This window comes from Zeus faber, assembly GCF_960531495.2.
Source record: "Zeus faber genome assembly, chromosome: 9".
Taxonomy (NCBI): Eukaryota; Metazoa; Chordata; class Actinopteri; order Zeiformes; family Zeidae; genus Zeus; species Zeus faber.
This window is the reverse complement of record NC_137197.1, coordinates 28,151,739-28,295,917: the sequence shown is the minus strand read 5'-3', so window position 1 is coordinate 28,295,917 and position 144,179 is coordinate 28,151,739. Positions and strand designations below refer to the sequence as shown.

The 144,179-nt window shown below is 43.2% G+C and overlaps 1 protein-coding gene across 1 annotated transcript; it reads right to left on the bottom strand.

Annotated features, from left to right (window-relative positions):
* Positions 1-46,971: 46,971 nt before the first annotated feature.
* On the bottom strand, positions 46,972-110,587 carry LOC307235077 (solute carrier family 12 member 9; the record flags this gene model as incomplete). Its single annotated transcript, XM_080007049.1, has 13 exons — positions 46,972-48,068; positions 50,046-50,192; positions 54,570-54,744; positions 58,299-58,491; positions 71,027-71,151; positions 74,555-74,637; positions 88,260-88,417; positions 99,498-99,609; positions 100,586-100,693; positions 102,304-102,627; positions 103,043-103,180; positions 105,142-105,276; positions 110,359-110,587. 13 exons carry the CDS (start codon positions 110,585-110,587, stop codon positions 47,104-47,106), a joined length of 2,892 nt encoding a protein of 963 aa, XP_079863175.1. The 3' UTR covers positions 46,972-47,103.
* Positions 110,588-144,179: the final 33,592 nt, after the last annotated feature.

The window sequence follows — 144,179 nt, the reverse complement described above, 5'->3', positions numbered from 1 at the left end:
GGAAAACAATGACGAGCAAACAAAGAAGCTCGATAATATAGAAAATATAGAGTTGAATATGAGTATAGAAGATATGTTACAACGCTTAAACAAAAATCCTAAATAAAGCCAAACCGACCTAATAAACTGAATCTCATAAACGTAACGAAATAATACGCTTCAGCACAAAGCTGCTCAGCCCATTTATGGGGGATGAGGTGCAACTTTCTCACAGGTCCCCCATATATAGTAGGTAAGAAAAATAAAATCCAATCTTTCCATTCAATCACAACCGCATGTGAACAGGAGTGAGACATCGACACACATGGCAGTCGGACCACACCCATGAAATCTCCCCTTTGAACCCTAATGGGGCTGTTTTTCGGTCGTCCCTGGTGGGGAAACCGTGGCACAAGTTGCCATGATCATCGATCTCCGTGGCAACAGCTCGTCTGTTTGTTGCGTGTTTGCCAAGGCGTCATGCGGCGTTGGGGACAAAGTGGACTTGAATGGAGAGGCTCTGACACACACACACACACACATACACACACACACACACACACACACACACATATATACACAGGGCACACTGACATACAACATATTCGCCACATGTGACCCATGCAAATGCACACACACGCACACACGCACACACACGCGCACACACACACACACACACACACACACACACACACACACACACACACACACACACACACACACACACACACACACACACACACACACTCACAGTGCTGTCCACAAACACTGTCCACAGGGAATAGTAGTTTTTCAGAGAAGCGATGAGATGAGGGGATGAGAGGAAGTCAGTAGAGCGAGTGAGAGAGAGAGGGAGAAAGAGAGAGAGAGAGAGAGAGAGAGAGAGAGAGAGAGAGAGAGAGGGAGAAAGAGAGAGAGAGAGAGAGAGAGGGAGAAAGAGAGAGAGAGAGAGAGAGAGAGAGAGAGAGAGAGAGAGGAGAGGGAGAGAGAGAGTGAAATGGTGAACGAAAAATTACTTCTCTCTGAGTTAACGTGTTTAGGGTTTGATGGTTGATACTGGATAAATAGGATATCATAAATCAATTAAGCATTTTTGGATGAATGCTTCCATCAATAAGTTGACAAAAGTTTGGGGATGACTAATGGTGCCTGTATATTTACACATTTAAATATTTGTTTTCAACAAAGACCTAATAATAATAATAATAATAATAATAATACATTTTATTTGGAAAGCACTCTCAATACCCAAAGACATTCATATCTCATGGATGGATCAAACAACAAAGCACAGATAAAAAAGTTACACTAAGTACACCAAGAGGCTTGTTTGATTATGAGTCCCCTGACTTAAGTCGTTATCGTTATCAAATGAATCATTAACTCATAATAACAGTGCAGATTGGTTTTTAAAGAAGATCTCTAGGTAACACTTAAGAATAATTTCCGGTCTCCAGCTCATAATTAATTGGGAGGGGCTTGTTTAAAAAATGACGATACCAGTACCGATACCAGGACCCTTAAAGTGATACTGATTCCAATAGAGTACTTCCTTTGATTTTTTTTCTACTATACAATCATTTAAATGGAGGCATTTAGTTGCGTAACATAAAACACACCTCCCCATCCAAATGATTTTTACACTAATACATTTTGAAAGTCTTCAAATTATTGAAAAAGTTATTAAATAACTGTACAAAACTGTACAATGAAGGGCAGTGTAATTTTAAACAAATAACCAGTACAGGAGCAATGATTAGAGCAAGGAAAACCTATTTCACTGTTCATATGGACAGCTGACAGTTGTTTTAAGACAAACTTTTGAGCTTTTGAATTGTGAACGTGTCCTTTAACAAACTGTGAAAGGACAGGTTTGTAGTTGCGTCTGTAGTAAGCTAATCATAGGTTGCATTAAAACAAAAAAAGCTTGCAGTAATTAGCTGCTAGCAAAATTATACAAATAGTATTTTCTTTCGTAGATCTGGGTACAAACATTATTGAATTGGAGAAGTTTCGATACCACTTAGTATTGGGTTATTTTGGTCGATAGCTTATAGGTATTGAGCACCGGGCTTGCCTTTGCGCAGGGTGCTCGGGGCTATCCTGCGGTTGTGGGTGTCTATACGGCTGCGGGACTCAGGGGTGGCTTCGCTTAGAGGTGCTATGATATAATACCGACCTCATACAACCAAACTAATTGGGGCAAGTCCTGTACACTCACGGGTGGAGACATCACACCAATACCCACACACACACACACACACACACACACACACACACACACACACACACACACACACACACACACACACACACACACACACACAGGTGGTATCATCACACCACCAGCACCTGCTTTGAACACACCCCCAACACCCCCCTCGTTTTGTGACCAGGCTAGTAAGAAGTCTGGATCTCTGGACGATGTTTGTATCTATTTTGGCCTCAAAAAACTTTGATGAAAAAACACTGGAACCAAACAAAGTCTGATGCAGAAAAGTTTATTGTGTATCTGAGCGTCAAGTACAGCAATAAACTTTCAGTGGTTCCGCAAAACCTACTGACTAACTGATCTTTTGGACTTGTATCACGAGAGGTACTCTTCTCAGATTACATATTCTGCCCCTTTCAGTGCTGAGAACCAATCTCAGTCTTGGGGGCGCGTCCCAGGAAGCCAATCACAGTCTTGTGGGGTGTGTCCCAAGAAACCAATCATGTTCTTGTTACCATGGTTGTTCTATCTTTTTGGGGTGGTTTTTCAAACAACCAATCCCAGTCTTGTGGGCTGTCAACCACTCACAGTAACCAATTACAGTCCTGTTACCAGGCAGCTTTCCCTTTTGGGGGCTGTTCTTAAAGAACCAATCACAATCCGGTTACTAGGGATGTTCTATTTTTTTGGAAGAATGTTTTTTCTGTGGTTCCTAGAATTCTTGTGCCAGGTATGGGTATATGACCTTGGCTTGTTTTCTTTGTCTCAACTCTATTTGGATTCTCTCTTTTGTAAATTTTGTAAATCTCTCGTATGTGTTTTTGTAGAAGACTTCAGTTATTTTTGTTATCTCATTACTTCCCTTTTTAGGGTTTTATAGCATACATTTTTAAAAGGTTTTCATATACCTTGAATATTTGTGGTTTAGTATAACATGTAATCGCCCGCGCAGCGTGACCAGCCACTGGCCCGCCGCCGCCAACCGGGAGCCAGCTAGAGGACCAGATCTGTGTCAGACCCCAGGACCCAAGCAGGATTCGCCGGTTCCCCTGCCTATCCCTGCGCCCCGGAGGGGAACGGCTGGCGCTCCGCTGCACCCTTGGGTGTCAGGAGACGCCCCCTTTCTTCAGTCCCCCTCTCGCCGGCCTGGGGGGGGGGGGGGTCTACAAGCCGGGTCCTGTGGTGACACTCTCTCCCCTTCCTGTGCTGTCCCCTCTCCCCGTCAGCTCCGGCTTGAAATCTGTTAAAAGGGAAAAAAGCATAGGGTACAGGCTGCGGTTAGTTCCCGCCTGTCACACTCCCTGATTTTGGACACGGATTGGCCAGGGTTTGACACATTGATGAGAGAAGCTGGGGGAGTGCATTCACGGTCGGAAGGGAGATGTGAGTGTTGCATAGTGGGAGGTGATGCAAAGGGGTCGTCGTGGGTGCGACGGGTGCAGGGGTGCCAGGATCCCAAGTGGGTGCCCTTGACCTTCCTTATCGACAATTTTCCGCTGGAGCAGTTGCGAGACGACACCCTACTCAGGGCCTTTGAGTGGGTGGTTAAAATCAATGGCGTATTGAGGCGCCCCAGACGCCGTTATCACTTTTTTGGTGATTAGGGACAGGTTATATCGAGTGAGCCGTGACACTCAGACAGGAGAGCAGATCTGCTCTGAAGAGCTGCTGGGAAATGCTCTTCCAGGTGGCTCAATTCACCTCAGTCACGATAAAACACGACAGCGGATAATGGTCTTCTATTGGCCAGGCATTTGGGCAGATGTGCGTTACTGGTGCGCAGCGTGTCCTGAGTGCCAGTTAGTGAACCTCCCGGTTACACCAAGAGTGCCGTTGAGGCCCCTCCCCCTAGTCAAGGTCCCGTTCGAAACACTCGGTATGGACCTCATCGGGCCATTAGACCGCAGTGCCCGCGGGTATCGTTTTGTGTTAGTCGTCGAGGATTATGCAACCCAGTACCCTGAAGCAGTGCCCCTGCACAGTATCATGGCCAAAAGTGTGGTGCAGGTGCTGTTTCAGATCATCTCCCGAGTCGGGATTCCGAAGGAATTCCTGACCAACCAGGGCACTACCTTTATATCACGTACACTTCGAGAACTTTATGAGTACTGGACGTCCACTTAATTCGGACCAGCGTTTACCATACCCAGATTGACAGTCTGGTTGAGCATTTTAATAAAATACTCAAACACATGATTTGAAAGTTAATTCACAACGATAGCCGTATTGGGACAAGTGGTTGGACCCCATGTTGTTTCCGGTGTGGGTTCCCCAGGCCTCCACGGGATTTTCTGCCATCTCTTTGGCAGGAGACCCGGGGGGTGCGACACCTAATTTAAGAAAACTGGGAGGAAGGTCCAAGCACCAGCAAGAATGAAATACAGTACGTTATAGACCTGAGAACAAAGTTACATGCGCTGATTTGGCCGTTATCATGGGAGAATTTGCTCGACACGACGGCTTGGCTCAGACAATTCAATTCACACCAGGAGACAAGTTGTTAGTGTTGCTCCCTACGTCTAGCTCTAAATTTCTTGTGGATCGGCAAGGGCCTTTTTTGGTCACACGATTGGTTGGCGAGGTCGATTAGGAGGTCGAACGGTCTGACAGGCAGGTGTCGATACAGATTTATCACCTAAACCTCTTAAATGAATGGAGGGACGCCATTGAGCGGGATAGGTTGAGGCCGAAGGTTCAAAAAGCAGCCGATCATACCGCACCCCTGTCAAGTGACCATCTCTCTCCGTCCCAGAAGGCGGACATGGCTGCACTTCAGCATTGCTTCTGTTTTTTCCTCCCTGCCATGTCCCTCATACACCACCATGTGAAAACGACCCCGGGGTGAAGGTGCATTCTCGGCCGTATCGCCTGCCCGAACACAAACGCAAGATCCTGAAGGCGGAATTAGAGGCAATGCTGGACATGGGCGTGATAGAGGAGTCCACGAGTGACAGGTCTAGTGCCATCGTGTTGGTGGTGAAGCCCGATGGATCGGTCCGGGGCTGCGTAGACTACTAAAGAGTGAAGGCACTGTGAACCGCTTGTTTTTTCATGACACTGGATTTAACCAAGCGCTACTGGCAGATTCCCTTGTCTAAAAAAATTGGCGTTCTCCACTCCGTTCAGCTTCTACCACTTGCGCACACTTCCGTTTGGGTTGTTCGGCACCCCAGCCACCTTTCAGAGACTCACCTGGTTATGTAGTGGACCTTCAAGTGATACGGGTAGGTTTGCTTTGACCTGGGCACATAGACTTACACACTTGGGTGAGAGACACACATTATGGCAAAATTGTTTGGTCTAGGTGCACGATTGTAAAAGCAGGGTATGTGGAATAATTCTGTGATATCCAAACAGTTGTGTTGAATAGCCGACTACAGTCTCAGTATCAAAATAAATGTATTCACCCTAGTGTGACAACAGAATTATATTATCATTATGTCTAATGTGTAGGGGATAATGTCCATAGAATATCGATTAGGCTACAAAACAAACAACAGTGTGTAAATCATGCAGGGTTTTCTAATTTTCCTGGAATGCATTTCTTGAATGTTGCCTGTACATAATCCCGTCTACACAAATTAAGTAAATCTAAAAGTGGTAAATGCTAACTGGACAATTTGATCACTAGTGGTTTACGTGGTTTACGTGCTTTTGTCAACAGAACATAGACCTAACCGCATTAGTCTCCCGGTCAGCACTTCATGCGAGGCAGTCTGGTCACACTATGTGATCGTCCTTGCATTCCCATCATCACTAACACATCATCACATCATCACTATCATGAGGTGTTTGAAAGGAGCACTTGGAATAGAATACAGAAAACTTGTGGCATAAACACCTCTTCCTCCATTGTTCTAAGCACAATCATTATTTTAACTTAATTCTCTACTATCTCCCCTTTTTGACAAATGGTACTTACCATTATGTCAAACAAGCAAAGCAATGAAAAACTGGCAAGAGATCTGGCTACCCCTGCAGATCATACAGTACCAAGTGGCTCTGCCACTACAAACTTTGGCTTGCCACAACAATACAGTAGGAGCCACGTGAAGAGGCCTCTTCCAGCCGTTTGACAGCTGACTTGTAACCAGCTTTCAGCCAGTTTCCAGCCAACCACCATGCGCTTCCCAGCTGGTTGCTATTCGCCTGGAATCCCCCCTCCTTCTCATGTGTCTTGACAGGGCGTGTTTAATTTTGACTGTAAATATGCCCATTTATTCATTTGCAGTGTGTAACCATGAGATGCCGCAAACTTCACAAAAACGCAATCCAGAGAGAGATTTCATATTTTCACCCTTCACCCTGACTCATTACCTGAGATATTGTCCTTTGAACCCTGACCAGAGTCATGACGAGTGTCATATGAATTAGAACAGATCTTAATAATTTATTTGAATCTACATGTTGCACAGCTGTTTAAATTCAAAATGGTATTTTTTATGAAAAAAAAATGTAATTACAAAGTTCAATAGCTTTGTAATGAGAGCACTCAAACTAGGTCTATGTAATTATAGTTTCAAGTTTATTGTCAAATACTTGATAACAATGCAAGCATCATTACCAGTAATGAGATTCTTAGTCTCAGAGCCAACTCAACTTTACATAATACGTAAAATAACGGCATAGTAGTGATTGAAATAAAAAAGTATTTAAAAACAGAATTTAAAGAGTATTTAAACAGTTAATTTTTTACCAAAACTTCAGAAAATCGAAAATCAAGTAGTGTAGTATAAGTAATATAAAAGTCTTGACCTCAAAGAAAGACAAAACAAAATGCAAACAATAATGACAGTGATTTAACTTGATAGTAGATATCTTAAATAGTCGTGAGCCACAACAATGCAGTGTCATACTGAATGGTAAGATAGACAAACACTGGAAGACAAACACTGCAATGTGCTACTAAGATGTAAGACAAAACAGGTAATTAAAATTAAAGTCAGTAGTTTTCAACTTTTACCTGCCTCTTTTTAAAGTAGCCAAGTTTGTGGATTAAAATGTTCTAGTCTTCAGCCTTTTGATTTCAAATGAGTGTTTTTGAACCATCAAATTTTTATTTTACTAAAAATAATTGGGACATATCACAATAATTTTTTTCATTTCTGCCTCCCTCGCCGGAGAAACGATCCCCCATCGCACCCCCTTCTTCCATCTAATAGATTGATTTTCCAAATTCCAAAAACAACAGCGCACAATAAAAGGTTAAAAATTAATCAATAAAAGTCAATCTAATAAAATAAACACCGTATCTTCGCGTATCTTCCTCCCTTACACCAACCGCCTGCATGATTATAAAAAGAAAAAACAGAAAGCAGGAGGCAAAAGGTAAAACAGCAAAAAAATGTGACAAACAATAAAGGGTGATACAGCAATACAGATAAAAAAGATGTCATACAATCAATAGTCATAAGCCACAGATGGTCAATTACACTTGTGTGTGTGCATTAGTTGTCATTATGAAAAGCAACGGGGATCGATAGATACTAATAATATACTTCAGGTGAGCATTTCCAGTAGTAATAAGTAATATTAATTTATAAGGTAGGACAAAAAAAACCCCGCTCCAATTCCGCTCCAAATTAGTTGAAGACAACAAAGTGTTGAAGATAACATTATTGTAATTATGAATTTATCAATTTACAGTAAAGCAGCGGAAATGTACATTATGCTTAACCTGCATACTGTACACATGGTGTGTAACATGCATGTTCATCCTTAAATTTTACCCTAACCATGGTCTTAAATTAAGGTAGGGCTTAGGCGTTTATTTGTTTGTGTTGACCACACACCTGGCATTTATTAGAAGCCCGGATTTTATTTGAGTAACTGTTTAGATTTGAGGAAATATGGTAACTCAAATATATGAATTACCTTTTCTTCTAAACCTCACACTGCTATTATGTACATTATCACCTCAATGCTAACCCTGCTATTTGTTGTTGGTTTTTTATGTGTGTATGTGTGTGTGTTTTTTTATTTCTTTCCCCCATTTTTACGGTCTTCAGTTTTTGTGTGTATGTATGTATGTATGTATGTTTGTATATATATATATATATATATATATATACATACAGTATATATATATATATATATATATATATATACTGTGTATATATATATATATATATATATATATATATAGGAGTGAGAATATGCATCATCTGGGACCTCACCATACGAAGCACCGTGTTTTCGTACATGTGGGGACTCCACGAGGGGCACTAGGACCTGGGGGACCCCCTGAGAACCTAGCACTGGCACTGGTGACGCGAATAAGTTGCATCCAGCGGGGTTTCAGAACGAGTTCTGTGTTGTGTTTACTCCGTAACTTTCACAAATTTCACCTTACCAGTCCACTAAAATTTGTTTCTGAACAAATTTGAGGATTTGAGAAATAATCAATCCAGTTGCTAAATCCTCACTTCAACTTTTTTCCCAATTTCGTAAAGCATGGGCTCGCTTGCTTGGCAATATTCTGTTTCATTTAATTCACTACGAAAAAATGTATAAATACATCGACAATAAAAATACTATTTTTATCTTATAATTTGTCCCATCACCGGCACATCCATCACTGAAGGTTCAGTCCCTGTCTTGGAGGAGGAGCTGAATGAGTTGCTCAAAACGGAGTTCAAAGAACTACGATCGTCCCTACAGTAGTGCCTGCAGTGCGAACACAATAAAAGGGACGGTTCTTCCAAAAAGTCCTTAGAACGATGAAAAGGTTCCTGCGGTGCGAAAACGCATGATATGGCGAGTTTTGCTATACATTAAGTATTGCGATTAAATTTGTTGCAATATTTCACATTTTATTTTAGTTAAATTAAAACACCTCTTACACACGGTTACACAGTGTTTTCATTTGCTTTATTCAATTACAAAAAAATAGAAAAACACTGATTAATTCATTCTTTCGACAAATAATCTCTTGAACTTGAACTCGAACCCATTCATTCTTTAAAATCAGATATGTATATATTGATTGTATAAGATGTACAGAACATATGTTCCGTTCCAAAACATGTATATTTTTTATTAAATAAACGCAGGAATATCCCGTATACAAGTTGCTTTTCGTTTTGAACCACTGATCCCCCCAGTGGACAGATCAAGCATTGCAACTGCTTTTCCACAAATACAGCCTGGGGTTCCCAAACGCCAGCGTTAAATTACGTAATTGAGGGGGATATAATAACAGCCAGGGTCTGAGCGCGACCTTATCACGGTTCTTGCATGGGTCAGCCACGCACCAATCACTGATCTGCCTGGGCTCTGTCATGTTCCAGGTGTCCTCTCAAAGTCACTCCTACTGTAATTCAGTGAGGAATGCCTGTGAGTAGAGGAAAAAACAAGATTTGTTAGGAATCCTGTATCCTCAACTGAGGAGGAAACAACCATTATTAGACCAGAGCAATATCATGTACAGTGGCTTTGTTGGCTGCGTTGGCTCAAATATTTCCCATAGAGATGGGGTCAAGTACATAAATGTAAATAAAACAAATAGGGAAATCACAATGGGAGGGTTATGGCATCAAATCATTGAACGGATGTTCTGTATATCTCATTAATCAGCTACACCGCACCGTATCACATTGGCCCATACACATTCATGGAATTAAGATAAAACAAAAGACAGTTTACAATGAATATAAACACAAACACAACTGGTTGTACAAAATAGACAAATATTGTTTTATACAGAAAAACAGATGACAGATACACAAAGCAAAAATCCTCCTAATAGTTGTACTTATGAGTCTAAATCAACATAACCAGCATTCAAATTGAGACCATCTAAAACCCTAGAAGGGCTATTATTAACATATTAAACACAATCAATGAAGCAATCCCTTCTCACTGTCTATAATCTGTGCCCCATCCTGTCTTTACTTAATGATTTAATTTACTAACTATTCGAACCATTTCCTAAAATTTAGAAAATAATTTAATTTAATTTCGCCATACTCAAATTACAATGTAGTTTTTCTTAGAGAACAATTTACTAATCTGTGTACTATCAGGACAAGCAGGTTGATAAAAACAACGGCTGCGAACACACACAAACGCAGAGATCACAAAGATATAATTTTCAGCAAGACTTGAGGCGATCAATCATCCCGCAGCTCCCAGTTGGAGAAGAAAAACATTCCGATTGCAGTCATTCAAGCCAGAAATCTAGGTGTAATCGTAGATGCGATCTCAATTTTAAGAGCCATATAAATCACATCACAAAATCAGCCTTCAAACATCTTATAAACATTTTAAAATTAAGAGGCTTCCTGTCTAAAGCAGACTCTGAAAATGAATCCATACATTCCTAAAGTAGATTAAACTACTGTAATGGCTCATTCACCAGCCTCCCGAAATCAGCTGTGCAGCGGCTGAAGTTATTCCAAACATGCGGCTGCACGCATTCTCATTGGAACAAAAAGGTTTGAACACATTTATAAACAAGTTTAGTTTTACAAGTCACACTTGACTAATTATTAACTCAACTTCTAAACATGGCTTTAACAACTAGGTAAATTTAGGAGAACATTTTAATAAGAACTAATCAAAAGGATTCTGGTTCTATGGGGCACACTACACACTATAATATCTGACAATAATTTTAATGATAGAGCTCAATATGAGGTATAGAGCTAAATTCAATCAAGGTCTTTTCATTTATATGCATGTATGCATTTCATCTCACAAGAATTCCAATTGAGCCTTTTAATTAATCGTATTTGCAAATGAGTTAAATACAAATAGCAATAATATCTACTTTCTCTTTACAATGGCCTTTGAATGCTGGACATGTTATGGCCTTACTCAATTATACAGCAATTTTCTTTGATCTATCTGGTTTTCCATCCTTCAGGTCTTCCCAATCAGACGCAGTCACATCTACAGTGGTCAAAAGTTAAACTGCAGCCCAGCGGATTCTTGCTGAAATGCTTAAAACTGCGGAAATCAAACACTGAATAGACGGATTGGGAAATTCCCATCAATACACAATTATAAAATTAAGCGATTCACAAGATTTTTTCAAATTTAAACTTAAAATTTTGGAATGCCCAAATTAAAAGCTATTGAAACAGGCTACGTATTTCTAATTTATTTTAGTGTTTCAATTTTTAGTAAGCGAACACACACATTCCATCACCTCTCCAGTGTACAAAACAAATCCTCTTTGTTAACCTACTTGCTAAGTTTTATACTATATGTCAATGGCTACCTTATTTATGTCAAGTTGAGATTACTTCTGGAGTAAAAAATGAAAATAATGCCGTTCGATCTTACTTAAACAATTACCAGCCTTACCAGAAAAAGTAACCAATAAGGATTTGAACACACAAACCCTGCTGTATATCATACAAAAAACTGACGATTCACTCATGTAATATTACTGTTTAATGAATAGTGTCTATACTGTTTACTTATTTATCATATCCTTGAATTAAGAATGACCAGTTTACTAACTTACTATTTGCTTAGGGCTATCCCTTCTTAGGTGGCTGGTTTGCCCACATCCCCTCACCCAACCCAAACCGCGGCAACACCAATCAAATAACCCGTGCTGCGTTATTTGATTGGTAGCTGTTGTGTAGGTTTGGATTGGATAGGGAGCGCTTGTATTGTGCTCCAGGGGGAGGTTGTCCTCCGTTCCCTTTCTTGTATTTTCTTCGGCCGTCTGTCTGTCCCTCCCTTTGTGTTAGGATGAAGTCTCCCTCTTACTTGCCTGTCACTTCTCATTTTTGTCTTGGCTAAGGCTCAGTGGGTACTGCCCTATTATAAACAGGTTTTTATCACGTGGGTAAGGCGGCAGGTCAGTTGAATGAGGAGGAGCTACTGGTGGGGCCTTTGACCTTCTTCTATTTATTTCCCTTTTCCTTTGTTTCCTTTCCCTGGCTCCTTATTATCCTCCATCACTATCTTTCGTATTGTTCTAACCGTTTGTTGGTGATTGCGTCCCTTTTGTCTGAACCAACTTAGCACTTCCCCTTCTTTTGCTCTTTTCTCTGCCTTCTTGTCACCCATGTCTTTGGCTTTGTGATGTTTTATGTTAGTCTCCATCTGATTACAATACGCCATGTTAAAAGTGCCCTCTTTTGGCCACTGTGGGATTTTGTCATGATATTTTTTCACACAGTTTTGAATTCGTTTTTTGTGATCCGGAACACGTTATGATAAGCTCCACAGGGGACCCCTTGCCCCCGCCGTCCGCTGACCCCTCTTTGCTCCTCCCTTGCTGGCTTCCATATATCCTTTTTCTGCGCTGCTTGATACTACTTGAGACCTACTATTTCTGGTTATTTGGAGTCTTGCCTGTCACAGCCCTCTATAGCACACCACTCCGGTACCCTGAATATTGGGTTTAATGGGATGGTTGCTACCACACTCGGATCGCTGCACAACTGTTCTAGTCCTTGTGCTAGCGTTATTTGGGTCCACCAGTCACGCAACACTTGTTCCCAGGGGACATTTGGGAAATCTTCTTTTGCTTGAGTAAAATTAACAAATTTGGTGATTTGCCAAAGTGTGAGATTGATCAGCTGCGCATCTTGCCAATGCTATGCGCCCTCCTCGTCTTTGAATCTTTGTTCAAGTCAAAAGTGTGCGCATATACCCCGCGTCTCTGGGTCCCCCTCCCTGTTCTAGTGTTCTGGTGTGAAGACTTAGTCCTTGCTAAAGTGTTCTTTGTCCATTAACTATCTTTCAACTTGTAAGTTAGACAGCCACTGTGATTAAGGAATAATCTCACATATGCAGACCTTTCATTGATGCTTTGCCCAACTATCTAGGGTGGGACGGCACAACAATCCCCTTTTTTTCCCCTCAGTGATGGTGTAGTACTGTGATCCACAGTGTGAACAATGCTAATCCAAATAACACCATGAATTCCTTAACTCCTGCGTTGATTGTTCTAATTATCTCTGTGTGTTCTTCCTGAGCCTTCACCCACTCCAGGTGGTTCATGTATAATATTCTTGCTAAATTACGGATACACAACTTATTTTACAGTTATAATGGCAATATTTTCAAGCACTTATATACACTTTCTTGGCCAAGTGTCGCCGTCCTCAAGGCTCTCTAGCGACACATGCGATTTCCCATCCCTTAGGCAAAAACGCCCTGCTCCTACAGTCCTCTCCTTCACTTGGGAAGTCGCAGCATATGGCTGCGATGACACAGGACGCAGAGCAGTATCCACACTAGTTACGTCGGCTTTAAGTTCAATAAACTCATCTGGCATTCTTTTCTTGGGCACATCCAGGCTCAGCTCAGTCTCAGAGTTATTATACATAACAAACCACACACCATCCGATTATAGCAACATTCAACAGAGGGTCACTCATTCTTTCCATATCATGTTTTTTTTCATAAACACACATGCACATAGATTATTCGCATCAGCCTCTGTCTAAGTTCCTTTTTCTGATTAAATTTATAATTACAGTAATTTTTAACTCGGTCAATATTTTAGGTTCATTGGGGAAGAGACTTTTCAACCTGGTTGAAGTCCTGCACTAAGACACAAACTGAATTTGGAGAATAAAGGCTCTGCTTACTTTGAAATTTTGTGGCCATAGTCTCTGAAGTGCAGGCTGGTCCTTCCCAGGTCTTCAGTCTAGGTCTTGGTCATCGTTCTCTCCTGGCTAGCTCGCCAAATTGTCGTGACCAGGCTAGTAAGAAGTCTGGATCTCTGGATGACGTTTCTATCTATTCTGGCCTCAAAAAATTTGGAAGAAAAAACACTGGAACCGAACAAAGTCTGATGCAAAAACTTTATTGTGTATCTGAGTATCAAGTACAGCAATAAACTTTGAGTGGCTCTGGAAAACCGACTAACTAACCGATCTTTTGGACTTCCTTATATCCTGAGATGTACTCTTCTCCAATTACATGTTCTGCCCATTTTTGTGCCGGGAACCAATCTCAGTCTTGGGTGTGTGTCCCAAGGAGCCAGTCACAGTCTTGTCGGGTGTGTCCCAAGAAACCAATCACAGTCTTGTTACCATGAATGTTAGATTTTTTGGGGTCGGTTTTCCAAACAACCAACCCCAGTCTTGTAGGGTGTGAACCACTCACAGTAACCAATTACAGTCCTGTTACCAGGCAGCTTCTCCTTTTGGGGGTGGTTCTTAAAGAACCAATCACAGTCTTTGTGGGGTGTGAACCAGTCACAGCCCTGTTACTAGGGATGGAAGAAGGTTTTTTTGGAGGAAGGTTTCTTCTGTGGTTTCTAGAATTCTTGTGCCATGTATGGGTATTTGTGACCCACCGCAGCAAAACCCGTTATCTCACGCATTTCTAAAATCGCCAGGAGCAGCCAAATAAATTGAAAAAAACCTAGATTTGTGTTCCTTTGTGGGTTTTTTTTTATCTCTCAACGTATTTTCAAAACCGAGCTTGATTTATAAATAGTAGAAAAATGTTAAAATGTGGAGTCAAATATTCCCGTTAGATTACATGGGGAAACACAGATCACTTACCGAGAGGCTGAACAGCGCTGAACAATGCCGATCGATCGTTTCCTCCTCCTTCACGTGAAGATCATTCCTCCATATTCCATGTGATGTGAAGTCACAATGTGAAACCATTTTGATAGAGTTCAATCTTTAAATTGTACTAGTTTTACACATACAAGGAGACATCATTGTGGAGGGGGCATATACCAATGTATACCAACAAGGAAGTCATGCTGACGTCACTTCCGTAAACAAGCCGAGTATCGGATTCGTCTCCGTGTTGTTATGGATTACGAGAAGCGGGTGGCGGAAGATCTTAATAATTTTAAAAATATTTGCTTTGCTTTTGACAAAGGACACCTTGTTTTTAAGCTCTGATTCTTCACTTTCAAATGAGGTGGAAAAAAGGTCAAAAGCCATCAAATGTACCTAAAGTCACATATGACCTTGGCCTCTTTCCTTTCTCTCAACTCTATTTGGATTATTTATTTTTTGGGCATGTTTTTGTAGGAAACATAAGTTATTTTTGTCATTTCATTACTTCCCTTTTTTGGGTTTTATTGCATACATTATTAAAAGGTTTTGGTATACCTTGAATATTAGTGGTTTAGTATAACCTGAATCAGTTTATTTTCATGTGGGGGTTAATAATTAACCACAACACAGGTTATATCCTTCTCCTTTCCTCCCTCATTTACTGCCATAACTATGACAGGAACAGGCCACTTGCTGAATTTCTGTTCCAGTTTTCCTGGACTTAATAAATTATGTTTTGTCGATGCATGTTGTCATCTAACATTTCTATGTTTGTTTTTCCAAGTACATGTTGTTTGGTTCTTGTTTATTTATCCGTGGTGATTCTCCCCTCTTGTAGTAGTGATTAGTTGCTTAAAGACCAAAACATGGTAAGATGGTATTCCAAAGAGGGGGATTGGTGGCGGTTCTGTGTAACAAAAAGCAGTGCTCTAGACATCGCACAGATCGTTCACAGGACAGAGTTGCAGTTAATAATAATTAAATTATGAATAAAGAGCAGTATTGCAGGTTGAGAATTTGAACTCCAGGAGATATAAAATAATTCTGCGATATGCTAACAAGTAGCGCTACACTAACTAGGAGCAATATAATGATAATAATCTGATATGTATGACTACATGTTAATGTCCCTTGATTGCACACGTTAGACATACTGCCGAGACTCTGGGGGACGGTCAAGTGAGCGATGGCATCTTCTGGGTTATCAAGTAGTCGCTCTCTTTCCTCAATATTTCGTTTACGGGCCCACGACACCTCCTGAGCTCACCCCATAGACGCCATGTACTCCCTTGAGGGCAAAAAACGAATTTTGCCGATTAGTCATGATAACATACAATTTATTGTCTGTATGATTACAAATTATTGAAATTGTCAGGATAACTCAATATTTTGTGTGTACGTCTTCTCACCTGATGAAGTTTTCAAACTTCGAAAAATGTTTAAATTGAAATGAAGAACTGCAATGAAAAGGATGTTCAGATAATAGCTTCTTTCATCATTGGGGATCTATGGATTGCAGAACCATTGAGGTAAATTGTGGTATCCTAGCATTTGGAAGTAATATTAACTTGTACTTATCTTGTTAAATACAGTTGTAGAACTATGTATCTGTTACTAACAGACTGTCCAGTTAGGTGCGATCGTGCAACTTGTTTATGCACTCGTTTATCTAGAGTGCATGTTTGTTAACCGAAAGTAAGCTCTGACTTTTGATGGTGCTGCCATGTCAGCCGGAGAGGCACAACAGCAACGTGTAACCATGCCACACCAAAAAGTCTAGTAAAGCTATCAGAGTATGGAATGTTGTGGAATATTCCGCTCTTCTTGAAGATAAAACATAAGCAGGCCCGTGCAGAGATGTTAAGAGGCGCAGGTACTCTAAATAAAAAGACATGAGTGATGAGTGAGGGTGTGTTCCCGTTACGCAGAAACGGAGCAGCGCGGCGGAACACCTCCACGTGGGCGCCCGTGATCTGCAGTCGGCTGTGCACACATCGCGCAACTGGATGCCCATTCACACTTGAAAAATAAACGCGCCTGATAAAAAGGGTATCACAGACATCCCCAGTGATTTTAGTCCAGTCCGAATCGACCATGTGTGTGTTTTTTTTACGGACGACCTCGGTGATAATTACAGAGAAAATTCCCAAAGTTTTTTCATCGATCTCGGGGTCTTCTGATAAATTTAATCCCTTTCGAATGGAAACCTATATATGGAATTTAACAGACGGGCATTTTCCCAAAAGTTCAGTATGCTTTCAAATACCGTAAGGCCTATTTGATTAGGATTAGGGCCACATGTGAAGAACATTTTAGGGCAATGTCATTGGTGATTGTATACTTTCAACTTGTACAAATTTTGATGCTAACTCGTTGTGGCATTGGGATCAGCATTAGAAGTTTATTTTTTTCTCATTGTCTCACGCTCAGTCACTATATACAGGTACTCCTCACTTAACGACCTACCTGTTTAACAACTGTTCAGACATACAACCAGCTCTCTGACCAGTCTGTATTGTGCGCTGTGTACAATAACTGAGAAGTTGATGTCTCAGCGTCAAGCATCTCATCGCACATCACCGTTCTCAGTCTCGGTCTCGTTCCTGCAATCTGTCAGTATTCACTACACTAGCGTTCGCAATGGCCACGCCGCCTTAACGTGAAATAACACGGGTCCTCACTTATCGGCCAAATTTGCTTAATGACCTGGTCCTAGGAAAGGAACTCGGTCGTTAAGTCAGGAGTACCTGTACTTATATTCAGATTATCGTTTTGAAAGAGTGAATAGACTGTTGGTGGAACATGAATTTGGTTAATCCATGGATTGTTAAATGGTGGTCCGACCTCTGTTATAAAAGCTGAGGTGGCTTGTGGTTGTGTGGCTTTAATAGTGTCTTTTTTGTGACAAATCTACTCTGTAACATCATTGGTAATAAATGTGTGGTGTGGGTTGTGGTTGGAGCAGCTATACCTGTCCTGGGTCTAGGTAAATGGGCCCAGGATCAGTGTGCCTGTACGCCTGCTGCTCGTTAGAGTAATCACCGTGCAACAGGTAAAAACCCCATCAACACACACACACAAGAGAGGAGCCCTTCTCATGACATGTCTTCCATCTGCTCCAGGGTTGTTCCATCTTGCCCACTCTCTGCAATTAAACTGGTGTATTTTCAACCTCATTGCGTATCTGTGTCAGAGGGCCCTGAAAACGTCACTTGGATGGCAGGTGGCAGGCGAAACTGCCACAAAATGCATTTAAACATGTAGTCTGGGTTGAATCAATTCACCTCTGCGGACCAAAATCATCATCATCATCATCATCAGACGGTTATTTTCAGAGCCACACAACACCTTCTGGAGGGCCCTGGTGTGTATGGATTTGGTTGGCACACTGATTTTAAGATTGGATGGCATATGTGCCAATGTGTAGTTATTATTTTCAATGACTTTGCTTCTGGTCAGAATATTCTAATATTATGCAAGAGAAATATGTGCCAAACAACCCCAGTGTCCCTTACACTTAACTGCATAACGGGCACATGCATACACACACACGCTTAACGTTGCCTGACAGCAACAGTTTGGTTCAGAAAATCATGTCAAGCCCTGCCCCAATCTACTGTATATCTCAATCATTATTCTGTTGAAGCAAATGTATAAGGGCAAAACAACCACTTCAACATATATTTATTCAATATCTCTCCACATACGCATGCAAAACAGACAATTCATGCAATGTGCCTCACCAGCGGCAAAATATTCTCCTTTTGTCATCGACAATTAGACAATTACAAATGATCATACAGTTGTATTCATTTTTTTCTGTGTTTGGGAAGACCACACACACCGAGAACAGCAGCATGGCAAGGAAAATGAATGTCGGCGTCCCCCTGATAAAAGGAGGAGAGGATCTTCTTGGATACGGATACGGCCCACGGCGTTGTTTAATCCGGCCCGCGAGGCATTTACATTAACAACAATCCTATAATATATAAAAATTTATAGTATTCATTTCACTGTTATTTTCCTGTAATACTTAATGGTACCAGCTGATGGCACATTGCTGGGTCGTCTCTGATGTCAACTCACTCTTTTTCACTTTACCTGACCGTCTGCATCACCCATAACAAAATGAGCAGACAAAAAAAAAAATGCTAAATTGACAGCGAATGTCAGGTTTTCAACCAAGATTGGTTTGCAAAATATTTTTTTACTGAATTATGATCAAAGGCGGATGATTTGCTCGAGCTGAAAGACTCACACTGGCTGTGTGATTTGGCGTTCGCTGCGGACATACTGGCACACATGAATGAGCTGAACGTGAAGCTACAAGGGAAAGGTCAGTTTGTACACAACATGTATTCAAATGTAAAAGCCTTCAAGGTAGAATTTACTTTGTTCTCTATTTTTTTATTATCATTTTTTTTTTTACCCGTTCTGTCAGCATGCTGGGCATGCAACACAGAGTATTTGTATGCCGTTGCATCTAGGACAGAGTTAGTCTGCAAGTGGAGTTTAAGTTCTCAACCTGCAATGCAACTATTTATTAATTCATAAATCATCAAGAACTGCTGCAATAACTCTGTCCTGTGGATGACCTGTAGAATGACAAGCGCATAGTTTTTGGTTATGGAGAACCACCACCAAGCCCCCTCTTTGGAGAACGATCTTACCGTGTTTGGGTCTATAAACAAGAGGGGGAGAATCACCACGGGTGAGACAAATAAACATAGAACCAAACAACATTTACACAAAAACAAAATGTATTGAAAAACAGTTAAGTCCAGGAAAACTGGAACTACAACTGGTCACATGGCCTCTTCCTGTCATAGTTATGGCAGTAAATGAGGGAGGAAAGGAGAAGAATGCAGCCAGGAGGGTGCTGGGGTGCACTCAAAGCAGGTGTGGTGGTGTGTGTGTGTGTGTGTGTGTGTGTGTGTGTGTGTGTGAAGAGGAAACAGTCTTTATTCGTCACACAACACACCACACTACAACACATGCCTGCACACACACACACATGCACATGCTTTGATGGTGGCCGGTGAAATGGACCCTTTGACCCATCCTGGCTGGCCCTTCCTCCGGGGGCAGTATACGTGGACGCGCCCGGGGACCAGGTGATAAGTGTCCATCGCTGGTCAGACGATGATGGGTGCATGTTTTTGGTGGGGGTCCTTACTGACGTGAGGTGGAGGAAACCCCATGTGAGCATGGGGAGAACATGCAAACTCCACACAGAAAGGCTCCTGTTTGGGAGATAACCCTCCGGAGCACGGTGCCAACAGCGCCCCAGGCGCTTCTTGCTGTGAGGCAGCAGTGCAATGCACTGCGCCACCGTGTGTGTGTGTGTGTGTGTGTGTGTGTGTGTGTGTGTGTGTGTGTGTGTGTGTGTGTGTGTATCCCCATTGGTACTGGTGTAGAAGGTCGGTATTATGTCGTGGCGCCTCCAAACTGCGGAAAGGGCCCCGAACCCCCCTGAACTCCGTAGCCTTGTAGACAGCAGGAAAGCACCGAGCACCCTGCCCCGCAGCCACAGAAGACCCCCGGGCCCTCAGAGACACCCAGCCCCAAGGAGATTTACCCAGTCCCAGGGAGCACAAGGAGACCCCACACCCCAGGGGCGCACACATACAACCAACCCCAAGGTGCAGGCAAAAGATGCAGCTGCAGGCATTGATTTTGTTCTCTAAACAAATGACAAACAAATCATTTGCGCATTTCCCCACGCTAGCCCTGCTGAACGAAGCCCCCCAACATCGAGCAAATACAATAAATCGCTGGACGACCTGCACAGAGAATTCTGCCATGGATTCTCTGATTTTGAAAAGTTTGAGAAGTCAGTTCAGCTTGTGTCATGTCCCCGGTCATTGGATTCTGAGGCAGCACCGCAGGAATTACAGTTGGAGCTGATTGATCTCCAGTCCGACTCTGTCCTAAAGGAGAAGCTCAACTCCGTCAAACTGGAAACGTTTTATGCTTCACTGAATGAGAAACCATTTTCAAACATCCGACAGTTGGCACAGAAGATGCTGGTGATATTTGGCTCTACCTATGTGTGTGGACAGACTTTCAGCGTTATGAACATAAACAAAACACGCCACACAGCCCAGCTTACTGATCAACACCTGAGCGCTGTCCTATGAATTTCCACAACGAAAATGGAATCAGATTTTGATGCGCTGGCAAACAAAGGTGACCAACAACACTGTTCTTCTTAAATCCATCAAAGGTGAGTTGTTGTATTTTTTATTTAAAAATGAATTTATTAATAAAAGAATGGGATAAGAAGAAATAGATTTCACATATATTTTACACTTTATACTTGCTCATTTTTCACCTCATCTATTAATGGTCTGGCCCGCCGGTCAGTTTTAAAAATGAAATGTGGCCCTCAAGCCAAAAGGTTTGCCCACCCCTGGTGTAACTACATTGGTTAGGCATGATTCTATGGTTTTCTTTAGGGTTTTGTTCCACTATTACAATGTCAGTCTGTTCACTAACAGCTCTTTTGCCACATTCTCTGTTGAGCAAATTGAAGAGCATTTCCCCAAAGTTGTAAGTTCAAGTTCAAGTTCAAGAGATTATTTGTCACATACAAAGTCATAGCTTTTTTCCTGGGGGGTTTGGGGTCTTTACTGCAAAGTCTATTTTACTGCCGTGAAATTGATTTGGTTGTGCATAATTGTACTATATATTTTTAGTTTATTATGTACTTACTCATATTTTTAGCTGTATTTTTTATTTCAATATTTTTATTTTCATTATTTTATTAACATGCATCTGCAAACACTGTATAGGTAAGGACAGTGATCTAAGTAATGAGTAGAGAGTACTTTGTTTTAGATGTTTTACAAGCATGTGATGTTTTGGGGGTCGAAAAAAATGTTTTGGTATTTGATGGGATCTGTTATTTTGCTGTAAACTCAGAGGTTGTTTTATTACCTCACCCATCTCTGTCATTAAATCCTTGAAGAAGTGGAATTGGTTTGGTTTCTTTTAAACAACCTGTAGAGATGTGACCTTGAAACTTCATCTAAAATGAAGATGAAGTCGAGTGAAAGAGAATTACTAAAGATGTTGCCTACACTCAATCTTAAGCAGGACTGAATTATGATGACGTAAACTTGAATATAAATGTATAAAAAAGTTGACACAACATAAAATTAAGTGAACTCAACTGCCAAATTTTTTAGGAACTACATCGTGATTAAGTTACGTAAAACAGAGGATTAAAGAACAACTGAATTAATATCAAGTTGATTTGACGAGAAACGCTTTAAATTTGTTTTGAATCGTTCCAAATGATCTCAACGTGTCTTCTCAAATTCAGTCAACTTTCAAATTTGAATGCAGACTCGACACCAACTTCTGGAGGGGTGTTGGGCGTGTCTTGGAACGTGTCGGAAGGTATTGCCTCCGCCTCTTTAGGCGAAATCCCTGTTTTGTACGGGAAGTGAAGTACAGAGAGTGGTGGCCAGGACTGCGGTGCGCCACATCCCCACGGCCATATCACCAGGTAGAGATGGAGAGGAGGATATATTATAGATTTTGAAATATTAGTAGTATATTATATAAAATGCTTACTAGTACCACTCTGCTAACTAGTAGGACTATGCTAAGTAGTTGCACTCTTCTATCCGGTAGTACGACACTAACTAGTAGCACTATGCTAACTAGTAGCACTTTTCTTACTAGTAGCACTATGTTATCTAGTAGCACTCTGCTAACTAGTAGCACTTTTCTTACTAGTAGCACTATGCTAACTAGTAGCACTCTGCTAACTAGTAGCACTATGCTAACTAGTAGCACTCTGCTAACTAGTAGCACTATGTTATCTAGTAGCACTCTGCTAACTAGTAGCACTATGTTTTCTAGTGACGAGTAAGTCCAATATAGGCCAGTGTAGTCTACATTAAGTACAAGCTACAGTATTGCAGAATTACTAATAGAAGTGCCAAACGGCAATAACAGTAATGAAAAAAAAATCTGGCATACAGTAATAACAGCAATTTAATATCTATATCAGAGTATCACGCTATTTGTTATCACATTAGTGCATTAGACATTAAAATGAACTAAAAAGCATTTATGTATTTACATCATGTCGAATTAGATCCTTTGGTGCGAGGTCAGTCCATGGACCTCGCTGGGCTGGTTTCCATTGCCGTGTAAACTGTAAAATGTGCTCAGATTGAGAAGGTGTAGCTTTTGTACAGTTTGTTCGGTGGAACAGATACGACGCTGAGGTTTTGCTCTATTCTCACTCCCGACACCTGACTGATCCACACGGCGGAGGGAATGAAACAAAGGTGGAACGGGCGATTACCGAAAGGTGATGTAATGTAAACGTTCGCTCATATTCCTTCCGTCCTGCAGACATCCTTCCATCCTTACGTTGTAAAACAAATGACAACGACAAAAAGATTCCACCCGGAGAATGTGTCACGCAGATGCCAGAGCGATTCTACATAACTACACTGAAGTGTGTGTGTGTGTGTGTGTGCGTGCGTGCGTGCGTGCGTGCGTGCATGCGTGTGTGTATGCATGTTTGTGTGTGTGTGTCTGTGTGTCTGTGTGTGTGTGCATCTGCATCTATATCTATATTCTGTGTGTTCCTGGCAAAGAGATGAAGCATCAGTCTGTGGAGTTAGAGTGACAACTACAGTATGTTCAGGCGCCGTGGAGAGGGCGTGGCTACATGGGACAAAAAATATTCTAAGCAAATGTAGCAACTCAGTGCATAATCCGATTTGTTTTCTTCACCAGGGGCCCGAGGCCCGTGGAGAGACGAGACGGCCCGTCCGAGTCTAATTCCATCTGCCGCCCGGAGAGCGGAAGAAGAGCAGGTTACGTGGCGGGCGCTCGGCAGGCTCTTGGAGGTAGAAATCTAAATTGAGAAATCCTTTCTCATTTGGAAAACTTTCTACCTGCGCCGCCACGTCTGTTCCGTTCAGTTTCTTCTGTCGTGCGCTCGCTCTCTCTCTCTCTCTCTTTAATCTCGGTCGCCCGTATCTCTCTCTTTCAATCTCACACGGTACACTGTGCGTTTTGCTCAGCTGACTTTTTGTTTGATAGCGGTTGTTTCGAGTGGGGAGGATGAAGACACCCAAACAATAAAATCCATATTCTGTTGGAATTCTGTATCTAGAGACCACAACAATGTCCTTCCACTTAAAAATATGTAAAAATACTTTGAACAAACATCCAACCAATGCACTTTAGCAAAATATATATACGCTACTCACAAAAAGTGGATATTCGGCTTTCAGGTGAAATTTCAGGATGAACCTAAAATGCACTATTACCTTTACAGGTGAACTTAATTTTCTCTAAACTTTTGAATGCACATGTCCAACTGTTCAATGTTTCAGTACTTTTTGCACAACTTGCTGTTCTCTAACAAGGAGCTGAACGGCAAAATTCACAACAGGTGCTTGATCCATGAATCGACCAATACATTTCCTGGTTCAATTAGAATTGGTATTTAAACAGTCCTCTTCATCATGCTGTCCACATTTTGACATCATGAGACCAAGACAACATCTAACAATTGATCAACAGTAACTCGCCATTGCGAGGCTTCAAACAGGATGTTCTCAGAGGGAAGTGGCCACTGAGCTTAGAGTGTCACAGAGTGTCATCAGCAGGTTGCAACAGAGATACAACAATACAATAGAGATAGAGACTGGAAGAGTCACAGAAAGGCATAGAAGTGGAGAAGTAGAGTGGACGTCCTTTGGCCACATCACACACTGATGAGCGCTTCATTGTGAACAGTGCCCTGTGGAAACGGATGATGAATGCCACTCAACTCAAGGCACATTTAAGGGAGGTGAGAGGCACCCAAGTGTCACGTCAGACCATTCAAAACTGTTTTCATCAGCGTGGTCTGCGTGCTAGACGACCTGCAAGGGTACCTGACCACACCACCAGGCACAGCCATCATCGTCTTGCACGGGCCAGGGAGCATTGACGCTGGACGAGGGATCAGTTGGCCTCATGATTCAAGATTCAAGATTCAAGATTTTTTATTTGTCACATACATATACATACTTCCATACATATATGCAGTGAAATGTAATGCAACGCACCCGGTGATAGCACACAATAAGTCCTAGGAAAAAATAAAAAATAAAATAAAATAAAAAGTAGAAAATTCCTTTCTAATAGACCGACTAACTGACTCCTAAAACGTAATACAGTAAGTGGAATACTTATAGAATAAGATAAAAATATAAAGAATAAAATACAATAAAAATAAATTGAAATAAAATAGAATAGGTTGAACGAATATGCCTATGTATATACAGATATGTGCATTTAAAGTGGCATGTGAATTAAAGTGGCATGTGAATGTGAATAGAGGGAGTAGTGTTTGGGATAATACAGCACAGTATACAACAGTACGGCGCAGCAATACGGCATCACGAACAACCCTGAACAGAGACACAGTATGCGGTACAGTATGCTACATACAGTACAGTAGGTAGTGGAGCCTAGTGCATGGCTCAGTGAGGACCCCTGGTGAGGTCAGCGTTGACAGTTCTAATGGTTTGCGGGAAAAAACTCCGTCTCAGTCTCTCTGTTCTCGCTGCGTGACTGCGGAGGCGCTTGCCTGACCGCAGCAGCTGAAACAGTCCGTTGTTGGGGTGATGAGGATCCTTCATGATCCTACGGGCTCTGCTACTACACGAAGCAGTGCAGTGCTACTCAGTGCTGTTCTCTGATGAAAGTCGATTCACGTCGAGCAGAAATGATGGCCGCCAACGATGTTGGAGACGTCAAGGAGAGCACTATGCATCAGCCACTGTTGTCACCAGACGAGCCTTTGGTGGTGGTGGTGTTACAGTGTGGGCAGGTGTGTCTAGTCAATACAGAGCTGCTCTACACTTTGTGAATGGTACAGTGACAAGCCCATACTACCTGAATAACATCATTAATCCAGTCATTGTGCCCCTGCATGAACAACACAGGCCTCATTTCATCTTCATGGACGACAATGCTCCAGCTCATGGAGGTTGCATCATTAGGGAACGGCTGCTGGAGACTGCGGCACCTCAAATGGAGTGGCCTGCACTTTCTCCAGACCTGAATCCCATAGAAAACCTATGGGATGAGCTGAGTGGCCGTGTAGAGGCTCGTAACTCTGTACCCCAGAACCTCAATGACCTGAGGGCCGCCCTTCAAGAAGAGTGGGGGGCCATGCCTCAGCAGACAATAAGTCGACTTGTGAACAGCATGAGACGTCGTTGTCAAGCTGTAATTGATCCTCAAGGACACATGACAAGTTATTGAGACATTGACATTTTTTGTTGTAGTATACCCACCACTGTTGTTGGCTTTTGTTTCAATAAATTGTTTGAGATGAGGAAATCATCATTGCATGCTTCTACTTGAATGCTCTACTTTCATGATATAATATCACTGTAGCGTAAACTTTTTACATTTTCCTTAAATCTCACTCAAAAGCCAAATATCCCTAACTTTTTGTGAGTAGTGTATTTCCTTTTTTTTTTTTTTACCAAAACCTTTATTATTCAATAGATGGGAGTCAGCTCCAGTAATCAACATATTTTAAATTGAGAGAACAGCTTCAGCTTTCTGTCGGGGCAATCACAGTCACCGAGGAACTTTGCGATTGCCCCGTTCACCCAAGTTGACTCTCGTGGTGAAATGTTTGACTCTTTTTAGAGATTCAACTTTTTACAAGTGAGCCTTAAGATTCACTCAATCAATAATAGTTCTATTCTTCAGACTCTCCGTTCGTTCGTTTCAGTTGATTCAGTGCTGGGGAATGAGAGAGTCGGCTCAGAGTTGTGAGTGGAATTCTCACAGGCTGAATGCGCATGCGTGACTCACGACTCACGGATCCTCTTTTGCAAACGAGATCCGGGTGTTGCGATTCACGGCTCACACATCTCGTTCGCAATCCGGTTCAGGAGTCATTGCCACCTCTTGTGGCGCATGCGCGACCGGGGCTCTTGTGTCTTGTCGTTCGAGATTCCGGTCGCAGTTCAGCCTCAGTTCAGGGTCTGGCCACAGTTGCTGAGTCGCGAATGAATGACTCATTTGCTGGAGTGACTCACAACTCCTGAGTCGTTTAAAAGATCCACTGTGTCCTCGCGTCTCATTTGTGCTCACAAATTTTGGCACTGATATGCCGTCATAAGATCGCTTCTGAAAGAATTCCCGTCCACCTTCTCAAGGCCCGGTGGCCTGCATTAACAGAATATGGAATCTGTCTCACCTTAAAAGAATGAACGGAAACACTAAATTACTTGCTTTAACACATTTTGTTCTATTATACAATGAAGATTTGTCAAATTTAAATAACAACTTCTGCTGTTCTCAGCAGACGGATCACAGGCAACGAACCTGGCCGCAATCTCGACTTAAATGATGCGACGCTGTGAATTGTTTATAACTTTTCATCATTTGAGGGTGGACCAGCCGCCAGCGGGCAAGGAGTCTACCCGCGTGTCCGGGAATCGGCGAGGTCCATGCAAGGGGCATGTGTTGTAACATCGACTGTCATTGAAACGTGACCGATAAGGTTAAAATTTGTCCGGTAAAAGAACTTATTTTTCGACCGAGGTTTAGGACAGTCGTTTAAAAGTGCAATTGCACTCTGCAAACTGCAAACTGTTGGGGAGCCAATGATTTTTACTGCACATATCTGTATATACATATAGCCTATTCCATATACATAACTATATTCCCTTCTATTTTGTACCCCCAATTTGTATTATCTTTTCGAGTCTTATTTTATTTTATTTATATTATTCTATTCTATTCCTCACTGATTACGTTTTAGAAATCAGTTAGTTAGCCAGGTAGGAATGAGGTTAGCTATTATGTTCAGTTTAGTAACTATTGTGCATAATCTCTGGGTGCGTTGTGAAGGCATTTCACGGCATATATGCATGAAAGTATGTATATGTATGTGACGAATAAACCTCTGGAATCTTGAATCTTGAATCTTGAAATACAAAAAGTTACATAGTACTGCTGTGAGGTAAAAAATACAGGACTTTTCCCTTGAGTAATCTTTTGAAGAAATTGCACTTTCTGGAGAAGATTTTTGAGACTACCTTACCTGAGTATATTTATAATGTATAATTGTATGTTTGGCACACTCACGTCCTGCCATCCAAGTGGCCTTTCCTGGGCTCCCCAACACAGAGACACAGGTGACGATGTTGAAAACAAACCATTTTATTGAAGAGAGGGGCAAGATATAACAAGCCGGGAGCAGATGGAATGTTGTCATGACAAAGGCCCCCTCTCGTGGGTGCGGAGAAGGGTGATTTAACCAGTTCTCATTGACTGCTCTGATGAGCAACAGGTGCACAGTTACCCCTGACCCTGGGCCCAATTAACTAGACTCAAGACAGGTATGGCTGCTTAAATCCCACCACTCCCACACAACAGTATATTTAAGTTGAGTTTGTTTTTGTTGTGTTGTTCACCTTCAATCAGGTTAGAAAGTCCTCAATGGTTTGAAATGAAACAGCTCTTCACCCCTGGTTTTAAAACACAAAGAATAGCTTTGAATCACTTGTTAGAGCGATCCTGCTGCTTTGATATCACAATGTTAAAGATATAAAGATATTTAAACTAATTTAGCTTCAAGTAAGCACAACTTGTGTGCTTGTGTGCTTTCTGACTCTATTGCATTTTCGGGGAACTTCTTTTACTTACATTTGGGTAAATATGATGTACTTGTATTAGTGAGACCAAAGTTTCACAGCGGCGCCTGTAATTGCACATTCGTTTACATCACATTAAACAAAATAACTTTCCAAACAAAAAAATGATTGATCACACCAGCCGACTGTAATAACCACGTCAATGGGAGAACTCCACGTGCGTGCTGCCTTCACATCTCGTAAACATGTCAGCGCGTGTGTGTGTGTGTATACGCACGGGGCATTAATTGAGCTTGGTTGGTGTGCTTGCACTTAGGTAACACTCCATTACCTGTCCATTCTTTACGCGTGGCTAGGCTAAGTACTTTACTCATAACATAACGCACTAATGACTATTTCAATCTGCACGGACAGGCTCTTCCCTGCATGTGCATGGCTAATATTCATGCCGCCGCCGGTCGTGCCAGTCACACCCTCGTGTCTCGAGCCCGCCGTGTCCCTGGATGATCGCCACTCCCTCCTGGAGACATCATTTGTTTGTTCCCACGACAACAACAACAAAAACATCTAATAAAGGATAATCTGTCCTACCTGGGAGAACCAGAGAGAGGGACGAAGGGCGACACGGTGGTCGTCGCTGAATGGCCGCAATTACGCCCCTGAATGGAGCGGATCTGAATAAAAGAAGATACAAAATGACTGATAATGAGTCCAAGGTAAAAAAGGCAACAGAGGTGTCCTGGGGCTTTGCATTTCTGTCTTCTTTGTCACTTAAGCCAATAATGACACAGAGATAACTGGCTGTAATTTGGAAGATTATATTTTTGCTCTAATTTGAACTGAACTATGGCTGACCTAAAAATGTAACATATGTCTTTGATACAGTACATTGTCCCTCCGGCTATGAGCAAGAATAATTTTTTTTCCCTCATATGTGGCACAGATATTTTTTTTTAAACAGCAAGAACACGGAAAAAATGACATTCAATCGGATCTTTCCAAATCTCGCTTTGGCCAGTTCCATATTTGCTCCCAAACCCAATTCTTATCCGATTTGTAGCAATGTGACCTCAGTCAGAATAAGTGATTGATTGAACAAGTGACGGAATTGATGTGTTTTACATCGCTTCCTGATTTTGGTCATAATTATGAATTGACGGGACTATTAATGTAACTGAGTGACAATGACATCATGATCCTACCATCCCTGGCTTCGATCCTGCATCCATAAGTCATGGCTTGCAAGAAAGGCTAATTTAAGTTCGCCCTTATCTCAATTAGCTGACAAATTCAAAAAACTATAGATTCATTCATTCAAATCTTAGAATTGGAATTGAGCACTAAGGCCTGCAATGTGAACATGACCTCCGTTCCTCTAGCAGCGGCCATGTACAGCTCAATGGTAAGAGCGTGACTTGTGAAGACTGGAACTCCCTCATGTCTCACCCAATTAGGCCTTTCCAATCAATGGGAAATGTACCCATGTGATTGTTGTGGGGTACATTGCATATCTATGGAGTGGCATTCGCTCACACTGCCAAGCCTGAGTAAGCCTTCCTAGACACTGAGACATCTACAAGAAGCAGCTGGGGCCGCTTTTGCTCAAGGGCACGTAGATGGTGGAGCTGTTGAAAGACGGGGAGAGTGAATTTCAAGGGAGGGGGGATTCCAACCGACCAACATCCGGTCCCCTTTGTCAATCTTTTTTCGCTCATTCGCCTCTAAAACATGACACTGACGTCAAAGAAACCCTACGTTGACATTTGGCTTTTGAGGATGAAATAAAGTACAAACGATTTTGCGGGAGAAGGGCACAAAGGGTAAAAAGAAAAAAAGGAGAACAGATCGATCACGTGATTAACTGTCAGGGGCCGGAGAGGATCTTCAAGGAAAAATCGGAGCACCAATTTGATAAATTGATGGACTGATAGGAGAAGCCGACTGAAAGAAATGGGGGACAGAGATAACAGAGTGGAGGGAAAATGGGAGGAAAGAATTCTCTTCTTTTTTTTTGTTTGAGCACCCAGCCACTTAATGTTGTATTGTATGAAAATCAAAATATCATCAAAATATCAAAATAGACGGTGCACGAGAGCTCTGATGGCTTTCTTACACCATTTCCTCTGTTCAGGGACACGTTTGCATTTTACGAACAGCTCTGTTTTAAAACAAAGACGCCTAAGTACACCTGCTTGCACCTCTACTATTACTGCCATTGTGGCACCAAGGTCCATGACAGAGCCGCTTTCTAGGTCATTATTCCTGCACTCACCGAACAGGGGTGAGGGGCGGGTGCACAACATCTCAAACGACCCAATCGGTTCCAACCAATGCTATCAGGTCCTTCAATCCTGTTGCTTCCTGCGGTGCCGAGGGAATTCTTCTTTTCCGTGCTTTCTGGGGGCTGAAACTGATGGTGACACTGTGGGAGAGAGTGCGTATGTGTTGAGGGAATGGAGCTGGGGGAATCGATGAATATCAGCGCTGTGGCAACTTTCATGCATAAAACAGAATTCAGAATGAGGTGTGGCCCGCCACCTGTGGTTCCCTCTGACAAGTTCATCCATACATATTCTAGGGAGCGCAGCAGAGAACGCCACGTGGTGTGAAGCGTGGCACGACTCGCACACATACACGCCACCAGCCAGCGCTGTCAAAACCACTCACCAAGTGGGTGGATCGGATGGAAATACTGGAGCAGGTGTTTGTGTGTGTAAGCATTACCACATGCAGACAGGTTGTCTCTCTCTCTCTCTCTCTCTCTCTCTCTCTCTCTCTCTCTCTCTCTCTCTCTCTCTCTCTCTCTCTCTCTCTCTCTCTCTCAATTTACACTGTTCCAGTTCCTCTTCCAATTCACACCTGCGATTCAAAAACTGATGGGCAGCGCAATCAATGTGTTTACATTATGTGTGGGAGCTCTAGGTAGAGAAATGCACAGAGAAGAAGAGGGAGAGAGAGAGAGAGAGAGAGAGAGAGAGAGTTCTTGTGTGCGGCGTGGAGCCCCTATGTCACCAAGACTATTCACAGAGGTTAGCGATCAGGACCAGGGGCAGCATCCCTTCAAAAACAAGGGGGAAGTTGGGCCTAGCACTGACCAATCAGTGCTATAACCTAGGTGATGCAAACCTGGGGGTGTCCACAGTGATGAAAGTATTTTGGCCTCTTTATCCAAAGAGCAATGTATTTTGCAATTGGCAATTCAATGTGCAAAGTGGCAATGCAATCCTCAATTCAGTTTGAATTATATTGATAAAAATTTCAAATGAAAGCTCAATCAATTGCATTTCATATTGCCGTGGTTTTTTAGTCTCTTTATTCAAATGGGAATGTATTTTGCCATTGGCAATTCAATGTGCCAGCAAAACAGCACCCCTCGTATTATATACTGTATATATACTGTATTGTTGGAGGGTCTTCCGTTAGGACATCACTTCCTCGTCCAGTGACTAACAAATAAAATGCTGCAGGATGACGTATGTCTGTAGCCAACCCAGAAGTTAGCCTCACCTTGGTTCCCTCGGCCAAAAGCCAAAGGGATTTTTGCGTTGGATTTTGGATTATTGCAGAAAATAAGCTCTGTGGCAAACAAAAAATTATGAGATTTACATATATTGTTTAGCAATATAATCTTCACAAATCAACACCACTTTTATGATATTTGAAGCATAAATGCAATCACCAGAAGTAAAAATCTAACGTTAGGCTAAAAACTAATTACATCACTGTGGCATGACTTCAACGTCACCACCACTAAGCTTCCAACTTGTAATATGATTTTGTGCACTTAGAGTAGAATAGTTTACAAGAGTGTGAGTATAAACACAACTAGAGGCTGGAAAAGGCATGACTTTCCATGTTTGGTGTGATGACGTTTAATGTCCCCGATAACCTCTGTAGTCTCATTTAGCAACTTGTTAGCAACGGCCCTTTTTAAGACACTGAAAAGCTTCAAAATTCCCCTACCACAGACCTTATTTCAGGCATATAACCAAAAACCCATTCAAAAAAATGGTAACTAATTTCCAAGTTTTAGGACTCATTTCTGCAATCTATTGGGTACTTAACTTCGACCACGTTGACACTGTTCTTCTTGATCGGTTAGTTGCTTTCTACCTCAGATGACCTCAATATGTTCAACCTGTTTAAATGATGGGCTTCCACCACCCTTGCACACCACACACCTCATGGTCGCCACGCAATAATCGCCCAGGTAGAGTAGCAAATTATGTTGCCAAATGGGCAAATGGGTAAAGAAAGAGAAAACGACCTGAAACCACCAAAGAAAGGTCATAACGGGGAGAAGATTATCAACAGACTGTGATTTACCATTGCCAATGCCAGATGAGTAAAACACACTGAAGCATAATGTTTTGCAATGGCAATGTTCTAATACTCTTTTTATAATGTTTCAATATTTTTGAATGCAATGATTAGAGTGATTCATGATTTAGAATGCAATGATTAAATAACAAATGATTTGGGGTTAAAATAATGATCTAACGACTATAATCTGAGTATGTTACAATCTAATGGCTAGAATGGTGATTTCATGATTAAAAAATTATATATAACCATATTGGGTAACTGGTTGAATGAAATGTATACAAAGAATTGCCATGAGAGGTCCAGAGCAGTGAACTGAAGGCTGAACACCTCAAGAACGAGGCTGCAGATAAGATTTCCGATAGGGCCTTTTGAGGGAGAAAATAGAATAATGTGTCGTAAAGGAAATAATGATTTAATGGCTATGATCTACATCTATAATAATCGCATGGTTAGAAATGTGATTTCATGATTGAAATGATAGAAACAGAATTATTAACAGTATTGTGTTAACTGATTTTGTGGAGAACACTAATATTGTATGTAATGTTATTAAATATAATGTGAACTTCTAAATGTTTCTAACATGGTCAGTCATTAACCCTAACCCTAAAATGGAGTATATTCTGAGTCATTTCCTATGCCTATAAAAAGGCCTATGGGAAGACATCTTGATAGGTAGAGAGGCATGAGTCACCGAGGGGAGGACCAAGGGAAGCAACGCTGACCGTCTGCAGTCGTTGGGCCGTCGGTTCCGAAGATGGACACGATAACATCTAGGAAGGGATCATGTCAAGCCAAAGTCGTATGCAGAGAATTGGATTGAGTCCCCCAACCTAGAGGCTACTAGGTTCCAGAATTAATTCTTTGATATGGGACATCTGCTGTACGACAAGGCGCCGCATAGTAGAAGCCTGGGTTCTTTGGACGGGAAACAGGTCGCTCTGGGGATACATCGCCTGACCTGTAAGAGAGCTCCGGAACTGTGCATCTATTTTCTCTCTAAATGAGATTGAATCATACAAGTACGGGAAAGGGAAAGGGTATTTATTTTTTTATTTTTTATTTTTTTTTACAGATTTGTGAGCCACGGGGCTTGGACCTATGTTCGGTGGATGGAGAACGTTTCTGGGAACGCTGCCAAATGGAGCAGATAAGACCTGGAAAGTCCTTGGACTAGGACTGCTCTGTTCTCGCTAAATTTGATAAAATCGGAAAGGAATGGGTATGTTGTACCATTTTATTATTTTACTAAACTTTTAATCTTTTTATTTTCTGTTTTACTATTCCTGTTCTTATTTTTCATTCTTATTCTAACCCAACTGTATGGTATTGATTGATTGCCCGCTGTAATGCTTATACTAAATAAACACCATTCCTGCATTTAAAGTAAAAGTTGTCTGGTACTCTATTATGGAGTTATGGAAAGAACATCATCACTGAAGTATTGATAATCCTCCTTGTTCAATGTAAAAAGTTAGGAAACTGCACATGATAAAATCAAAATGGTTAGTCTAGCCTCCAGTATCAAAAACATATCTGTGTGGTAAAAGTATAATATACTGAAGGCTGATGTTTTTAATAAGGGGGATTTATTTAGAGGTAAATATCATTTACCTCTGAATAAACTCCCAGCAACCACACCATCTTGCACTCAATTAGAGAAGAGCCTCTCGTTAACTGAAGTGCCGAAAGGCACAAAACTCGAAAGAGTTTTATCCTATTGTAGGTCACTTATGGGGTATAGCCAAAGCTGAAACAGGGGAGGCTTCAGGGTGTAGACAGTTAGCAGCTGGGCAAATCTTTTAGTCAACTCTCCTGAGTAATTTTAGAATCCTGTTTAGTTGCAATACATTGCAGGCTAAAAATCAAACCCGTTAGAAGTAGAGCTGGTCCGGAGCGCTGTAAGGCGCTATTGTGCCGCTATTGTGTGAACTCTACGAGACAAACCCATGGTTCAGACATTAGTTTAATAAAGTAGGGCTATTGTTAGCCTTTTGTGTTATCTCCATCCTCATGCTGAGTTCCCTCTCAATAGTTCTCGAAGTTAGCAGCAAATACTAGCAGCTAGAGATGGGAGGTAAGACTCTTTTTCCTGACTCGAGTTTGTATAAGTCACTCACTCAAAAGGTCGGGTTTTCGAGTCATTCGAGTAACCGAGTCAGTCAGCCAGAGCTTGGGGCCCCACTGGCCCCAGTGCCCATAGAGCATGCACACCAGAGACCTCCACCGGCCTAGCCGGTTAACTTCCAATTTAGCCCTCCGCTTACTTGAATGGGATAAAATAATTTAATGGTGCGACTCTTCTAGACTTTCCAAATGTTATCAGACCGAATGGATCAAATTCTGATAGTGAAACGAGTCATTTGGCAGGGGCCGTGACGCTCAAAAAAAAAAGAAATCCACCGTTTTATAGCCTCTCTCCTTCCCATGATTGTGTGCGGGCAAAATGCTTTGTACTGCGTCAAATTGACTTCAAAGCCCGACACTGTTCCTGGCGGCTTGCTCAGAAGAAGTACTCAACCAATCAGAGCTACTCTCCCTCACTCATGATTCAAGAGTCAGACTCAGAGCTGCTCAACAGGAGTTACAGCTGAGTATCAAGTCATCCAGTCACTCACTCGCACCCACTGCACCAACCACTACCACCCACTCCCAGTCCCCACTGATTAACACCATCAGGCACTGATTTGCTACAGGAAAATGATCCATATCATTGTGATAAAGGATTGAAAAACAAAGAGTTCTCAAAGGCAAAACATTTATTTTTAAATTTGTTTTAATTTAAATTTAATTATAAAATTAAATTTAAATGTTATGAGAGATTTCATGAGAATTGAGTAGTAGAGTAAAATCCATGGAGGGTTACTGTCACCGTGGCAATGAAGTTGTGGGTTATAGAATGCCATTCGGTGGCAGCCTGAGTCAGACCTTCAGCTCCTTGCAGGGAGAGCGAGTACTGAGTGAGTCGTAACCCGAGTCACTGACTCGAGGCTACGGACTCGGGTTGGGACTCAGTCACTCACTCAGACTTGGAGACCTTGACTTCAGCTCCGGGCATGGAGAGCGGGTGGGTGACTGGTGCAGCCCTCATCAGACCAATCAGCTCCGGGCTGGGAGAGCGACTCAACGAGCACTAAGTTGAAACAAGCACCAAAGTGGTTTATTTTCTCACAGGGCTAGGTTAATTCAGTAATTAACTTGATACATTTCACAAATACAGTTAATATGAGTTGAAAAATAGTGTCAGTGACACGTTGTCTAGCTAGCAGCAGGTAGGAGGGACGACTCAGTGAACAAGTTAATGGATAAGAGGGCGCGTCACTCCCGTCAGTAAAAAGAGTTGTTAGTTTTGAGCGATCCGGTCAAATTTGCACATCACTACCAGCAGTGCAGTAGAGTTGCAATAGAATAGACCGTGTGTGATGCACTTTTAGAGGTAAACATTTAAAGAATCAGATTGTATATTATCAGCACAGTCCTTAGGATATACCCCATGAAATGCATCATCTCACGAAGTTAGCAAACATGTTTAAAATTAGAGATGCACCGATTGCAATTTTCTTGGCTGATTCTGATTCCTGATTGTTTAGAGTCTGACTTGCAGATTCAAATTTTCATTAACTTGTATCATCATAATAACAATAACATTGACTATTAAATATGTTTTAAGTTGGTATCCGGTTAATTTTGAGTTCACATCAGTGATCAGAGAAATCAAATGTTCTTAGGTCTCATAGGGTATATGTGCTGTACGTCAATGACAAATACATCCCGTGATCTGATAACGCTCAGGTGAAATCTGCACATAGGGACAACCACTGCCATTTCCAGTTACTACATTAGGTAGATTGCTGATTTTGACAATGTGTGTATATTATTGTTTATTATTCACTATGGAACAATAATAGAACATGAAACAGCCCTGAATTCTAATAAAATAGAATATGGGACTGACAAGTTTCAGTATAAGTCAACTTGTAACTCTCACTGATTTTTAGTCAGACACACCATATGACTAACATAGAAATGTTCAGTTCAAACTTCAAATGAAAGTCTCTTTCACTTGACCAACTGAATCAAATCAAACTACTCGTTTTACTGAGCGGCTCATCAAGAACCGAGTCTCAAAAAAAAAAATTATCGAACCGTTCATCACGAGCAGACCTCTTGCAGTTTCACAACTAGTGTTGCCAATTCCACAACTTCGCTGACTTATTCAGACCATCAGTGAAAATAAATATATTAAAATATATTATATTGTAATTCATTCCCATGCATCATGCTGCTCAGAGTACTTGCAATTTTCCACGGCCAGAGCTGCACCAGCTGAGCTGCGCATGCCTGCTAATGAGTGTGCCCAACTACCAATCACTGATCAACATTACTTTAAATAATTGTAAATAGATACTGATTCATCAATCGTTTTGCGTAAATAAATACCTAGTTTTAGATAATAAATAATTTACTCTATAATTCATACACAGTATAGAATAATATTTTCTCTGATAAATAGTTGGTCTGAGCTTCTCTCTCTCACTCTTTTTCTCCAGATCAGGGTGTTCCTATAGCTTGTAAATAATGTAAATGGTTTGCTGATCTTCTCCTTTCCTTTGTAATTTCTTGGAAAAAAAAAAAAATTTAAACTTCAAATACTGTATATGAACAGAACAGAACAGAACAATCTTTAATCGTCACACAGCACACCACACTACAACACATGCACGCACACACGCGCATGCTTTGGATGGTGGCCGGTGAAATGAGGCCTCTGCGTTTAACCCATCCTGGCTTGTCCTTCCTCCGGGGGCACAGCCAGGAGCAGTGGGCAGCACTGTGGACGCGCCCGGGGACCTGGTGATTAGTGTCCATCGTTGGTCAGACGATGATGTGTGCATGTTTTTGGTGTGGGTCCTTACTCTTGACCCATACGCGGCTCCTCCCTCAGGCCAATTTCAGACACCTGGGTTCAATTTCCTTCATCACCCACACAGTATTTATTCTCCAGCTTCCCAGTCACTCATGGCCAGACCGTCAACTAGCTTAACCAAGTTGGACTGCTACTGGCCTAGTTCCTTGTTCCTAGTTCCTAGTTCCTCGCTCCTAGTCCTAGCTTCTAGTTCCTAGTGCTTCTTCCAAGTTCCTAGTTTATGTCTCCTTGTTTTGTCTTCCCCTAACCTGCTTGTCTCCTCTCGTCGACCAAGTCTGTCCGTCCCTCTCCATCCAGCCCGGTTCCTCGTCTCGCCATCTGGATCCTGGACCCCTTCTCCTGGTCATCATCATCCCTGCCCTGCCCTGCTCCATCCCTACCTGACCGGTCCCCCCGGCCATCTCCACCGTGTGGTCTAATAAACATCCTTCGTCTGCCTCCTGTTTCGGTGTGTCGTGCGTTTGGGCCCCTCCTAGCTCCGGTCATCGGTCAACACTTTCACTCTCTTTTTTTAGCGTCAACTATGCAACTATGTAACATTACGTTGGAATCCCTTTTGAGTATCAGAGCATTTTTATGATTACATGAGTGCAGTATTGGGCGTGGAAATTTGACAATATATCTGACACCGTTTAGCTGGTCACAGGTCGTGGTCGTTCCAGTCACCGGCCGATCGATCGGTGCATCTCACGTTTTATATGTTAACATTACGGTCATATTTTTGTGCTTGACTATTACTCTCCCATTTCCGATTTTACCTCAGCAGTGCAGCGTTACACCTCGGTGGATAATAAAGTAATAAAGTACCGCTGCACTGCATATCAGTGGATGGGGAGTGAGTGGGAGGAGAGGAAGGGGCGGGGTTACAGAACCACAGGCACAAGGTAGTAGCATCTGGTCCAATTCAAGGGATGTAGTTTAAATACCAAATAAATGTACGATATTGTTTTGTATTGATTGATTTCCTTCATTAAATTAATGTCATATATATATATAGACATACATACATACATACATACATACATACATACATACGTACATACATACATACATATATTTTAGTGTAGTTTCAGCTGGCATTTCATACCTGCGTACTTTGAAGAATTACATGGTTGGTCCACAAAATGCAGGTTGACAGGTCTGCACTCAACAGCTAAAGGTACTTACTTGCTATGGGCATTTTTGCGCTGTCATATCATTAGCGCAATATCTTTTCGAGAATCGGCGTCAATTGTTGGCGCAATTGCTACACAATTCATGGTTCAATTAGTGGCCGCAATCCATTCTTCGTGAATTCTCCCTGTGGGAGTCTCTGCCCACAGTTAAGGGTTGAGGGAGGGTGACGGAGTCTTTCTGGCCGTGGTGCGCCAACATGGCGAGAGTCTTTATTGTAACCTCACACAATAAGGTACACTGGTCACGTGTATAAATAACAAACTGATGATTATTATAATAATGCAGTGGATAATCATCATCTCGGCGCAGGAAGAATGGTGTTCCGCTGCTGGGCTGCTGACAAGCCCGTGGGCCGACCCCTCTGCAAGACAGACAAAACATTAAGAAATCTCACTGCCTTGAGTCAGCCCAATCAGCGCCCACGCAGCACTGATTGGGCTGACTCAAGGCAGTGAGATTTCTTAATGTTTTGTCTGCCTCGAGGCAGCTTGGTGGCCGCGGGAAAGGGAACCGTGCTGTCATCCGCAGCCGGTGCTTGACCACGCCCCTTGGTCCACCACACTCTCCACTATTTTTATTGGTTTTGGAGAAAAAAACAGCAGATTGCGCACCGCAGCCTACAGTCTATGTACTACATAGCTTTTTTTTGCGAAAGAAACAAAGCAGAATTTGTTTTAAATACTTACATTTCCATCGTCTGCAGTTTCTTCACAGACAGTTGGTATTAATTCCTCTTTCTTTTAAACAATGTGTTTGTTGAGTTACTCAGATGGAGGGTGGTTCTAATTCTACTGAAGCCCAACATGACGTAGCGGTTGGCTACAAATGTCAACGGGTTGTTGACATTTGTAGCCAGACAGCTCACAAAAAACTATTTTTTCACAGTTTGTGTGTTTGTGGGCCCGTCAGAGACCTAAATGTATGTGTAGAAGCACTGGAAAAGTGAGTTTTGCAGAATAGATCCCCTTTTACACTAAAGTTGTGATTAGCAGCTATGGGCACTATGTGTACAAGTCCAGGGGTGCATCATGGTGCAGGGGTCCTCCTCTTTTTGACCATAGGGCGATGCAAAAAGATGGTGGGAATAGCATCTTCTCTCAGCCTAGTCATGCCCTTTTTGGTTTTGACAAACTGGTCTGCCCAAGATGTGCCTGCAGAGCTCCTTGATTTCTCTTCCCACACACAACAAATCTACCCTCATTTGTCTACCCTCATACATATTACATAGCAGTTGAATGCACAGTATTTGGGGACACTTGGTACTTGCTGGACATGTATATATTCATTACATATCATATCTTATATATAAAAGACAACCAAGAACACGAGACAACTTTATACAAATTCATGTCACATCAGTAACTGATGCCACTTGTCATAATTTGTTAAACAGCAACAGCAAAAGCTGTTGATGATCACAACAAATCAAGTTCCCTTACTTATGTTGGGGAACAAAGACCACATCTCATCTCCCAAGGCAATTTCCTGTCAAAGGCTATACTGTATAGGTGTGTCCAACCCTTTCTCCTGTCTTTTTCTCCCTCTCTTTCAGCACAAGAACCACAGGGGGACTCAATGGAGCCTGAAGACTCCCTGCAATAACATTGCACCTTCACCCTGCACCCTGAGAGGCAAGTTCACAAAGTGATTAAGCGACTTTTTCTGCTGCTAGACCAGCGCAAATAACAGAAAAATTGAGCGTCTAATTCACAAAGCATGCGCAAACGGTGAAATTCACCACCAACCATTTACCCCTACCACGCAAATAGCGTCTCGGTGCACAGTGCTATTTGCGCGTATTTAAATCCATGCATTTGGTGCAAATTTTCCCTTTCGATACAAATGAGCCTCGTTGCAAAAACGTCCAATTCACAAACACCGGCGTTTACAGCCACACACAGTTAGAGTGACGCTATTACCGTCTGTAGAGACCTGTAACTTCACATGACCAAGAAAAAAAAAAAAAAGGCAAAAAAAGGCTCTGCTGTGTGATCATCTTCAGAGAGGATTGAATGTGTCATGCCCAGTCTTTCCAGTGAAAGTATATTGTAAATGTAACTTATGTAAATTATATTTTGACATAATTATTATAATTATTATTGCTGTCATGGCATCGGTCAGTAGCAGAACGGGCAGCAGTCTGTGTGTGAAACTGCTCCTCTTGCACAAGATTAAATACTTTATTAACCTAAAGTATTTGTCCCGGATTTCTTCTGTAATAATTAGTCCGTCCACGCACAAAGTTTATAACAATTTAACTTTAACATTAACTGGCGCCCAACGTGAGGCTCCAATATCTGCCTCTTCTCTCCAGAGTATCGGACCTGAAACCTTGCAAGGGGTAGTCTGGGACCCCTAAAGAAAGTCCTCAGCCGCGGACCGTTAAAGGTTCGTTTGAGCAACAGAGGCCAAGCTCCGCTGGAGAGTGGAGCAGTGACGGAGCCAGAACAACGGAGGAAAAGAGACGGGTAGAAAACACCAAAAGGTAAAACAATTGGTACTTAGAGGCATTTAAGAGTGAAAGGCCCGGTTCTGGGAACCAAGTATTAAGAGTGAAAGGCCCGGTGCAGTTAATGTCATGAACCCAGTGATTACACACAATAAGCTCTAAAAATACTAAAATGTGCGTTATCGACTGTCATCATTTCTATTTGGTAATATTAAGATTCAGAGAGAACTAGAAAACAGTAGTAAAAATATAGATATTACATATATATATACTACTTACAAAAAGTTAGGGATATTTGGGTTTTGGGTGAAATTTATGGAAAATGTAAAAAGTTCACGCAACAGTGATATTATATCATGAAAGTAGAGCATTCAAGTAGAAGCATGCAATGGGGATTTCCTCATCTCAAACAATTATTTGAAACAAAAGCCAACAACAGTGGTGGGTTTACCATAACAAAAAATATCAATGTCTCAATAACTCGTCATGTGTCCTTGAGGATTAATTACAGCTTGACAACGACGTCTCATGCTGTTCACAAATCGACTTATTGTCTGCTGAGGCCTGGCCCCCCACTCTTCTTGAAGGGCGGCCCTCAGGTCATTGTGGTTCTGGGGCACAGAGTTACGAGCCTCTACACAGCGACTCAACTGATCCCATAGGTTTTCTATGGGATTCAGGTCTGGAGAAAGTGCAGGCCACTCCATTTGAGGTGCCCCAGTCTCCAGCAGCCGTTCCCTAATGATGCGACCTCGATGAGCTGGAGCATTGTCGTCCATGAAGATGAAATGAGGCCTGTGTTGTTCATGCAGGGGCACAATGACTGGATTAATGATGTTATTCATGTAGTATGGGCTTGTCACTGTACCATTCACAAAGAGTAGGGCAGTTCTGTATTGACTAGACACACCTGCCCACACTGTAACACCAACACCACCAAAGGGTTGTCTGGTGACAACAGCGGCTGATGCATAGTGCTCTCCTTGACATCTCCAACATCGTTGGCGGCCATCATTTCTGCTCAACATGAATCGACTTTCATCAGAGAACAGCACTGAGGCCACTGGTCCCTCGTCCAGCGTAAATGCTCCCTGGCCCGTGCAAGACAATGATGCCTGTGCCTGGTGGTGTGGTCAGGTACCCTTGCAGGTCGTCTAGCACGCAGACCACGCCAATGGTTTCGAATGGTCTGACGTGACACTTGGGTGCCTCTCACCTCCCTTAAATGTGCACCGTTTAAGGGAGGTTAAGTGCCTGGAGTTGAGTGGCATTCATCATCCGGTTCTGCAGGGCACTGTTCACAATGAAGCGCTCATCAGTGTGGGATGTGGCCAAAGGACATCCACTTCTATACCTTTCTGTGACTCTTCCAGTCTCTCTGTATCTCTGTTGGAACCTGCTGATGACACTCTGTGACACTCTAAGCTCAGTGGCCACTTCCCTCTGAGAACATCCTGTTTGAAGCCTCGCAATGGCGAGGTACTGTTGATCAATTGTTAGGTGTCGTCTTGGTCTCATGATGTCAAAATGTGAACAGCATGATAAAGAGGACTGTTTATATACCAATTCTTATTGAACCAGCAAATGTATTGGTCGATTCATGGATCAAACACCTGTTTAGAATTTTGCCGTTCAGCTCCTTGTTAGAGAACAGCAAGTTGTGCAAAAAGTACTGAAACACTGAACAGTTGGACATGTGCATTCAAAAGTTTAGAGAAGGTCAAATTAAGTTCACCTGTAAAGGTTATAGTGCATTTTAGGTTCATCCTGAAATTTCACCCGAAAGCCGAATATCCCTAACTTTTTGTGAGTAGTGTATATATATATTAACTCATCCTATTTAAATGTTTTATAGACACTGTACATAAAACTAAAAACACGAAGTAAAACCCAGAGTCCCCTCCCCGTTGCGCGTCTCCACATAACGGGTCTCCACCAGGGCACAGGGTGCGGCATCCCAGGGTCATCAGCTCCCCCCGGGTATATATTCAGTATACTGTATACAGATATAGATATATATATATATATATATATATATATATATTTTTTTTTATTATTATATATTTTTTTATGTAACTACATACACATGTCGGTGTGCTATATAAATATTATTATAAATATTGTAAATCAATGCATTTATTCACAACTAATTACAAAAAAAAAAATCGCAGTTTCATCTCTCTTTATTTACACGTTCAAATTGCCCGGACATCCACCAACAACTTCCTGGAACTAGAAGTCTACATGAATCGCGATCAAGCATTTTGAACGTCCGTCAACGCAACTCTCTACATGGCTCTGGGTTAGGGTAAGAGTTAGCGGTCAGAGGCAGAGTAGGGGCAGGTCTTCCCGGAGCCATGTAGAGAGTTGCGTTGACGGACGTTCACGTGCGTGTGGGGACTTGCCTTGATGAGAGGACTGACAGATTGCATTTCACTTGAATTTTGACATTAAAAGAGTGTGTTGACAAGTAAATGTTAATGCAATAGACTGGGGGCACATTGAATCCAATGCCAAAATGAAAATTTCAATAAGGAGTCCAAAGAACCACAGCAAAATGAAATGCAATTGATTAAGCTTTTATTTTAATTTGAAATCAAAATAATTCAAATTAATTGAGGATTGCATAAAAATTTTGCATATTGAATTGTCAATTGCAAAATGCATTTTCAAATTGCACGACCAAATTGCACATTGAATTGATAATTGCAAAATGAGGCCAAAAAACGTCCATAGACAGTGGACAAAAGGAGAGCAACTAAAAATAATTTCGTTATTTTGTATAGCGTTTCTCTTAGGCCTCGTCCACACCAATACGGATATTTTTAAAAACCTAGTATTTTCTCAGTGTTTTGGCCTCCCGTCCACAAGAAAAGCCTTGTTTTAGGTCACTGGAAACTAAGCTTAAGGTAAACACCTCTCAGGGCTTTTCTCAAAGCCCTCCCCAAAGTTCACATTTGCACATGCATCCGGAACCTACAGGCGCTGGTCGACGACCACTGTTTTGTTCTTGGTGTCTCCATTGAAAGTCTCTCCAATTTTAGGAATCGTGCCTATACAGAGATATTATGATCGCGGGCGCTCAAGAAGAGGCTCAATAAGCATGCTGCTAATGTCCCCTGGTGACATCAAGCGTTATGAGATATTATCACCCCCTAGTGGCCTGGCATACTGATGTGAGCGTGGAATACAGAGGGAAGGCGGTTTGACCTTTACGGATATAAAACGGTCCATCAGAAGATCGGGCCGTACAGCGTCATAGCCGATTGTATTTATAGTCAAGACAACAGAGAAAAGGAGTAGGTGCAGCACAGAGAGACAGCGGCGGAGCATTAATGGCAACACAAATGTATTTTTCGAAGACGCAATTACTGTTTTTTTTTGGAAGGCTTGATTCGACATCACTTACTGTGTTTTTTTGTTATTTTTTTCCTCAACATTGTGTGATTAATAACAGCGAAGTGTCATAACACAACACATCTAGGCAAACACCCCACCCCCACACACACATATACAACAATACATCATGGGTCAGATGCCTTCAAAGGGGTTCCAAGTCTGGTGGTTGCTGGTGCAGACGATCTGAATGTATGATGCATATGAAATGGTTAGAGCCAGAGGTCTTTTCACACACACACACACACACACACACACACACACACACACACACACACACACACACACACACACACACACACACTCACTGATTACTAATCCACTCAGGTGTCATTGTGACCAAATCCCACTTGACGCCCTCCCCCACTCTTTTTCTCTTCCAACCCCATCATTTTCACTTTCCTCCCTCCTTTCCATCCATCCATCTATCCCTCCCTGCATCTCTCTCTCTCTCTCTGTCTCTGTCTCTCTGTCTCTCTCTCTCTCTCTCCCTCCAATCCATCTGATGACTCTGGCAATCTGCATGTCATGTAAAATTAAGTGGATTTGAAGAGGGAGCCAGGGAGAGTGATATGGAAAGTGCGCGCTGGCAATTTTAAGTAATGAAATGTGTGTGTGTGCATATGCATTTGTGTGTGTGTGTGTATTCCCAGTGGCGTGCCTGACGGTTCGGGCTACGACACATGGTGAGAGTGACAAGTTTTTCCCTCTGATCTGGGCTACAGCCTTGACAGAGTCAGAGCAATGTACACATACACAAATTGGAGAGCTACACTTTACTACCCCCGCCCCCCCTTAGACACACACACACACACACACACACACACATTGAATACTCTGAATGGAGGAACCAAAAGGGTGATAACAGATTTTAGTACAACCCTCCCAGACAAACACACAGATAAGACCATTCTCAATCTAATTCCAAAACCTACTTTTGTCCTAGGACACACACACACACACACACACACACACACACACACACACACACACACACACACACACACACACACACACACACACACACACACACACACACACACACACACACACACACACACACACACACACACTATTATCAAGTCCCATCAAAGTCACCGTCTTCCTCTCTGTGATAAACACTCCCGGTGGTTATTTTGCGGCTTACTTCAACTTCATTCTAATCTCTTCCTTCACCTCGCGGAGGAGACGCCGAACCCATTCCCAGCCAAGCTGGCAGTGTGAGGTGACAGCAGGACAAAGTAATTTGGCCGGCTGGCAGGCGCTCCCAACTCTCCGGACCGGACCCCCCCAACACCCCTACCCCCCGCCCCGTCTCGTTCCCGGGGCCACTGTGCCACCTCGCCTCCTTTTTGAGAGAAGTTTACTACTAACAAAAGAAAACGGTGAAAACAGACGAGGCCCTTTGCGACGAAACAAAGTTCTTTTGCCTGGTAAATGGAGAAAGGAGAAAAAATGCAGGAGAAATCATATAAAAGCATTTATTACAATATTTAGTTATGGAGGTTTACATGCGTGTTGTAACTGTTTTGTTTTTTTCCATATAACAAGGCATTGGGGGGCTAATTGAGAGTGTGCCGTCCATCGGGAGTAATTCTGGTGAAACTAGTAAAGAATATTCCCAGCTGAGCGAATTCCACTCCCCGACATACAATCCATGCCCCCCCCCCCTTTTTATTCCAAGAAATTTGGACAATTTTCGGTTCCTACTGGTGGATGAACACATGTATGGAATTTAACAAATGCGCCTTGTTTTTTTATTTGGTCTAACTCAATTGGTTGGAATGGAATCTTACTCAGTACTAAATCACTGGTCATTGGTCACTTTGTATAAATTGTTGCAAGTAAAAATAATAAAAAAGAATAAAATAATAATAATAATAATAATAATAATATTAATAGTAATAATTAAAAGCTGAACTTTATCGAACCTTTGTCGTAAATTTCACAAAATATGCAAAATCTCTAGCCTGTAAATACGTTGGCGTTATGTGGACCCAAAAACGCTATGATTATACACAAACACACACACCTGTATTTTATAGATCAGGAGAGAGGGTGCAATGATCTAAGGCCTTTTTTAGGGCCATCCTTTCGTTTCAAGAGGCACTTATGCATTGTGATTGGTCCGGTAGGGTAGAAATTGTGGCGAGTATATGAAACAAAAATGCTAAACTATGTCGTACCTAAAATACAAATGTAGAAATCAGCCATAAAAGTTGAAATGCATCAAGCGTTGTACCTATTTGTGTAACGAACATTCTGATGTCATCCTGAGATTTTACTGTGTACAGTACCTAAAATGACATCAGTTGAAAACCTCTCGTAAAAGAGTCCTAACATCATTGGTAATAGTATTCTAGGGGTCTCAAATTGAACTAAGATTAGCACCGTGACACTGCTTTGGTCTGAGTGGATACACTGCTCAGAGACGGTCCGTCCTCCATCTCCAGTTTATACACACTTTGTACCAACTGATCCAGGCTCAGCGACTTCACTCAGAGGTCAGTGGTGATAACGGGCGTGACCCCGTGGATCAGCAGAGTGGGGCCCAGGTTCTGCGTCAAGAGGTCTAGCTGCCGCAGGTAGGTAGTGTAGCGATGGGTGTCGGCAGGCGGGCGGGGCAGGTAGAGGAAGCGCACGGCCGGCGGGGGCCGGGCCTGGTCTAGGATCAGCTTGTTGACGGCCAGCAGGTAGTCGTCCGAGAGGCGCAAGGTGTTGTTGGGGAAGCTGTTGACGTAGTCGTCCTCGCTCTCCGCGTCCACTTCTTTCCTTCTCCTCTCTTCCTCGTGCTCCTGCTCTCCCTGTGTTGGGGCGTTCTTCTTGCCTGCCTCGCCCTGCCTCTGCCAGTGCAGCGCCACCTGGCTGTCCCAGGGCACGGCGTAGACGTCGGCCTGGATGCGCAGCTCCTTCAGCAGCTGGCCCAGCTTCTCCTCTGTCCCGTGGAGGCTCCGCCCTTCCTCCACACACAGGAAGAGGCGGAGCCTTGTCCGGCGCCAGGCGCGCACCATATTGAGGATGCACGCCAGCTGCAGCAGGAACAGCGAGCACGTGTCCACGTAACTGCTGCTGTCGGGCCGCAGCAGGTTGACGGGCCACACGTCCACGTGCACGACGCCCTTCTCAGGGCGCGAGAGGGCGCGGGCTCGATCAAAGCCGTTGAAATAGCGCGCCAGCACCACGTTCTTCAGCATCTTCATGGCGTCGGCGATCACCGCCACGTACTCCTGCGGGTCCAGGGCCTTCCCATCGCCGTGGTTCTTGGCATCGTTCGAAGACCCCCGCAGGCCATGGAAGTGAAAGACTGGAGGCTGCGGTGGCGGCTGCTGTTTCTCGGGGTCCCCTGAGGAGGCACTAGACTGGGCAGCAGATCTGCTGGCCAAGACCGAGGGGTCCACCAAACGATCCTGTGGGGGGCAGTCGTCGTAGAAGCCCAGGACCAGGGTGTTGGGGCGCATACCGCCTACAGTGGAGAACAGTGGGTGAGTTATTTATTTCACCAATCATAATTGCCTTTTTTTCCCCCCCAAAGGGTTCTGTAACTTGTGACAGCAATATTTTCAAACCAAATTCAATTTATTTTAAAGCAATTTTTTTCGCAAACAATTGTTGGTTGCTTCTAGTAGCAAAACAAACCTCCCTGAGTTCAGCCTTGATGAACTTTGACACGCAAAAACGCAGTGTTGACCGATAGCAAAGCGGCGTTGGTTCTGTTGACCATTGAAAGGATGGTCTTTTGGGGAGTCAAAACAGAGCAACCTAGGAACATAATAATTGGCATAGAATCCATTTTGCTCCATTACAGACATCTAACATGCCTCTATGCCTCAGAAAATGATTTTCTTTCATAATTGAGGGGTTTGATTCGGTTGTGTTGGATTTCTGTCAGTGATATTCTCTGATACAGATGTTCTGTTTTCTCCTAGTATCAGGATGATATCTGATATATTCTGTATCAGTGCATCCCTAGACGCAGGCGTTTCAGTCCTTTCCTCCGATGAACGGAGGAGAAGGAGGCGGAAGCGTTAGACGAAAGTCAGACGAGCATGAGATTTAGAGTAATGGGAGAGAAGAGAGTAGTGTGGTTGTGGGGTTGGCCTGGGTGATGAGAGCTAGAAAATGAATAAAAGTCAAATTTAGCGAGAAAGTGGAAAGATGAGTGACAGCCAGAGAGAGCTGAGCAGAGAACCACAGCGCACAGCCCCCCAGGGAGACAAACCTCTCGGAAAAAAAGTCTCCAACAAGTTCTGTATGCCTTCCCCTATACTTAAACTATTGAAGCATTTATCCTAGCACTGCTGAACTACCCCACCCCCACAAATGTGATTTATCACATAATTGATTAGAGGTTAGAATTGCCAGGGATCTCATGACACGATATTATCACAATACTTTGGTCCCGATACGATATTAACACTATATGTTTTGCAATACACCAACTATTGACATACTTTATTTCTCATTTGAATGCAGTAAAAACTTTAAACACATATTTTTTTATCCCTTTTGTTCTTTGGTCGGGGGCGATGGCCGACGACCAGCTTGGTTACCTGTGGTCAGTACCGTTCAGTTTAGTTACATGTTTACAAGTTATTAAATTAGTTCGCCGTGTCTCCAAGACGAAAAGTTTCAAAGTCTCTCTCACTTTAGGAATCACGCCCATACAGTATTTTGTGGGAATATTGGGATCGCTGACCACACTGTTTTTGTTACTGTAATGCCTGAGTTGACCTCCGGGGGTTAATAAAGTACCATGTCTGTCGTCAGTTTTTTTCTGCTTGTCTGGTGATTTGGACATGTTTAGATTTTTAAATTACTTCAGACTTTAAATGCTTTACGATAGCACTGCTTCTTCACGCTTGTAAACAACGTAAAGCTATTCTCTTGGTGTTGCTGCTGCAGGTTTGCAAATTAAAGAAATGGAAGCAGCATTTTCAGTGTTTTGGTGTGGACGGCAAACTTTTTGAAAACGCGGGAAAGTGCTAGTGTGGATGGTTTCTAAATGTATTCTCATCAGGGTGGACATGGCCTATATCTCACGGCCCTAGACGTGAATAAAAAAAATATTTTTGGCGTTGGAATACAAATACAATATTGCAATACTATGCTGTATCGATTTTTATCCCCACCCCTAAAACCGATTGGTTTGGCCAAACCGAGAACTGTGGAAACCCGTGCATTTGAAGGTAAGGTTTTTGAAAATGTGGCAGTGCTTGCATGTAGTATGCGTGGATGAAAGGCTGAGCCAGTGCGCAATGGGCCAACAACGTAGTGGGAAGGCAAAACGTGGTCTTTGGAGTGCAGTGTTCAGTTGCACTGCAAAAAAATAAAAAATATGTACGCTTATATGTACGCTTCCCAGTGCTCTTTGTCGCCTGTAGACTGAAATGACCAGAAATGAATCCATTGATCAATGGGCTGTGGCGGCGGCGGCGCTCACCCAGTCCGGAGATGAAGAGCAGGTGCTGGACCCCGTGGCGCACAGAGTTGGCCAGGGTCAGATTGACGAAGGCCTTGATGTTCAGGTGGTCCACCAGCGACAGCCAGGATTCGTACTGCGCCTGCAGCGGGTCTGACGGCAAGGTGTCTGAGGGGGCAGTGAGTTGGACAGAGAGAGAGAGGAGAGACAGAGAGAGAGAGAGAGAGAGAGAGAGAGAGAGAGAGAGAGAGAGAGAGAGAGAGAGAGAGAGAGAGAGAGAGAGAGAGAGAGAGAGAGAGAGAGAGAGAGAGAGAGAGCAATTTAATTTCAAGGCGATGATGACTTTGGCAAATGTGAAGAGAAGGGGGGAAAAGGTGGAGTTAAATATATGGAGGGAAAGAAGAGAGCACAAGAGCAATGGGAAAATCGAGGTGGGGAGATAGAGACGGAAATCGGAGTGAGACGCAAAGATGTGTGGGAGGGGGAAGGAAAGAGAGAGGGAGAGAGAGCGAGAGAGAGAGAGAGGGAGAGAGAGGGAGAGAGACAAATTACGAGGATGAGATAGGGAGAAGGATAGCATGGAGGAGATAAGGGGAGGCAGGTGATTAATCACAAAAAGGAAACACACAAAAAACAAAAAACATCAATATGTATGTCGAGCGTGTGGAGCCCCTCAGCTGTCCACATCCAGCGACCTCAAAGAGAATTCATGAGGTAGCTCCGTCAGCGTTGGGACCCCGCTTTATGAGTTTGGTGTTACTGCTATTTCAGGGATACAGAGGTTTAGATGGGGGAGGGGGTTGTATCAAGATGAGATAGAGAGCGGAGCTGAATGGACCATCTACAAGAAGGGGGGATAGCTGGCTGCGATACTCCCACTGTTGATTTCCCCATTCCCAGATGTTTTCTCGGCACTGCTACTATGATAGCGCCGGTTACAAAATAAACCCAGAGGAAACTTAAAAGGGCATCATTTGGATTCAGGGCCATTCCGATGTCCTTACCGAAAGAAAACTGAAATACAACAGTAGCGCCTCCAGCGACAGAGAAAACAATATTCGACCCTGGACGTTATGCGCTAAGTATAGCTTCAGCGAAGGAAAACGTAGGTGTCAGCTTGGGCAGAAAAGAAACAAATCAAAAAGAAAGACCTTCAGGGAACTGCACCTGAGAACACTAGAGAACAAAATAGTAGTTTATTGTCAATTTTACCCCCCCAACCCCACCCACCCACACAGACACGCGCACACACAATACATAAACATTGCATCAAACAGATAAAGAAAAATAATCTGAGTGCAAGGTCGGCAACAGCACAGCATTTCCAGAGCGGATTGGGTTTCTTGTCCAAGGGCATTTAGCAGAGACGGGCACTGAAGGTGTACGGTTGGAAAACATATTGGGGAGATGGACGCGAATCATCACCAAAAACGAGTCGAGAGATCGACCCTTAACTGACATGCAAGTAACAACCTATCAATATCTACACAAGCATACATTAAAGTAGCATTATCCAAACATTACATTTGTTACCCTTTTTATATAATTTGTTGGCAGATCCTTCTAAATGTATTTGTATCCCACATAGTTCTACCATTTTAAAATATGAGGGATTATAGAGACATAAATATACTTCTGCATGCATAATTTGTGTCCGTTAAAAACTTTGCTTAAAATATCATGAATGTATTGTGAATTTGCAGTTTGGCAGCAGGTGTGGAATATTCTTTGTTTCACAAATGCGAGCTAGATTCCATTTGACAATAGGGTCTGAACCAGTTGTGCCTCAATTGTTCTGAGGCCAATTGTATTGTTGTTGAGCCTTTACACCGAAATAGGGTGCAGTGTGTTGATTCTCTACAGTTGGAATGTCTGTACAGGTTTCATAGCTAGATGTATAAACTTACACTAAGAAAACATGATGATTGATGAATAATTATTAGTACATTTTATTTAATTCTACATTACAAGACGTCTTACAGGCTGTGTGTATGATTGTGAGGGGAGGGGGGATACAGGGGTTCAAGTTCATTAGTGGGTTGTTATAATTTGCAAAAGTTCATGTGATTGGTGGGGAGGTGTCCAGGATGGGAAATTCAAATATTAATTTTCATTACTATTTATTTATGTAAATATATAATAAAAACAAAAAAAAGTTCACAATAAAAAAATGAATAAATCCAACACTAAAGTCTTTTATTTTTGTGTAGAACGGGTATAAACAGTATTTTTCACACATAAATAATAATAGTAAAATAAGTTATTGAAATAAAACCTCACAGTCAGACCAGTGCGTGTGTACCTTCGCTTTGTGAACCTGACATGACAGTGGGTGCGCTCCTTTTCAGCCAGGGCACCTCGCGGCAAAGAAGGAGCATAGCGTCTCTTACATGGAGAGAGAAACATTTGCAGGAGGCAGGAGACGGCAAATTACAACAACCGAAACAACATAAAACTGTAAAACTGCAAAAAAAAAGAATGGCTCATCACCCAGTGAGACTACGTTCCCTTCGTTCCTACAAAAGAGCCGTTGAAAATAATTGCTCAAGAGAAGTCTGTGATAAAGAGGGACACAGCCATCCCAGGGAGTTATTTTCCGACTGGACACCTTGATTGATTGTACTCTTTACAAAAACATTTCTATGTAGTTTTATTTTGTGTTTCCATCAAATAGGCAGCAAAGCAGCGCGCAGTTGACACTTTCAAAAATAATAAATAGACCTCTCGTGCAAAACTAGAGAATTGCCACGCAGACCCCACATGGCTAACATGGCCAGTGGAGCTCAAACAGTGGATTCAATAGGAAGCAGCACTCACGGCACACCGCCCCTGTGCGCTGTGCGAATGTGTCCGGTAGACCGTAATACCGCGGTTCACTTGTGCATATTGAACCATAAGGGGCGTACCGAACGGTTTGATAACATACCGTGTACCGTTGCATCCTGAATTGGCACACCCCTAATAACTACAATTATTCAAAGTGCAACAACAATGCTATTTGAAACAGCTAGAGTAGGCTTGGTCAGATTTAAGATGGAATCTTCAATCGGCCATCTTTGCTCGGATCTCACTTTCCCGTTTTATATGCAAATTTCGTGATCATAATATAGCAATATATGATATAATATAATCTCATATCATAAGATTTTGATTTATTTTACTCCCTAGTTTCTTTCTTTTATGGAAAATAAAAAACGTAAACCAAACTCAGAGTTGGAGTGTTGTCTTTATTTCTTCTCCAGACTGTGGTGCACCATGCTGGTTCCCTACTCCCATGCCTCTGTGTTTTTTTAAAATCGATTTATTTTTGTTTGTTTCCTACATGTACGAAACAAATGTATTTTTTATTATTTATTTATTTTAAATTATTATTATTATTTTTTTACCTGTGCAGTCAGCATGCTGAGCATACAACAGAGTATTTGTATGCCATTGCATCTAGGACAGAGTTAGTCTGCAAGTGGGGTTCAAGTTCTCAACTTTCAATGAACTGTTGCAATAACTCTGTCCTGTGAACGACCTGTAGGATGACTCGAGCACAGCATTTTGTTACCCAGAACCACCACCAATCCCCCTCTTCTTAGAATGATGTTACTATGTATTAAAGTGGCAATCTCCACGGGTGAGACAAATAAACCTAGAACCAAACAACATGTACAAGGAAAAACAAAAACTTAGAAACGTCAGATGAAACGTCGAGAGAAACGTCAACATGTGTCAACAAAACAGAGTTAATTAAGTCCAGGAAAACTGCAACAGCAATTTGACACGTGGCCTCTTCCTGTCATAGTTATGGCAGTAATTGAGGGCGTGAAGGAGAGGGATGTAACGAGGAGGAGTGTGACCAGTCCGCCTGGGGTTAGTTGTGTGTGTGTGTGTGTGTTTGTGTGTGTGTGTGTGTGTGTGTGTGTGTGTGTGTGTGTGTGTGTGTGTGTGTGTGTGTGTGTACATGTGCATATGATGTGTGTGCGTGTGATGTGCCCAGCGGTGAGTGTAAGGGACTTGTCCCAATTAGTTATGGTGAATGAGGTCGGTATTATATCGTAGCGCCTCCATGTAGCGGAAAAAGCCCCGGAGCCACCCCTTAGTCCCACGACCGCAGGATAGCCCCGGGCACCCCGCCCTGCAGCCCCAGAAGACCCCCCAACCCCCAGAGAAGCCGGAAGCCGGCTGAGCCACACCCATGCCCGGCCCCGAGGAGCATAAACCAGTCCCAGAGAGCGCAATGCGACCCTGCACCCCCGAGGCGCACGCATACAACCCACCCCCATGTGCAGGTACAGGACACAGCCGCAACCCGCGAAAGCGGAGCCAGGTCACGCCGACAGACCGACACGGCACTGGAACTGCCTGCCCCCACCGGGCCCCCACACCCACCAACGCCCCGCGTAAGGGCGAGGCCCACCCCGCCGCAACCGGCAAGGTGCTCCATCCAAAATCGTCAATTTGCCGTCACTGCCCCCCATCGATCGCCGAGGGGAATTTTGTACGAATCGGCCAAGCCAAATAGACAGACATTAGACTAATAGACAGACATAGACTTACTGAGGTCCCCCAGCTGGACATGTCCCAGGACGTAGAGGCCGCTCTTCTTGATGTCGTTGATGAAGGTGATGAGGCCCACGCTGCTGCGAGGGTTGGACACCATCAGCAGCACCTGGGGCCTCCAGAACTTGACATGATCCTTGCGCACGTCCAGCATCAGCAGGTACTTTCGGACCTGATATGGATGTGTGTGTGTGGGCGGGGGGAAGGGGGAGAGGGTGAGACTTTATTTTGGACAACAGGTTGCTGTATTGATTGATTTTTTTACTTTAATGTTACAATGTCGGATGTTCAGATTAGATGTGGCCAAAGTGTCAAATAATGAGGTAAACTAATGACAAAGTAATCACTGTGACAAAACGTTCAGGCTCAGTTTCCAACGTTTTTTTCTACTCTCTTAACAAACTGACATCAGCTTGTCTTGGATTTCTTTATATGGTCATCTGCTCAATCCGATCCGCTTTGCGTTTCTTTAAGCAAAATAACCAATAAAAATTGTGTGTTTATATTGTACATGTATTTATTTAATTGTATTTTCCCACATTTACATGAGACGAAAAAATACCCCATCGGGGAGTCCTGGTGCCGTGTCCCTGTCTCCAACAAGCTTGGAAAATGGCAACGCAAGTCGGAACTAACTTTTAAATTAGAGCTTGTAGATAATATGAGTGAAGATTCACCAACTGGATTTCTTATTTCTCGCCTCAAATTTGTTCAGAAAGAGATTTTGGTGTAATGATAAGGTGAAATCAGTGAAAGTTACAGAGTAAATATAATGAAACCTGGAAACCGTGTTCAAATGCCATTGGCTAAGAGAACCCCGAACTTGTGCTCAAACCCCATTGGCCCACAGATCTCGGGGCCTCAGGAAGATAGCCCCTCCCACAAAAAACAGCTCGTTTTGGAACAAGAGGGTTATAAAGGCATTCTAGAATGGCTAGAATGCATAATCTGAGTGGTATTTTGAGCACATGTTTTGGGGACCTCAGAGATATATTAACTTGTGTAAAAACTAGCATAATAAGTCCCCTTTAAAAATCAAGGAGGTTAGGATTATCAGAGACTTATTTTGGACAACAGGTTGCTGTGGTTTTTTTTTACCCCCTACCATACCTTCCCTTTTTCTGTTTCCAAGTTGTGTGCATGTGCGCCTTTGTGTGTGCGCCCGTGTGTGTGTGTGTGTGTGTGTGTGTGTGTGTGTGTGTGTGTGTGTGTGTGTGTGTGCCTGCGTGGCTTCCTCTGATACAGAAACAAATCACATCCCTAATCAAAACACCATTAGGAGACTGCAGCAGTGGGCCGCAGAAGAAGGAACTGGGGTGTGTGTGAGTTTGTGTGCATGGGTGTACTGTATACACGTGACTGCGTGCGACTGCATTTTTCATTATGCGTTACGCACTTGTGAGCGATTGTGCCGTTGCCTTTGTGTCGCGCGCCGGTCCTATAATGCAAATCGCTAATACAAGCGCCGTTGCTGCTAATACTGTGCTGATGAGGTGGCACAAAGGTAGCATTAAGGAAATGTAACCGTGTGGAACGCGGCATAATATCACGACCTACAATCTCTACCAGGAGGAATTCGACAATTTACACTTTCATCGGCAAGTAATGGCCGCCAGTTCAGTGGACTTAATGTCCGCAATGCTAATGACTACATTACCAAGTCTAACTCAAAGTCAAGAACTTTGTGTGTATGTGTGTGTTTATTGGCATGTGTGGCGAATATCTTCGCCTCAGTCACAGGGTTGGGGGCATTTCCAACGCCGTTACCATTACCACAAGATACTGTGGAGCCCCTGTGTCACCAAGACATTCCACAAAGGTCAACGTCTTAAGTTGGGTCTCATACTGAGCAATTAGTGCGAGACAATCGGTGGCTGATGCAAACCTGGAGGTGAGGCAGGTGCAACTAGATCACTTACCACTCTTTTTAAACAGGGAAGTTTGTCTCCCTCAAGAGGGGAGAAGCCAAGTGAAAGGCGTGAGTGAGTGAGCAGCGAGGCAACCAACATTGAAGTGGAGAGAAGCCCAAAACCAAATCAAGGCCCTGCAGCTGATCAAGTGGATCATCTGAACAAAGGATTTCAGTTTATGGTGAAGTTATTCTGTTTTATTTCGGCCGTCACTACACTTTCCCTCTCATAGTTAAAAATAAATCAGTTTTGTTTCATTTTACCGTGTCTGGATCGCCAACCCAAACAGCGACAGAGTCCACCATACTAAACACAGCGACAGTCCTTGTGGTCGACTTTTGGTAATTAAAATCCACCCCCCTCTCTCCCTCCCTCCCTTAAACGATATTTTCTCATGACTTCAAAATCCTAAGTTAAAAAACTAAACTGCCGATCATTACATTAAACTATGGTAATGTCTCAGATTATTAATCGAGTACAATATATTAAATGTATCAAATTGTACATAATATCTTACCAAAACACATTTTTTTATAAATTAATCTCCCTCCAATATCTCACCTCCCATCATAAGAAACATTAGGCAATATCTTCATAATAACATACGACAACAAGACTGAGCATCACAATATGTTTATATTAATAGTTTGATTATACTTAATTGAATTACAGCTACGATTCCACCGAAAGACGATGAACGATGGTGTGGAATTAGCCTGACCCAAACACACACACAGAATCCATTCTACTTGGCCTGTTAGTGTAATAGTGCGATCTGACGAGGCCGCTCCTCTCGCAGCCCCCCCTACCCGACCCACCACCCGTCCATCCACTGATGGTCTCTGCTGTCTTGGGATGAGAGATGAGGAGCCACGGAGTAAATAAGGGAAGAGAGGGAGGAGGATGAGCAGGAGGAGGAGGAGAGGGGCACAATAAGTTAAGTGGCTGTAATAATGCTCTGCCTCCTGACAGGATGCGGGAACACCCAGACCTGCACCAACCAACGCCCCCCTCTATCACACACACACACACACACACACACACACACACACACACACACACACACACACACACACACACACACACACACACACACACACACACACACACACACACACACACACACACACACACACACACACACAGAGCTAACCCCTGCCTACAGCCTTGGCACTGTTTCCCTCGATCCTCTTGGCAGTGGTGGCTCTTCTCCTTGACGGCAACAGGCTCACAAGATAGAGGACACAGAGAATTGGATGATGTAAAGCTGTGGGTGTGTGTGTGTGTGTGTGTGTGTGTGAGTGTTTTCACCACCGTGTGTTCCTGACCACTAAATGCAAAGTGATTGGTTGGGGAGAACGTGTACTTATCTGTGTGTGAGTGTGTGTGTGTAAGCGTGTGTGTGTGTGTGTGTGTGTGTGTGTGTGTGTGTGTGTGTGTGTGTGTGTGTGTGTGTGTGTGTGTGTGTGTGTGTGCATGAGTAACTCGAGGGATGGGATTTTAGAGGCTCAAGCAGTGACAAGGCAGTCGGTTTGTGTCCCAGTCTGTGCATTTACGTGTTAGGGAGTCTTACAACCTAGTTTAGGAGTCTCAACGGGGAGTGTGGAGAGGAGAAGAAGAATAACTTTGTGCTACAGCTGACGTTCCTTTAGTGAAAATGCTAAAGGAACGTATTTCTACACAAGCTCAAGAAATCTTCTTGGTCATGTGCCTGCAAATACCTTCAAGACACTTCAAGTAATGTCTGCAAACTAATTTCTGAAGAGTTAAACTACTTGTTAGTTTTATATAATACCACTCAAGCTGTGCCCAGTACCTGGTGGAATATGAGGGCCTGACTGATGTAGCCCCAGCTGGAGGTGGGACTGAGGTAGTGGATGAGCAGCAGCAACAACAGCATGAAGGCGATGCTGGCTGAGGCGTAGATGGCGTTGATGAGGAACATCATGACGGCGCAACCCACGATGCCCAGAACACAGGTGTGCCAGGTGAAGTAGCGGAAGGTCGGCCTGTGATGGGGAGAGCAGTTGTAGAAGTAGTTAGACAATGAGTGGCCTTGCAGAAGTCCTGCCTTCCTGCTGGAACGCTGCTTCTACCCCAAAGAGGATGTGGGTTAGAAAGGTATTAGGCCAGAATGGAGGTTGTTTTGTGGGGGGCGCAATTTGACCAATACGGTCCCACTTATTTACTGGACGACGCAAAAGCTACAATGTGGAAATTTCAATGGGAAGGGAGCAGTCCCATAATGTGGTTCGAAACAAAACAAGAATGCCAAGAACAAATCCACCTGGAGTCCTTTTCCCCCGTGAAAGCACTCAGTCTTTGTCAAGCTAGAGCGGCGTTTCTCAACGTGGGGTCTGGGAACCCCAGGGGTCCTTAAAGAGGTTCCAGGGATCCCCAGTGAAATGATGAATAGTTTAACATCACCATTGGCTCATTTACAAGACGCTAGCATCATTATACAATGCGCAATAATGACAGTTTGTATTTGATTATGAATTTGGTTGTGAAGAAGGTTGAGAATCAGTAATAAGTGCGCTATAGAATACATGATATTAATTTCTCTTTTCATACCCTTCATGCTTTTGATTAGTCAGGCCTAACAGATGCCATTATTTAATAAGAGACACCCTCAATAATTCAAGGTTTTGATCTGCAGACGAGTTTAGGTTTAGGGCATGGACGATTAGCAGTTAAGATAGCAAGAACATTGCTATCTTATTCTCACATTGTGAAAATCAATTCAGGTTATAATCAATTAATTATAATTTTCATGCTTTGGATAAAAAATAATTACACAATATTATACAAATGTTGTCATGTTTTAATGGTTCAAACTATTCTCAGAGATGCACTCAAATATCCGGCTTCAACATTAACTTGCGCACATAGAGATCAGATACACACTGTCCGAGGGCCATGTTTTAGGGACTGAATGAGCAGCAGCATAAACAGCACCGGCACCAGAATTTAGAGGAGTGAGCGTTGGGGCTCTTACAATTACAGCAAACACAATGAAGGCAGATAATGAGCTGAAACCTCACACAATAGCTTTATGCGCACAACTCTACGTGTCAAAACAAGTGTGTGTATGCATCCTGCCGTTAATGCGCACGTGGGGGCGGGGGGGTGTTACACTGTTTGCATGCAGACACGTTACTAGTTTTACACGGTGACCCCAATCCCTTGCCAATAGCTGCACCCCCCGTAAATAAACAGTCATTTACAGCGTCCCAGTTCTCATTACACGACGCAGGTTTGCTCCGCAGCACAAAGCCGTGCTCTGAACAAGTCTGTCAGGGACAAAGTGTGAAACCTGGATGAAAAGGTCCAATAGAAAATAGAGACAGAGAGAGCTATCCCCATCATAGTGATCTTCATCATCCAGGATGGATAATACTTTACAGTCTATACACAACTTCTAACAAACTCGATGAGTTTGATGTCAAATGAGGACATTTTTCATTATTGTCTCTATTTTGATTACACATTTTTATTACAGATGGTGATTACAAATGCTACAAATATGAAATATTTAAATATATGTGAATACTAATTAGTTATCATTGTCTTACTCATCATCATCGGTGTCAAATAGAGTTTTAGCCCCTTGACTGGCTGAGGTGTGGGTGCCGGGCGAACCACGTTTTGCCCGCGCCATCGGGGAGGTGGTTCAGCTACGTTTTGTATGAGCATTATTACTAGACATTTTGAATGGCAAGTTGATCATTTATCATTTTTCTTCTAAATTCATTTTAAAAAGGAAAAAAAAAGGTAATTGCCGGAGCCAAACACCGAGCAATTGACATAGCGCCGTAAAGCGTAACGCACTTTTCCCACGGTTTCAAGCCTGTATACAAAAGTTACATAGTGTAAGAACAGGCGTTGGTGGGTGGGGGTGGGAATGAAGGAGATGCCATTCTCCATATAACACGTTTGTGTAACATCAAAATGATTTTGAAGCTGTGATTTTAAGGTTAAAAAAAGTTACATACTGTTGCTTTAAGATTGAGAGATTTATTTAGAGGCCAGGTCCCTCAAGTAAGAGTTTATTGAGGGCAAACAATGTTTTTCTTCTCTTTCCTTCCTTTTCAGTCAACTTCCTTGTTCCGCCTTTTTGATCTGCGCTTTCCTCGACCGCCCCAATTTGAAACCCCCTCTGCCAACTCATCGTCTCATCTATCACTTTCCTCATCCCTGTCTCCATTCTACACTTCTGCCGCCAATGCAGGCACAATCAGGATAAAAGCTCAACCTGCACACCCATCTTTTGAGTCCATACCCGCCCCCCCCCAATCAGTGGCAGTGTTCCTTCTGTACAACCGCCTCCCTCCCAGCCCCCCCGCCCGCCGTGCCAACTGATGTCACTTTGCTGACACAGCAGAAAAACTTCACCTCCCCATGGCTCACCCCCCTAAAAAAGGCCACCAATTAAGTGTTTAGAGCGAGAGCAGGAGAGGGAGAGGGAGAGAGGACAAAGAAGTGGAAAGTAGACCCAGCCATAAGCCTAAAGACATAACATGATTGGAGTGCATTGGGACCAAAAAATAAATAAAAAAATAATCTCTCCCCGAGACACACACACACACACACACACACACACACACACACACACACACACACACACACACACACACACACACACACACACACACACACACACACACACACACACACACACACACACACACACAAAGGAGCTGCCAGCTGATTCAATCCCATCCCAAGCGAGAGGTCGATGAGTGTGTGAGACGCTACGTCAGACAGGCAGCAGAACACTAGACTGTAAATCATGAGATGCCTGAGCCTTATTTTATGTAACACGCTCCAGTCCCCATAGGGAGTCTTGGAACAGGGGCCTCACTTTTATTTACATAGTTGGGGGGGGGGGGGGGGGGCACAATTTGGCCAGTGGTCTTTAAGTTGATTGGCATCATCATCATTGGCTTCAAAATGACCATTATTGAATTTTGGCGGATTTGGTGTAGATCTGACCCTAAACAGGGGTATTAAATGACTTTCTAACAACTCCCCCTCCACCAGGGAGGGACCAGAGTGTTTCAAAACCTCAAGGAATGAGGGACGGATGCCCACCTTCTTGGGAGGGGTTGAGATACTGGTGGGCTGGTGGGTCAACATGTTTTACAATTAAATAAATATCAACAGATTCCTGACCACAGGGGGTTTAGAACATCTCAGTTTAATTCACGCATCAGGCAATATGCTCCAACCCACTCTCTGAGGACTGCAAATGAGCAGCGGCTGGTAATGCCTCCACTGCGGGAATAAGTTACAGATTCTTATCATGGGTGGTGCCAGTTGATATGTTTCTGACACTCACAGCCTTCAAGAAACACCTGAAGACCCTGCTCTTTCAGGAACATATGAATACCTGATCCCATCTTAACTATAACTTATACAGTTTTCACAACAAAATTAGGCAATTGACACCTTTCCCATTGCCAGAAGAAATTCCGTTTTTTTTCTGGTGTGTCACATTCAACGTCATGAACACGTCGGAAAAGGGGTGTGTCATTGTTGCTGCGTGAAAAAGTCATTAACTTCCCATTCTGGATTTTAAATGGGATATGAAATTATGGAATGATATACGGATATCCCTGTCAATTTATGCACCAACGTATGGAACATCAACACACGTTGCATCGCGCCGGTAAAAGGGCAAAAATTGCATGTCAACCCTGGTGTCCTGTTCACATCAGAGCCGATCGGAAACCTGTGTCTATTGCAGGGTCATTTGACCAGGGACTGAAACCTGGATTTTTTCTCACTGATGACAAATGCCCGATGTTCGCATCTGTTACCTGGTTTTTGGTGCAGTGGGAAAGGGGTATAACTATTCCTGTTGATGTTGGCTCAGTTACTTCTGTTGTATTGACACATTGCACTAACAACATAACACCTTTTTGGCTGGGAGAGCCATAAAAGCCAAATATTTCTAAATGAATTTCCTTGTGAGCCATATAATATTTAATAAAATTGAATGCAACTTAATGCATACATTCTTTAAGTTAGGCATACATTTTTAACGTATAACACATCTCTGAGTACTTAAAAAAGCGCTATATATAATACATTTCTCTTTATTCTTCTTAATAATATTGTTGTTATACTGTAGCTAACCAATAATAAATGAAAAACTTTTTACCATTAATGCAACTTCTGGTGCTGCATGGGTTTGCTAATGGCCTTGTAATCTGGTTCATACGTAGTGAGGTTAAGCTTCATGCTGCATTGAGGCTTCCATCGGTTAAACGTGAGCATATGTTGGTCTTAATGTTTCTCAGATGCGAGAAAGACTGCTCACATGCGTATGTAGAGCCAAACATGGTCAATACGGCAATACTCACACGCTGCATTGTGTGGTTTGTGATGGGAAGCTCACTCCAAGTTTTAAGAATCAGCTGGTCTTCAGGTTCAAGTTCAAGTTCAAGAGATTATTTGTCACATACATATTGAAGTTTTTTCCATTTCTGTCCACTTGTGTTCAGCTGATTGGTCCAACTCGAGGCAGGGAGTTTTCTTAATGTTTGTCTGTCTTACAGAGGGGATCGGCGCACGGGCTGGTAAGCAGCCCGGCAGTGGAACGCCTTTCCTCCTGCGCCCAAGAGGATCATTATTATCCACAATTATTACAATAATCCTCAGTGATTAATATAGTTGTGGCCTGCGTGCCGCATATTGACATGAACAAAAAAACTCTGGGCATGTCGGCGCACCACAGCCGGAAAGACTCCATCTCCCTCCCTAAACCCTTGCCTATGAGCAGAGACTCCCACAAGTGGCGCCTGAACAGAGACCCAGGAGGGGCAGGACGCCAAGTAAAAGGCGCCCCGGAGTCTTTCCGTTGTCCGTAGCCGGTGCTTGACTACGCCCCTTTGTCATCCACATTTATATTTTGAATTTTATTTTCAAAATTGTAATTTCTCTTACCTGTTTTACTTTAAAATGACACAGAATAATTATTTATTACTTGCAAATTGTGATGAAAAATTTTAGCTCAAAATTGTCTGCAAGCCATATACCGTCATCAAAAGAGCCATAATTGGCTCGCAGGCCATAGGTTCCCGACCCCTGCTCTATACTATACTAGTAGTATATATGTAGTATATACTACTAGTTTCATATTGCATACATCGTTTAAACAAAAAATATATAAACACAAATAAAATAATTTTATTTTGATTCCTTACAGCAATCTTGCACTTTGTATCTAGTTGAATTTAGAAGCAGGTGCTCAGGCACTTAAATTCGAGGGTGCTCCAATGGTCGATATATGTCAATGAAAGTGTAAATGTTAATCCTATAGAAGAGAATGTTTGAAATCAATATCATAGTTAATTCTGCTTGAAACAATTTTAAACGTTGTCATTTTTGTTGGTTTTTTTTCCGTCTATTGCCATCTTTTTAGTGACTTTTTCTATCAATGCTTTGAATGGAGGTGGTGTGTCTCAACCCGTTATTCATCTGGACTATGTGTGTCGGCCTTCTATCTATGTATTAATGCCTGGCCACACCTACTCTTAGCGTCAGAGAGATAGACGGCTGGACTCTACTGTTATAGATGGCATAGTCCTCTCTCTTTAGGAGAAAGGGGTTTAAAATGGCGGATTTACTGACTTGTATATACTACAATCACAATCAGCTTCGTAGAACCAAAAACATTGAAGTTCAGACCTTCTCTGTCCAACTGTTTGTTGGCACACCATTAAGACAAAGAGCAAATGCGGACTGTGATGTGATTTTCAGTGTTTTTTCCCCCAAATTGCACAAATGGCCAGCAAGTTCATCTTCCATAATGGAACTGTGTTTCATTTAGTACAAAAACATCCTTTGGCATCAAAGCAGGGGAGGCTAACTTTGTGTCCCAAATCCTATCCCTTAACCCTATTAAATGAGTATGAGTGTGTCTGTGTGTCTGTGTGTGTGTGTGTGTGTGTGTGTGTGTGTGCGTGTGTGTGTGTGTGTGTGTGTGTGTATCCCTGTGTTTCTAAGCAACTCAACCAGTTGGTCAGTGCCTGTCTACCATCGGTTGTGGAACACACAGCACACTCTAGAGGAGCACTCTGGGCAACTGGAGCTGCCACTGATAAAGCTGTAGCCAACCGCGGCCTCCTGAAACAACAGACACACACACACACACACACACACACACACACACACACACACACACACACACACACACACACACACACACACACACACACACACACACACACACACACACACACACACCGTTCCCCTGCCCAGTATGCACGCATGGGTGGACACACCCACAGAGACAGATGCAAGACCTAACCCACAACCCGATGAGCCTAAACAAAAATGCAATGCAAAGCACACAGCAACGCGTACATCTATGGAATCTGCAAACACACACACAGTAAACACAGTCATACACTTAACAACCGAACATCTTTTACGCTACATCATAATTTTGCTTCCTGCCCCCTCGTGCCCCCCCGCACCCAAAAGAAAATAAAAACAACGTTGTGTGCCAAATTCAGGGGAAAGGGAAATATTTCTGCTAAATTAGTTATGCTAATTACAGAGCAGCTCTCAGGGGGAGAGACAGCGCTAAATGGCTTTTAATTCCTTTCGCCTGGAAAGAGACGTGGGAGATGTGGGGGAGAGCACGGGGATGAAAAAATAAAAGCTGCCCCTCCACTTAAAATAAATAAATACAATATTAAAAAAAAGGAAAAATAAGTACAAAAAAAAATAGCAGCCAGCATTAAGATCCGCCCGGCAACAGAGCAAAACGAGCTAATGGAATTAACAGGCCCCCGGAGGAGGAGAAAAAGGCCCCATGAAGCAGCCTGCCGGCTAGCCAACCAAGCGCCTTATCAGCTCAGGGCCTCTGCTCCCCTGGCCAATAGGGAGCGCAAGGGGGAGGAAAGAAAGAAAGAAAGAGAAGTTGTAGGGTAGATGGAAACACACAGAGAGAGAGAGAGAGAGAGAGATAGAGAGAGGCGCTGGAAAAAGTTTTAGCGCAACTTTGTGCCCTGTATCCGTTGCCGGCGGTCAAGCGTTGATAGCAATGCCAAACAGACCTCAGCGCCACGCTAGCAAAGCTGCAGAACAAAAGCCCCGTACGCTGGGACCACAACATTTTTATGTTTTTTCTAAAAGAGCTCAATGTTAATTCCGAATGTAAACAGAAAAATAGGGGAATTTGACGGAGCCCTAAATCCAAGGACACACCACATGTTTATGCTGTTTTTTTGGGGGGGGATATGGCGCAGTGTGAAACTGTGGAAGGTTAATGTTTGATAATGTTAATGTTTAGTAGTGAAAGAGTGCCTAGGTAAGGTGTTCCCTACGTATGTAAGATCACAGCTAACTATGATGCTGATTATGTCTCAGATCAAACTAGATTTGACATGCATCCTTGACGTAGCAAGTTGATGCTTGCTAGTCTTCCAACGTGCCAGTCGTCTGATATTCAGCTGTCATCACAGAACAGACCATGATGCGACGGGTGGAGGCAGTCCGTCAACCGAATCAAGTGTTTTCTCTTTAAAACAGTCACTCGTGGTGTTTGAACAGCCCCTTTTACCCTGATGACATCAGATATTAATGACCCATCTAGGAGGGAGTGGTGCAAGGGGTAAACACTTTAATCTCGTTAAAAGTAAAGTTTGGAGTACTTAGTTCTGGCAACGTTAGAAAAACAATAAAAAATAAAATAAAATAAAGACACTTAAACAATTGCCATGCTTTTACACTTACACAGTAAATCCAATGTTAATGTTTTACAGAGAAAACATTTGGGTTGGCTACAACCCTGGTTTTACAAATGAAAAACTAGAGTTCTTACTATAAAGCTCAAGGTGTAGTAATTACCTTAAGCTGTCTCCAGATAGCTCCAGTGAATAAAGCTGAAAGCCCATTTAAACCAACCAAGTCTCAACTTGGCCCTGACAGGCAGTGGTTGGGTCACTCAGGCACCCATCATATCAGGGTCCCACCCATCAGGATCCATTCCAAGGACCAACTGGCAAATGTGACCTCAAACCCCAATTTCAGCAAATGTGACCCACCACAGCAAAAGCCGCCATCTCGTGCATTTCTAAAATCGCCAGGAGCAGCCAAATAAGTTGAAAAAACCTTTCTTGGAGGAAAATTTGATTTTTCTAGATTCGTGTTCCTTTGTGTTTTATTATCTCTCAATGTATTTTCAAAATTGAGTCTGATTTATAAATAGTCGAAAATTGTTAAACCATGGAGTTAAATATTCCCGTTTTTATGTGATAAATGATTTTGGGGATGATTATATGGGGAAACGCAGCTCACGTACCGAGATGCTGAATAACGCTGAATAATGCCAATCGATGGTTTTCATTAAAGCGACAGTGTAGGTGAAGATCATTCATCCATATTCCATGTGATGTGAAGTCACAATGTGAAACCATTTTGATAGCTTTAAATCATACTACTTTTACACACATGGAGCCACTGTTGTGAAACTGCGTAGAAGAAGAAGAAACGCGTCACGCACCTACATCACTTCCGTAAACAGTTAAAGAGCAGCACAGGGGTGTTTTGGTCTCACTTGTGTGTAAAAACTTTCTTCTCCGTATCGTTATGGATTACGGGAAGCGGGTGGACAAAGCTCTGGACCGCAATCTGACCGGTGCGATAGATCCGAGTCAGTGTAAGGAGCTAGTTCTGGATTACATTTTCCGCGATGAGAGTCAGTTCTCCAACAGCGACGCAGAGATCGACAACGATGCTGAATATGATATTACTCCGGACTTGGAGAACATTTCAAACAGCGGATTTCAACCATAATGTGACAATGAAACTGAATATTTTCAAGAACCACCAGAGGAGACCGATGATACGCCGCTGTTGTTACAACGGAAGAAGTTGATGGCGTGATGAATTCCGTTGAGGTTGGTGACAGATTTTCAGATTTCAGATTTTCTGAGACTCATATTGTTGATAGCCTCTTCATTTTCTTGTGTTCTCCGTACTTTTAAACTTCAAAATAATTCAACTTTTCTAAAATTGTATATTCTTACTGTTAAATAAAAGCTTTTTTAAAAACAAAATAAGTTGTGTGTTGTTGACGCTGTTCCTGATTGGCCCATTCAGCATTATGTTAATTAGCCATGAGGCTTTGTTTGTCCGCCAACCCCCATTTGCATTCTGGGAGCTGGCTGAATGAAGAAAGTCTTGGCGAACCTTTGAAGATGATTATCTCAGAATCACAGTTTGTCACACCCTTGTCATTAACAAGTTATAGCTTTAAAAATATTTGCTTGATTTGCACAAGTGACACTTTGTTTGGAAGCTCTGATTCTCCACTTTCAAATCACATAAAAGAACCCATTCATAGGGTGCAGAGGTAAATTACAGTATATTAGCCCCCCCCAAACATAACCACTCTCAACCACATAGCGTAACTTTGTATGCAGGCTTAACACCTGGTCACTGTCTAAACAGCCTGCGCCAGTGCTGACGCCGTTATGTCGAGACTGAATCTAGTGAACACACTTCCTCCACCGAAACCCCTCTTTACAATGCCCACGAGGTAGCCACACTGCTCGAAGAATGCGCATTAAGACCCTCTGGAGGTTCCTGCTCCACAGAGGAGTAAGCCAATGAGGTCACTTTCACTATCCAGTGAGAAACTATGTTTGGACAGGGGTTTCACAATTGTCAGATCCATAACAGACAAAAAGCTTGTCGGACTGGTGTGCACACCATACACCAGCGCCCTGTGCACAGAGTATGCAGCCTCTTGTCCTCCAATGACCCAAGTGAAAGAGGAGAAAACGAAGAGAGATCAATCATGGTCGATTTGAATCCTGCTTTTATGTTCTTGGGCTGAAAAACCAAATTGGGTTTCAACGTAACCCTCTGATTGTCCGTGGAGAACACCAAGCAGGACTGGTGGACAGACAGCGCGGCCAGGTTCCCCACACATTTTGCCAAGACAAGTTCCAGAACCAGTGCTGACTTATATGACAAAAAAAAATCATCCCACCTCTTGGAGAGATTAAATGGGGGTTTCGTTAAAGCATTCAACACCAAAACCAAATCCCATTTCGCAGTCAGCGACCGCACCCGTGTGTGTAGCCCAGGTTCATGATGGCGCCCTGCATGAACCTGGATGCCAAAGTGTGACTGTGGCTGTGACTGGTGGCTTGCAATCCACTCCATTATGACAGGCCGATATTGCAGCCAGGTACACCTTGAGGGTGGATGGTGCCGAGCCTTTTACATGCAGGCCTTGGAGGAAAGTGAATATGACCCCAATATTACATCTTAGTGGGTCGTCTCCACACGCCACACACAAGCGCTCAAAGGCTAGCCATTTGGATATGCAAAATGCCTTCATTGATGGGGCTCTAGTGCTCTGAATTATTTCCACTACCTCAATGGATAAACCTTTGTTTAATAGCCGGTTTCGCTCAGGGGCCAGGCGACCAGTTTCACTTGGGGAGCTGGATGAAAGATTTTCCCCGCTGCCTGCGTCAGGGGATCCAGCCGGAGCGGATGCACCCACAGTGTACCCACGATGAGGGGCCTCAGGTCCGCAAATCAAGTCTGTGTCTGCCATCAAGGTGCCACCAGAACCAGTTCCACCCTCCCACACCTTTTCCAGCACCTGCCACAACAGTGGGAGGGGAGGAAATGCATACAAACGAGCCTGAGACCAGCGGTAAGCCATGGCATTGTGACCCAATGGGGGGTAGTCCTTCCGAATAGAGTACCACAGAGGAAAATGAATGTGTCTCGTGAAGCAAATAGATCCCCTACGGCTCGGTTCAGACGCCAGATCATGTCCATGACCAGCGGTGAATATGCCAATCCAATGCGTGCGGCCATCCCCTTGATTATAAGCGTACTCCCAGGTTTTGCCTGCCCTGAATATGATAGGCTGACGGGGAACAGAGGTCGGAATGGGCCCACAGCAAAATCCTTGATGCCACTTCATGCTTGGCTAGGGAGCGGATGCCACTCTGACGATTGATTAAAGCAATCATCGCTGTGTTTTTGGAACTTATCAGGATGTGGTGCCTCCTCATTTGCAGTGCCAAGTGTAACAGGGCCAACCGGACCGCCTCCAACTCCAACAAATTGATGTGCCGGGTCCGGTGGGCTCTCCAGTGGTCGCTGACCATCCGGCCCTCGCAAACAGCGCCCAGCTATACAGGGAGGCATCCATTTTTATCACCACCTGCAGTGTTACCGGACCCAGCCTTCCCCTGGCGGCCTTCCCCTGGCCTGGTAGGCTTGGATCAGGCAGACATTATTAGGCAGGGCTGCAGCCTGCCCGCCGCTTTGTAGGATTTCCCTGCCGAATTTGCCATCAGCCTACACGCCTTGGAGGGTAACTGAGACTTTTCCAAGGTGAGGGAGGATCACAGGTGGGCAGCTACCAACTCCACCAAAGGGGCATAGCCAAGTATCCTCCGTCTCCGTCTTGGTGTCCAGGGTCGACAACTGGCTGAACGCCTGGTTGGGGGAGCGCGTCCTCTGACGAGCACCCCAAGAAGTCCTTATCTCCTTAGTGATATCTTCCAGCACCGGGAGGGTACGCAGCCCGGAAGGCCGATCCTCGGCCTCCGTAAAATACACCCCAGACAGCATTGAGGGAGGAGCGGGCTCGGGGTCTGCCAAAGCGATACCCAGCTTTGCCACAGCCCGCTCCAGTAGGCGCAGAAGCTCCTAATGAAAAGGCCCGGGACTGTTTGTGAGTTTCAGTTGTGCAGTTGTGTGTCTGAAGACAGCTTAAGGCATAGTAAGAACTCGAGTTCGAAATGAAGTACAACTCCGTCTCAGACAACTGAAAAAAAGGGCACTGTGGTGGTTGTAAAGCATTCTGAATCGCAAACAGCTAATACATGTAGAGTACAGGAAAACCAACACAATAAGTGCAAAATAGAGTTTCTGAATCTGAATCAATGGAGGTGGGCTAGTTGTAAAAGCAATAATGGAAAAAAAAAACCTCCAAACATGGTAAATAAAGAAATGTAAGCATCTACTGTAAATCTAACAATACACTTTCTTCTGTATTATATTCTCTGGCCCACAGCAGCAATAAGTACAATGTGTACACCCACATGTACTGTATGCACACACAAAGACACAGTTTTCCTTTGTTTTCAGCCCCTCTTCCCTCCCACTTTATCGACAGTGGCTAGTTTTATGACTTTTAATTAGCGCACTGTTGCCTTAGCAACACCACCCAGCCTATGCGACATCATAAAAAACAGCCAAGGAGAGTGAGGAAAAAAGAAAACAAAAAATTGGAGTGTAAAACATTCGGAATAGACACCAAGTGATTTTTACAATAGTTCAACCCCACAGCAGACCTTTTAGAGATACTATAGGTGAGTGTGTGTGTGTATTGTCGGCATCAAATCTAATGACCGAATAAGGGTATTTTGGTTTGGTCTTTGTGGGCCCACTCTTTCCAGACTTGGCCCCTCTGATTGAGAGTATCCGCGATTGCAAGTACGGTAAGTCAAAACTCTGTGTGAGTGTGAGTGTGTGTGTAGGTTTCTGTACCTGAAGTTGGGTGCAGAGGCCCATTCCAGGGCGAGGCAGGCCAGGTCCACAGCCGCGTAGACCAGGAGAAAGAATATGGTCACAATGCTGGCGATGGTGTTCAGCTTCCCCGAGAACAGCACCAACTAACATAGGAGAGGCAGACACAGAGAGACGTTTTCCATCCAGGTTCACATAGTAACAGAGTCGTAGACGTGCTTGTCAAGTGCGGTGCGTCGATTGGCAACGCAAGTTGGCATGGAATAAATCAACAGCAACAACATCTTTGTTTTATTTACCGTTGGTAGAAACCAGCGTCCTCCACTGTTTGGCTTGAAAGAGGCATCACTTATGATATACTTACATTAGGGAGGATGACAGACGCAATGGCAACTGAGGGAGCACTAACTTTGTAGCCGTTAGGCAGGCATAAACTGAGGTGGGGGGGATAATGGGAATAATAATGGAACATTATAGAAAGAGAGAGAGAGAGAATAATGACAGAGAGGGAGAGAGATGATGAGGTAATGAGAGCAACACAGATGATAAAGTATGAATAAAAGCACAAGAAAGAGGGAGATAAGGATAGAGAGGCAGAGAGGCGACCTCTGGAAGTCAAAGTCAGCACGCACCTCACCAGAGCTCCCCTGGGAGCCTTGCTCTACCAGAGCATTAATTAGCCATTAACTCAGACACAGGCCAATGTGGACAACTGCCATCACAGCGCGTGGGGATGTGTGTGTGTGCACACTTGTGTGTATTCATTCGCTAATGTGTAGTTCCATCTCTTGCTATGCACTAGATCTCTTTGGGTATGTTTTCTTTTCAGTGAGGAAAGGAGAGTGCACATAGAAAGGGTGCAGTGGTGCATAAATTGCTATAATTTTTACTCTAATAAGTGAGCTCGTACAGACAGTACATCTCAATTGAAAGATTGGTAGTCGGGGCTGCGCGATGATGCTATTGAATACTGCGCCATGGTTTTTTAAACCATGGCCAGGCATTTACGTTTAAGGGGACCTATTATGCTCCTTTTTATACAAGTTAATATAAGACTCTGAGGTCCCCAAAATATGTTTTGGATTTTCATTGCTGAAAATATCACTCAGATTATGCATTCTAGCCATTCTAACATACCTCGATACCATCCTGTTCCAAAACAGGCTGTTTCTGTGGGAGGAGCCACCCTCCTGATGCCTGAGTTCTGTGAGCCAATGGGGTTTGAGCATGGCTTCCATGTTTCATTGTATTTACTGTGTAACTTTCACTGATTTCACCTTATCAGTCCACCAAAATCAGTTTTTGAACAAATTTGAAGCGAGAAATAAGCAATCCAGTTGCTGAATCTTCACTCATATTAGATCTACAAGGCCTTATTTTAAAGTTAGTTCCGACTTTTATTGCCATACTCCAAGCTTGTGCCAGACCCAGACACTGCACTGTGATGCATCGAGACTCTCAGACGAAAGAAGCACAGAGCAGAATTATATTTTAAATATTTACCTTTCGATAGTCTGCAGTTTCTTCACAGAAAGTTGGTATTTATTCCTCTTTCTTTTAAACAATGTGTTTGTTGAGTTACTCAGATGGAGGGCAGTCCTAATTCTACTGAAGCCCAACATGATCTCAACGGGTTGTTTCAGGATATGTTTTCTTTCTTTTTTCACAGTTTGTGTGTTAGTAGGCAGTCAGAGACCCAAATGTATGTGCACAAGTACTGAAAAAGTAAGTTTTGCATAATAGGTCCCCTTTAATAGAATAGATAGCGCTTACTTAAATGTGACCTGACACAGTACATGGACTATCGCATGCCTCAACAGTTTTTCAGGATCAAATGTGATTCTGGTCAAAAATTAGTAAAGGGCAGATTCTGAACAGACCTCACCCATTACCCCCAGAATTTCTCTCTCTAACAAATATCAAGAGCATTGGATGTAAACACCCGTTTATATCGATACACAATTAAGGAGGTTAATTCTTGTCTAGATTAATCAGATTCCCTTCCTGTTACCTCTTGGACAACCATGCACATAAGCTCTCAATCTAATCTGAACACAAGACACTGTCTCCATGTGTCTTGTGTTCATAACAGTGAATCATTTTAAGTTGCAGCTAAGAAATGTATTTTTGTGGTGGATGCTCTATAACCTTAGATGTCCTGTTGTTGTTAATTTTATTGAAGTACTTTGATATTCTGATGGAAGTTTTGGGGTTTTAAAACACTCTCCCTCATGTATAGGCTCAAGTTATTTGTACCCCAAGGCGTCATGCAGTGCTGTCCAATGATCCCCTGAAAGAGTGGTCTGTGAAGCCTTTTAAGACTGATGGGTTACAGAAATAAACTGGACTTGACATTAAGTAAAATATGGGGCTGATCTGAAGCGAAAGTAGCTTTTGTTCACACGTTGAACAGGCAGCGTAAGTACAACAATCAGTCAAAAATAACTAATCATACTGACACTGACTGACACTGACACGAACACTAATCATACTGGCACACAGCAGGTGCAGTTGATTGACGGGTAGCCAACGAAAGACATTAGGTGTCATATCATGAGCCAATTACCCCTTGATCTGTCTGCGATGACTACTACCTGTCCAACAACCTCCTCACCGACCAAGGTCTCCTCATCAACACCACCGCACACTTTACAATTCTTTCAACCCTTACTCTCCTTATCCCATCTGCCCAAAGGTACAATGAAAGCCTTGTTCCATACTGCACACCCCCAAACCCGTTTTCTACTCTTCCTTATTCGATCCACCGCACAACTGTTGGAACACGGGGAAAGATTAGAATACGGCCTTTGTTATCGGTGGATCATTCAAATGGAGAGAGAAGGAGCGAGGGAATGAGAGAAGGACAGAAAGCGAGAGTGGACGAGTCAGTCAATGATTTGATGGCGGCAGCACGACTAACGATTTCCCCTCTAATTACTCCTCCTCCGCGCCCGGAGAGAAAGAGAGAGAATGACAGGGCCTTTAGCCTTTAATACACAGGACAGAATAGCAAGCCCTCTCATTTCCTCCTCCGAATCTGTCTCTCTTCTCCCTCTCTCCATCCATACTTTCCATCTATCTCCCACTCACAATTGACTTCTCTACCTAACTTCGAAGAACAAATTATTGCTTAAAAAAATGTTTCAATAGACTTTGTGGCCAATTTGCACTGATTTATATTTACATAATTAGCACACACATCTGGCTTTTCAAGAGACCCCCAAAAACAACACAACAGTTCTTTTGAAGCAAGACTCCCATTAAAATTCTAAAAAAAGAAGTAGAAGAAGATGAACAAGAAGACTTATGGCAACACCCTACTAAAAATGACGCGTGTAGATTTCATGGTCATGACTCCTGATTCGGTTTCAAATGTCGCTGCTGTTTTTATCCTTTGTATTTCAAAATGGCTGCTTTGTGTACTACATGACACCGGACTAAGGGTATGGAGGGAGTCTCTGTACTATCTGAGGTGGGAGCCTCAGCCAGGCTCATATTCCTCTTCCCCCTTCATTCTCTCAAGTCTGTAGGTAGTTCTGTTGCACTCACCTGCACCAGCAACCAGGAGATGAGCACTGACACCCAGGGGTTCCCGCTGTGGGACGTCCTCTTCGCCGGAGACAGGACCTTACCTGGGTGTAGACAGAGATTGATGGATAGATGAGAGCGAGACAGAGAGACAGGGTGAGAGTGTGGACAGAGAGTGAGGGGAAGAAAGAGGAAAGTTTAAATTGCGAGAGAGAGCGCAACCGAAAGTGAGGAGGAGTTCAAAATGAAGGCTGAGGGAAGACAAAGGGGTGGAGGAGAGAGAGGAGGGAACTGGAAAAAAAAAGGGATGGAGAGTGTGGGTGTGTCTAAGGGTGTTTGTCTGGCGCTTGGGTAGGTTTGTGTGGTAGGGTTGGAGTGGGCGTAAGGCTTGGGAAGATTTATGATTAAATCGTCTATTGGCCATTGACTCCAACGATCGTGATTGACATTGATGACAGAGGTTTTCTTATCTTTCTTTTTTTTTAAACGCCAGAAAAAATCCGAGCATTGAAACGGTGTAAGTGCAGTTTACCATGTTCTGAAACTGAAGTGGAGAGGGGGAGAGAGGAGAGAGAGGGGGCGAAGGCTCTCCCCCTCTGTCGAGTAACTACTGGTGATCAGGTCTCACTTCCCCTCTACAGGGATGAATATACTGTATCTTGCCCAGACAATCTGCTACCTCGATACCCATTAATGCTTTAAAAAACAAAAGCGCGGCAGATAAGAAGGACACAGTGGGGTCCATGGGGCTGGTGCTCGGGTGCCCCCCCCCCCCGCCGGTCAATATGCAAATCTTGTGATTATATCATAGCAATATATAATAGAATCTCATAGACAGCGGTGTGCACCGGCTGTGTGAAAGGACATTTTTAAAACACAACTGAGTTAAGGGACTAACCCCGTTCCGTATTGTTCCAAAAAAACCTGTGCAACACTGTTGGGACAACGAGGATGCATGTCTCCCCGCTGCTTTGGGACTTAATTTAATCAAAACGGAATGATTTTGAGTAAATCATTTACTTGTAAAAAGTAAATCCTGCATTTCTGGAACAGGGACACCGCTTTTGCCACATTACATTACGTTCTATGTTTGCGCGCCCCCTATAAAATCGTATATTGGCGATTGCAATTTTGCACGATTGCCCGAGCCCAATGAACAAAATTAAATGGGGAGAGTCAATGCAGCTGAGCAACAGAGAGAGGTGAGGGAGCGAGAAAGAGAGACATTCACTGTAGATAGAAGCAGGTCAGAATGTGTGTGTGTGTATACGTAGTTGTTTGTTTATGGGTGTGCATCAATGTGTAAATGTGTGTGTGTTTTGTTAATTGGACATCCAGCACTCAGTCTGCATTTGATGCTCTGGCAAGGTTAAGCAGCCAAGCACACACACACACACACACACACACACACACACACACACACACACACACACACACACACACACACACACACACACACACACACACACACACACACACACACACACATTTTCCAGAAATCTACTTAGGGCCACAAGTTTGCTCCATAGTGCTGATCCAGAATCTGTACAACTTAACTTCAACACTTAAATATGCAAAATGCAACTTTTATGAGTCAAATGGAGGCCTCAATTTTTGATGCCTCTTTAGTCTCTGCAGAATCTTCATTAGAGCCTGCTAGCGCCTTTTCTGGAACTTGCATCTGGCACTCACAGCTGCTGCCACAATGACATCTTTGGCCATTCTTGTTGGCCGTTGGAGTGACGAAGTGATACGGCCATTTGTTCAATTCTTCTTTTTTCTCTGAGCAGAGCTCTGTACCTTTAGCACAATAGTTTGACATCTGCATGGCCTTCAGGTTGTGTTTGACACTTGATAGGACTCATGTCTCCACACTAAGCTTGGCAGCTTTGGCTTGCACAATGTTGGACATTATACTGAACGCCGATTCCACCTGTGGACCATGAAATGCGCATTGCAAGGTTTCAGAGTGCTGGGTACTTCTAGTCCCAGGCCAGGTCTTCTGACTTGTGAAGCAGGATAAAAACTCCTTGACGAGTCTCTCCTGCTCATCTTGGAGTTTATGAACCTTTGGTCCTTGGATTGAAAAATAAGGCCGTAATGCTTCAGCATGGGAAGGGCTGCTGAATAGAAGTGGCGCTCAAGGAGGGTTTTCTTGTCCTCAAATAGCACCAGCCAAACCATGGAAAAATATTTTCTCTCTGCAGCAATCACAGCAATGTACATTTAACAAGCATCTTGATAAAAAACAATAATAACTAACAGACAGACAGACAGACAGACAGACAGACAGACAGACAGATAGATAGATAGATAGATTGACAGATAAAATCTGACAGTCAATAAGCAAATTTACTGTTAGAATTTTTTTTGCCCTCTCCCCCCACCCATATAGCTACAGTTGATGTTTAGGGTGTTTTTCTCACCTTCTTGCACATCCTAATCTTTTTCATCTTCCCCTTGTTTGTGAAGTTCTTGGACCTGTTTCCCAACTCCTTCCACAACTCCTTGATCCGGGTTCTGCCTGCTTCCTGTACGCCCCGCTTTTGAAGAATGGCATTGACAATGCTCTTGTATGTACTTTTATCTTCATTGCTCAGGAAGGCATAGCGAAACATGACCAATGCATCCCACATGCACAATGTGTCCAGACTGACATCCAAGACTGAGAGCCACCAGTGTGGGATATAGCACTCTGGCCGTGAGAAATGGATTCCAAATAAGCTGCAAATTTCTCTGAGGTCGTCTTTCATGTCAGCTGACCATTCGTGGTCTGTGGCAGGTCTGACAGCAAAGCCTCAACCCAACGCTCAAAAGGACAACAGAATCTCTTGCTGTTATTTTGAAGATGGTGACATGAGTGTCCATCAATGTCGAGGAGTTGAGGGGCACGGCGGACAATTTTTAGAGCCCCTCATCACAGCACAATCACAAAATTTACATAATGCTTTGGATATTTCCCCCATTGGAAGAAATCGTATTTGTTGCTACTGTATGTCTGGTCATTAATTCAAGTTGGTCGATCTGCTTAAATTCAGTCAATTTCTAGTTATGTCATTAAAGTTAATAACCAGCTGTTTGGAACATTGTTAAAATGTAAACATTACATGCTGGTACTTTACAAAACATTATCTGCTGGTACTTTCTCAATGTGTATGTTCTTGACTCTTGTATTGTTGGATTTTTCCTGCTTTCACATGTTGTGGATGATCCATATGTTCCTGGAGTGCAATCTTCCCACTTGCGCCATAGTTAATTGGCTGGTTGCATATGTTGCAAATAGCCTTCCCTGGTTCCCTATGCTGCTGAAGCAATTCAGTGAAAACGTGTTTCCTTTAACTTGGACAGTCTCCTGCAACCAGCTCCATTCAAACAGATTCTTGACCCCTTCATCAGTAGACTTTACGGCGCAAGATGCTACTAATGAGTGGTTATATTGTTTTGTTTGGATGCCGCATCAACACAGACAAATCTCAATGAAATATCAGTGACAATACAACATACTTTCTCTCTGTCTCTCTCACACACACTCCTGGCCGATTCACACCATACATGTGCTGCGCGCCGTCTGCAGAGTATGCAATATACAGTATGTCAAAATCAGACTTAACTTATTTGCAAAATTGAAGATGTAAACCTTCATTCATTGAAACCTTGATCTCTAACATGATTGGCAGACATTAAAATGCTTCTAAAAAACATTCCTCCGAGCAGTCCCAGGCACCTGTTTACTAGGGATGCAATGGTACACTGGGCCCACGGTTTGGTATGTATCACAGTTTTTTGGCCACGGTTATGGTACAGTTTCGGTATCTTTATATATATTATATTATTATATATTATATAACTTTATATTTAAGAATAAAAGATAAGTCAGAGTTCAACCTTTAAATCGTACTACCTTTACACACACACTAACACACAATATCACACTGACCAGTGTGATAGATCCAAGTCAGTGTAAGCAGCATGTACTGGACTTAACTTTCCACGATGACAGTCAGTTCTCCGACAGCAACGCTGAGAACGACAGCACTGCTGAATCTGATATGATCCCGTACTTGGAGAACATTTCAAACAGCGGATTTCAAACTGAATGTGATAATGAAACGGAAAATTTTCAAGAACCACCTGAGGAGACCAACGAAAGTAGTAATGCACATGATTCTCAAGCTTACCTGCAAATATAGCCAGGGGCCAAAAGAAAATGAAAAGAGGCCCAAAACAGGCTCTCAGAGTGTGGCTGGGGTAGGGTTGGGGGTTAGCCCACATAACTCCAAGAACATAGAAGATATTTTGCATATGCACATTTATATATCAAATGACACACTGAGGCTGATTTTCCGAGACATATTATTGATAGACTCTACATTTTGTTGTGTTGTCCGTACTTTAAACGCCTAAATAATTCCACTTTTATAAAACATGTATATTTTTACTGTTGAATTCAAGCTTTTTTAAAAACAAAAATGTATGTGTTGTTCAACATTCCTTCAAAACACAAGAACAAAGCAGAGATTGCCCCATTCAGCAGGGTGTCAAGTCCCAATTCAGCAGGATGTTAAGTAGCCATGTGACAACTAGCTTGGTTCTGTTGATCCTCAATCCATTTGCATTCTGGGAGTTGGCTGAATGAACCAAGTGTGGGGGAAAACTTTGAAGGTGATTATCTCAGAAACACCGTTTGCCACACCTTTGTCATGAACAAGCCATAGCTTTAAAAATATTTGCTTGATTTGCACAAGTGACACCTTGTTTGGAAGCTCTGATTCTTCACTTTCAATTGATGCAGAAAAAAAACAAAATTGAAAGCCGCCAAATGGCCCTAAAGTATGTGGTGGGTCACATATATTATTTCTGATAGCTGATCTTGTTGTTTTGGCCAATACCGGACCAGATATCGGTACATACCCCACCTCCAAAAAAAATGAAAAATAATTGACGTATCTGAATGCTTAATGTGGGTCACATTTTCAGGTCTGAAAATCCAGAATTCAGGATTCATCTGGAAAAATCCCATCCCTAAGTAATGGAATGGATTAATCAAATTGACTTTAACTCTTTAGCTGGGGGAGTGTGCTGTAAGCTATCTGCCTCTGTACCAAGTAATTTATCTAACCGGACACATACTGTATGCACATGAACACGGTGCCTTGACACACAATTACACAGCCATGTACATCTTTCACCACATATGGACCTATTTCCCCAATTGAAAAGGAACCTTCCAGAAAGAGTACAAGGTGTGGGTTTCTGTTTCAATTTTAGATAACTTTCGGCTAACAAGGGAACTGTTGGTTTCAAGGACACCATTGGTGGTTGACGACAATTTTGACGATTGTCAGTGTCTTCTCAATTATAAAATCTATTCGTTTGGGTTTCTAGAAGTGAAGTTCTTTCCAGAACATGGTGCTTCATGCTGAAGCTTCTGTTGAGTTGGATAGGAGCAGTGCTTTTTCCTCCCACCCCATGGGTCCTATTTGGTCCCACTTCCCAAGCAGGTACGGAACCGTACTAAGTGGCCATGAAAACCCAACACTTCCTTTTTCCATGCCACTTCAACAATCCTAAGTCAATGCAGCTTTTACATTTTCCATTTGAGAGTGAAAGTAAATAAGTTAGTTCAAAGATCTTCTCCTTCGCCTGCTTTGTGTACTCAGCATTGACCTTTAGACTAACAGCTTGGTGTAGCTCTTTCAACATCTGGATGATCAAACTGGAGAGGGTGATAAGAGGAGTGTGTGAAGGGTGAAGGTCTGGAGGTGGAAAGTTACAAAATGAACAGAAAGCACAGCCAATACACTTTTCAGTGTATTCTATTTCTATTCTACAACTCTTCATTTACACAATTCTCTTTGCATTTGTCGGTGGACAGAGGTCAGCATGGGAACTCTGACTTGTCGTCGGGTACATAGCCGAGTATGCAGCAAGATGCAATGCATTGTGTGTTCTGACACCTTTCTTTCATAGCCAGCATGAACTATTTCAGCAATTTGTGCTACAGTAGTTCTTCTGTGGGAGCGGATCAGACGGGCTAGACTTCGCTCTCCACGTGCATCAATGAGCCCATGGTGCCCATGAACCTGTCACTGGTTCTCCTTCCTTGAACCTTTATTGGTAAGTACTAACCACTGCATACCGGAACACCCCACAAGACCTGCCATTTTGGAGATGGTGTGACCCAGTCATCTAGCCATCACAATTTGGCCCCTACTGACTGTCAATCTCAGATCCTTACACTTGCCCAGTTTTCCTGCTTCCAACCTTACCTCAACAACTGACTGTTCACTTGCTGCCTAATATATCTCACCCCTCAACAAAGGCCATCTTAATGAGATGATAAATGTTATTCACTTCACATGTCAGTGGTTTAATGATGTGGCTGATCATGTTAACATGTACCCTTCCCTTGGTTCCCCACCAGACTGACTTGTGTGTTTCCCCAAGCGTTCCAGCATTTTTCACTCCTGTTTTTTTCCAGACCTGCCTGTTTTTGACCCTGCTTTCTACTTTCTGGATATTGGATTCCCTACCTGCCCCTTGTTGGATTTGTTTGCCTGAGTGACTGATCTCATAGTAAACTGAACTCTCCTTGTGACTTGGTTAGTCTCATTGTTGTGTGGCAGTTCTGCCCGCTACACGTCACCCGAGTGGCATTTTCAGGGCCCTCTGACACAGAGAGACAGGCAGAGATGTTGCAAACATCTCAGTTCATTGGAGAGAGTGGCACGATGTAACAAGCTGAGATCAGATGGACACATAATGACAGAGGCTCTCCCTGTGTGTGTAGGGATGGATGATTTACCTGTTGCTTGTTGATTGCTCTGACGAGCAACAGGCGTACAGCCACGCTGATCACTGGCCCCATTACGTAGACACCCAAACCACATTGTGCTTTTAGGTTTAAACCTACCAGTACCAGTGAACATTACAATACAATCTGGCCAATATGAACCTAGCTGACTCTGGTTCACTTGAGGAGCAGTTACTTCTCCGGTTCAATCTTCTCCAGTGCCGGGTGCACGCTTAACTCCACCAGAACATTATTCCAGCCTATACTGCAGCCAGAAAAAGCCATTTTGCTTCTTCCTGTCCGGTAAAAGACATGGCTAACCAGTCATTGAGAGGGTGATGGAGAGCAGAACCACAAACTTTGAAATGCCCTCTTGACCTCTGCTTCATGCTCAACTTCGCTGTTCTGGAGACCCACACAGTCAGGGTCCTCATTGACTCTCACCCTGACATCAATCAGTTGGACATGACTCTTGCCTCTCAGCTTTGGATCAGAGGGGAGGCTCTGGTGAAGCCCATCAACGCTCCTGCAGTCGACGGTCGTGTCCTTTGCCGGGTTACCCATCAATCGACTCCTCTCCAAGTGGGCATGTCAGGTAACCACATTGAAACACTCACCTTTCACTTTATCCATGCACAACAACAGCCTGGATTGGAGTGCTCACTGTCATGCTGTCTGTCTCAGATCTGCCCTCTCTTCTGTTCTATTCCGTCTTAGTTTCCAGATCTTTCTGGAGTCTCAAATTATTACCTAGACCTAAAGGAGGTATTTAACAAGGCACAGGCTACCTCATTGCCACCACATCGCCTGTATAACTCTGCCATTGACCTACTCCCAAGCAAGGCCCCTCCTATGGGTCGGCTATTTTCCTTGTCTGCTCCTTAAACCAAGACTATGGAGAAGTTTGTCAATAATTCCCTGTCAGCAGGGATCATTCGCCCTTCCTCATTTCCTGTTGGAGCTGGTGTTTTCTTCATAGGGAAGGACTAGTCCCTACACCTTGCATTGACTACAGAGGACTCAATGACATCACAGTCAAAAACTGATACCCTCTCCCACTGACATCATCTGCTTTTGAACTGCTCCAAGGAGCTACTATCTTCTCCAAACCAGTTCTCCGTAATGCTTACAATCTGGTGAGGATCAGTGAGGGGGATGATTGGAAGTGCCTTAAATACTCCTAGCAGACATTATGAGTACTTAGTCATGTCTTTTGGCCTTACCAATGACCCTGCAGTTTTCCAGGGGTTAGTCAATGATGTTCTACGGGACGAGGGTTGGGTGATATGTCAAACTTTTGCAACCACCAACTGTCAGCCCAACAACCTAAGGGATTTTTTGGTTTTAAACCATACGCAACCGGCAAGCTGAAGGACGAAAAATAAGTAATTTGCCGGTTTTACAAATGCAGCCTGGGACGGGGCACTGGCTCTCACCAGTCGCAGTGCGCGGGTCGGTTAAAAAAAAAAATCTCTCAATTAGGCATTTTAAAAGGTTAGCAACGTAAAAGAAAAACGGGCCCAGCCAAGAACAGGGCGATCACGGACTGGCCTACTACCCCCACTTGCAAGGAGCTTCAATGCTTTCTGGGCTTCCCTAGTTCTAGTTCATCTGGAACTACAGTTTGGTGGCAGTTCCTCTCACCCTTTCACGTCCCAGAATGTTCAATTCCGGTGGTCCTCCTGAGAGGGCTTTTGGTGAGTTAAAATAATGTTTCACCTCTGCGGCCATTCTCATCTTCCCAGATCCCACTCGCCAGATTCATTGTAGAGGTGGAGGTTTTGGACACCTGTGTGGAGGCAATCCTGTCTCAGCGATCCTGTCTCAGCGGTTGGCTGAGGATCAGAAGGTTCACCCATGTCCCTTCTTCTCCCGTAAGCTGTCTCTGGCAGATAGGAATTTATTTGATTGGGCAATCGATTCTCTAAGACTGCCTAGTTGATTCCATTGTCCAAGTTATCCACTGCCAGAGAAACTGCTGAAATTATGTTGCAACGTGTTCCACCTGCATAGCCTCCTCAGGGACAACGTCTCTGACCAGGTGCCATAGTTTCCCTCTCTGTTTTAGTCTGAGTTTTGCAGCCTTCTGGGGGCTACCCTCAGCCTGTCATCAGGATTCCACCCCCAATCCAATGGTCAGGTCCAGTATTTATGTTCTGCATAATCGGTTGCGTATTCATGTGCAATTTGTTCAATACATTTATTTAATTTCTTTATTCAGTGGGCATAGGCTCTTCAATGTTCAGGGTCTATGTAAGCAGTGTACCAATTACAGCAGAAGCCGTTCTTTAATGGCGTTGACCATTGTTTTGTGCTTTTTTTTTAAAACACCAGTATCGAAAAAAAAAAACGATACCCAACGCTACTCGGTATGATAAATGGTATGATAAAATAATCCCATTTAGTGCATTTACTGGACAGAAATACAGCAAAACTTTTAGGTTCAACACTTGTCAGTGTCGTGCAAAGATTGAAACGGCAGTCTGCATCAAAGGATTCCATGTCCAATTTGAGGAAGCATCTGCAGGTAAACAAACTCTCTAAATGCTATTGATTTTTTTAATTAGCAAAGCTTGGAAGTACCTTGTCTGTGCTTCAGCTGCCCGCTGAAACACGAGCATCTGAGGCGAACTAAAGACTGTTTTATGTTTTCCAGAGTGAGCAGAAAAGAAAACAAAAAAAATAAAAACTAGTTTTCCCAAAGGATTTTTTTCCATTTAAAAAAAGTTGATTTTGAACAGCAGAAGCAGCTGTCAGATGGTCTGGATTAAAAACAATGGGTCGGGGTCTGGGCAGGGTCACAGAAGCTGAGGGCAGGGTTTGGATGGCTCGGGAGCAGACCTGGTATCAGTAATATGTGACCCACCACAGCAAAACCCGCCATATTGCGCATTTCTAAAATCCCCAGAAGCAGCCAAATAAATTGAAAAAACCTTTCTTGAAGGAAAATTTGATTTTTCCAGATTTGTGTTCCTTTGTGGGTTTTTTTTTAATCTCTCAACGTATTTTCAAAACCAAGTTTGATTTATAAATAGTAGAAAAATGTTAAACCGTGGAGTTAATTATTCCCGTTAGATTATATGGGGAAACGCAGTTCACTTACCGAGACGCTGAACAGTGCTGAACAGTGCCGATCGATCGTTTCCTTTAAAGCGACCGTCCAGGTGAAGATCATTCATCCATATTCCATGTGATGTGAAGTCACAATGTGAAACCATTTTGATAGAGTTCAACCTTTAAATCATACTACGTAACACAGAAACATCGTTGTGGAGGGGGCGTGTCATTGATGTCACTTCCGTAAACAAGACGAGGATCCGGTTTCACTTGTCTGTGAAAACTCAGTGTTGTTATTGATTACGAGAAGCAGGTGGAGGAAGATCTAAATCATATCGTGGAACTTAATCTAACAAGTGCGATAGATCCAAGTCAGTTTAAGCAGCGGGTACTGGACTTAATTATCCGCGATGATAGTCAGTTTTCACACAGCAACGTTGGGAATGACAGCGACGCTGAATCTGATATTATCCTGGACTTGGAGAACATTTCCCTAACCCTAACCCTTATGTTCAAACAGCGGATTTCAACCTGAATGTGACGATGAAACGGAATATTTTCAAGAACCACCGGGGGGACCACCGGGGTGACCAACGATATGCTGGTTGTTGTTACAACGGTTGATGATGTGATGAAGTCTGTTGAGGTTGGTGATTTAAAATAAAATAAAATAATTCCACTTTTATAAAACATGTATATTCTTACTTTTTTAAAGTTTTTTAAAAAACAAAAATATTTGTGTTTTGTTGACGCTGTTCAACGCTGTTCGTGATTGTCCAGTTCAGCATTACGTTAAGTAGCCATGAGGCTTTGTCTGTCCGGCAACACCATTTGCATTCTGGGAGCTGGCTGAATGGAGCCACGTGTGGGTAAAACTTTGGAGGTGATTATCTCCGAATCACAGTTTGCCACACCCTTGTCATTAACAAGTCATAGCTTTAAAATATTTGCTGGATTTGCACAAATGACACCTTGTTTGGAAGCTCTGATTCACCACTTTCAAATGATGAGGGAAAAAAAGAAAGCTGCCAAATGACCCTAAAGTATGCGGTGGGTCACATATATCCTTCTAAAACTTGGCATTAGGGTTACAATCCTTTCGTGTCTAGTGCGCTGTTTGCCAGAATGTAATTTGTTTATGCAACATTGCAACAAACAATGCTACATTCCCAGACTCCTTATGCCGCTTTCATTAGAAAGTTAACTACTAAACTACTGTTAGACACTGTAACACCTGGTTGCGCCGCCAGGTTATTCTGCCTTGAGTGAGGCTGGTCTTGCAACCCACCAGGATGTGTTTTGGTGTTGCTGGAGTCGGGCAGGGTCTTGGGACATGGCAGGACATCATAGGCAGCCTTGATGGTGAAGCTCCCTCTAAATGTCTCTATTTCCCACAGCTCTTTCCAGGAGATCTTTCTCTTCTTCACTCCCTCCCATCTGATCCATTGTCCTTGTCTTGCCTGAGTGATGCCCTTTACGTGCCTTGCCTGTACCACAAGCCTGCATCTCTGAGACCAAGTAGCGTTGTTCCAGGCTGGTGTGCTGGCCCTAAGGCCAAGCTCACTCCTGCCTTGCTGTAATCGGCCAACAATGTCCCGCTGCTTGAGCACCGCTTTTGCCTGCTCAGTTCCTTCTGATGGGGTCCATTTACTTCTAGTAGCCAGGATGGGGGCAGCTTGGGCTACAAATTGACCACTGGACTCCGGTAGCATCATCTCCAGTCTTGCTTTGGCACACTTGTACTCTTCTATGAGTCTGGAAATGGGTAGCTGTAGGACTCCTTTGCTGTAGAGCCCTATGCTGCTGAGGCACCCAGGAAGACCAAGTCACTTCCTTGTGTATGAGCTGATCAGTCTCTCTACCCTTTCCACCTACGAGATTGGAGCTTTTTATTATGATATTTATGGGTTTGCCCTGTTCAGGCAAAAATTCTCTGAGTTTTGAAGCCTAAAACTATCTGGAAAACCAACTTCTGCATAACACACGAACACGGATGACATCGTGTTTGAATTGCGCTCTCACAAACATCTCGTGGTTCACTTTCTTCCAAATCGATCCACATACGGAGCAGATATTAGCGAAAAACGGATCCAATTTAGATTACAGAGACAAGCCAGTACAACAAGAGACAAGAGACAAGCCAATACATCTGACGGCAAAATATGCCCAAGCCGGCTAAGGAACACATACTTCCGCATACGTTATGAACACGGTTGAGAGGTCGTTTAAACCGCTATGTCACAAAAAAGCAATCACAAGAATTTCATCCAAATCAATCCACGTATGGAGAAGATATTAGTGCAAAGCCGAACAACTCTGACCCGAAATATTCAGTTGGTCTTGGTTAACTGACACGTCTCGTTCTAAAAGGAACAAGATGAGATTTAGAGTAAGACACTTTATGATGTCATCATATTATTTACTAAAAATGTACAGATTCTGATTGAGAATGTCCAGTAGGACCATGTCCAGTGTAAGGTATGGACTTGATCACTCTGTAGTGTTTTTCGACATTACCAAACTATTGATTTACATGTAGATTTATATAGCTTCTTACCTGGTAGATGTCAGTAGATCTGTTCGATTGATTTTTTAAATTTGTGGTCCACATTACTTTGCCAGATTAATGGTAATTACCCACAGAAATACCACGACGTTTTTCATATTTCTTGGAAATGTAACTTACTGAAAATGTAATCCAAGTAAAAAAACTAAACTCAACTTTACAAAAAAAAAAAGTAAATTAGACTGCGTCATAAATCTACCGTCACTGAGACTCCGGATGTACGTCAATGCAAAAAGGTAAGATAAAACCATGACAAGATAGTTTAAAATAAAATAAACATTTCCTATACCTGAAATTAACACTGTAATAAAAAGTCAGAAAGTGTTTGTGATATTGACAAATTATTACGAAATAATTCTTATTTCAACCTTGACGATGACAACCAAAATTGTAACGTATTCCAACTCACAGAGAAATACAACAGCATCAGTGGCACTCTAGAATTCACCAATGCAATGCAACCTAAAGTGGATGTTACAACAACAATATGGTGACTGACATTACCAAGTGAGAGAATGGGGAAAAAAAAGAAAATGTAGGTGAATAATTTCTTTATTTACCTTCCTTAACATGGCTTAGTTTATGTACCACATAGATGAAAAATATCAATCTTGTCCATTTTTCATTTATTATTTTGCCTAAGTTTGCCATTATAATAATATAAATTCTTTATTTGACATGTGATCTTTATAAATACTGTGATATTTGTTCAATTATTTTGTCCAGCTGTTTTGGATAACTGTTTAATAAAACAATTATCTGGCTTGTTTTGTCATTTGTTGTGTTAATTTACTAATTCATCTAGTTTGGAACTTCCAAACAATATTCAAACTATAAATTCAGACCCTGTGTATTGCTGCCTGCAGTTATATTTATTATTATTAATTTTAGGGAGATTCTTCCCTCATAAAAATAATAATTATTGCATATATATATATTTGATTCAGAATTCCAACGAGGAAAAAATATTTCTCAATTGCCAAAATCACAGAGATACAGTTCTCTAATGTCACAGAAGTAAGCTTTTTTTTTTTTTTGTTTAACTGTTTTCCACTGTCAACAACATGTACTGCTTCAATCCTAAGTGCTTCTCATTGAAGTTGATTCTCTCGGAATGGGCAATGAAGTGTTATTATTTTTTTTATTATTATTAAGTAAGTTACGTAAATTATGGACTCCCTGCACCTCAGACTGTGGACGCATCTCCTGGGATTCTTCTCCTTTTTGTTTTGAGCAGGGAAAACAGAAAATGTGTTCTAGCTCCAAGAAAAGAAGAACATTTTAAAAAGAAGTCAGTAAGTCATCCTCACCAAACAGGTCATCCCTGGCCATGGCGTAGAGGATGCGCGAGGCGCCGATCAGGTTGCTCATAGCGGCCGACAGCGCGGAGGAGTAGATGCCAATGGTGACAAAAGGGTTCCATATGTTAATGTCTCTCAAGAAGCTGTAGTCACTCTGGAGGAGAATGCTGTGAGGGATGGATGGAAGCAGAGAAAAAGTAGAATGATCATCAATTGTCGACTTGGACACACGGAAATGTCTCTCCATCATCAACAGGTTTAAAGCTTTTAACAAAGAAATAGGGAAATAATGTTTTAGACGGACTACGGTATTCAAGGTATTCCAGTAGTTACATTTCTGAGCACGAACACACGCAACAACATTTGTCCTAGACAGTTATTTTATATCTTCTGCATTAGTGTGTCAATATGTCTGTAGTATGACAAAGACCCCATACATACAGCCAGCTTGAGCCATAAAGTACTACAGTATCTTCAGCGAGAAGAACAAGGACTCTTGCAACAGATGGTACGGCCCCTGCAGAGCCCTGTTCTCAACATCATCCAGTCAGTCTGGGAAAACATGAGAGACAGAAGCAACTGAGACAGCCTAAATCTGCAGAAGAACTGTGGCAAGTTCTCCAAGATGCTTGGAACACCCTACCCGCTGAGTACCTTTAAAACTGTGCGCAAGTGTACCTAGGAAAATTGGTGCTGTTTAAAAGGCAAACGGTGGCCACACCAAATATTGATTTGATTACGTTTTTTTCTTTTTACCGCACTTTTTATGTCATTTACTGAAAAATTAACATGGGATTATTTTTGAAAGAATCCTCACTTTACAGCATTTTTTTCACAAGTGTCTAAAACTTCAGCACAGTACTATATATATATAAACATACATATTAATGTATATTTATTAACCTATTGTAATTAAATGCATTTTGCTTGTTTGCTTTGGTTTTATTGTTGCCAGTTAATGGCCTTCTAATAATGACCTGTAAAAAAAGGTCATAATAGCCAAGTTACTTAGATAGAGCGAAATAATTATTGTGCACCCTGAGTATCCACCATTTCCACCTCAGCAACAGCGCCCTCAATTTGGTGTTTACAGTCTCTCTCTCTCTCTCTCTCTCTCTCTCTCATAGAACCGCAGAAGGCGTTCGCACAACACACAAACGCAGGCAGGCATGCCAGCTTTCACAGAAACACAAGCTGTATTTGAGGTTTTGAACACGCACGCACATGCACACATATACGCACGCACGCACAGACACACACACACACACACGTCCTTCAGTGAAGTTAATATCAGCACTGAAATTAGGAAATGCCAGTGACAGTTTATTTGCCGTGTGTGTGTGTGTGTGTGTGTGTGTGTGTGTGTGTGTGTGTGTGTGTGTGTGTGTGTGTCAGGGAGCTCTTAATCCCGGGTGGGCACTGCCATTAAGAGTTTATGAACCATTGCTTTAATCAGAGTTTCTGACATATTCATAATACCAAATAAAGCTCAATGGCCTTATGCACAAGTACATTCACATTTCGAAAGCTTCTGTGTTTTTGTGAGTGTACGTGTGTGTGTGTGTGTGTGTGTGTGTGTGTGTGTGTGTGTGTGTGTGTGTGTGTGTGTGTGTGTGTTTGTGTGTGTGTGTGTGTGTGTGTGTTTGTGTATGTGTATGTGTGTGTGTGTGTGTGTGTGTCTGCATTGTGCCATTTTAGTAGTTTTTGCTATGCAGCACGAGCGTTGAGGACAATTATGAAAGTCCTCCACACAATGAGGAGTATAAATTTGTATGTGTGTGGTGAGTGATGAAGTGGGTCAGACTTTGAGGCGCGTATTAATTTCTGACATGTGGCAGGTGCAAAATAAATCTCGAAAAACCCTGACATTTCCAAACTGGCTCTCCAAAACAAAGCAGTCATAAACCCGGTGACAGTGATGACGAATGGGGTGTAGTGCCGAGAGTTTGTGTATGTGTGTGTGTGTGTGTGTGTGTGTGTGTGTGTGCATGCGCATTGCATTGACATGACCAATGGAATGTGTCGCTGTGCGTTCCTGTGTAACATGGAGTCAATGTTAAGTTTCCAACATGGCATCGCAGTTTCTCTTTGGGTCTTTGAACACAGGGGTGGTGGGCAGGAGAGAGTGCTTTCTGCAACGTAATTATTGATCAGATTGAGCAGTCAAAACAAGCTCTGCCGTCTGAATCAAAGAAAGGTGGTGTGTGTGAGGTGTGGGGGGGGGGGTGCAGGGATCAAACTGGAGGTCTTTTCAGCAAAGGAAGGGAGCGGGGCAGGGATAGAGAAAGAGCCGGCGGCGATCGTTTGGCCACAATGCTCCATGTCCACCCCCCCCCCATTCTTCGGCTGTTGTTTCCCCCTTTTTTTCATGCCCTCATTTGTGTATTCATGCATATTCATCTTTTAATCCATCATTTTGTGTGTCTGTGCGTCTGATAATTCGCCGGCACTCTGGGTAGAACATTATGGATTAATTATCCACATTTTTCAAATGGGATGAAAAATGAAGCGTTCGCAGAAAACATGTGAGTGAGGTGTGTGTGTGTGTGTGTGTGTGTGTGTGTGTTGGGTCTGTTAGTGGAGTTTCTTGGCGTAACCCCCCAGTTTTTTGAGGTTAGAAATTTTCCCGACATGCCGCTGAACAGGGTTTGGCAAACGAAATGCTTAGTATGGATCCCATCCTCTTAAGGTGTCCTGAATGTGACTAAACGCACCCAAGACGTCTTTTTCTTGCCATCGCCCTGAGCTGTCTGGTCAACGACAGGGAACGTATCGCGGCGTCGGCGAGAACTTTCATTGCTCAGAGCAGCGGACAGCCGCTTGCGACACGCTCAGAATTCACCCAGGCCTCTCACACCGACGTTCTGAATTGATCATTTCAATGACAGGAAAGGCATTATGCACAAACGCCAGACCCCTTTGCACCCCTCTGGTCCTAAACCCCCCCCCCACGCTCAGCGCAAACAAAACAATAAAACCAGGGAAAATGTGCAAGAGAAATTGATCGCAAGAGACAAAAGAAGGGGAGAGAGAGCAAGAGAGAGAGAGAGAGAGAGAGAGAGTGCGAGAGAGGAGGGGACCCAGATCAAGGGAGTGAGAGACAGCAAGGTAAGTGCTCTCAGGGGGTGCGACTGTGGTTAAGGGTTATTAAATTGGATCGATGGCTAACAAGACCCCTGCACGTGTGCAGAGGCCCTGCTACTTCCCTTGTTGCTCCCCATCCATCCATCCACCCATCCCTGCCTCCCTCCCTTTATCCCTTCTCTATTACAGTCCCCCCATTCGCACTGCCCCCGCCCCACCACCAATTCAGAGATCTACCGTCTCAACATTGTCGACTACCGACCTTAGATCTTCTGGTCAGTCCAAAGAACGCCCTCCTAACGCCCCCCTTTGTAAGAGTTTTCTCTCTATAACATTGCGGTTGTTGAGTTCTTTCTCTCTTTCCTTCACCCTTCTGGCAAAGAAGAATACTAATATTTACTACTGATAACAATCCAATACCTATTGTTTTCTTTCTTTGTGTATATTTTTTTGTGGAGGGGGATTTTTTTAACATGTGTTTTATTTAATTCTAGGAACCTTAAATTTATACTTCTTTGTATGAGACAGACGGACAGACAGACAGACAGACAGACAGACAGACAGACAGACAGACAGACAGACAGACTTCTAGGTCCCTGCGCCCCAATAGAGCTATGGTTCGCTCAGATATTAAATGCTGTCCAAGAATACTGCAATTTGGCCCTTAGTGCCACTCCCGCTACCAGCCCCCTCCCCTCTGTTTGAGCCCTTCCAAAACAAAAACTAAACCAAAAAACAGTGTGTTTGTATGTGCGTGCGGGGGGGGGGGGGGGCGGCCTCAGAGAGAGTGACAGTGGCATCTCTGCGGTGGAGAGATAGGAAGTGACCAACAAAAACAATCAAAGGATGGTGAGATGACCGACAGAGAGAGAGATGGTAAGAAAGTGAGGGACAGGAAGAGAGAGCAAGAGAGAGAGCCTAAAAAAACGGGGGTGCCAAGCGACTGCTGGGAAGCGATAGACAGGGTTTCTGGATGCTGGATGAAGGCGAGCTACATTTGAAATGCATTCCAGCCTGTCGCCTTGCAGCGCATGTACACCGGCGGTGTAACTCTACCATAGGGCAGAGATGTATTCTCGGGTCATTGTGACTTGGACTCGAGTCGACTTGAGTCACTGTTTCCATGAATTTGACTTGACTTGACAGAAAATAAATGGACTGAGAACTCAACTTGGAAGTTAAAGACTCGTGACTTGACTTGAGACATTATGACTTGAATGAACACTGTTTGTGTTAACATTCACTTACTGAAACCTCATAAACTAAAACTCATCACCATCGGCAAACAAAAAGGTACTCTGGTTTGGCAGTACCCCTCACCTTATGTTGTCTCGGCAGCAGACGGAAACATTTTGTAGTAATCCATGAATGGTGCCATCCTGCAATCTGAGATTTCCTTGAGAAAGTTGGAAGTTGTAAACAAGGGACAGTGTTTTTTTTTTCCTGATGATTAGTCCGTGAAGCGCCACACCCTCAGTGTTTGTTCACATGTGCTCCCACGTGCAGAAAATGTAAAGCACGGTTCCTCCAAAACATCTCACATATTGCCATAAAGCAGTTCTGCCACTGATTTGCGACATAGTGACCCAAGCTGTCACAATGATACAGGTACTCCTCACTTAACGACCGAGTTCCGTTCCTATGACCAGGTTGTTAAACAAATTGGTCGATAAGCGAGGACCCGTTTAATTTCACGGAAAGGGGGCATGGCCATTGCAAGCGCTAGTGTAGTGAAGACTGACATGTCTGTGGGAACGAGACTGAGACCGGTGATGAGATGTATACAGTGTATATAGTGTATATAGTATATATAGTATAAATAGAGTATATAGTATATATAGTGTATATAGTATATACAGTGTGTATATAGTATATAAAGTGTATATAGTATATATAGTGTACATAGTATAAATCGTGCATATAGTGTATACAGTATATATGGAGTATATAGTATATAAAGGGTGATGCGCGATGAGATGCTTGACGCTGAGATGCCGCGGTATTGTACGCAGTGCACAATACAGACTGGTCGGAGAGCTGGTCTAAGTCCGAACAGTCATTAAACAGGGAGGTCATTAAGTGAGGAGTATTTCAGTATTTCAGATACACTATCTTGCAATGCAATGTAATGTATGCAATGTATCAAGGTATGATGTTTACTCTGGCTGTCAGTATTTCACTATTTAAAAGTGATGGGTAGGGAATATTTTTTTGATTGAGAAGAAATCAAGAAATAAATATGGTTTTATAAACGTATTTGTTTTTGATGGACTACATTTATTTCACTGAATATCAATAACTATAATACAAATTCAATTCATAGCAGGCTTTGCTGCGGTGGGTCACATGTTTAAGACATTTTAATTTGTGGATTTTAGACATTTTAAGGACCCACAGAAAGCCTAGATAGCGCACAGAGAGAATAAGCGGTGGAAATGAAAAAGGAAAGAGACGAAGGCAAGGGGGGAGAAGGAGCAAGAGAGGTGAGAGGACGGGTGTTGGACTCGTTGCCCTACAATGGCTGGAGTCGGGACAAAACTCCAGACAATGTGACAGAGAGAGTGCGAGAGACTGGCTGAATTTAGCGAAGGAAGAGTAAAGAAGAAGAGGTTGGGGCACAAAATGACAGTAAGTTTCTGAGAAGGGGACAACTGATCTTTGTTAAGTAATAAATATTATTTCATTCAAAATAAGATTTCTTTTATTAAAAAAAGCCAATTTTTTATCCCATTTTTTTAGCTGGCACTTTTTAAGGAAACCATTCGATTTATCTGTGTTTCCAATGTGCTCCTAGATATGTTCTTGCATTGTTGGTCGCATGGTCCACCTTCCCCTGGATGAATGCTAAAATCAGCAATGCTGATCAATCGAGTTCTAGAAGGTCTCAAATAGGACCTAGTCTCTGAGGCCCCAAAAACATATTTTTTTGCTGAAAATACCACTCAGATTATGCATTCCAGCCATTGTAACATACTTCTATACCATAATGTTCCAAAATGGGTTGTTTTCTGTGTGTCTAGCTTTAATTGTACATGAGCGGCCAAGCCTCTAGTTCTGAGCCAATGGGGTTTGTGCACAATTTCCGGGTTGTGTGAACCAGTGGGGTTTGAGCTTTACTCCAGGTTCCGTTTTACTTCCTCTGTAAACTTTCACTGATTTCCTTATTGCTAAAATCTGTTTCCGAGCAAATTTGAAGCGAGAAAAAAGCAATCCAGTTGCTGGATCTTCACTCATATTAGATCTACAAGGCCTCATTTAAAAGTTGGTTCCGACTTTCACCACGGTGTCCGGAGCAGCGCAGAGCTTGGAGCACCGCGAGATACAGCGGGGCTTGGGCCTTTTTTGTTCTATTCAATTACGGAAACATCAGAAATAAATTAAAATGAATAAAATAAATGCATCTACGGTTTTGTTTGGAGAAACGCGGCACGGATCAGGTGCTGCAGCCTACAGTACATTCCACTTAATGTGGACACACACACACACACACACACACACAAAGAAACACACAGCAAATACTACAATTCCCTTGTCTGCAGTTTTGTCAAGGACAGTTGGCATTCATTTCTCTTTCTTTTAAAAGATTTGTGCTGGGCTCTGCAGCCAACAACAGAGCACTTCCCATGCATGTCTAGCTCTTAGCTTTGACGCTAACGGGTCCTCTCGCGCTACAGCCGTGGGTGGAGTTACTCAGATGGGGGGCAGTTCTAATTAGAATAATGCGCTTGGCGACGTGTAGAAGCAGCAAAGCAGAACGGCTTGTTTCACCACATGTTTTCTGAGACAGACAGCTAACAAAAAACTGACTGAGTTGTTTTATTTTTCACAGTTTGTGTGTTCGTAGGCCCATCAGAGACCCACCGGTATGTGCACAAGCACTGAAAAAGTGAGTTTGCACAATAGGCCCCCTTTAACGGAGCCCACCTTTACAAAATGGAATGTAAGAAAGAGAAGCAAACAAAGATACTGAGCAAAGGTAGTCAAACAATACATCATGTGATCAACCAAAAGACTACTACTAATGTTAAATGATGTGTTGGGAGGTGGGAATAAAGTTGTCGGGCGGTGTGTGACACACACACACACACACACACACACACACACACACACACACACACACACACACACACACACACACACACACACACACACACACACACACACACACAAGGCTGTGTGTCAGAGATAGTGCAACAAAAGAAGGCCGGCAGATTTGAATTCATAATCATGAAGTCGGTAATTAATACAAGAGTCTTCCATAACCGGGGACGGATTAGCCTACAGGTCACTGAAGCACAGTACACTGGAGGACGAGGAGGAAGATACACGCTTGCTCACACAGAAAAGTCAGTCAAGCGAAGATGCACACCAGGAGTTGATTCTCACAATGTCTGGCAAAATCCCACGTGAGAGTGTGAGCACACACATTGCGAAGAAGCAAATTATTCAACATGGAAATTGGATACAAGAAAAGTTTTACACGAGAGAACTCCAAAAACCAGCTGGGCACAATACACACATACACACACACACAAACACACGCACACACACACACGCACACACACACACAGAAATGGATGGTGTGGGAGTAGCGACGGGGCAATCCGTCACGGCTGGTGAGCCGGTCACACGGGGTTAATAGACTCCTGTCCTATTCCTGTCCCACACACCCTGAGCCTTCATCACCACCACAACCCTCACACACACACACACACACACACACACACACACACACACACACACACACACACACACACACACACACACACACACACACACACACACACACAAAATCACTTACTAACCAAACCGGCATATCATGCGTGATCACCTAAAAAAATAAAGACACTGCTGACCAAAGCTGAATGCATCACTGGCCAAATGACCCACAGTACGATCAGATCTTTTATCGAGAAACTACCCTGCCCTAATTCAGCTGACCAGTCTCCATTAAAGGTTTTTAAATTAGGGATGTTAATTCTTTGCATTCAAATCAATACTCAACTGACCAAAGTCAAAGAAATAACTGTCTTGCACCGTCACCACACAAGGGAGAGCACACTGATATGGAAGTTCACACATGAACACGCACACACACTGACAAGCCTCCCTGACATTCTCTGTTGAGTGGAGTTTTAACTGCTTTGGCTTTTAAGAACTACAATTTAAGGAAGGTAATCATTTCGGAGAGCCTTATGTAAAAGGTTACTTTGTTATTCTCAATATCGCTTTTAGCTTTACAGGCTCCCTTGAAAAAAAATGTAATTAAAAAAAGATCTCCTTTTGAGACAGGAGGAGTGTTTGGCTGACACCTACTGGAGAATTTGTGCAACTACAACAAATGACAACAGCCTATATACTGTATATCTCAACTCAACCCAAGTGGACATGAGCTTCAGTAGATACATGAATAAAGAACAGGGGCCTTTCTGTGTGGAGTTTGCATGTTCTCCCTGTGCTCACATGGGTCTCCTCCAATATGAAAAAGGACCCCAATTAAAAACATGCAGAACACTTCATGTCCTGTCCCTGACCACAACATGGATCCGCCACCCTGAATTGAGAAATGCAGAAGTCAAAATTCTCTGTCACCATTACCTGCATGTGTGTGTGTGTGTGTGTGTGTGTGTGTGTTCGGGGTCACAACTCCCTACATGCATGTGTATGTGTGTTAAGTGCATTAGCACCTGAGACCAATAAATTATGATTCTACTTACTTCTACTTCCCTTTAAATTGACATTACCACAGTTACGCATGTGATTTTTCTTGTTTTTCCCCTCCCCCCCCTTTTTTTTAAGCGACAGGGCTTTTCTGGGCGAGAAGCACGGTGGAGAATATCACATGATAGATGACTTTAATACCGCCACACTTTAATCCACAGAAACGCTGATAAGCCTGCCTGCCGGTTTTGAGGATAAAATAAAGGCAGCCGCCCGGCGTGCCACAGGTGCCAGAAAGAAGTGATATCAATGCAATAGTGAAACTAAGAAATCTGTGTGATCAGAATAAGCAGCCTTTATGGTTTGAGATACATGAGAAACAAGTTTGGTTCACATCTTCGCCGGGATGCCTGGAATTGCCAGGAATTGCTAGGTGTATGATATGAAAAAGGCACCCTAATGAAAAAGCTACGGTATGCGGTTTTGAGGTGATCGAATGGGTGGGAAATTGATGTCAAAATATGTCCCCTTCTTCAAGAATTGGGACCAGGGGAGATTTGAAACTAAGTGGAAAAAAAAGAATACATGTGTTCAGGCCCGCATTGTCAATCACATATTTCAAGCGGTCCTCAGCTGATGCCGGGGGTGGGTAGCAGTCTAAATCTTTCGGCCGGTACTGGAGCATTCCTCCCAGTCAGGTAATGGATTTCACGGTAAGTAGCTCGAGTGTCTGCAAACTGAGGAGATGACAATCTGAGCATTGATGCTCTGCGGGGCGAATCAAGGCCAGCCATTGCATGCGTGCGCAAATAAGGAAGTGAGGCAAAGAAGAAAGAGAGAGAGAGAGAGAGAGAGAGAGAGAGAGAGAGAGAGAGAGAGAGAGAGAGAGAGAGAGAGAGAGAGAGAAATACAGTCACATGGTAATGAATGGCCTTCAAAGAGACACCGAAAAGAAAGAAAACCTAAGATGATCAGAAGGTCGCTGAACTGTAGAGGACATATGTACCGACAAAAAAAAGTATCCACTTCACTTCTAGACGGACACTTTCCCATGTAGAAGTAGTACAAGAATCAAAGCGCACAAGGTGAACTTCCCTCTGAACAAGGGACCACAATGGCCGAGAGACGCTACAAAAGGGAATGAATGAATAAATAAAACAGTTGGTTCAGAGGAAGACTACCATAAGGATATTGACATCCTCCAGCTTGTTCAGACAGCTATAATAAATATCACCATCGGGTCAAACAACCAGTCCCCTCTTTCGCACACAGCAGATAAGGAACTGAAATGAGTGCAACCAAAGAAGCACAGTGGAATACACCCACTGAAACGGGAGCAATAAAAACATCAGACACTGAACGTTATCTGCATGCGTATCAGGAAGTCCAAAAGGCTCGATGCCATTCAGGTAAATGGTGTTATTAGACCCATCCCTCCCCTTCAATTCCAGTCTGTCCCACGCTCCAACCCCTCCTTCCTCCTTCTAGGAGATCTCGCAAAGTCGTACAATCACTCCTACAGTGTCTTCGACGGAAGCATTCAGATGCACACACACACACACACACACACACACACACACATACACACACACGTACTGTACATACACAAACCTATTAAGATTCCAAATCCACATGGTTTGACAAAGACATAGTGATAATCAATAGTTTGGTGGTGTAGAACACATACTGATTACTGAGGCTTTCCAAAGTGTGCTCCAATAACAGAGGCTGTTGACAAGCAGGCCCCTGAATCTCTCCCACGCGCACACACACACACACAAATATACATACAAACATAGGTCATGCCATCCTCTCGGTTGGGTCATGGGATGAGGGTCGTAAATTGCTATTGAAACACATGGACACACTCTCCATTCTAACCAACAGCTGGGACACCGCTGTCTCATTTGCCAACATGCCATCTGTGTGTGTGTGTGTGTGTGTGTGTGTGTGTGTGTGTGTGTGTGTGTGTGTGTGCGATTGGATGAGTCAAGGAGGACAGAGTGCTGCGGGGTGAATGATAGCCGTATTGATCTCCCATGCTCCTTTACAGCCGGGCTCGTGTCAGGTTAGCACCCCGGCAATGTGCGCTTTACGGCCGCGTCGATACCCTACCCCTGGCACTCAGATGGAAACTGAGAGAGCTAGAAAGAAATGAAGAAGGGAAGGGATGCTAGGAATAAAAAGGCACTCATGTTGGGGTCTGGAACAAATATGAACGGATGAAGATTTTAAATCCGTACTTGATGTTTCACAAACAGACAAACAGTCCAAGGCTGTTAGTCGCTAAAACACTGGAGCGCCTTGGATTCCTTCTGTGCTATTTTGTTAATTGCATTATTAATTGGTAAGACTGTTGTGTGAAAAGTGTGTGTGTGTGTGTGTGTGTGTGTGTGTGTGTGTGTGTGTGTGTGTGTGTGTGTGTGTGTGTGTGTGTGTGTGTGTGTGTGTGTGTGTGTGTGTGTGTGTGTGTGTGTGTGTGTGTGTGTGTGTGAGACGGACCGGTCGCAGGAGCAGGCCACCAACAGGCTGAGCAGGTTATAGATGATGAATGTGAAGATGACGGCGGTGATGGTGCCGCGGGGGATGGAATAGCCAGGGTTCTTCAGGTCCCCTGGAAAACAAAAAGACTGGTTGAACCATGAATTTATTATTGCATTGCAGTCCCGCCCAAATATTGCGATACTGGATATTATCGTCGTTGCTGCCGCCGGCGGGGGGGGTGGGGTGACGGAGAAAGCGTTCCCATTAAGCACGGTTGCGCGCTCTGCTTTTTTCTTTAAATTACAATAAATTAACCTACAACAAAAACACTCTGTATTTGTTTTCCTCTGAGAAAAGGTGAAGTATGCCGGATCGCAGAGAACAGATCGCTTTATGCCGCTCCAACTAGGAAGTTGCAGCGGGGAAGATCTCCTGTTCAACATGCGAAAGAGTGACGAGCACCAAACAAGCACGAGTAAGGAAATATATACGTAGAATACAAAAGAAAAAGAGGAATTTTACTAATTTTGGGATTCTCAGCGTCAGAGATAGGAGGTGTATGAATTTATAAATGCGTGTATGAACTGGTTGATATACTCGAGTCTCACTGTCAAAGTGTGAGACTTGGCAGCTCTCTGTACAACAATTACAACTTTTTTTTTTAATAAAATCATTTTAGTAATGAAAGTAATAACTTTGAGCCACAAATTAATCACCCGACCATCTGCGCCACACTCGCACTATGTCCAAATTCTCCATCTGCTTCCTCACTGTTGCGCGCATACATCCACATATATCCTCTTTGTGCGCTCAACTGAATGAGCTTTGTCCGTGGGCTCTGCTGCTCTGATGGACGGAAGGACGGACGGACGGATGGGGCGGGGGGGGGCCTATTTCGATATTGTGAATGATATTCGATATTATCGAATATAGGCCCAAGCCTACTGTCACCCTAGTCTGTTCACCACTGGAATGGGTCTAGAACTGGGCATCAGTCAACAGGCTCTCATCCATGAGGTTGGGGAAGAGGTTGAGAGGAGGAAGATTTGGTGCAATGAGGGGGTTGAACAGGGAAAAAAAAAGAGGGATAACGTAAGAGTCCCGACCTGACATGTTGGAGCCAGCCATGATGCCTGTGCAGCCATTAAACATGACAGCGAAAACGGTGGTGAAGGTCATCATGGTTCCCGTGGTGTAGTCCACAGTGTAGTCCGCTGGGGAAAGGAGACAAGCACCAACACATTGAGTTACGCTGGGTTGGTGGGTGTTTTTAGGGGGAAGGGGTCACAAGAGTGATTCAATCTATATATTGACCTGCTATAGTTAACAAATATCGAGAGACATGACACTTTGTTTGTTCGGTCGTGAAACGGAAAGTATTAAGTACGAAGGGTTTATGCACGTCCAATTTCTCCAGAAGGCCCAACTTTGGCAAACTCACAAATTTGCCAAGTTATTATGGAACTCAATAATTATTATTTATTTTTACACAAGGGAGCCAAAATGTCATGTTTGCATTTGCGTGTGTGCGCATGTGACATTGAGTCAAATGACAGCATGACTCAGGGCTGAGCCGCGAAGCAGAGTGCCTGCATGTGCCCGAGGTACCTTAAGCCATCATGTGGTCAATAAATAACTCCCTGGAAGCAGAACAGAGTGCTCGCTTTATGCTCCCACTGAAATAAACAGTCAGAGGGACAATTTACAACAATAGCTCTAATTACAGCTAATCAATACCAACCCCCCCGCCCCGCCCCCCTCTTTGTTCCCCAACATTGCTTTCACACCGCTGACAATCAGAAGAAGCACGATGTACTTCCTGGAACACAGCAAACAAGCCGCCATATCTGTGGTATGTCTCAGTGTCATGAAAAAACAACAACACTGCACTGCTGCAATGTAGGCGACGCTTGGAGCCCGACATGCCATGTGCATAACAAGCTAACCAAACGAAAAAGCGAAAATCAGACGGCCCATTTACTGGCCTGATCCATAAAGAGCGGGAAACGGCCTACGATAAAACATTAAGAGCTCATTAAGCACCAAAGCTGTTATTCAAAATTCGCCTCAAGTGCCTCATGGGAATAAAACAGCGCTCATTTATATATTCTGTACATTAAGCCCAACAGGAAGCTGAAACTGAAGAGTGATTTTAGAGGAAATAACTTCATAAATAAATATCCTTTTTAAAGGGACCATTTACACGACCAATGTAATTTATACTTTTTGTCTGTCTCTATTTTTGGATATTGGAAAATTTAAAGCAAATGGTGAGGAAACATACGTATCTCCTGGTCGTGCCAACAATAATGGTAACACATGTGTCGAAGTTACTTAATTCTTCCGTATTTTGAATTTGTTGATTCAAAGCAATGTGTTAAAGCAATGGAATGGATTTGTGAGCATTAGAATGTGAGCCATCATCAGAAAAATGCTCAAGGGTCATGTTAAATGTGTGTGCTGACTAGTAAAGGGGCTAAAACTCAATTTCCCACCAGTACAGTGCTCTAATTAATCTACTAACATGAATTTCAGCACATCATCTCTCAGTTACCGGGTGCTATCAACCGACAGGCTAAGCCCACCCGCTCCACATAAACAGACACACACAGACACCCACCTACACACACAGAAACCCTCCTACTCACACAGACACAGACACAGACACACACACACACACGCACACAGATACACACACACACACACACACACACACACACACACACACACACACACACACACACACACACACACACACACACACACACACACACACACACACACACACACACACACACACACACACACACACACACAACCTTACCCCACAGGTTGCCCAGCAGTGTGTCCAGCTTAAAGCCTGTGAAGTTGGCGGTGGCGGGCAGCACGGTCCCGTTGGTCGGGGGCCCCGGTGCGAGAGCGGGTCCGGGCAACAGCACGGGGTGCGGGCGCACGGCAAAGAAGCTGACGAAGATGGTGCCCAGCACGAACATGACCACCAGGAAGATGAGGAAGGTGGCCTTGGCGTAGATGTGGGCGCCTACCAGGCACACCAACAGGCAGAGCAAAGCCATCGCCGTGCCGTAAAGCAGCGACCACCAGTAGCCTGACGGCAGCACCTGGTAGGAGAAGCTCGCCACTGCCCCATCTGGACAGGTGAGACAGGTGAGGTCTTGTTCTTTATTTAAACCACAATACTTGGAAATATGATCAATATAACATGGCTTTGTGATGAGAATAAGTTATGACAAAGTATTCGATCCTTTATTCACTTAAATTTAATAAACTTTATCCCCGAGGGGCAATTCTAGAGGCAGGGATAGTAAAAGACAGGACAGGAGGACAGTCCATCCATGTCATCCTTTATGGTGTCCACTGACTTTACATTGATCTAAAAATATTTCATGAACTAATATACTCAATATATCAGTTGAATCCTGTATCCATGCATTCTTTAAATGAAGCAGATTGTTAAGTCATTCGTACGCTATTGAAAAACAGAATAGTCCTTTTATCTCCTTGGTAACGGCAGGTTAATAAATCGTAAGTCATAGCCTCCCAACCTTCTGGCACGCCGAAGGTGGCCACAATGGCCTCCACCACGCCCAGAATGTAGAGGGCGCTGGCGCACACGTTCGCCAGGAAGAACATGATGCCGATGCTTCCGCCGAACTCCGGACCCAGCGCACGGCTGATCATGTCTGCACGGGGGCTGAGGAAGCTGACGGGCTCAAAGGAATGGGAACGTTATATGAGCGGTAGGATTTTACGTCAGGGGTTCCCAAACTGGGGTCCGGGACCCACTAGGGGTCTGTGGATGAAATTGCAGGGGTCCACAGCAAGATTATTAGTCTCTCTGAAGACTGTTGTAGCACATCATACACATTTAAACTCATTGCATTGCATTTTATCGAAAGAAAACAAATAGAGGGGCGTATTGACAAAGCTATGGCTTTTACGTTCGTTAAACCGGCGCAAATAACAGAAAAAGCGATTGTCTAATTCACAAGGCACCCGCAAACGGTGAAATGCACCACTAACCTAGCTATACACACACACACACACACACACACACACACACACACACACACACACACACACACACACACACACACACACACACACACACACACACACACACACACACACACACACACACACACACACTCTCTCTATAATAACTAATTTCATGTTTTATGGTCACTGCACATGAACCTAAAAATACAAAGTAAAACCCAGGGACCCCACCCGGTTACGCGGACACGGTTGCGCATGTACACGTAACCAGGTTTACCTGTGTCTAGGGGACCCTGGGGTCATCATGTGTCACCCGCAACCCTGCCCCCGCTGGACAATTTCCATTATTTTCAAGTCCCCCCCGTCAGGATTTGGCATAGTACCAGTGCAGGCCCTCCAAGAATTTAACCCCGACCCACGGATTATTTACTGTACTTTGCCACATGGATCGTTGCGTTCACACGCAAAACAAGCGCAAATTGCACTCAACAGCAAAATAGGTCTATAGGTTTATAGGTCTCTTCGGGGCGGCATATCATTAGCGTACTATCATTTGTGAATAGGAGGCTAACACACCTCAGATAGCGTTGCAATTCATAGTGCTATTAGTGCCCACAATAATTTTTTTTGTGAATTCGCCCCAAGGTGTATTTATTTTAATTGCAGGCAACCGTGGGTAATGGGAACCCTTTCTCCGTCACTCCTTTTACCCATGCATCGCGATAAAACATTTGTGATATCGCCCATGCCTAAAATATACTGTATACTCACCCTCAATAATGAATTTTACTTTTGTTGTGATATTTGTTGTTTGCTGTTCATATCCAAAATATTGTTGCTATTTCCTATATTTCTGCATTCATTGGAAATTGTGTGTATGTGGGGGGAGTGAGTGAGTTTCTATACGGTTGAGCGCATTGTGATTTGGCTCCATTAAAAATCTGGCTTATCTAGCTTTACGGGTGGCACTGGCTGTGATAAAGTACTTGACTGTTAGCGAGCAGATAAAACCATCCAGTGTCTCAGAACGTAGAGCATGCTTTCGCCTTCTTTACACTACAGACTCTACACAGCGCTACATACAGAGAGAACACTGCAATAAACAGACATGCTCCCTGTGTCATGATTACATTTACATTACATTTAGTCATTTAGCAGACGCTTTTATCCAAAGCGACTTACAAGGGAGAATAACATTCAAGCTACAATGATGCATGCTCTGTGAAGCATTTCTGTAAATCAGTGCACTCTATCAGCCGCTGTATGCAACAATACTTATGTGAATTCAGGACCAATAATTCAAGAGAAAATCATTTGCAAGAAATAATCATGATTCTTCATGATCATGATTGACTCAATTGATGGCCCAAATCTGAAAATGAGTATAATATTTACCCTTTTTATTAAATGCTTTTTGCATTTTGCTTTTTTTATATTATTAACTTGTTTGCTTTGCTTTTAGTGTTACTGTATTATAATACTAAAACTAATACTAATACCACTACTAGTAATAATAATAATAATAATAATAATAATAATAATAATAATAACACTGCAATCGCAATATTAACCACTCAGTATTATATCGTACATATGTTTGTGTGTATATATGATGATTATATTACACGTCGCACACAAAGGATACAGTAGGCCCCACCAGCATCCAGCGCTCCGTTGGTAGATATGGCACACACTGACAGGACGGTCATGCTGATGATGAAATAGGCCACCAGCAACATGGCTATGGCCTGGTACAGCCCACACTGACCCACCATGAAGCCTGGGAGAGCACAAGAACACACACACCATGGGCCATTATAAAATCGTAATTACAATGGAAGAGCGAGAGCAACAGAGCGAGAGCGAACAAATGAGGACATCAGCCTGAGCACAAGGAGGAAGTTGACTTTGACCTTGACTTGGAACACTGCTGTTTTACAGCATAAGGGCAGCGATGTGGTTTCTGTGGCAATGCCGCGACAAACAGGCACTGTCACACATTCCTATTGGTATATGTGTGTGTGTGTGTGTGTATTCTGAGTGAAATAATCAATAAACATTGTTACAGTTGACATATATTTAAATTTTCTTGATTACATTTTTATTTGCATGTATTGGTTTATTATTGTTTTGCTGTTGTTTTGGTGTGAGCTGCTGAGACAATTGCAATTTCCCTTCGGGATGAATAAAGTATCTATCTATCTATCTATCTATCTATCTATCTATCTATCTATCTATCTATCTATCTGTCTATCTATCTATCTATCTATCTATCTATCTATCCTTCTAGAGCGCCACAGTGAGCTCATATAGGGACTTTTTCCTAATAAGCGGTGCGTATTTGCCAAGCGGTGAGATGTGGGTAAATTTGGAGATCTAGAGTGAGACTAGAGAGGTGAGTACAGCGATCTAATCTAACGGGTGACGCTGATCGGTTTGAGGGCTGAAAATATCATCTTTGGAAGTTTCACATCCACAATGAAACCAGCCCAAAAAGCCCCCTCCACCCCTCAGAATTCCTGTGCAGACAGCCATGTGTATTGTTGTGGTGCCAGCCTATCATCCCTTACAGCCAGTAAGTAAATGTGTTTGTGTGTGTGTTTGTGTGTGTGTGTGTGTGTGTGTGTGTGTGTGTGTGTGTGTGTGTGTGTGTGTGTGTGTGTGTGTGTGTGTGTGTGTGTGTGTGTGTGTGTGTGTGTGTGTGTGTGTGTGTGTGTGTGTGTGTGTGTGTGTGTGTGTGTGTGTAAGAGATAGCAGCGGACATCTCACAAGGCAAACGGCAAGTGGGGGTAGGTGTAAAAAAAACAATACCTAAAGCATAATGCACACACTTATATACACACAAGTAGAAAACTTACAAATGTGATATTAACTTCCTAGACCAGGGATTCTAAAACTGTGGGTGCGTGGGGTGGGGCAAATAATTCTGAACATACACAAAAGAAAATGGAAAATGTTGTTGTTTTTTTATTATATTTTAAAATAAATTTAAAAAATATATATATTTTTTTTTTCAGGAATAATTTTCTCAGTTAAATTGCATTCAGTAGATGCACAATGAAGAACTTTAAAAGCTACATTCTCCGTAACAGAGACCAACAAGGAGAGAGACCACAACTGCGTGTCTGTGTGTGTCCCTGTAACCACAGCAACTCACTCTCCCACTTTGTCCGCGATAGCAGAGCCTTCGCAGGAGAAGAGAGGAGACACTCTGGCAGCTGCTGTACGCAGCATGTATGGGAATAACTGTCAATACGATGGAAATGTTTATATTTCAATTTACGGGGTTAAATTGGTCAAAATCTGACTATTTTCAAGTGATATGGACGATGATGGGGTGAAGAGCTACATAAAACAGCTCATAGAATTATTCAAGTATAATATTAAATATATATCAAAAACCATAGTGGCACAATTATAATTTTTACTGCACAAATCAGCACAAATGCAGCACAAATGTCAATGATTTTATCACATGGGGGGCCAACTTCATGGAGGTTTGTATGTGTACTGCTGTTATATCGGACGAGAATGTTCGATCGGTGAGTCTGAAGGATGGGGTCGCAAGATTTTTTTTTTAGGGGTCACCAAAATGTTTGAGAACCCTGACCTAGACTAATAACTAAATGAATGACCTACTGTTTTAGAGTGCAGGCAATTTTCTCTGTATCCTTTTTCCGCTCCCAAGAAAGAAAATCTAAAGCGTGAAAAGTGTGTCATGTGAGCTGGATTACTGGGCTCAAATCTATGTGTGTGTGTGCGGGTGCGTGCTATGTGTGTGTGTGTGTGTGTAAGAGCTTTATTCCTAAGAACGGCACGCTTCAGGCAGAGCCCTTATATGCTCACTCTGCTGTTTAAACCAAAGTATTTGCACATTATTCCAACCCAATGTCTCAAACTTTGACAAGTTTAAGACAGACGAGTTGCCAAAATTTACAGGCATTCTGAACGTTAGGGATGTATTATATACAGGTGAAGGACACGAAGAAGAAGAAACAAGAAAACTCTATAAAGTACGCTCAATTTGAAAGCACATTAAAAAAAAGTCCCTGATAACAAAATTCAGTGATTTGTTTTTAAACACATTACACATTTGTGGTGGACCAAGGGGTGTGGTCAAGCTCCGCCTGCGGACGACAGCACGGTTCCCTTTCCCATGGCCGCCAAGCTGCCTCAAGGCCCAATCGGCGGCGCGTGGGTGCTGATTGGGCCTCGAGGCAGGGAGCTTTCTTAATGTTTGTCTGTCTTGCAGAGGGGATTGGCGCACAGGCCCGTGAGCCGACCAGGAGACAGAGCGGAACGCCAGTCCTCTTGTGCCCGAAATTATTATTATTATCATCATCATTTTTATTTATACTTCTGGCCAGCAAGCCTTTTTGTTCCTCTGTCCAAAAACAACTCTGGCCATGTTGGCGCACCATGGCAAGAAAGACTCTGTCTCCCTCCCTAAACCCCTACCTGCGGGCATAGACTCCCACAACATTTTAAAAAGTAATTTGTGAAACATGTGAAAAGACTGTGAATGGATGTAGTACTGAATTGTGAAGACCGCTTATTTCTCCCCATCTTTGTGGTCCGGAATCATGAGCCGAGGACGTGGACCAGTCATACTTGGCATTTCCCTTCCCCTTAACAGTATATAACCACCAGGTGGAAATGAGAGCATCAGCGGTGAAATAAGCTCAGCTAAAAGCCCGGAGTTTGGTATAAAACAATGTTTTGGGAAAAAACACCTGGGAGACTTCAGGGTGAACTCATGCCAAGTCTTGGTGCCGATCCCGTAGGTGCTCGGGCCCGGAAGCAAAAATGCAGAGCGAGAGGGAGACAGGGGCGCAAAACTCCACACACAGGACTGGGTTCAGCCGAACATTTAAATATGGAATTTACTCCAATGTAGACGTTTAAGACGATTAAGACGATTAACACAATTGGGCGTGGTTTCAGCATCTTCAGCGGACACACCCCAGCCTCTCAGAACAGAGGGAACTCCTTTCATCTTATTTCACGACTTTAAAACCTAATTTTATATACTTGGTGATTGTTTTTTAATCATTCAAATTTGGCTGTGTGGTTAATAACACATTTTTCTATGGTGTAACAAACTCATAACACAATTATTTCTGCTTAACAGGGACTTGTGGCTTAAAAGTCTAAAAATTATAGTGAAAAGGCTTTTATTTAGAAATTATGTCAGAAATTTAACAATCCAAGTTTCAACTCTATGGACATACATGAATAAACAATTCATATTTTTTTACAAAATAAAAAAAACCTATAAATGTATGTATCTAATTTTTTTTACTCCGCTTTAAAAATGTTATTTGTCATTTATCCATAATCATAAAGAAGTGTAGTGTGAGTGAGTGAGTGAGTGAGTGAGTGAGTGAGTGAGTGAGTGAGTGAGTGAGTGAGTGAGTGAGTGAGTGAGTGAGTGAGTGAGTGAGTGAGTGAGTGTAAAACATGCGGGAATGGTCACAAGAACAACAAAGCCTTGGAAAAAAAACAAGACAACTACTACTGTTGTTCTTTGTAGAGCTTCTTGGCTGTTCTGGCTGAGTGAAATAACTAGAGTCATGTGTGTAATGTGGCCAGACGATTCCTTGAGTCAGTCCGACAAGATCACCAGCTAACCAAATTCCTCAAGATAAAAATGCCGTTATCTGTGAGGCCTTTCTTGAAGACCTTACCAGTGAGTGATTCTTCAGTTAAATCAATGTATTCAGGACTGATAAGGCACTAGACGACATCTGTGTCAGGTGAGCGCTGAAAAGTAAAATCCACCCCCACATCATTTGCATGATGTGTAACTGTGGGCTGATACAGCTGGCAATCATTGCCCTTTCTACATCAAGTCAATTCATTACCATTTTTTTTCAACGTGACGAGGAACATTTCACTGTTTTCTCTTTTTGTTTTTTGTGCCTTTGTTTTGTGGCGGGGCTTATCTTTTGATGAGGAAAATCATCTTGAAAAATGATAAGCCTGGGGACAGGTTCAGTGCAAAGGTAGTCTGCTGCGATCTTGTGTATGCCCCATGACAGCGCTTTCATGCCACTATGACATGCTAACATAATAAAGTAGAATCGTCAATGTATCCGCTTTTAAAAATAACATGGAAATTAGCTTGTGTTACCTGTGTGTTCATCAGAACGAGCTTAGGTTTCACACTGAATGTGAGAACTATTCGACATAATAAGCATAGTAATAATAAGCACAGTTGTACATATTTGTGTTGTTTAAGAGATGTCTGCAGTATTTTATCATACAAAGTGTGCTGTGGCAGAAAAAAAGGTTGGGAAACACTGCCCAGTGCAATTCATTTTTCATGCATTTCCGTGGATGAATGGATCATTTTTTACAGGTTTGTGTACTTTGGATTCAGTGACCATAGAAAAGTCACCGAGGACTTATCTTAATCTCACACTAACAATCAAATGGAAATTTGCTCTCATGTTGCAAGATCAAAGTTTCAAGGCTGGGCCAATTCATCAATTCCAGCTCTGTGTTGATCAGAACGAGCTCGAGCTTCATACTAAAAGTGAGAACTATTAGACGTTATAAGTATAGTAATAATAAGCACCGTTGTACATACCCGTCACTTTCAGTCTATAACGGGCATTATCTTATTGTAGAAAGCGTGGCGTGGCAGAAAAAGAGTTCAGGAAATGTGCAAACACATGGTCTTTGTCCTTGTGTAGTTTGGATACAGTGACCAAAGAATGAGGCACCGAGAACTAATCTTAACCTCAAAGTAAAAATGAAACTCACTGCTAAAAGGTGGCTTTGGTGTGTTTGAAATGAGCTTTAGATTTCAGGGGTCCCAACAACAACAACAACAACAACAACAACAACAACAACTCACCGATTCGGAGGAAGACCACCACGCTGAACATGGACAGCAGGGTGGGGATGACCACGCCGAAGAAGGTGGACAGTTTCTGGGGCTGCCGGTGGGACGTGGAGCGCGGCCTGGGACTGACGGCGTACGGCTGCTCCGCCACCTGCCCGGCGGGCGGCGGGTGGTGGTGGACCGTTGCCTCATTGACGCCTGCGGAAAGGCGGTAGTGCAGGAGCGGGGTCCGTTCGGTCATGGCTGCGGCGGCGTGCAGGGAGCGGGCGGAAGGAGGAGGCGAAAAGTGTTAAACAACGCGTCCGCGAACTTTTCACAAAACGTGTAATCGGACAACGGAAATTAAGTTTCCATCACTGGCTGTCAAAGACTAAAAACAAGCCCTACCTCGGTGTCGTGTGTGGGGGGGGGGAGCGTTGCGCCGAGAATACACGCGACCCCAGTAGTGAGTAGAGCCCACTCAGATGAAACGAGTCCCGCGAGCGACCGGTGCCCACCACGTCCGCGGCATCGCCCCCGTGGACAAGTGACGCGCGGCGGCAGAACGAGTCAAACCCTGTGACGGCGGAGCCGGCCCCCTCCGCTCACGTGACCGGGCCGGCTCGACCAATCACAGAGCGCCGTTTCCCCCGGAGCGGACCAAGGGCTCGAACTGCTTTTGGTGCGTTCCGCTGTGTTCGATAATAGGGCGTTTCAGCCGCCATCGCGCCTCCCAGCTGGAGAGTTACGTCGCTTAATGTCGAGTCCGCAGTAAATGTGTATTTTTTCTTTTTTTTTGGGTTTGCCGGAGTTAATGTGTATTTGTATTTGTTTGAATTCTTTTTTTTTTTTCTAACTCGGGCTGGGGTCATCTGCCTCGTGATACCGACTTGGAATTCCGACTAAAATACCAGCGCCTTTGAACTTTTCCAAGGGAAAGGTCCGGATTTTCCGAGTTCCAAATTCAGTGGAAAGCCGCGTTTGATCCCAGTATGAAGTTGCGTGATTTTTGAATAAATATAAGTTAACACCATTGAAACACGTACATTCAACTAAGTGCAACTGCATTCGATTGAGCAAACCAAATGAATTACATGAACTTTGACTTTATATGGAATATGTGTTTTTGCGACCCGTTTGACCTAAAAGTTAGTATTAAGCATTCTCAAATTTCACAAAGAAGTATAATAATACTAAATGTATGCGGTAATAGTAGTGATTAAACTCCGGCTTTAAATGTAAACATTCATTGTTACATCCTTAATTCACATGCCACTTTAAATGCACATATCTGTATATACATAGGCATATTCCTTCTATCTATTCCATCTTATTTCAATTCATTTTTATTGTATTTTATTCTATATATTTTTATCTTATTCTATACGTATTCCACTTACTGTATAACGTTTTAGGAGTCAGTTAGTCGGTCTATTAGAAAGGAATTTTCTACTTTTTATTTTATTTTCTATTTTTTCCTAGGACATATTGTGTGCTATCACCGGGTGCGTTGCATTACATTTCACTGCATATATGTATGGAAGTATGTATATGTATGTGACAAATAAAAATCTTGAATCTTGAATCTTGAATCTTGAATCCAGGTAATTAATAAAAGTGTACGGAGTACCCAGATGCAGACAAAATGGCGGACCTCCGCAGTTGGCAGGAAATCACGTGACCTCAGCAGCGGGAGCTGGTCTTCTTCGTCTTCGTTTATTTCCCCGTGGAAGACGCGTGAACACGGATTTAAAAAAAAAATACATACTGTACATACAAAGTTTATTTATTAGAAATATATGATAAAAGTAAACTGAACTCTAAAAAGTAGCCAATTATTTAAAATGCTTCATGTAATATTTAAATAAAATATATTTATTAAACAATGTGAATAGACCCTGTGAGCTACTGATGAAATACCCTTGTACTTGTATTGCATCTTCTGTTGTCAAAAATCAAAATGAACCCAGTTGTTATGTTGAAATAAACAGGCATATGTTGTGTTTGGGGGTCAAATTGAGCCCAGCAATTTAAATCTACAAAAAATGACTGTTGTTGAAAGGGTTACCGAAGTTTACGGGTCAGAACATCAGCAAGGAACACATAGCAGCTAGTCAATAATGGAAGAAATAAAAAGTGTATTAAAAAGGTGTTAGCGTTCCGTATGACCGGAGGTGTTACGTGAAGAAAGCCAGCTGGGGGGACACTCACGGACAACGTGTCCCCATTATGCACAGTTTCATTCCATACCATTCCATAAATCAGCCCTCGGCTATTTTTATTATTTTTCCTTTTATTTATACGTACAGGTTAACCCAACCCATTGGACAACAAATTCAAACTCAATTCAGCCAGGTCCACGGGAAAACCGTGGACCTGGCAACACTGACTTCAAAACCGCATTACATGCAGCGAGCCAATCGGATCTAACGCCCCATGACGCGTTACTCCGCCTTCACCTCAGTAAGCTCATCACCCCAGTATCAGTGCGTGGCACTCCATACTACATCCTCTTTTCTCAACATGAAAGCTGCACTTCAATGTTGCTATAATAAACTTCCCTTTAGAACTGAAATTTGTGTCTCATTGCTGTTACTGTCTAACTCACACATTTGCTTTAGCACAACAACAAATGAACTTGCCACTCACATTAGTACAGATGATCTTTAAACTATTCTGTTACTGTTTTGGGATCGTCAACCATGATCACGGCTGCTCAGTGTCTAAGAGCATAATATTGTCCTCGCTCTGCAAAGAGCATTTCACACAGTCTGTTAATGTCTCTTTGCTCATGTCTTTTTTTTTTTGTTAATGAGCACAGTTGGAGCGCGACCTTCACCACCGGCTGATCAGAAAGTCTTTATACCTCTCGGGTAATCGAATAACTTGGCCACTTCTGGTTTGCGCTGGGCTTGATGAGGATGAGAGTTTGACGTCAACACTCTCTGCTGTACCTACGTCTGGTGTGCTGTTTCTGAGTTCAACTGGGCGCTGTGTGGTGTTTTATTCAGATGGCATCTGACGGGTGTGTGGTGCTGACTAGAAGATGTCACTGTGGCATGGGACCGTGGTTAATCACCAGAGTTGGACGCCAACCTGTGTTCATGTGAACAGTACTACCCGGGCGCAGTTCTGGAAGCCCTTTTGCTCCTTGTTATAGTACTGACACTGTATTTTGTAGATTTTGGAGAGGAGCGTACATCTTTGGGCACTGCAAGCTGGAGAACTGTGCTGGAGCTCTGTAGAGTGCCTCCATGCCTCTTACAGTTGTGTTCCTTAGGGTGAGAAGTGCGGGAAGAGGGTCTGTGTTTGTTTGTTGCACTTTCTTCAACACGTGTTTCACAGTTTTCAGTGTTCTCTCAGCTAGATCGTTAGACTGTGCATAACCTGGACTGGAATGAGTGAGTTTTATGCCCTATGACGTTGCAAAGTTTTTAATTTCCTGACTTGCAAATGGAACATGGTCAACCACTAACTGGTTTGGTATTCCTATTCTAGAGAAGACAGATTTCATTTTGCTGGTAACATTGTGTGATGTTTTGTTGTTAATGTTCAGTAGCTCTGGATATTTTGACAGGTAGACTACTATCAACAGAAATTACTGACTTTTTATTTCAAAGATGTCTGCCCCCACTTTGAGCCAAGGAAGATCAGGGGTGTTGTGTGAGATCAGTGGCTCCTTCTGGTTTCTGGGCTGGACCTGCTGGCATGCTCGACAAGTTGCGAACCATTTGTTCTGTCTCTCTTCATTCCTGGCTAGTACCAGTGCTTTCTGGCCAGTGCTTTAGTCTGCTGCAGCTCTCAGTGAGCTATATGTAGTTTTTGTAGCATTTCTGTTCTCATTGTGCTTGGCAGGATTATCTTGTCTCCTGCCAGCACTTCTCCCTGTCCCACTGCCACTGTGTGTCTGATAGGCCAAAATTATGTCAGTCTACCGGATTTGTTGCGTTTGTGAGGGCATCTTTCAGTTTCTTGACTGCATGTTGCCATTTCCACACATTGTCCTTCCGTAGCACCTGTCTCAGTGGTTCTGTTACAATGGCCTTGCCAGGGATATACTGCGCAAGGTACTTTGTCATGTCAAGCATTTGTCAGTAGGTGTCACTTTTGTCACTAGTCCTGCTTTGACAGTAGGTGATGGCATCACAGCGATGGCCTTGACTTTTGCCTCATCTGCCTGAACCCTCTAAGGTGACAATGTGGCACATGTATTTTAAGCTGCTCCCCTTATACTGTATTTTCTCTTTGTTGAATTTGACATTGGCTTATTTTGCTCTGGCCATCACTTTCTGTATTATCTCATGTAGATGAGGCAATGATCATGTCGTCAGCTATGATGTGAATTCTAAATGTTTCACAGTTGTGTCTTGTATCCGGAAACATGGACAATTACAAAGCGGCATCGTACAATCTGCGGAGGGCGGTGAAGGATGCTAAACGGAAATACAGAGACACAGTGGAGCTACAGATGGGGCAACAGGACACCAGACGCTTGTGGCTGGGGCTGCAGACTATAACTTACTATAAAAGCAGCCCCTCCCCAGCCACGAGTGTTGATGCCTCCCTAACCAACAAAAGGAACTTCTTTATGCGTGGTTTGAGTCTGGCAACAACACTGCTAGCTCGCCGGCTAATTGGAGTTACACCGCTGGGGATGAGCTCTCAGTGTCTGAGTATGATGTCAGGAGGGACTCTGATGTGTGTGAACACCAGGAAAGCTGTCGTCCCAGATGGCATATCTGGACGAGTACTGAAGACCTGTGCTAACCAGCTAGCCCCAGGGCTCACTACGATATTCAATGCCTCCCTGGCTTAATCAGTGGTCCCGTCCTGCTCCAAGAGGTCCACCATCGTTCCTATCCCGAAGATCGCCTCTACTGCCTGCCTGAATGACTACTGTCCAGTGGCCCTCACCTCGGTGGTCATGAAGTTTTTCGAGAGGCTGATTAAATATTACATATGTGCCTCCCGCCCCCGCACCTTGGACCAGTTGCAGTTCGCATACCGGCAGAACAGATCCACCGATGACGCGGTCTCCCAGGTACTGCACACCACGCTCACGGGTCAAGGGTCTTCTGTGGCCGCAGAGCAGGGTACTTGAGGCTTTTCTGCAGCATTAGGGTGTCTACAGGGCTGCAGAGTTCGGGAGGACTTTGGGGCCCTTTCCACTGCTTGGAGGCGCCGCAACATAATACTGACCTTCTACACCAGTACCAATGAGGATAAGTCATGTACACTTACCGGTGGATATCTTACACACACACACACACACACACACACACACACACACACACACACACACACACACACACACACACACACACACACACACACACACACACACCCACACACAAACACACACACACACACACACACACACACAAACACACACACACATACACACACACAAACACATACAGGCGGTCCCATCTGTTATAAGAATTTTATATGTCTATGTTTTGATGTACTTTCATGAACTTTTGTACAAGGTATGTGTACTTTTCTTTTCTAATTTAGGCTAAATAGAGTTCATGTCTTAAAAAATACTTTCTGTGCCATAATGTGAAGAGGAGAAAGGCTCGACCATCAGATAAAGGGAACTTCAACAGATGATCTGTCTCAACGAAATTGCCCCATCAGCTAAAGTATCTCATCAGCAGGACCCATGCCGAGGCGTCGCCACATCTACTCACCAACATCTCAATCACTCGTCAGTTTCGCCACTCCTAGAAAACTGTATAAAAAACTCAGATCTTCAATGAGAATTGAGCACTTCCTCTGTGGCACTCTCTTGTGTTGTTACACTGAAACCGCTCCTCTTATACAAGATTAAATACTTTATTAACATAAAGTATATGTCTCTGATTTACTCTGTAACAATTAGTCCATCCACGAACAAAGTTTATAACAATTTAAATTTTACACCTAATTCACTGTTTTTCAATACATGTTGTCATCCAATGACAAAATGTATGATGATAAATGTTGTTTGTTTCTATGTTTATTTGTCTCACCCGTGGTGGTTCTCCCCCTCTTGGAGAAGTGATCAGTTGTTTATAGACCAAGACACTGATGGATAGTTCTCCAAAGAGGGGGGTTGGTGGTGGTTCTCTGTAAAAAAAAAAACAATTGTGCTCTTGTCATTCTACAGGTCAACCACAGGACAGATTTGTTGTAGCTGTGTGACAGAGTTATTCCTCGCTGTGTGACTGCGGAGCCGATTGCCTGACCTTAGCAGCTGGAACAGTCCGTTGTTGGGGTGGTGAGGATCCTTCATGATCCTGCGGGCTCGGCTACTACCCCTCCTGGTGTATAAGTCCTGCAGGGAGGGGAGGGTAGTTCCAGTGGTACGTTCAGCTGAACGCACCACCCTCTGCAGGGCCCACCTGACCTGAGCAGTACAGTTCCCAAACCAGGCAGTGATGTTGCCTGTCAGGATGCTCTCCACTGCTCCACAGTAGAAGGACTTGAGGATCCTCACCGAGACCCGTAATTTCCTCGGCTGCCTGAGGTGGTAAAGACGCTGCCTCGCCTTTCTTACCAGAGTGTCTGTTTGTAAAGCCATGTTAAATCCTCTATGATGTGGACCAGGTACTTGAAGCTGCTCACCCTGTGGACAGAAGTCCCATTAATCACCAAGGGCGCGTCCGTCCTCCGTTGTAATCCACGCCTAAAGTCCACAATCAACTCCTTAGTTATGCTGACGTTCAGGTGGAGGCTGTTGTCCTGGCACCAGAGTGACAGGTCAGTCACCTCCTCGCGGTAGGTGATCAGTGATCAGGCCCACGACAACGGTGTCGTCAGCAAACTTAATGATGGTGTTGGAGCTGGACCTGGCCACACAGTCATGCGTATACAGGGAGTATAGTAGGGGGCTGAGGATGCAGCCCTGGGGGGATCCTGTGTTCAGAGTGAGGGAGCTGGACATGTGCTTCCCCACCCTAACCACCTGGGCCAGGCTGAAAGGAAGTCCAGGATCCAGACAGAGTTTCTTCCCGCAAGCCATATGAACTGTCAATGCTGACCTCACCAGGGGACTGGTGAGGTCACTGAGACACACACATAGGCCCCACTACCTTTCTGTACTGTATGTAGCATACTGTACTACAGACTGTATCACCGTTCTGGGTTACTGCATACTGTGCTGAATTGCTGTTCTGTTCGGTATTACTGTATTGCTGTGGCATACTGTTGTATACTGTGCTGTATAATTCCACACAAACTACCTCACTTTATTCACATGCCACTTTAATGCACATATCTGTATATACATAATAGCCTATCCCGTATACATAAGTCTATTCCCTTTATTTCTATTTTGTACCCCCACTCTGCATTACCTTTGAGTTATTTTATTTTATTTTATTCTATATTATTTGATTTACTTACTGCACTACGTTTTAGGAATCAGTTAGTTAGTCAAGTAGAAATTAGGTAGCTATTGTGTTCAGTCTAGAACATATTATGCATATTCACCGAGTGAGTTGCAACGACATTTCACTGCATATATGTATGGAAGTATGTACTGTATATGTATGTGACGAATAAACCTCTTGAATCTTGAATCTTGATTCTCGAATCTTGAGTCCATTACTACCAGTGGTATATTTCTGCATTCATGTATGATTGGTGTAGCCTTGGGGTCTGTGTGGATGTGATCCTCTCCAGAATATTCCCCTCGACCTTCAAGACAGTTGGCTGCTGAGCTTACAGCTCCACTTTTGTATTTGGATGTTTCAGGTCCAGTGTGTCAACGTCTACCCTTTTCACTAGATTCAAATCTTCACACGCCTCCCTCCCAAGGATAGTATAGAGGAGTGTTTTGATATACAAAACGGTAGACTTGCCTGAACCTTGGTTGTGGAGCATTTGAGTGTGAGTATCCCTTCTGGCCTGAGTCTCGTCCCTCCAAATGCCACCAGCACTGTTCTTGTGAGCTGTAGTAGTAGGTGTGCTCTCCTTTCACACCTGGCCATTTGAGCTCTGAGGGTCTCAGCAGCACTACATGTGTCTATGGCCTTCTCTAATGTAAGATTTGGTTCTCTTAAAAGTCTCTTTCAGGCGCTGGTCATTCATACTAAAGGCAATCTTGTTTCTGATCATGTCATCTTCCGAGGTGCCAAATTCAGAGTTTTTACTCTTTTTCCTGAGTTCTGTCGCATAGTTCTTGATTGTGAATGATTCTGTTATAGGGTGCACCCAAAATTGATGTCTTTCAAACACTGTATTTTTCTTTAGTAAACAATAGGCACTGAAAGCTGCTAGGATTTCCTCCACAGTCTCTTCTGCATCTTATTCAAAGTTAAGTGTGTTATACACTTCGAGAGCCTCCTCTCCTAGTGCCTGCAGTAAAATGACTACTTTGATCTTTTCCTCCTTACCGTCAGCGGCACTTGTGGTCAGGTAGATTTGGAAGCGCTGTTCCCATCATCACTACTTTTCTCCCAAATTGCCTGTCAGAAAGAGCGGTGATGGTCATTTAAACCGATCCATCTTCAGACACAAGCTCTCCTTTCATTGCTAGTCCTGGTGTGCCGCACCTGCTAGGTTTGGCTTAGTTTCTCCGCTCCGAAAAACCTCCGGTGTCTGTCGACTTCGGCAAAAAAAAAAACTGGATCGACTTCTGACATCATGTTATAGTTCCATATGACCGGGGGCGTTGGTGTACGGTATGTATACAACATCCAGATACTTGATAGTAGCTTCATCTGCTTAATGTTTATTGCAGGCGCTTCAATACCCCATTACATGCATCTAGGCACCAGACCCTAACACCTCACAACGTGTTACTCCACCTCCTCATCAGTAACCGCGTCACCCTAGTGTCAGTGCACCGCACTATATACTACAAGACTCTTTAATATTGATTGTCTATTATGGGCCTGCCAACGTCAAGTTTCAGGCCAGACTCAAAAAGGCATCAGAGCAGCAGAGAGGATCATCGGACCTCTATACTTCTAGGTCAAGAAGAAGGACGAAAAAGATGATCAGTGACCCTTGTCACTGTCAAATTATCCCCTCGTGAACCTGGATTGATGCGTTGATTCAGATGTCTGCAGGGCTGGTTCTGAGCATAGGCTGTATAGGTGGTTGCTGAGGACGCCAATCATCCATGGGGGTGTGAAGCCAATGAGAAGAAATAAAAATGAAAGGAAATACAATTATGGATGACAATTTTAATATATTTTTAGAATACAAAATAAAAAGATGTTGGGCACCCCTAGATGTTATTTTTTTATGTTTTTGAAAAAATTACATTTTTGGCTGCCCCAACCTCCCCCCACCAGGAGTTTTCCCAGTGTGCTGCTTGACAGTGGGGCTGATACAACACAAAATATTGTTTTGTTTGTCGGTGTTAACAAGACAGGACTCAGTGAAGGCGACCCAGAGGGTTCATCAACGTTCCATTGGTAGCCAAAGCCTGGTTCTATTCCCTGCCCAGTGCCTCACAATCACCCGTTGGGGGCTGAGGTGTCCAGATGGAAACAACAACCATGGGATCGGTGTGACCCTTTCATAAAACTTTTATTTATCTTGCTGTTAATCCTCTGTCCGCATCCTCCCTGTACAGAACAACCCAGAACCCACCCTCTCATCACCTCGGCCAATCGTCCTCTTTTCTGGACACCTCGCCCCAACCCAATAAGATGATCCGATACAAATAACACACCACAACCCATCGATCAACTGGACCCCCCCGTAACCACCTCCCCCACAGTCACACACACACACACACACACACACACACACACACACACACACACACACACACACACCCACACACACACACACACACACCACACACACATACACACACACACACACACACACACACACACACACACACACACACACACACACACACACACACACACACACACACACACACACACACACACACACACACACCATTAGAATACTAAAATGCAGACCAAAAATATAAAAGTAAACAATGGAAAATTGATTAGGATGTGTCGTCAAAATTAAAAATGAATAACGAACGAGGTAAAAAAAAAGTGACAGGACAAACCTGGTAGCAAGCAGAGGTCACCATGGCCGGAGCGAGACAGCTTAAACCCTAGAAGAAAGGATTAGAAGTGATTAACCATTCAAGCACTTTATTGCATGTTGGAAGTAACTATTCTTACTATTCTATTTGTGGGTGGGAAACAAATTGCATTTCTTCATGACTGTAACATTTAGAAGTAGTAATTTTACGTAGTAAGAAGTAAGTGTGCCTTATGACCAATTGTCATGATGAAGGATGTCTTAGGGACGCGTGATTGCTTAACTTGTTATATGCTGTGAAATGCATCTAATAAATTGTTTATAAGAAATAAATTAGAATTTTTTATAGAAAAAAATGGCCCGCCATTTTGTCTGCATCCAGGTCCCTCTCGTTGAGTGATGGGAATTCTGGCACTTTTTAGTGAGCCTGGCAATTTGACTCAACTAAGAAATAAGTGCTCTTGTGCAAGGCTAGTGAAATAAGCCTCTTTCAGCTCCCAAGTGACTCTTCATTTAATACCACTTCTGTCTTTTATAATTCAGCCAAATTTAGCAATGTTTTGACTATGGTTAGTATGTGTGTGCATATATCACTTACATTATTCAATGTTATAATACTAAACTTTATAATTTTCATCATATTAATTGTAAAAGAATAACTATACATTACTCATGAAATTGTGCAGTTAATAAATAATTACACAACTCTATATAGACACTACATTTCAATTTAATTTGTATGACATAATATGAAACAAAGACTATTTGTTATACTGCTCTTTTCAAAAATGTGATTTGTTATTCTTCATGTTTTCTATATTTGCGATTTAAATGTGCGCTCCAAGGGAGGGATGTTGCAACCAGCGCAACATACAAACGCTCAACATGCTTGGCTCTTAATGTTATTATCAAAGTTAGACGTTTCTGGATCGTATTTAACAAATACGTTAAAGCATCATCCTGCAATTCTGTCTTGTATTAATGTACAAAAAAAACAAAAACAAAGAAAGAAAAAAAAATGAATTGGCTCACATTTGGATTTGCCCATTTGCATTTTAAATGTCTTTCAAACGCTTGCACGTGTACTGTGATTAGAAATCATTGCAAAAGTCGAAGGTTTCACATAAAACACAACACCAACAGAGGGTGCTACAGTCACACTTTTTCATTTTTCGTTGTGGTCCTGGATACTGTCAGGTCAATGAACCTTTTGCAAAGATCCGGTCCTGATGGGTTGTCCTTTTAAATTATACTTCATGATGAGCTGTTTGGAGTTTTTAGCAGTTTTTATCAATCCTTCTCGCTCACGTACCATGCACAAAACAAACGGCGCCATCCATCTTTTTCGCTCTGACCCAACGTGACCCTGTGCAGGCCTGTGGTCATTTCAGTTCTAGGTCCTTCCTCCCGAGACTCATTGGTTCTCTTCCTCCTTTCAGGATGAACTGAGGATTCTCCCTCGGAGGTGGAGGGAGATGAGGGGGGGATATACGTTTTTTTCCCTTTTCCAAAAGTTTTTGTTTGTTCATTCCCTTCACCGCCGCTGGCCCGGGGCTGGGCAGCGGCTGTGCTGGAGGTCAGCGGCGAGGCGGTCCAATCTGCCCCACAGCAGGGCCTGGTAGCGCTCCAGCAGCTCCCTCAGGCTGAGGCTCTGGTCGAGCTGGTCGGCGCACTCTGATGGCGCCGCCGGCTGAGATGCATCCTCCTTAAAAACAAAACAAAAACAAAAAAAAAAGGAGAGACGGCTTTGAAAGGAGTGATGAGCTCGGTATCCCACCATTGGATCGAAGAGTGGAGCCTGACAGGTGGATGCAGGAGAGGTGGAGGCAACGCAGCAAAGCAGGCGGGTCGCGGTTACACACGGGGGCATTTTTTTGTTACAATACATCTACGACAAAAACACACTGATATCATTGGTTTTGTTTTGAGAAATTGGGACCGGGGACGCACAGCAGATGGAGCGGGGATGGCGGCGATCGTGGGCGCGGCCAACTGTTTTTTTCTCTTTGTTAAAAGGTTCAAATTAAAATTAAAAAAATAACTGAGGGCAAGGGAAAGAAAGGAAAAATGCATGAAAATCCTGAGAAAAATGGAAGAGGTTGACAGCTACGTATTTCCTTTTGGAAACATTAGGGGGGTAGTTGAAAAGTTGTCTATTGCCCCTTTAATCCACTGTTGGAACTACACTGGCCACGTCAGCCGCGTGGAGCCGTGCTGCATTTCTCTACTTTTGCGCAAGAGGTCTATTTTTTTTTTCAAATGCGTGCGACTCCACAAGCCTTTTCCATAGTAACATGAGATACATCAAATTCGAAATCGAATCAAAATATTTTTGAAAAGACATTTGATATGAGTCTACGTTCTTCCATCAATTTGCTTATTGATCAAGACCTGTTTTAAATACAAAGAACAAACATATAATACTTATGTAATGTACTGTTATGTAATAACTATGTATAGCTATTTAATACATAGAAGTAATACAATACAGTACAAACATGTCCCACTGACCAATTTCAACAATTACAGTTGTAGCTCACATTTAAATGATATCAAAAGCTTGGTATTAATGCCAGACTACTATAAAAACATTTTTTATACCTTTTAACTGAATAACTGCAAGACCCTGCTTAACTTCAAGTGTCTGCAGAGATCATAGACCATATTGTGAGACAGTCTAAACAAGATCATGTTGTTATGTCATTTTTAAACAAGTAATAAGCAGATATCACAAAGCTTTATTTTTATTTTTTTTCACACATTAACTAATAAAAGTATTGGTGGTATTATAGTATTATCAAACTGTGTGTTGAAAATGATTTAAATCGTTGTTCAATTCAATCAATATTTCCCAAACCTGCTCCGCCAGCGGCCGGACGCTGTGCCAACGCGCCTGGTGTAGCTCTACTGTAAGAAGGGCGTTGAAGCGCGTCCCGCCATTGGGTGGTCTGACAGAACTAGCCCCGTAAGCTAGGCCTCATTAAGATAATTTTAATCTGTTTGTACCAGAAATGGAAATGTTGTCTGGATAAGCTCTACGCCAGTACCTGCTAAGCCACTAGGAGCCCGTAATTAGGAAAACGTCGACCCCTGCTGTAGTTGTTTTTGTGACGGCTACAGCCCTTTTTTAGACAGCAAGTGTTGAATGAGCTGCAGAAAACCTTGACAAATTGGCTTGTTCTACGTTGCTTTGTGAGTTCATAAATAATAAACAACGTCAAAGTCTGGAAAAATATAAATAAAAGCTGCATATCAGGTGCAATATTGTGGATTTTATTTCTAAATGAGAAAAGTAGCTGACTGGCAAGCAGCTCTGCTTGCACCACATTTTTTTTCAATCCCTGCTCTTTAGGTGGGATGAAACGTGGTCCTGGAACTATATTTGGAAACGTGTGTGGAACCCACTTATAGGGCCGCTCACTTATTTCATGCTGTTGAAAAAAAAAGCCTTTATCGGCTGATTCTGGAAGAACACCGTCCACACCACAGTACAGTACAGTCCACACACTAAAGTAACCTCTTTATTATATTCAGCATATTTTGCTTCATTTTACACAGGTCTTCAAATATAGCAACATATATCTTCAGTTTTCCAAACTTGTTAGTGATTAAATGTCTTGTTGCACTGTCCCGTGCGCTGTTACGAGTTATTGTATGTACTGTAGGTGTAAGCGTGTTCAAATTTCGGCGTGTATCTGCGTGTATGTTTTATCGAACCCTACACCGCCCACCTGTATCTCCAGCTGTCTGACGATCAGCAGATGGTTTCGGAGGTGGTGTTCCAGCCTGCCCAGCAGGGACGCCTGGCAGCCCAGGGTGCTCTGTCTCCTGAGCGCCCCCACCCCGTCCTGGAGCAGTCTGAGGGCCCCCGCCAACTCCGTGCGCTTCTGCTGCAGCTTTACGACACGCACACGCACACACACACACACACACACACACACACACACACGCACACACACACACACAGAATTGTTTGGAGCAATTTTATAGCCTATATCAGTAAAATTTATGCTTCAAACCCCGAAAATTCAAGGAGTATATGACTTGGCTGGGAATTTTAATTTTACGGTAGCCATTGATAGATGTTCTGCTATAGAACGATTGTTCAAAATTATGTGATTTTTCAAAATTAAAATGTTGGTTCCCATTATTTATAATTGTATAGTACAATCCCATTTAACACTGCTTTTGAGAAACTTCCCACTCTGCTGCAGCAGCATTTATGCTTAAATGCAGTCCAATGGGGCAAATGTTTAGGCCTTATTCTAATAAAAATATTAAATCTCCTTTTGGAAAACAGGGAACACGTACAGTCACACGTGCCACACGAGTGTATTTTTTAAACATGTTTTGAATAGCAGCAATATCACATCTTGTTTAGAACTATTTTTTTTTTTGCAATTGTACATCCACAGCTGTAGTTTGTCTTCACTCTTGGGGGGAAAAATGAAGTGGCACAACTTCCCGTTTCTAGTCCCTTAAGTTAGCACGCACGAAGCGCCAAGAGTTAATGAAAGCCTGAAAAAAGACGGTCTGACTGTATTGCGAGATTCCCGTTTTCAAAAAGGAGATCTGATGTGTTTTTTTCGGGCTTGAACGTTTGCGCTGCATTCAAGTGGTGACATTCTCAATAGTGAAGCGTTGGGTGATGCTGTGCCGCTGGAGGAACAGTTACAAATGATCAGAAGCAACATTTCAATGGCACCCTATCTATCTGGTGCTCAGTGAGGTCGAGCTAGCTTTGTGCACAGAAATGCTGTTCATATCGGTACAACTGAGAAAAGGGCGGACACTTTTCAGCGAGTTCCAAAAGTTGTTCTTACTAGGGGTATACGTTGAGATAGAAATACTAATTCTCGAAAAAAAACACTGAGAGAAACTTTTCAAACTTTTCTCTGTCATCTCATGGATCAGAATGTGAATATCGACCGCTTTGTGGAGATAGACGTTTGAAGGAAAAAATTCCTTAGCTTGTGCCCTGTATAGGGATGTCACAAGAACACATACATTATTACTAAAACTTAAAAAAAGAAAATCTGTTCAAAATCTAATAATCGAATAAATAAAAATCTGTATAATACTAGCAACACACATAAGACTGGTTAATATCTGCTGAATTTATTTGTCTGATTGATTTTTTTTTTTATGAAGCGTCTTTGTCCACGTGCCTGGAATAAGTCACCACCTGAGTCTATTGGATATGGTTTGTTGAGATTTTGTGAAGCTGAGAGGGACTGTTTTTAGAAGCTGAAAAGAGGAGGAGCTGGAGTCATGCGTGTTATATTATATTAAATACAAAGATATAATTGGATTATATTAGCTATATTATAATTCAGTTGTTAATATTATACTAATCTTTATGAAATACTTATTATCAATTTGTATTACTACATATTTATCACTAACATGGCTAATTGGGCTTCTCACGACTGAAATATATTTTAAATATGGGGATCTAATATATTGACATTCTTCATTTCTCACAATATTTTCAACATGTAATTACACATAACACTGATATCAACAGCTGACAAAGGTATATGTTAGAGATAAGCACCTCATTACATGTATTGACAGAATATAGTTCAGACAATAACAGGATTGCACTGTAATCTGGAATATGTCTAATAATACAGTAACATACTTGTAACATATTGCAGGATATGTCAATTTTCATATATTGTCACCACATCATTTCCAACAAGTATATTATTTTGTAATATATCAGAATACTAGCCGTGGCAGTGATAATCAAAATTAAGCCACACTTTGACGCAATCAACAATATTTCTCTTCTCTGGCCTTGGCAGGTAGCAATGGTGTGGTTTTCTGCCACAGAGATTGATTTGTTTTCCTTATACTTCACACTGTACAACAGAAAAATGTTGCCCGTCGTCTCTTTGCCGTTTACACAATTGGACGCTTTCCACAAACGTTGAGCGTTGTTAACCACGTGCCTGGAATAAGTCAGAACCTGATTGTATTTGATATGGTTTGTTAAGGTTTTGTGAAGTTGAAAGGGATTGTTTCTAGGAGCTGTAAACTTAAAAGTATTACTCTGATGAAATATTATCTATCCTGGTTTCTTTAGAAATGCGATTAAATTGGAATTATAGATAGTAATAGCGGTGCGGTTGAAATCAGCACAAAGTTTAAAAAGTTTAAAGGGGAACTCAACTGCCCTTCATTGACCGAGCGGAGACTGTGAAACCACAGCCACCCAATCTCACTGGCGAACCCGTACCGTTCCTGTTTGATAGAACATTATGCGGCGGTTTCGCAGACAGGGTTTTGTCTAAATCAGGGTTAAACTAATACTATTTATAATAATCCAGAAAGAAGAGGAAGTTCCAGAGGAGGTTCGAGACTAATTAAGGACTAGTCAGCTCCTGCGTATAACCACCCTTCTGTCTGGTCTTGGTGCTGGTCTCTCATCATCATTGAAATAGTCCAGATAATTCATAAATCAGAAGATAAACCTGCCTCTGGCCAGGTTAAATTTAAGCCTCCACTTAGACCTGGATTAACTCTTATCTTCCTTTACATTTTTTAAACCAAGATGAGGGCAAGTCTGAGACTATTCTCAACCATGACTGAGTTGGTCATTCCAGTTAGTCCAGATTAAAAATATGAATTAGTCAGATAAGGTCTAAGCTGTGACTGTAAACCTGTCCCTACGTGTATGTTTGAGCTGGCACCATAACTACATAATCGCCTGATCGCAACTGCTTCGGCAAACCACAATAATTTGGTAAAATCATTATTAAATCATGTTCGCATTCAAATATATGTTTTAATTTATTATTATTAATATTATTATTCTTTAAAAAATATTTATATATTTCACTTTTTATTTTGATTATTATAATTACAATTATTATTATTATTATTATTATTATTATTATTATTATTATTATTATTAATACATTTTGAGCCAATGTGAGAAATGTTGCAGAAAATAGAATGTAATGTTGCTGCATTTTACCAGTTGAGTTGAGGTATAATGAACTGACTGGCATAAAATGAAAATAAATAAATAAATAAATAAATAAATAAATAAATAAATAAATAAATAAATAAATAAATAAATAAATAGATAAATAAATAAAATTGCCAACGTGCAATTAATTGTGATGGTGAGTGTATGTGCATGTGTGTTGGTTTGTCGGTGTTTGGACGTAGAACGTACAGTTTTTTGCCGCCACCCGACTATCTGGATCCTGACGCAGGGTAACTGGACCGGAGAGGGCAGCACATCTGACCCATCGCAGCTATCCTGAGTCCATGTGAGAGAGTGTTGTTAGTACGGATACAGTGTGCGCAGGGACTTTAAACACATTCTCACGGTAATGACATTCGATGGACCATCTCTGACTTCTGGCATCTGACATAGTGGATGAAACAAACTGAAATTGATTTAATGGCAAGAAGAGCATCAATGCAGTGGAGTCGCCATGCTCAAATTTATTAATATTTGTAGCCATAGACTAACTAACATGATGATTGTGCACTGCGAGTGCATTGCAATCTGATCTTTCTTTTTTAATATATATGCCAGACGAAATCAGTAAAAAAAAACTGTTTCCCTGAGTGTTTCCTATGACAGTTGTTGAGAACAAACTGGAAGTCCATTCATTCCTATGGAGAGTCGCATTCAGAGCTTAATTTGTGCCGGATCGTCCCGTTACATGTGCAGGGACCTCCCGGATTGGGACTATTTGATTGGATCCGGCCCCTCTGCACACACTGCGGAGCTGTGGCTCCAGCTGCGTTTCCCCTTTCTCCAAACAAAACAAAGAGAAATAACGTGTCTTTAGATATTTGTTTTAAAGGGCTGTACCGGAATCGGATTCCGCCTTCCTCCCTCTCCGTCGGTACAGATCGGTGTGCAAAAACAGTGTGTTTTTATTTGACGTCTACTTACGGAACGGAACATATGGTTATGGAGCGGCATGGAACAAAACTGTGCGTAATGGGGACACTTTCTCCGTGACTCTCTCCCCGATCGCCCCCTCTCCACGCGTTATGCGCAGAAAATAATCGTAACCAGTCTCCGAGTCGTGGCCCGTTCCTCCGTGTCCCGTCTCTGTGCACGGAGAGTCGGGCTCGCTCCTCGTTGAAATGTAATCCCTGTGCATTTTGTAAGCTTCCACCTGATTTATGCTACTACTGTAATACACACTGACTGACAAAAGAAACGACTGTTTTTTTTTTGACTGATGATTCGACTCGTCAATTTTCAGGAGGCAGCCCGTATTTTTTTCTTAATGTTTCCTGATTGAATGAAACAAAAAACTGTGCAGCGTCACGCATGGCAGCGTAACTTTGCCTGGTCTTGTTTTGGGGTTTTTTGATAGTGTAGATCAATAGTACATGTTTTATTCTATTTTCATTTGGATTTATTTATTTATGCATCTTTTTATTTATAACATCAACAGCTTGAATGGACATCAAATAGGTTCGTGACTTTTTCTCTGTAAACGTGAGTGTTTGGTGCCTTTTCTCTGTCCCTTTTTCCCCCGTCTATCTCTATCCTCGGCTCGGGTTCTTGTTCCACAACCTGATGATCGTCAGCAACCGGGCTCACTCCACTCGGGAGTACAGCAGCTGCCAGCAATTACTGACCCTGCATCAAAGCTCTGCTGTTCCCTTCCTCTGGTGCCAGATCGTCTCGAACTACCGACCGTGCTTGGAGCCTCCTTGTCCCGACCCCGTGTTTCCTGATCCCCTGTTGCCTGTCCCGGTTCCTCCAGTCCATCCTGTCCCTGTTTGTCAGGCACCGGCCTCCTCCGCCAGCCTGTCTGCCGACTCTCCCTGGATTCACCTCATATGTACCATTCCCCAGTTTGTATTCAAATCTCTTAAAACTTTCTGTCTGCATTTTGGGTTCTGTTGCTCGTACGGCTCATCGGTCTCATACCTTTACGTGTCGTCATCCTCAAAAACAGCTGCTCGCATGGAATTGCTGCAGGAGTGAGTTCAAGCAGCGACCATCTCCCCTCATTCCCCCCACGTCTCCGACATTCTCAAAACAAAGCCAAACTTCCGCCCCATCACAAAACAATCAAGGTAGATTACAACGCGTCAACACACAATAGGCATCTGACACACTCGCTCACCATGGCAACCTCCAGATTATCGGTGTTCATCGTGTGTTTCCTGGCTCGATCGCTGCACACAAAGACGGCCGGTCTGGCCTGGGCGCCGCTCACGTGGGAACAAAGTATGCAGCACAGCGACAGCAGGAGTCCTGCTTAGATCACAGGGCGGAGATAAGCGCTCAGCTTGGCCTGCTGCTATGGAGGTGAGCAAAACACACTCGACTAAAAATACACAAATGGACGAACTTAAGGTTATGCTGATCGTCTGTCGTTCTGTGTTTTCCATCCATCCCATTTACCACTATTTACGTCTACATAAATTTGATGTAGCTGTTGCAATGTCCTAAATCCTTCAAGTGTAAATCCATAAAGGTGTCTGCGTTGGGGGATAAAAGTAGTCCAAGATTCCAAAAGTCCAATAACTTCACTTGAAATTGCAACTTCCTCTCTTCCGATTGGCTGAATTTTTCACTTGAGCTGGTCGGGATATTTTTTTTCATCCGACGCCACATCTACGCCGGTTAAACACATTCACCTGCCTTTCACTTCCAGCGCGGAAAGGCGGACCCCGCCACCGACAATGGAAACGGCGCGCATGCATCACTCAAATACATTGAATAGCCGTTTCTTTAAAAAGTTGAAGCTAAATCAAGTAGTAAATTGTTAAAAAAATAATAATAATTTAAACAAGATAACCTCACACATTACCACTTTTAACGTCGTGGTTAAACATTACCATGGCTGATCTCTGCGTAAAGCAGGTGTTGCGATTGGACACCTACTGCTAAGATCCATAACCCGATCCTGCGTGCCCTTCCTCGGTTTTACTCGACATCCTTGTTCTGCCTTTCCCACGGGATCCCAGGGACCCAGGACATCTGAATTACTCTGTTTGGATCACGCAGAACAGCGTCAGTTTCCGTGCGTAAAGCATCTCCACGTCCTTCCCGCTGTCAGTATATTTCCAACTGGATCCTGATCTTCTACTGTCAAACTTCTCAGAGGTAGACAACTTCTCACGGTGCCTGAGTTCAGCAATGCCAGGTCCATTACGTGCTATTTACACGCGAAACATGGCGGTATGGAGTTGATATTTGATGCCCCCCCCACTAAAAGTTAATATTTTACTTATGGATCCTCCGTGGAGCGCACACCACCGGGAATACAGAGGCACCCACACACCAAATATTGGGTTTGCAATGAGGCCAGCTGTCCTGGAAAATAACACATCTATCTACCCCAAAATTAAGCAGGCGACCCTGCCAGTTTAATTTATTCATAATGAAATACTCTCTATATGCTTTCCTAATAGGAAATACAAAACATATACATAAATGATGTGTTTCTTATGTATTTTTTTTAATTATTATATTTACTTATTTGTATGCATTATTATATTTATTATGTATTACTCTTATTATTGCCTTATATAATGAATAAAGATGAATAATATATAAGCTCAATTATCCAAAATAAAATGGAAACATACGGATACTCCTGAACTCTTGACATTTCTCAAAATGTGTGTTTTTTTTCGTGTTGGTGTTTTGTTGACTGAGGAGGGATTCCTAGACATTTCCCAGGTCTCCCCAAATCCCCAAAAAATGTACCTCCATACCTACATGCCTTGATGAATACACCACTTTCTCACAGTTTGAGATTGGCTTAAAATTTGCCAAATATTTCTGAAGAACAAGGCCTCTGCCCTCATGCTCTTTCGTGCATTCATTCATGTTGGTTGTTCATCTTCATTAACAACACCCTTACGCACAAAATCACATTTACATTCCATCATCCAATATACACAGCAATAAATAATGTTGTCGGCAAGCCATAATATGTCTAACGGTAGGCCAAGTCATAGAGTTTCTAAGGGGTTGGCCTCCAGTCTTTGAGCAGATTTTTATTTGGTGGAGAATTGTTGACGTTAAAATAGTGGACAAACCCTTGTACCATGTAGTATTACAATGCTGTAGAACACTCATAATCAATCATGTATCAAAAATACATTCTCTTCCATTTTCCTTGTGTTGATCTCAAGAGCATTTTTATCACTCCACTCCACCACCTTGTTCAAGCCCTGTTGCTGCAGCCTAGGGTTGCCTGAGTTACTTCCAAGGAGATATGAGAGATGTATCATCAGAATACTTAAGAATGTATTGATTTGGTGTATCTGTATGGCAATGGTCAGTATAGAATGTGAAAAGTATGGCTGAACTCATCCAACCCTGGGGGGCCCCAACACTGGTTGTGATTGTATATGAAAGGGTTGTGTTCACCTTCACAATTTGGACTCTGTTTGTGAGAAAACAGGCAAAACAATGAGTCAAATAGTAATTGAAAAAGTTTTCTTTTGTTGTGTTGAAAGCCGACGAAAAATCTAGAAAGAGGGCTCTTGCATAGGTGTTGAGTCTGTCTAAATGTTTCGAAATTATGTGAGCCAGAGTGGCAACAGCATCTTGTGTACCACAACCCTGCTTATAAGCCAATTTAGTATGGATCAAGTGTGTCTTTTGTTGTACTGACAAGTTATTGGAGCTAATTTATTTCTAAAGATTTTATCATCACTGAGGTAATGGCTATTGGTCTAAAATCCTTATGTTCTTTCGGACATGGAATTTTGGGACAGTATACGTGTCTATGGAAGCCTGAAAGATTGGTTGCCACACTCGAGCCAGCTCAGTTGCAAAGATCTTCAAAAGTAAGTACGTAAGTGCGGCACGGTGCCTCAGTGCACTGCACTGCTGCCTCACAGCAAAAAGGTCCTGAGTTTGATTCCCTGGGGTCCTTTCTGTGTGGAGTTTGCATGTTCTCCCTGTGCTCACATGGGGTTTCCTCCATGTAACATCAGTAAGGACCCCCACCAAAAATGTACAGAACATCGTCATCTGACCAGTCATAGAGGTTTGTAATTGGTTGCCGGGGGCGTTGTTGTATGATGCCCACTGCTCCTGGCTGCCCCCCCAGAGGAAGAACACGCCAGGATTGGTTAAATGCAGAATCTTAAATGCAGAAAATACGTTTCACCGGCCTCCATTTGAAAAAGGGTGTGTGTGTGTGTGTGTGTGTGTGTGTGTGTGTGTGTGTGTGTGTGTGTGTGTGTGTGTGTGTGTGTGTGTGTGTGTGTGTGTGTGTGTGTGTGATGAATAAAAATAATCTCATAAACTCATCTGGACCAGCAGCTTTCTTAGTATTTGTGCACTGAATTGTTTTCCTGAAATCTTCAACAGTGATGACAACTCTGTCTGAGGTAGCAGGTAATAGTTTTAAGTAGTTCGGTGCACTTAGAATTATCTAGTATCTGATTCAAAGCCGGTAAAGAAAGTCATTGGCAAAACAAAATTCATTGTCCGGCACAATAGGCTTAGTTTGAGATGACATTCCTGTCATAGTTTTCATTGTATCCCATACCATTTTTGGGGTTATTGGCTTTAAAGTCATCTTCCAGATGCTGTCAGTGTGCCAATTTTGCTCCCCTCTTTTCCTGTCTAAATACTCCAGAATCTTACTTTTTGAAAGCCACTTTCCTTGTATTTCTAACTTTTTTTTACGTCCCTAGTCACATATGATTTATTATTTGGATCCATTTTTATCTCCCCTGTAGAGACATCTAACAAATAAGTATGTAATCATTTGTAACCATACTCATTTCATCTAGTGAACGAAAGATTTCCCAATTTGTGCAATCAAAATCAGTTGTTCTCTACTTTCATGTGTCCATGTCACTTTCTCTTTTGGTTTACCTCTCTTGAGTTGGGTCTCACCCGCTGGGATCACGTATACAACCTTATCAGAATTTAGCATGGGTACCTTGCTGTCGTCCCACATCGAACTTGATGAAATCTCTCGTGTCAGCTCGGATCGTAGCTCCAGGAAAGTCTCTCGACTTCCTGTGTGCGTGCCATGACTCCTCACCACATCTGTCGGCATTGCCACTCCCGTGTGCAACCAACAGACATGGTCCGCAACCCACAGAATCAGAAGCGACCTTTCCTTTCACTCATCTAAGACTTTGCACCAACACCAATCTTACAAACACGCTGAATGAGAGCAGTTTGAGAGGACATTTCAACGAAGCACATACAGAGACGCAGGGCCGAGCGGCGCACCGAGAATAATCCTGACAACCCCTTCATTTGACACTGCAGGATTCATCATAATTGTTTAGCTTGAGAATTCATTTTTTTTCCCCCGCCACGATAAAAAAATGGACCCTTCCTCGGGTCCATTAACCTCTTCTCTTCCCCTGGCCTTTCCCTCTGCGCCGCCCTTCTGCGATTTACCTTTTTCCACATGCCACTCATCCATGTCTGGGCTGAAATGGAAGGTTAGTCTCAGTGGTTGTCTCGGCGGTCGTTCGTTGGAGTGTCTCCCACTCACTTCACCTGAGGCGGCTCCTGCGCCTGGTGGGAGGGGTTAGTTCTCTGCCTCTTTCAGTGCACTTCCGCGTGTGCCCGATCAGTACATCCTCAATCAGAAACAACACTAGAAAGAGAATATTTTAAAGGTTTTTTTCTAATATAAGTGCGATTCAGTAAAAATATATATTGAAAAAAAATCTTCTAATACCCGTTAATCTCATGTTGAAATATAGATGCTGCGGGTTCGATTTTATTCTGTCACTTTGAGATTTTCCATCGCAGGATCCAGAAAAGTAAGCCCTGTGCGTGTCAGAACGTATTCCTCATGTTTTTTTATCGTAATGTGATATCATATTATGCACAACACAAGCTTTTACATGGATCCTTCAAGCCTGTTCCTCTATGGTCCCTCTCCTTGAAACCCAACCCACCCCCACCCCCACCCCACCCCCGCCCCCGCCCCCGCCACTCCACTCCACAACACACATGACAAAAGAAAAAAAAAAGGAAAAATGCTCCTTTTTCTACTCCAAGATCGAGCTTACCCCTGGACCTGGCGAATCCCAGACAACGAGCCTATATAGAGGAGAAAGTGGTAACCGTGACGATGGAACCTCAAAAGACCGGCCGCGATTCTTTGCATGCTGTGATTAACCAGAAAAAAGAATGAATCACTCATAGACATTCCACCGACAGGTCTTCTAGAGAGAGAGAGAGAGAGAGATAGAGAGAACAGGCACTTACATGCTATCCTTAGCAATTTGTGTGTCTTTTTCGGCGGATGCTTGTTGCTTCTTGTTAGTGTGTGTATGTGTGTGTGTGTGTGTATGTGTGTGTGCGTGCGTGCGTGCGTGTGTGTGTGGTTTTTGTGAGGGGGTCCCTCGCAGTGGGTTGGTCTTCTCCTGGACGTCCTTATGGGAAGACCTATTACCATGGCAACACCAAGCAATGAGTGCCAACAATAAAGGCTGGGCTTCTCTCTCTCTCTCTCTCTCTCTCTCTCTCTCGCCCTCCCTCTCTCACTCTCTCTCTCTCAGTTACGCTTTCATCTCCCCCCATTCTAAATGGCCTGCTGATTATATTGAGCTGTTTGATCGGGGCGATGGGAAGACAGGGTCCATCTTCGTTTTATATTGATCAGTTAGCGGAGGACAGATGTAATTTCTATCGCAGTGCCCTCACTCTGGGTTTTTCTGGCAGTGCGACATATTGTATTTAAATACAGAAAGGCAGGGAGGAGGGAGAAGAAAGGGAGACACTCGGACCATTTTCGGAACTGGGCTCTGCACCGGCGGCGATTTACAACCACCACTGTTCTCAGTCTGGTCAAATACCGCGACGTGGGCCTCAGAATGGACGGTGGCGGCCGGGACTGGATGCGAGCGGACTTCCTGAAAGACAAGTGCACAGGGCGAATTTCCTTTATGGAGACCGTCGCTAAGCAGAGGAAACCATCAGGGCCAAAGAACCAATAACTTCAATGGAATTTAATTTTGTTTTGTGTTTTCGTTGTTGGGCTTCTTTTACTGTCAATTAAATCTGTCAATGAGGCCATTTTGCGAAGGAAGACACTGGCAGCAATCACCTCCCGTGGACAAAAGGGCTGAACGACGGGAGCCCGAAACAGAGGAGGAGGAGGAGGAGGAGGAGGAAGAAGAGCAGGAGGAGGATGGAGAAAACAGCCCGCCGCGAAAACGGTCTCGTTGTCCGTCTTGCGGTCGGGAATATGACGTCGCCCTGCTCCTGCCCTGCTCCCACACCCTGTGCGGCCGCTGCGTGGCGGCGGGAGGGGACGAGCGGCTCCCGGCCCGACGCAGCGCGGCCCCGGACGCCTGTCGCTTGCCGTGCCCCTGCTGCCGCCACCTCGTGGAGCTGCCGTGCCGGGAGTGGGCCGCCGCCATCCACTGTCTCCCACCCGATCCCACCGCCCCGTCTGGTCCTGGTCGGGGCCCGACGGGCACCGGCGGCGGGGACGGAGCTGCTGGGGCCGTCCTCCAGGTTGAGAGTTTTCTTTTGCCTTTGTGACGTGTCTGTGGTGGCGAAGCGTTTTGTTCTTGACTGACTCCCGCCCTCCCACCCTATATTTAGGAGGGTACATGCAACAGAGAGCCAGGGGACGGAACAGAGCAGGCCTATTTATACCGTAAGTCTAACTGTAGTGCTATAAAGATGACTGTATGTCAGTGTCTCAAAGGAATTGGGATGCTTTTTGCCAACCCATGGTCTCCATGTGTTTTATAACTCAGGGTCCACTGAAGACAGTTTCTCACGAGCGCCAGTGGATGGCGATCTAGACCTGCGAGAGGAGGAAATGGAGCAGTCCGTCCAAGGTGAAAATGCATGTTTCGCACACATCTAGCCCTGGCGGACAACTCCCGCCCCAACCTCAGGTGTGCGAGAGAAAGCAGAGGAGCAAAGTCATGTAATCGTCCTTGATCTTGTCCTTTCTACATCATTCTTTCCACTCCAGGTCTGTCTTTTGCTCTGGACCCCTCTAGCACCCCGCCATCCCTTCATCTCTCCAACTCCCGCCTCACCGCCACCTTCCGGATGGAGAGTTGTCAGTTGTCCCCGCGCTCCGCTCGCCGGGGCCGCCACTCCGTGAGGCCCAATATGCCCTCTGACCCCCAGGGCTCTCGGGACCCCTCTTATGTGGCCGCCGACGTGGTCATCACACGAGGACAGTATTACTGGGAGGTGGACGTGTGTAACAGCTCCGCCTACAGGATCGGTGAGAAAAAGCAGCAAACCTGAATTTGTTGTCACTGGCTCGTTGCCAGTGTATACTTCGACATTACTACGCAAGAGTGGTCTTGCGCAAGCTTTCCACTCCACTTCGATCCATTTGAGCATGTTGTGACGTCCTGCACATAATGTTTTGCATCCGACGGAATAGTGTAGCTCATAGCGCCACCAAGCGGTTGGATAGAAAACTCAACATATACAGAAAATAGCAAGGGATTTCTTGAGATCAAGGGTGGCCAAGGGTTGTCTATGGGGTTGTCCCTGATGATGCATGATTATTTTTTTGGTTTTACAAAAGTTATATTCAAATGACATTATGCTCTTTCCTTTGTGGAATTCTATGTTTTTCATTCTACCACTGCGAGGGCTGATACTGACAACCTGTAAGGACTGTCGACTGTATCAGGAAATGTAAAGGTGATTGATTCCAACTTCATTATCAACCTGCAGATATTCTGAGTTTACAGTTAGTCATTCGGCAGTCAGACTAGTTTGCTCCAGTCCGCCCAATGATCTGAAAATAAATTTCACACCCTGGTGTCGGATTTTCAGATGAATCAATTAATAATTCCAATTTCCCCACACAGGCATTGACACGCCATCCAAACGCCATCATTTTCAATGTCATTTGGGAACATTGTTTCAGCTTTTGGCTGGCTCACAATGAATCTCCTGTGCGTGCTTCGCTAAATGACCTCACATCTGCTATCCTTGTGTCTCATCAATCAGTATGGGCCAATTGTGAACTGTTCCGTCAATTTGGGTCATGTATGTCAAAAATGTTTCGCCAAATACTTTTGCCAAAGATGCCAAACCCTTGGTGGTCCACTGATGCGGATCCGTGACTAATGCTAGTTTAAACAATATTCTGTTTCTGAAACATCTCAGAGTAAAACAAGGAACAAAGAAATACAAACAAAAAGAAATCAAAGACTCAGCCAAGCAAGATTTCTTTTGAAATGATTGTATTTTGAAATCCTCTTCGGGAGGTGGATGTCGAAATGTCATTCTTTTTCCACACCACACCCAGAAAGACCGGCAACACTCAACCTTTGTATTTTGCACTACTGTACACAGTGGGACTGTAACCATTTGCCTCCTCTCAAGGTGTGAACTCATTGGATGGCTCCCGTGGCTGGTGGATGGAGAGGCGGGGATTTTCTTTCTGGGCTGTGTATGACGGCACCAGGGAACCCATCCAAGCTGTGCCTCCCCAGATCAAAACCATCGGAGTCTTCCTCAACGTGGGAGGCGGAGGCCTGAGCTTTCACAACCCCCTGACTCAGGAGGAACTGGCCAACCTCCCCACCTGTTTCGGCTGTGCCGGGGTTCTCCCGGCGCTGGGTCTGGCCCAGGGGAGGCTGAGGCTTCGCTGCGGCCTGCCCCCGCCCCCTCACGTCTTCCTCAGCCGGACTTCCGGCTACCGGCGATCCAAAGGCGCCGGCTGGTGGCGCTGGTGCAGAGACGTCCCTTTCCGCTCCGTGAGGACGGTGATACAGAAATTCGAAGAGCTTGCGCTATCGGATTCTGACTCGGGCCTGGTATCCAGTTTTGGATCGTCCTGCTCCACTCTGGCCTCTTTCCCAGACCCGGTTCAGAGCCCGCACTTGGGAGGGGTGCTTCCCTCTGAGCAGGAGGAGCAGGAGGAGCAAAAAGCATGCCTCTGCCCTTTTCCCGCCAATGGGAACGAACCATCACACTGCAACCCCTCTGAGGGTTTTTGATCTTCGGATGACTGTTTGAAAGGCTAATTCTTCATCTTGAGGGACCCTGGCCTCCTTTCTGTGCTCTCTGCATGACCCTCGGGTCCTGTAATTGACTCTCGCCCCAGGACGCAAGTCCTTTCTCTTAGCTAAGCACCCCCCTACAGGGTTTTGGGGCATGGCCAGCCAGAGCACTCTGTAATGGGAAGTGTGAGGAGTGTGTGGAGATGGGGTCCGGGGAGGGGGGCTTTAACAGTGTGGTTCCATGATTGTTGGGCACTAGGGGTCCGACACTGCTGCCGTGCATTGGTGTGTGTGTGTGTGTGTGTGTGTGTGTGCGTGTGTGTGTGTGTGTGTGTGTGTGTGTGTGTGTTTGCATGCGTGCGTGTGTGTGTGTGTGTGTATGTTTTCTTTGCCTGCTCGCTCATCCTTTGCCGTGCTTGATGAAGGGAAAGACTGTACAAGCAGAGGTGGGCGTGTGTGTGTGTGTGGGGGGGGGGGGGGGGGTTGTTGAGGTGCGACTACAGTGACACCCCAGGACTGTTGACACAGGGCCAGCAGCGACAGGTGGCGGCGTACGTTTGTCCCGCGGCCTGCCCTCGGCGGGACAGTGGGCCGCCCTTTGTTGACCCTTTAGAATCCGCAGGACCCCAAAGGCATCAAGCAGAGCGACAGAGCAGGGGAGAAAAGGCCAAAGTACATGTGTGAAGAAAGGGGAGCAGCTGATGAACCAGTGAAAGACATGAGGCAATAAAAAAAGGAGTTTGGAATATCCCCCTCGCTCGTAGAAGTACCAGAAGTATTTTTTTTGGTGTTAAGTTCAGCATAAATATCACTTTGTAGGGACGTTTGAGGGAGAAGTATCCGCTGCTTTTGGCAAATTAGAAAGTGCGACTGAGTTTTGTTTCTCCTTTTTACTGGCATCTGCGGGGCATCCCCCGGCCCAGCTCTCGAGAGCTGCCGCTGCGGTGGTGATGATTGTAGATTCTGCGCCTGGTTCACGTTCATTCTTTGAACGTTTGCGCTATGATTAAGGAATTTATTGCCTCTTCCTGTGTCTGTTTGCGGGTCTTTGTCCGTTCCCATTCACTGGCGTGTTTGTGTTCTTCGGACTATAGGAACAGGCCCTTTAAACTATTTGGTCCAGTCTCCCTGACTGCAAATCTCACTGTAAAAGGGGAAGTTAAAAAAAAAAAAGAAAAAAAAACAGCCATCACTTGGCGGCACACCAAAGGCCTTTACAACTTTCAGAGCACATAAAAACAAAATGAGAGGCCGGTCCTCTGTGGAATTGGACGGGTTTTCCATCGCTCGGGCGCTGTACTGGGGGGGTGGCGTCAAGCATCATTTGAGTCTAACACTTTTTCACGGTGCCTGGGAACAGTCGGGAGAATTTGGATAAGGCCGATGACTCAGAGGTGCTTGTCAGACTGTCGCCGCTCGCAGCCCGCTTATCGGGATGACTGCACGTCGATGTTTAATGGCTGCCACCCGCCGCTGAGGCACGGCTCTCTGAACTCCCCAACGCCTTCGCGAAAATCGCCCGGGACGAAGTGTGGAAGCAATTCCACTCTTGTAAACAAAATGAGACCCCGGTGATGCAGGATTTCCTACTTACGCCAATCGTGTTTTTTTTATTTATTGTTTGGGGGGGGGGGTTGCTTTGGAAAAAGGGATGAATCATGATTTCTGGAATTTCCCACAGTCTATATTTCTATTCCTCTGGTTATCGGCTTGGAAGTATCCTATCCTATTTCTCAAATGGGGGTACTCATGGTACCCCCAGGGGTACCTTGGTGTAACTGCAGAAAATTAAAAAAAATGTGTTGAAAAATATTGGTTTTATATCTTTTTTTTTTTTTAACACATACGACTCACATACAGTACATCATTTATGTTAATTTTATTTTATTTACTACCAGTGCCAGTGAAGGGGGGACTCAGCTGAAAAAAAAAAAATCTTAGAGGGGGTACAGTACGAAAACAAGTTGGAGAACCCCTGTCCTGCTGCTACTGGCTGCTGGAACAAACAACAGGGATGGGGGATGGGGGACACAGGTGTCAACACAAACAAGACATTTGTGCTTGGATATTGGCAACTCTCCACATTCAGGCTCTATATAATAAATTTAAAAAACGTGTGTTTGTCTATAGCTTCCAGGCGTTAAATAACCGTTTCACACCATGCACTATTAGGCCCAAAATCCCATATCCACTCACCATGCCTGTAAATATTTTGATGTGAGCCAATGATGAGAGGGAGCATGGTGCATGTATTGTATCTAAGACGTAAGGTCAAATGTTTCGACGGAATTGAGGAATGATTAAAAAGGGTGGTCAACATGGTTTGTAATGTGATATTTATGTTTGTTTTAAGATTTTATCTCTTCAATGTATTGGTTTTTTTTTTTCAAAATCCACGACATAACAGTAAAATATTGATTCAATATTTGGAATCTTGTATTTGTCATGTAGGAGTCATTGATGCGAGTTTGGGGGGGGGACTGGTTAACATTGCGCGGGAACACATTAGAGGTGCAAGAATACCGGACCAACAAAAATACAAATAATAATACAAATAATACAAATAATGCAAAGAATAATAATAATAATAATAATAATAATAATAATAATAATAATTATTATTATAATAATTATAATAATAATAATAATAATAATAATAATAAGAAGAAGAATGTATTTTATTTTGTATTATTATTATTATTATTATTTTATTTTTTTCTCCACACATTTAGGTTTTCGTTTCATATCCGGTTTGCCAATGGATTCGGCGACATGAATAAACATCCACCGCTCACGACTTTTATCTGCATACGGAGGTGGGGGCGGCAATTGTCGCTTTCCGTTGCCGGGGGCAACCACATTAGCTTTACAACAGGGAAGCCTCATCTTATTACCATCGTTATCCACATCAGCATAACACTGGGCGCACTGAAGCCATTGTGCCGCCGCGTTTGGTTGTTCTCAGTTGCTATGTAATGATCCCATTAGACGACGAGGACGACCCCGAAAACCAAAATAATAAAAATAATAATAATTATTATCATGATTATAATAATGATAATGTAAAAAAAAAAAATAACATACATGTTTGATCGTATCTTTATTAGGCCGCTTCGCTCTAATTAAGCCTAAAAAAAAAAAGTTTTTCCTGCTTTTCCTGCGTGTCCCATTTTTACCTAAACCGCATTCCTCTCGGATGTCTGGCTGTGATAACGTTACATAGAGTTACACAGTTGTATACAGGATATTCACCATTACAAACTACAGAGGATTTATTTTTAAATGTACGCTCGTAATGGTAGTAGTAGTCTTTGTGATGGGGAACAGGTGGTGTGTGTGTGTGTGTGTGTGTGTGTGTGTGAGGGGGGTGACACATCTGCCAAGCAATCCCAGCTTTCTCCCTGAATATTCACACCTCTCGGCTCCACCAGCAAACAGGATGCGGTCAGAGCGACAGACAGAGGTGTGTGCGTGCGTGTGCGAGTGTGCGTGTGAGTAAGCGTGGTTGCGTGCGTGCGTGCGTGCGTGCGTGCATGTGTGTGTGTGTGTGTGTGTGTGTGTGTGTGAGAGTGAGTTGCGGGGCTGAGGTTATAATTAAACTAAAGTTTTTCATGAATTGCGCCAGACCTCCAGAACATAATACATAGAGAATATTCTGCAAAGGTTCCACAAACGACATTCGAAGCCCCGTTTTCTAGGAAAGTCCAATATAATCAAAATAATCGCAATAAAATCTGCGATTATTTTTCCAAAGGAAACGCATTTTTATTTTGCTCTTTTAATAAAAATCCACTATATTGGTCATTCCAATACAGATTAATCACAATGAAACGTTTGATTATTTTCCAGGCAATTTGTTTGTTTAAGAAAAAAAACTTTTTAGAAAATTCCAATATATAATAATCATAAAAATCGGGCGATTGTTTTCCTCGCAAAATGTCAGTTTATTTGGCTCCTTGAAACAAAAAAAGATCCCAGACTTTTGAGACTCAACCTGGCCATTCAGCCTGCTTCTAATTTAAGTCCTTATCTTAATCGTTTTATGGGATGGATCCCGGTATTATAAGATGCCTGCTCTCGTGCTTAATCGATTTCATTGGTCTGTAATGTGTGTGTTTGAGTCCCCTCTTCCTCTCGCTCCCTCACCCACCCACCCAACCTCTCGCAACCCTAACGAGAAACACACTGCGAGATGCTGGGATCCACCGCGGATTCAGGATTTGCGAAGAGGACATTTTTATTGTTTTTTTTTTAGGCCTTCTTGGAGGAAAATGGGAGAAATGCATTCAATCTGTGGTATAGGCGGCCTCCACACACGCGTGCGCGCACACACACACACACACACACACACACACACACACACACACACACACACACACACACACACACACACACACACACACACACACACACAGACACACACACACGTATTGTGTATTGTCTATCGGTCAACAGATACCCCAGCCCTGCAGAATGTCAAAACCGGACTATTCACACCACATTCGTTTTTTGGGTGACGCGGAGTCTTGCAAGTCTTGCGCCAAGCCCCACACCACCACCACCACCACCACCACAATACACAACATATTGCTGTCGCTGTCCCACCCGTGAGCGGGTTTTTGTTTGGTCCAATAGGCAATTTGCGCTCCAGTCTGCCTAATTAATTGCCTGTGTGCAACCTTAAATAAAAAGAGTCGCTGATCACCCAATGATGAAGTGCAAACAGGCCATCATCGACCCCCATTCACGCGAGGGGTGGGGGGGGGGGGGGGTACTCGCCGTGAATTCCCACACCTGGATGGAAGTGACTCCCACAGACACGTAACGTGACAGATGCATAGAACTAACACGCTGCTCTCGCACTTGGATTGTGTTTTTTGGGTTTTTTTTTTACACACACACACACAGGTGTGTTATTTTTCTCGTTCAGGTTGGAGTTTTTCAACGTTAGAGGCAATTAAATAGACTCTAATACGACAAAACACGAATAATTATATATAAAAAAAGATCAAGCAACACCAGACATAACAAAAAAATACTACTACTATTACTATTATTTTTTTCTGCTGTCCCCTTTTTGCTGCTGGAACGATGTCAATTTCCCCGTTGTGGGGCTAATAAAGGTTTACCTTATCTTATCGTATCTTTTTCTATTCTTCTTCTTCTTCCTCTTCTTCTTCTTCTTCTTCTTCTTCTTCTTCTTCTTCTTCTTCTTCTTATTAATATTATTATTATTATTATTATTATTATTATTATAGTCGGTTATACATATATAAGGTGTGTGTATAACGGTAATATACAGTATATATTACATATTAGGTTTATTGTATATTTTTGAATTTCCCATTTCTTTTTTATATATTGATTTTTATTGTATTGCTTCATTATTATGTTGCTACTTTTTGATGTGAGCTGCACATACAACTTGCAACTTTCCTTCCCCCAGTATCTATCTATCTATCTATCTATCTATCTATCTATATATCTATCTATCTATCTATCTATCTATCTATCTATCTATCTATCTATCTATCTATCTATCTATCTATCTATCTATCTATCTATCTATCTATCTATCTATCTATCTATCTATCTATCTATCTATCTATCTATCTATCTATCTATCTATCTACAGTATCAAACATGCTCCACCAATTCATCCACGCAAAGAACACAATAAGTGCTCTGCATATCTCTATCTATCTATCTGTCTGTCTGTCTGTCTGTCTGTCTGCCTGCCTGTCTATCTATCTATCTATCTATCTATCTCTCTCCTTTACTTCCTTATTTCCATGACTGCCACACACTCAGATTAAATCCCCCAAATAGGCCTGACCCTTTCCACAGAACTCCACAAAATAAATCAGCCTATGTAAACTTGAACCGCAGATCGTTTCTTGTGGCCCCTGGGG